The sequence below is a fragment of the Thamnophis elegans genome, chromosome 4 (assembly GCF_009769535.1).
Source record: "Thamnophis elegans isolate rThaEle1 chromosome 4, rThaEle1.pri, whole genome shotgun sequence".
NCBI classification, from domain to species: Eukaryota; Metazoa; Chordata; class Lepidosauria; order Squamata; family Colubridae; genus Thamnophis; species Thamnophis elegans.
The window spans coordinates 40,140,569-40,255,064 of NC_045544.1; the positions used below are offsets into that span (position 1 = coordinate 40,140,569).

The 114,496-nt window shown below is 38.4% G+C and overlaps 1 protein-coding gene across 2 annotated transcripts; it reads left to right on the forward strand.

Annotated features, from left to right (window-relative positions):
- Positions 1–30,469: 30,469 nt before the first annotated feature.
- Positions 30,470–101,810, forward strand: RSPO3 (R-spondin 3). Of its 2 annotated transcripts, none has more exons than XM_032216950.1 (5): positions 30,470–31,581; positions 66,077–66,268; positions 68,548–68,694; positions 69,670–69,867; positions 96,921–101,810. In XM_032216950.1, the coding sequence occupies exons 1-5, from the start codon at positions 31,482–31,484 to the stop codon at positions 97,103–97,105; spliced, it is 822 nt and encodes a 273-aa protein (XP_032072841.1). In that variant the 5' UTR covers positions 30,470–31,481; the 3' UTR covers positions 97,106–101,810. The 2 variants fall into 2 exon arrangements, with proteins under 2 accessions (XP_032072841.1, XP_032072842.1); XM_032216951.1 differs by having other exon boundaries at positions 30,470–31,384.
- Positions 101,811–114,496: the final 12,686 nt, after the last annotated feature.

A 114,496-nucleotide genomic window follows, 5' to 3' on the forward strand; every position in this document is an offset into this window, starting at 1 on the left:
TCTCACACTGATTACATTGATCATAAAGCCCTGAACTAATCATCCAGCCTAATAATCACATTAGCATGTAGTCAAATCTTAATTCATTTTCAAGGTTTTTTTTCCCCCCACATTGTTTTTGAAACACTTTCATGGGTTATTAGGGAATGGTCTGCATTAAATATATACATATAGATGAATTAACGAACAGCTTAACTCTTGAATTGGGATAAAATAAGGAAACACAATCTTTGGATGCACAGTAGCATTACTAAAGTAATTTCAGTGAACCAGAAGCTAATAAGGGAGTCAGTCTGATATAGTGGTTAAAGCATCAGGGTAGAAACTGGGAGATCAGGAGTTCTAGTCCCCCTCCCCCCCCCCCGCATCCCTTAGGCACAAAGCCAGTTGGATGACCTTGGGCCAATCATTCTCTCTCAGCCCTGGGAAGGAGCCCATAGCAAACCACTTTTGAAATCTTGCCAAGAAAACTGCAGAGACCCATCCAGGCAGTCGCCAGGAGTCCAAAATGAAAAATATTATTTATTTTTAATTAATGAAAGTTGTTATTAAAGTAGCTTCTTTCAGATCGGATTTATCTTTATTACCACTACTGACCAAGCGTAACTATTGTTGCTGCAAAATGCAGTTGTGGTTTATTGCACCTTTAAGCTGCTTCTCCTCTGTGCTGATGCCAATTGGCTCTAAGCTAATTTAAAACAATACTGACCAGATGGGGAGACTTTGACAGTGACTTGGAGTCTTGACTGCTGGACAATTCCTCTGCAAGTCAGGAAAGCAATTGCCAACTGGTTTTTTCTCTGTGGCTGCTTTTACTGTTGTATATACATACCCACATAAAAAATCAAATTTAATTTTATATATATAAAATATAAGCATTAAAACCTGGTTCAATGACCCTGGGATTACTGGGCTTGATTAGCCTCTCCATTCTTCCTCCATACTCTGGGTCCTTGGTTTCCAAATGAGATGCAAAAGTTGCTCTCATCAGAAAAGAGGACTTTGGACCACTGAGCAACAGGACTTTGGACCACTGTGCTTCATGAAGACCAGGGTCAACGCAGCCATCTACCAGGAGATTTTGGAGCACTTCATGCTTCCTTCTGCAGATGAGCTTTATGGGGATGCTGACTTCATTTTCCAGCTGCCCACACTGCCAAAAGCACCAACATCTGGTTCAATGACTGTGGGACTACTGTGCTTGATTGGCCAGCAAACTCGCCTGACCTGAACCCAATAGAGAATCTATGGGGCACTGCCAAGAGAAAGATGAGAGACATGAGACCGAACAATGCAGAAGAGCTGAAGGCCGCTATTGAAGCGTCCTGGTCTTCCATAACACCTCAACAGTGCCACAGGCTGATAGCATCCATGCCACACCGCATTGAGGCAGTAATTGCTCCAAAAAGGGCCCAAACCAAGTACTGAGGACATATGCATGCTTATACTTTTCAGAGGTCTGATATTGTTCTATGTACAATCCTTGTTTTATTGATTGCATGTAATATTCTAATTTTCTGAGATGGTGGATTTGGGGTTTTCATGAGCTGTAAGCCATAATCATCATAATTATGACAAATCATGCCTTGAACTATCTTGCTTTGCATGTAATGAGTCTTATCTCATATATTAGTTTCACCTTTTAAGTTGCATTACTGAAATAAATGAACTTTTGCAAGATATTCTAATTTTTCGAGTTTCACCTGTATATACCACCCCATAATGCTTTAACAGCACTCTCCGGGTGGTTTAAAATGTTAGCACATTACTCCCTACAATATGGGTCCTCATTTTATTGACCTTGGGAGAATGTAAGGCTGAGTCAACCTTGAGCCCATCAGGACCAAGCTCCTGGTTTTGGCCAGACATAAAAAAGAGTGTGTATTCTTATGTATACTGAACGTACTTTAACCCTTACACAAATCTTTTTTCTAGAGCAAACTTCATCTGATCCCCAATTTTTTGTTCAGAGTCAAAGGAAAATATTGCTAAACTTACTTCAAGCAATTCATGTCATTATGGGTAGGCAACACAGCCTTCCTCCACAGAGGAAATTGACAGCGAAAATTGCACTGATCAAAATGCTACCTACTTGGTTACGTTTTCCATATGGCTTACATATGTAAAAGCTTAGGTTTGAAGAGTAAAGTTTTTTAACAATGTCCCATGCCCTAACTTTTCTGGGAGTTCAGAGGAACAAACAGAGAAAGAAAAAATTATAACAATGGAGAAAGAAGTAGCTGAGCTAACTGAAATTGCAGGCTAATTTTTCCAAGAACAAATTCCACACACTGATTGTGGGTCCTTCCTCATTTATCCCTAACCATGGCATAAATATGATCCAGGGACACTTAAAAAAATACTATAGCATTGTCTTCATGTTACCCTCATGTGGCTGAAGCAGATTATATTTGTCCTTAGGTGTCCACTTACCAGTTTTAAAGAAGCATTCTCGTGTCACTGGTGAATACATTCCAGCATGCTTTATTAAGCCTTTGGTTATGTGGTCAGAATTGGGATTGGCTCATTCCCCTCTGACAACTTGCAGCTGCCATGGGCCTATTCCTCCCCTCTAGACACTGCCCTCCATGGCTATTTTGATTTGGCTGTTGGAGAGACCACAAACTGAAGTCTCACCAGCACTTTCCCAAAAACTGTCCCTAGGGTGCTTTTTCAAGAGGCAACTAGACTTCCAGGTTTTTCTTTAAAGACATTTCACTTCTTATTCAAGAAGCTTCTTCAGCTCAGAGCTGAAAAGAAAAAAAACTAAAACATGCCAAGGAAATCCTCAAAATTTGTAGTTATTCCAACTGGATATTTGTCAAATTCAGAAAACGTCCTATCAGTATATCCTCCATTACAATACCATACAATAGCAGAGTTGGAAGGTAACTTGGAGGTCTTCTAGTCCAACCCCCTGCCTAGGCAGGAAACCCTATACCGTTTCAGACAAATGGCTATCCGACATCTTCTTAAAGACTTCCAGTGTTGGGGCATTCACAACTTCTGGAGGCAAGTTGTTCCACTGATTAATTGTTCTAACTGTCAAGAAATTTCTCCTTAGTTCTAAGTTGCTTCTCTCCTTGAACAGTTTCCACCCATTGCTTCTTGTTCTACCCACAGGTGCCTTGGAAAATAGTTTGACTTCCTCTTCTTTGTGGCAACCCCTGAGATATTGGAACACTGCTGTCATGTCTCCCTTAGTCCTTCTTTTCATTAAACTAGACATACCCAGTTCCTGCAACAGTTCTTCATATGTTTTAGCCTCCAGTCCCCTAATCATCTTTATTGCTCTTCTTTGTGCTCTTTCTAGAGTATCCACATCTTTTCTACATCGTGGTGACCAAAACTGAATGCAGTATTCCAAGTGTGGCCTTACCAAGTAGTATTAACACTTCATGTGATCTTGATTCTATCCCTCTATTTATGCAGCCTAGAACTGTGTTGGCTTTTTTGGCAGCTGCTGTACACTGCTGGCTCCTATTTAAATGGTTGTTCACTAGGACTCCAAGATCCTTCTCACAATTACTACTATTGAGCAAGGTACCACCTATACTGTACCTGTGCATTTCGTTTCTGTTGCCTAAATGTAGAACCTTACTCTTTTCACCATTGAATTTCATTTTATTGGATAGTGTCCAATGTTCAAGTTTGTCAAGATCCTTCTGTATCTTAAGCCTATCTTCTGGAGTGTTGGCTATTCCTGCCAGCTTGGTGTCATCTGCAAATTTGAGGAGTTTCCCATTTATTCCCTCATCCAAATCCTTGATGAAGATGTTGAAGAGTACTGGGCCTAAAACAGAGCCTTGGGTTACTCCAGGGCATACCTCCCTCCATGTTGGTCAGCCAGTTACTAATCCATCTGGTTGTGATGCTGTCTAACCCACATTCTTCTATTTTATCTAGTAGTAGGTTATGGTCTACCTTATCAAATGCCTTACTGAAGTCCAAGTAAACTATAGCGACAGCATTCCTCTGGTCCACTAATTTTGTCACTTTGTCAAAGAATGCAATAAGATTAATCTGGCATGATCTGTTTTTGACAAACCCATGTTGGCTTTTGGCTATTACTTTGTTTACTTCTCGGTGTTCGCTAATTCATTGCTTATCTTTTCCAGAATATTTCCTGGTATTGAGGTCAGGTGATAGATCTGTAGTTTGCTGGATTTCCCCCCCCTTTTTTGAATGAAATTCAATGGTGAAAAGAGTAAGACCTCATATATTTACGATAGTTGCAGCATTTCTAGATCATCACCATTTGCCACCTTCCCAGGGGGATTCCAATAAGCAAATTCAAAGAGAAAAACCAGATTCACTCAATGACCACATAATTTGCTTAACAGCTGCAACAAAAAAAGGACCCACAATAAGGCACAATTCATTTCATGACTACATCTCTTAGCAACAGAGATTGCAGCCTCAGTTGTGGTCGTAAGTCAAGTACCAATAAATTGTGGTGAAAAAAAGGATTATATAAATATTAAGTAAAATATACCTCCTTTCTAAATATAATCTTTTATAACTTAAAGATATTAGAAATCTCCATGCATTGAGCATACATATTATGATGCTTATGAATATATTTCTGTCTCTTTCCATTTACTTTTCAAAGAGCCTATTATCAATAAGGCATTTTTTTTGCATTGCTAGCATATTCTTAATCTTTGTTCCCTTGTCATATTGCACAAATGAAGCCTTTGTGCAATCATTCCCATATCAATGTTTATTTTTAAATTATTGATATTGTGCTAACCAGCAGGAGTCAGGTGCATTCCTGGCTTAGGCAGAAGAGGACATCTCAGCTTTTTCTCCTCAATGAAGAAATGTTTTACTAGCTTTGTGAACATTGGTCCTAATCTGCAAAACTGACAAAACAAATCTCCAGGAATGGTTCTTTCTGAAGACTGGAATTCACCATCAACTGGACATGGAATCAGGTTCTAGGTGTTTGCTTCTGAATAGGGCATTCATGCAAGGTACCATGACCAAACTGATGCATTAAAAGATCTTCCCACATTATCAGAAGAGACCAGAAGGATCCAGCTGCTATAAAATTTATTGCTTGCTCTGTGAGTTGCAGCTGTATGTTAGAGGGAGGGGAATTCCTTGCTAACTTTTTATTTTATTTTTTAATAACGTTTTTTTATTTTTCCATTTTCATAACATACAGCCACATGTATACTATTACATAGCCAACATCGTATTGTATTATTAAATGTTTACATCAATTTGTCTTGTCATCAATTCCCAGAATCAATTATTGGCTCTTCTGCTCTCCATACACCATATTTGTACCTTATCCATCACTTTCTTCTCCCTCTCTCCTCTACCACCCTACCTCCTTTCTTCCCTTGTCTTCTCTACTTCCCGTTCCACTTGCCTTCTCCTCTCTCCTCTTTCCACTCATTCTTTCTCTCCTCCTCTTCCCCCCTGTCCTCTCTCCTTTCCCTCTCTCTCTCCTTACCTCTCCCCTCTACTTCACATGCTTCATTTCATTTACTTGGTGTATTTCAGCTTCTGAGAGAGCTCTATTTTATGTTGATAGTATTTATAATTCCTTTTCAATATACATATTTAATTTTAACATATATCTTCTTCCTTCTTTTTTTTTAAAGAGAGAAACAAAGTATACATATATAGTCATTATTCTTTGAAACACCACCACCCCAGCCTCATTTTGACTGAGATGTAGACCTGGTTACAATTCCCAGCTATTTTCATCATTATATTTATATAATTATGCATCCTTACATGGCCCACCTTGTGATTCTGTCTTTAAAACTCAATAGTTTCCGATTGTAAGTGTATCTCATGTTCCCTTTCCATTTTTCCATATCTTGGTTTAGGTTACCCTTAATTGTCTATAAATGGCAATCCTTACTGTTTAATTTTCATTACAATTCCCTTAATCTACTATATAGAATAACAAGCGGTACACATCTCACTTTGCTCATCATCTCAGAAATTCTATATAAGTCCATGTTTCGTATGTTTTGACCCATGCTTAATTGTCTTTCTATTGTCATATTCAATCAGTTAGCAACTCAATTTAATTATGGTGTATAAAAGTGAATCACAAACCTCTGCTCTACAATCACCCCATATCAATTTCATATTTGTCCATATTCCGTATATATTAATCTTTATTTAATTATCTTTCCATTATCATAATCAGTTAGCAACTTAATTTTATTGTCATATTTAGGGATTAACCACTTATCTCAGCTTTATATTTTCCTATATAACAATTTCTAGTTGTCTGATTTTTTCCTAGTAAGTGTTTTGTCCCACTTCTCTATTCCTGCCTTCTCCCTTTTCTTTGTTTTGACGTGTCCATCCTCTTCAATTTTCCCCAAACCACCATCAAAGAAATCTTTTATATTTCCCTTTGTTGGGGCATAACCTCCTCCTTCCATTTTCCTTATGCCACTGTCAACCTCCGAAACATCTTTTGCCTGTTTTTTATTTCCTTTTGCTGGGACACATCCCTTCTTTTCAATTTTCCCTATATTAATTTTCCCTATATCACTGGCAAACCCAATGGAGTTTTTTGTCTGCTTTTAACTTCCAACCTTTTCTACCCCTTCATTATCTCTTCTCCCTTCTTCCTTCCCTTCTAGATTCAGAATTCTATTTAGGCTTGATTTAATGATTTTTGCATATATATTTTTTATAATTTCACGTAGTTCTTCAAATTCCCACCTTTCCATAATGTCTAGTTCCAAAGTTACAATTAATTATACAGTTCTTATTTCAGAGTTCTGGTCCACCTTAAATTTATCTAATTCAGCTGCTGTGGCGAAGAACGACGGGAGCCATCTTAGTCTTTTGTTCTTCCTTAATATCCAGTTCCAAAATTGCAATTAGGTATAGAGATCTTATTTCAAAGTTCTGGTCCACCTTAAATTTAGGTAATTCAACTAATATGAAACTGGAAGAGAAGCTGGAGCCATCTTGATCTTTTGCAGAAAAAAAGAAAAAAAACCTTCGTATTTTCCCAGCTCTTCAGTTTTTATTTTTGCCCTTGCCACTCTCCACATCTCGTTGGCCACAGTTGCTCAAAATATATTGATTGGAACACGCTTGCATACAGCCAACCCCGGGTATATTTCTTTTGCCTCCTGCTTTTCCAAGTTCTGATTTATGGCAGTTGGTCAATTAAAACTTCCCGCACAGGCAAGATTAGGTTATCAGTTGTCAGTGAGAAAATAGTGCTTTTTCCTTGATCTTTCCTTGAGACATTCGGACAAAGTAATTCCTTTGGAATGTTTGGTTTCTATTTCAAATCCAAAACCAAGTTTAAAGTTTGTATTTGAGTGGGTTTGTCACTTCTCTGCTTTCACCCTTTCTGTCTGAATTTGTTTCAAACAAATGTCTTTTTGGGTAGCTAGTATTTTCAACCCTCCATTTTCCTTTCTTTCTTTCCTTTTACCAAAATCCAGATCTGTCTATTCATATTATTTGTACTCTCACAATTCTTTGCCTTTTCCAAGTTTTGATTTATGACTGTGGGTTAAATGAATTTTCTTACCGGTCTTTCATCTCGATCTCACCCTCCTGTTTAGTCCTTTGGCGGGAAGCCAGCTTTTTGTGCAGTCATATTTCTGTCGCCCCCACTCCGATTCAGAGGGCAAATCTCCGACCTGCAAGGGACTTGTTGCCTCCCCCCGCATCTGATCAGACATTGCCCTAAGTGGGAAGCTTGGGAATATATTAATAAGTTTGCAATATATTACCCTCATTTTTCTATTTTAATGCTTCATTTTCCCCTTCTGGTTCTTCTACTTTTGTTAATCATATTAATGACCATGGCTGTACTATATGTAGGAATGTTCTGGAAACTGAAACTCTGATTTTTCTCTTTCCCCCTTTTTTCAATCTGCCCTGCATCATTATCTTGCAGTTATTTTTAATATGTTTGCATTGTGATAAATAAAGCACTAACCAATCATCCTAACATGCTCCTTTCATATGGTTGTAATCACAGATAGAGCAATGCTGCCTGCAAAGGGCTTCTAAACTCAGTTTATCCAAAAGATAGCATTGCAGGGTAAAAATGGTGAAAACACAAATACAGTACAGCATTTTGTATCTTCACTCTTCATCAGTTTTAATAATGCTACTTGTAATTACATAATAATAACAAAATAATAATAATAAATCGAGCCATCTATTGTTGTTTAATAAGAAAGATTTTTCCAACTTTGCAAAACTATGTGGGTCATTTTGTATTCCGAGATATTATTTCCTATTGCCTTTAAGAACCCCACCCATTCTTTATGCTAAGGAGAGCAAGAGACTTGTCAGATCACACTTTCTGATTTATGGATTTTTCAGATATCCTGTGGAAAATTATTACTATTTCTTCTGAGCCCTATGTCAAGAACGTGCTTCATTTGCTAGTCAGAAAGAACTTTATTTACAATCCTATAAATATTAGCTGAAAGAATGGTTGGCAATTTTTGTTGTTTAAACAAAGCACACTCTCAATGGACATTTTTATTCATATATTACTGTGGCCACTATAGGATATGATTCGTTTTATTTTTTTCTTGAGGGAGGGGTGAGTGGGAGAAGAGTCCCCACATCTATTTGGTAACTTTCCAGCAACTCTGAAATCAAACCTATCTAGAGACCAGTTTTACTAGCTAGACTGTAGAAAAGCGAAGAAAACATAGTAGTCCATTGCCCAAGGTTCATTTGTCAAAGCCTGATTGCCTTTCCTTCTCTCAGTTCACTGGACTGTAGAATGTCTGAAGATCCCTTGCAAAAAGTGATGTTTCCAGGGAACCTTCAGTGAAATCAGACAGATCTTTTTCAGAGTCCAATGCTACAAAGGAAGCCTTTCAAGAGATATGCATGCCATGGTGGGGAAAGGGAAGGTTGGGCAAAACCTAGGAAATAACCCAGTGTACTTTTTTAAAAAAATGAATACAGACTGCCGTATGTTCTGACAGTCCTCTCTTCCTATCAGAATAGATCCATTAAGCAAGAGGGAAATAAGCAGCCCTTTTCTCGAGTACAAACAGTGTCAGAAGGCAGAGGGAGAAATACTCATGAAGATGAAGCGGTCCCAGAGGGCTTGCTGACACTTTCAGAAAGGTCTTAGAAATATAAATCTCGAGGGAGGACTAGGCCAGATGGACATTGTTGTTTTCTGTTTTATTTTCTATAAAGTGTTGCTGTTGTTCACAAGAGAGATAGGAAAAGGTAATTCTGCCTCCTTCAACCTGGTACCCTCTGGTGCATAACTTTTAATTCAAACTGGTTGGAATACACATAATGGGGTATGATAAGAGAAAGAGCATCTCTCAAGATAATATCAGAAATGAAAAGCAAGAACAAACTGACTCCCACTCTTTTGAATTTACTGTACTTTTTTTAAAAAAATCCCCTTTTTCCACCTAACTTAACACTACAATCTAACTAAGGCACATATTTAAGTCATATATTTTATTTAGCGTTGAGACTGCCTCAGCCACTGCATTGAACATGAAGCCATTGAGACAAGATCATCAACTGGTATCCTAGACTGAAACACCAAAGTTAGATATAGCTATCTTTGGAAAAACAGCATCCATCACTACAAAGTTCCTAGGCCTCTGCATATTTCTGAGTAAGAGCAAAACATGATCCAGCCAAAATTAAGCCAGCGAGATTTATGATGCATAAATGAAAATATACTATTGAATTTCATTTTATTAGATAGTGCCCAATGTTCAAGTTTGTCAAGAGCCTTCTGTATCTTAAGCCTATCTTCTGGAGTGTTGGCTACTCCTTCCAGCTTGGTGTCATCTGCAAATTTGATCAGTTTCCCATTTATTCCCTCATCCAAATTATTTATGAAGATGTTGAAGAGTACTGCGCCTAAAACAGAACCTTGGGGTACTCCACTGCATACTTCCCTCCATGTAGATGCAGTTCCATTGAAGACTACACGTTGAGTGTGGTTGGTCAGCCAGTTACGAATCCATCTGGTGGTGATGCTGTCTAACCCATATTCTTCTATTTTATCTAGTAGTAGGTTATGGTCTACCTTATCAAATGCCTTACTGAAGTTCAAGTAAATTATAGCGACAGCATTCCTCTGGTCCAATAATTTTGTCACTTTGTCAAAGAATGCAATAAGTTTAGTCTGGCATGATCTGTTTTTGACAAACCCATGTTGGCTTTTGGCTATTACTTTGTTTACTTCTAGGCATTCGCTAATTCGTTGCTTATCTTTTCCAGAATCTTTCCTGGTATTGAGGTCAGGCTGATAGATCTGTAGTTTCCTGGAAGTTTTTTTCCCTTTTTTGAAGATAGGAACCACATCAGCTCTTTTCCAGTCCTCTGGCAGTTCCCCGGTGCTCCAGGATCTCTGAAAGATATAGTTCAGTGGTTCTGAGATCTCGTCTGCTAGTTCCTTCAGAACCCTGGGGTGTAATCCATCCAGTCCTGGTGATTTGAACTTGTCTAGGGTAGACAGGTGCTCACTTATCATTTTCTTCCCTATTTCAACTTGTGTTCCTAATCTGACTTTTGTGGTGCTGTTTTTGATAGGTCGGACTGTTTTATCCCTTTGTGTAAAAACATATGCAAAAAATGAGTTAAATAGTTCTGCTTTCTCCCTGTTGCTTGTCATCTTCTTGCCACTTTCTCCTAGCAATGGGCAAATTGTTTCCTTAATTTTTTTTAACATGTTGGAAGAAGCTTTTTTTGTTATTTTTTACTTTTTTAGCAAGCCTTTCTTCATTGTGAGCCTTAGCTTTCCTTACTTCATCTTTACAGGCTCGGGCTATTTGCTGATATTCTGCCTTAGTTATGTCCCCTTCTTTCCACTGTTTATACTTATATTTTTTGTCTTTCCATTTGTCAGAGAGTTCTTTATACAGCTATGCTGGTTTCTTTTCAGAGCTGTTATTTTTCTTCTTCATTGGTATTGTGCTAGACTGAGCTTTTGTAATATCATTTTTCAAAATTTCCCAAGCTTCTTGAGTTGTTTTCTCCTTGAGGATTCTCATTCAGGGAATTCTTCTCAAGCTCTCTCTAAGTTTATCGAAATTAGCTCTCTTAAAGTCCAAGACTCTAGTTTGACTTTGTTCTACTATTTGTGTTTGTGTAATGTTGAATTCCAATATTGCATGGTCACTTGCCCCCACGGTTCCTGTGGCTTCAACACCTTCTATCATTTCCTCTCTGTTAGTGAGAATTAAGTCCAAAATGGATGATCCCCTTGATCCCTTCTCTACTTTTTGGGAAATGAAGTTGTCTGCTAGGTTTGTTAGGAATCTATTGAATCTTCCACTTGGTGCACAGTTTGTTTCCCAGTTGATATCAGGATAGTTAAAATTCCCCATTACTATTGTGGTGTGCTTCCTATATACCTTAGTTAGCTGACTAGCAAAAAGTTCATCTACTTCCTCTTCTCGGTTGGGTGGCCTGTAGTATAGAGGTATGGCGATGTCATTTCCCCCCCCCCCCAACCTTTAGTATTGACCCAAATGCATTCAAGATAGTTCTCATGATTGTTGTGCTCTATTTCTATAGAGATATAGTTATTTCTTATATATAGTGCAATTCCACCTCCTCTTTTATTTGGTCTACTTCTTTTAAATAATTTTAATTCTTCTAGCTGTATGTGCCATTTGTGGGTTTCATCCCACCAAGTTTCTGTAATGGCAACAATATCGTATCTGCCCTCATTTACTTGAATTTCTAATTCATCCTGTTTATTCCTCATACTCTGTGCCTTGTGTATAGACATTTGAGTTCATTTTGATTGACCCTGTGTTTACTGTCTACATAACCTGTTTTTGCCTGACTGCCCCTATTTTCTTGCCACTTGTATGATTCATGAACATAGTATGGCACTCATTATTAAATGCTTGGTTTTGCTTACAAAGGTTTTGCTTGGTTTTGCTTACAAAGAAGGCAACAACAAACGAAGCAACATTGCCATCCCATACATTGCAGTAATATCTGAAAAGTTCAGGAGAATTTTCAACAACATATGTGCGCACTTTAAACCTAAACTAAACACATCTTAAACTGTGTTTAAACCTACACTAAGACAGAAGCATGTTCACTCCAAGGACAAAATACTCACACACAAACTGAGCAATGTGATGAATGCAAAGCAATACAGTGAGACATGTGCAGATCTGCACATTGGTGAAACAAAACAATTACTTCACAAACACAAGGCACAACGTAGTACACACCTATTAGGACAAGCTACAGCAGTCCATCTGCATTTGAAAGACAAAGGTTACTCTTTTGAAGACAACTTTTGAAGACAACAGATAAGACACAATCTATATCCTGTCTACAATGCAATGTTTTCAGCAGTTCCAGGAAGATTCCACACCCATTTGCATTCTGATTCAAGTGACCTTGAGGACACAGATAATCCCTCAAGTGGACTCTCAGAGAGAGTGCCAACAACCAGATGACTGCAAAGAAATATGATCCTTCCGTTCCCCACCCCACCCACCCCCATCCTGTCAGAAATGAAGCGAGACATCTTCAAAGAAAAAATATAGTCCAATTGTCCTTTGGTGGGAAAAGCACTTTTGAGATGGGCACAAAGATCCTTTGCAGATGGAGCTCCCACTCTTTTTTCCTAAGACCCCTATAACACAACATATTCAGATATTAATTGGGGGTCTTTATCTTAAAGATAAATTTTGGGAAAGGACTCAGAGGGCTTCTGAGGGAAGTCTAGAGCAGGAACTCAGACCCAGCGATCTTCATTCTGTTGGCTAGACATGGCTACAACTCATTATAATAGATCTAAGCATTCTTGGCTCCTGGATTGGAAGATTTTCAGAAGTTGGCCACAAATGAAATGTTATGAAATGTTTATTGGAGAGTTTCTTTCCCCCTGCCACATATTACATATTTCTAAAATTGTTGACTTCATTTAAAGATTAAAGCAGACTCCACTTTCTTTATTCACCATAGGAAGGATTGTCCTGTGCCTCGAAACTTAAATGTGCTAAACACGGCTAATACTATGATACATACCAGTAAGTTTAGGAATTGTGTGGGGGACTGTTAATGCTAATAGATCCTCCCCACCCACACCAGGCTACAATTGCTTGTCTTTTCTGTTTATTTAAATGACACCGTTGTTTGAAATGATGGGGTGAGGGCTTCTTCGGATCCTGAGTCATGCATCCTCTCTCAGGGATGCTTTGCTTAGCCATTCTTAGCACCTCATTAATTACTACTGAAGCAAAGTCAAACTGTTTTGCAATTCTGGTGCCTTTGTTAAGAGATCCCAATCCTGTAATGGAATGTTAAAAAGGTTGATTATCTGCCCTATGTCCTACTTGATTCCATGAGACACAACTGGTGTTTTAACCCCTGTAAATATAAACATAGTTCTTTCTAGTTCTTTTGCACCCATCTCAAGTCAATACAAGGCTCCAAAAATATTTTATGTTTTATGCAGTATCTCCTTTTCCATGCAATTCTATATATTCTACCCTAGTTTACTAACCAATGCGTGAGTAATGGATGTACAGATCTGGAGAGGTTAGATAAGCTGCAGATTTCTCTTTTAAAGAAAACTAAATATAATTTAGCTAAACCTACTGTATATCATAATACAAAAATGGCAGAGGAAAAATAAGTCATGAAAAGTTGCATTTATTTAACATATTTTAAAATAAAATAACATAAAACACACTTTGAAAGAAAAAAAATAAAGGCTATAAAGAATCTTCTTTTCTAAAAAAATATATACACAAAAACAGGCAGAAATCTATTGATGTATTTAATAACTGGCGACACACATTTCACATTTTATTTATAGTAGCAATCAATTGTTCTATTTTTCATTTATCACTAATTTTCCATTGAGTTTGTGAGATGATTTTTTAAAAAAAATATTTATTATTAAATCTCATGATTCAAGGCAAGATGAATGAGATACAGCTAACATAAATGTTGTGTTGATTTGTTTGTTTGCTTATGACTTTTTTCTGAAACTGAAATTTACTATCAGAGGAATTATCTTTATATTCTCAGAAGTGGAATTCCATTTATTTTTTATAACCACCCAGGTGCATAAAGCACATTATTACTTATGATAATAAGAAATAGATTATTTTGCAATGTTACCTACCTATGCCTCAGTGGAAATTGACTCAGTGGAAATTGACTTTTCCCATTTTGGAGCCATCCATATGTGCAGGATTAGAATTTCTGCAATTTCTAGAGTGCCAGTTAAATATTTTCTAGAATATTCTACAACATCTGGAACAGATTTTGGAGAATAAAGTAGGCAGAAGGGGAATCTGTGGAAATTGTTCTTCCTTCTGTTCTGGATAAATTGGGTATATGTTGTGATCTTATTACTATTTGTGGCACATCATTGTATACTATATGATTCCTGTGTTTCTCACAAGTCAAAAGTGAATTTGGCTAATCCAGACTTACTGAATGTACAAAAACCTAATATTACAATCTACAGTCTTAGTTCCTTGAACACCAGTCCACATAGTCTATCTCTAAATGAAGAGGATCAACAATACACAATTTTCTTTGCTTCTGAAATATATATTCTTCCAAGGGTGAATTCCCCTTCCCTGGATTTTTTTATCTTCTAATAAAACTCAACACAATTTAATTTGGAGTAGGTATGATTATCCTCATCAACCTTTTTGATTGGTGGGGGGGAGTTCTGTTTATTTTGGTTTGTTGCTTCTACCTTCATAATATAAACTGAGCTACAAAAAAGTGGAGGAATAGTTATTTTTGTGATCATATTTTATACAGATTCAGTTGTTGACATAGCTGTAAAATATCACAGCCACCAGGTTTAAACTTACTTCATGCCCTGCAGTTGTATCTCTAGACATATATTCAGATCAGAAATTGGTGTTGGAAAATGCTTGAAAACTTGCCAGAAGCCCAGCAATTTTGCTGATTTGGTTGGGGCGGGGGGAGAAACTCCCAATGAAACAGACTTAGTAGCTAGTAATCTCAGAGTAGACTAGATTAAAAAGTGAGAAAAATAACCTAAAGCAAAAGTAAACCACTTTGTTTTGATGCCAGTAAAACTAAATAGACTTGTCCATATAGATATCAGAGGTCAGTCTTACTTAAGAGTATATTTATTTTTAACTATTATGATTTTTTTTCAGTTCTACCTATTCCAAAACAACACTTTTCTCTTTCTGTAATAGAGGTGGGTCTAAATTAGCATTTTGGCTTCTTAAATCAAATAACACTATATATCTACATTAGCTTTTATTCTTACCCGTTGATAAAAACATTGTCATAAACTTTCTCAACTCCTTGTTGCTTTTAAAAATTGCATAACTTTCTTATCAGAAAAGATTACACAAGGCTATAATACAATAGGAACTAACTATCACCTCTCCAACGTGGAGAATCCAAGGTTGCTCATGTAACTGCAGATAAATGATGGCCGAAGATTTGAGGAATAATTTAGAGCACTTTCTCTATTCCAGTTTTAATGCATAAAGAAATACACATAACTTATATTTTAAGGTGCTTTCAATAACATTGGAGTGACAATCTCATACAACTCTTTAACTGGAAATTTTGTCTTTGTTGACATGAAAGCTGTTGTGTTTCTCTTTCTCTTTGCTCTCTTCCTGTATGTTCTACTCAAAGCAAGAGAATGTGCCGTCATTTTTTTTCTTTCAGAAATGGAAGTGGGAGCCAGCCTTTTCTTTGTCCATGATACAAAATGCAATTTGATAGTTGCAAGACTTACTGAGCCTAAACTGTAAGCTTCATGACCACAACATCAGGCCTAATTTGGGGATTTTGTGTATCCTTCTAATGCAGAGTTCTGGAAAACTCAAATATCTTGATTGCCTGTAGTTCTAATGCTAACTATGGATTTAAAATAATTTTTTTAAAAAAATCAAAGATCTAAACGAAATACCAAAACAATATTGTTAAATTTTGATTAATGTGTCTTTCTTTAAAACTATGTTAAGTTTTTATCTTCTAGAACAGGGCTGTCAAACTTGTGGTGTCAAGTTGTCATTACATGATGTATCATGATTTCTCCCCCCTTCGCTAAAACAGGAGTATGTGTGGCCAACGTGGGAGGCATCCGGCCTGCAGGTCATGAGTTTGACACCCCTGTTCTAAACTAACTCTGATTATTCAGAAACAAATTAAATAGCAGATGTGTAAAATGTGTACCCAGAATATTTTAAATTTTAATCATCAATTAATTTACCATTATAGTTTCATAACAACTTTTATTAAGTTTTATTATTTTTAATAGATATGTATCCATCTTGTCTTTAAATAATTAAAGGATCCTTTTACAGTAATGATCTCAAAAGATCATTGGACCAAAGCTCATAATTTGCAGCTCAGTTACATGTACTCAGTTATATTGATCAGATTTTTAAAGCTCATTAGAGAATGATATCTTGTTTTAATCCTTTGATTATGGTGCTAAATTAATACTGGTAGTACTGAGATTAATTCTATCATTATAAAATATTTTGTCATGATCATACTGAAATGTAAAAACATAGGGAAGAGGGGGAAAAACTGGTAGGTTACATTAATAATGTTATAGCTACGTTTCTCACGGTTCAAAGAAAACTTTTAGTTATAATTGCAAAAATAAGACAGAATGCCTGCGTTCTGAGAATGCTTCTGAATATACACAATCAGCAGGAAAGAACCAGCTCCTTAAAAGTGTCTCTTTATTGAATTTAGAACTTCTCCATCCCTTCCTTCCTTCCTTCCTTCCTTCTACTTTGAGAGATTCTGAATAGAGGATTTGCACTGTTCTTGACAATGATATACTAATGGCAAATAAGAGTGCTTCAGTCATGGATTGTTCCAAAAACTCTAAGGCTTTCAGTGTCAGACAAAGGATGAAAACAACTGTAGTTATTTTTCACTGATCACAGTTCCCACTTGGTCAAGATCACAGTGCAGTGTTGAGAAATCTTTAGATCAAATCAAAGCTGTTCTAACCATGCCTCTTCCAAGCTTTACCATGATCTTTGCTGTACCTCCTGGAATTAGATCTGAAATAACCAACTAGGGAAGTGGACTGGAAGTTTGGAGGGGAAATTAAGTTTGCTTCTCCTTGAGAATTATGTGGTGAGTTTGTTTTAGGAATATAATACACCTGCCCATCCTCAGATTATGAAGTCATTACATGTAGAATTTCCCCAATGATTCAAGTCCATAATTTTTTCAGCCTTCTTCATGCTGGAAAAAGGCAACATAAAGAAAATAAGGCTGAACATTTACTCCACTCCAAAGACTATTTATTTTCTCTTACTCCCACATATGATGAGAAAGCTGTTGCAACTATGTTATTCATTTTTCATAATTGAAAAGGATTTTAAAATTTTGTACTAGTTGTACAAACAAAGCAGGTATATTTTTATTATTTCCATGGAAAAACTTCATTAAAAAACAAAGCCAGTATTTATAATGACAGCAAAGATTCTTGTAGAATTAAAGGATAAAATGATTTTAAATGGTACTTTACTGGAAAATTTAAGAGAAAAACAAATTAGGATCTATGTTTAACTTTGTTTAGCACTCGTACTAACTAATTATTTTGTTCTTGGTTATATAATAAAGTCATTGTTATGTTTCTAGCAATTACAGTTATAAGTTATGAACGGAACTTGTATATTAAGCATATGACTGAGTCCTACTTCAAAAGGCTGCAAATTATAGGCTAAGATAATTATATACTTTTTTATTCAAATCAAAATATCCTGTTGATTTCAATTATTCATTTAAAATCTAAACAACTAAAAGCCAATCAGTCTTCAAGGGAATAATTAAAGAGTACTTAATTTTGGATAGATCATACCCAATATATTATATTAAAGCCTGGCATTGCTTGGGACCTGGCTACCTAAGGAACTGTCTTTTTTCCAAGACTTTCTACCCATTGTATTCAATCCAACAGATTGGGCATGCAACAGATACCATCAGCTAAAGAGTTTTGTCTGGCTGATGGAATCTGCAGCCAATTAGTGATGGCTTTCTCTGCTGTAGCCCCTGCCTTATGGAATATTCTCCCCTCAAAGATTAGGGTGGCCCTAACCCTATTGGCATTTTGCAAGGCTTTAAAAACTTTGCTAGGGATGTTAAAGGTTCCATTACTTAGTGTTAGTTGATTAATAATCATGGCTGTGGTTGTATTTATTTATCTTGTGGATGTTTTCACTGTTTTAAAGTTTTTGAATCATTCAAATTGTTTCATGATTTTAGTATTATAAGCTGCCCAGAGTCACTGAGTTGAGTTGGAAAGCTATAGAAATTAATTAATTAAATAAATAAATATATAAAGTACATAAATAAATAAATGCATACATAATATATAAATATGTATTAAAAAAATCATTGATACTATAAATCAATACACATACACACACACACATACAACCATACAACCATATTATGTACCATAACTCTGAATGGCTTACAACTCATAATAAAACAATGAAAACCATAAAACTAATATAAAATTTCCCACCTTCCCCCAAATCAACGAAATGGATAGTACCACATTCATTTAAAATCTAATTTACTCAAGTTGTTCAGGGTTATGTAATAAGAGTGAAGCAGATTATGAGGCTCTGATTTTGTGATGACTCTATCACTTGCAGAGTCAGAGATGAACAATGCTTTGGAAATGGTAAGACTGTTCTGAGTTTTCATCCAGTAATATCAGTGTAGCTGCCCTGAAAAATAATCTAGTTTTATCATTAATGTTGCTGAAATTCAATGGATGTTATAAAGTTGCAATTTATTGTTTTGGAATATTGCAATTTTTAGAGAAATGTAGTGCGGTTAAGGTCTAAAATTGATGGAGGTAGCAGCATAGAGATTTTTAGAGATTTTATTAATATTTGTAGGCCGCCCTTTTCCCTGAGGGGACTCAGGGCGGCTCACATAAAATCGGGGAAGGGGAGATACAGACATTAAGATAAGACATATAATAAAATAATAAACAACATACATTCATCATTCGGGAGGGGAACTATCCTTGTCCCCAGGCCTGACGGGCGAGCCAGTTCTTCAAGGCTGTGCGGAAGGCCTGGACGGTGGCGAGGGTGCGAATCTCTACGGGGAGCTCGTTCCAAAGGGTCGGGGCTACTACTGAGAAGGCCCTCCTCCTTGTAGTTGCCAGCCGACACTGGCTGGCCGATGGTATACGGAGGAGGCCTAATCTATGTGATCTTATTGGTCGCATGGATGTAATTGGCAGAAGGCGGTCTCTCAAGTATCCAGATCCACTGCCATGTAGGGCTTTATGGGTGACTAATAGCACCTTGAAGCGCATCCGGAGATCGACAGGTAGCCAGCGCAGCTCGCGGAGGATAGGTGTTATGCGGGTGAACCGAGGTGCACCCACAATCACTCGCGCGGCCGCATTCTGTACTAGCTGAAGTCGCCGGATGCTCTTCAAGGGCAGCCCCATGTAGAGCACGTTGCAGTATTCCAGCCTAGAGGTCACAAGGGCCCGGGTGACTGTTGTGAGAGCCTCCCGATTCAGGTAGGGTCGCAACTGGCGCACCAGGCGAACCTGGGCGAATGCCCCCCTGGTCACAGCCATTAAATGGTGGTCAAACGATAGCTGTGAGTCCAGGAGGACTCCCAAGTTGCGAACCCTCTCTGAGGGGTGTAGAATTTGACCCCCCAGCCTGAGTGATGGAATATTGGTCGAATCTCTGGGAGGGAAACACAACAGCCACTCGGTCTTTTCTGGGTTGAGCACGAGCTTGTTAACCCTCATCCAGTCCATAACAGCTTCGAGGCCGCGGTTCATCACGTCTGCCGCTTCATTGAGTTGGCACGGGGCGGACAGATACAGTTGAGTATCGTCCGCATATTGATGGTATCTAATCCCGTGCCTGCGAATGATCTCACCCAGCGGTTTCATGTAGATGTTGAATAGTAGGGGGGATAAGACCGAGCCCTGAGGCACCCCATAAGTTAGGGGCCTAGGGGACGATCTCTGCCCCCCCACTAACACCGACTGCGACCTGTCCGAGAGGTAGGAGGAGAACCACCGCAACACGGCGCCTCCCACTCCCACCTCCCGCAGTCGTCGCAGAAGGATACCATGGTCGATGGTATCGAAAGCCGCTGAGAGGTCGAGGAGAACCAGGATGGAGGAATGTCCTCCATCTCTGGCCCTCCAGAGATCATCGGTCAATGCGACCAAAGCGGTTTCTGTGCTGTAACCGGGTCTGAAGCCTGACTGGAAGGGGTCTAGATAGTTTGCTTCCTCCAAGGACCGCTGGAGCTGGAAGGCCACCACCTTCTCAACAACCTTCCCCAGAAAGGGGAGGTTGGAGACTGGACGATAATTATTAAGGATAGCTGGATCCAAAGATGGCTTCTTCAGGAGGGGTCTCACCACCGCCGCTTTCAGTGCGGCGGGGAAGTTCCCCTCCCGAAGTGAGGCGGTGACAACCGCCTGGATCCAGCCTCGTGTCACCTCACTGCAGTTAGTAACTAACCATGAGGGACACGGATCCAGTACACAGGTGGAGGTACTTACAGCCCTCATGGCCTTGTCCACATCCCCGGGGGTAACGTCTTGAAACTCAACCCAGAGTTGTTCAAATTGATCCTCCTGTGCCTCGGCTGGAGCTGCAGGGGTGGAGTCCAAGTCCGACCGAAACCGAGCAATTTTGTCCGCTAAGAATTGGGCATACTCTTCGGCTCTGCCCTGCAAGGGTTCCCCCGCTTCCCTTTTGTTCAGTAGGGAGCGGGTTATCCTAAACAGGGCGGCCGGGCGGGACTCAGCGGACGCAACCAAGGTGGCTATATGGGATCTTTTTGCAGCCCTAAGTGCCCTGGTGTATTCCTTGGTGCAGGTGGTTACCATTGCTCGGTTCGCTTCGGACTTATCGGACCTCCAACGGTGCTCTAGGCATCTCCTCCGGCGCTTCATCTCCCGGAGTTCCTCGGTGAACCAAGGAGGTCTCCGGGATCCGCCGCCTCGGAGGGGCCGCAGTGGCGCAATCCGGTCGAGGGTCTCCGATGCTGCCGAGTGCCACGCAGCAACCAGAGTCTCCACCGGACTGTGGGCGAAAGTGTCAGGAATAACCCCAAGCTCTGTCTGGAACCTTGACGGTTCCATAAGACGCCTGGGGCGGAACCACCTGGTCGGTTCCTCCTCCCTACAGTGGGGGTTTGGTCTCCGAAAGTCGAGCCTCAGTAGGCAGTGGTCTGACCACGACAGGGGTATGATGTCGTTCCCCCTCAGACCAAGATCACAAATCCACTGCTCCGAGAGAAATACAAGGTCAAGCATGTGTCCCGCCGAATGGGTTGGGCCTCGAATTACTTGGGTCAAGCCCATGGCTGTCATGGAAGCCATGAACTCCTGCGCCCCCTCCGAGTTTTCACCGAGCGACGGCAAATTAAAGTCCCCCAGGACCATCAGCCTAGGGAACTCAACTGCCAGCTCGGCTACCGACTCGAGGAGCGAGGGGAGGGCTGCTGCAACGCTGTTGGGAGGCAGGTACGTTAACAGCAGACCCACTTGACCCTTGAGGTCCAACTTTAACAGCAAAGACTCACACCCGACAATCTCCGGAGCAGGGACCCTACGAGGAACTAACGACTCTCGGATAACAGCGGCCACACCCCCACCCCTTCCCTGGGCTCTCGGCTGATGTAGCACCTGAAATCCTTCTGGGCACAGTTCTACAAGGGGGACTCCTCCCTCTGGGCCCAGCCAGGTTTCAGTAATACATGCCAGGTCTGCCCTCTCATCTAAAATTAAGTCCCGGACGAGAGGAGCTTTATGTACAACAGACCTGGCATTTAGCGACAACAGCCTGAGACCAGGGTCCTGACTGCTTACGCCATCTGGTCTCGGAGTGGGACTCCTAGGGCCGGAAGGAGGGATCTCTGTAATGTAGCGAACCCTCCTTCCCCGGTAATGGCCTGCCCTAAAGTCCCCGCCGTATCTGCCTCTCCCTGTTACGACCGTAATACCCCGACCCTCTCCCGTGTCTCTAGTCCCCTCAACCACCCCCGTGGCCCCCGCATCTCCCGGCAGGTCCTCCGAATCATGCGTACTCATACACTCTAGATGATGGAGCTAGATGTTTACTGACTATAAAGGAGAATAGAAGAAAATTATATGGGTGGATTGTTGCTGGTGTAACATTTGTATATTATGCAACAAAGAGCCTGTGTGGCTTCCTGTAATATACTGTATCTTTCGCATCACATATGTCAATTGATTCCCAATTATTTGGCAATAATTTGTTTTTCTGAAGGAATACTAGACTCTATTTCTTCTTTAATTTCATATTCCATGGAAACATGAAAGCTTCCAAGGTATATATGTGATGAACAGTTTCAGGAAAAGAGGCATTGCTGTGGTGAATGTGCTTATTTTATTTTATTTTACAAAACACAGATGTTAGAAGGTCTCAATAAATGCCTCATCTTAATGTCTAAAATTGTCACATTTCCAATAGACATCAGGTGCAGCTGAAAGACTCTACCCCATTAAAATATGTATGACATATTTTTATAATTTTATTGGCTTCAACCTCTGATGTCATTCTGAACTTTGCCACTGTTACTTTAGCACGATGGCTAACATTAAAAAAAATATCACAAGCTCCATGCTTGATTACTGCAGAAATAACTCTTTCACATGCCACAGCCTGGCTTTAATAAGAGTTCTCGCTTTACAGTCACATAATTACAGTAATGAATAACAGTGGTCCAGACATGCTCCAATATGGAGAAATTGGTTTTGTTTCATTTTCCATGAACTTATAGTTGGCAGTGAAATAGTGAAGGTGGTAGATAATTCTTGAAGTTCAGAATAATGAGGGACGGTATTCTGGAGAAATGAAGATGAAATTAATTTCAAGGGAGAAGGCAAATACAAACTTAACAGGAATATAGAATGTGTTATAAGAATATTTTGACAACAATGTGACAACTAAGACCAGAATATCTGAAAAGGTCTTTCTTGAGGTAATATTCAGCTGTAAAAGCTGGTATTACAATGAAGATGGATAGCTTAAGTTATCCACTGGAGATAATTACTAACATCAGACCTGGACCAAATAAGGCTGACATTCCTTGAAACAATGGTCCACAGGTACACCACATATTTTGGGCAAATAATATAAATTATTTGCAGGAGAAATTATTATATTTACAAGGTTAAGGGAAGTAGTGAGAGAAAAACAATGGATAATATGAATGGATAGGACAAGGATTCTTGGAACATTCTTGGAACATGTACACAGGTAGGTTATTTTAATACAGACAGACCAAGACAGTAAGCATTTGTCCATGCAATTTTGAGGAGATGAATCTGAATAAAGGCACATGACTTCTATACTTTCTATTCAGGGTGAAATGTTCTCTTTAATCAACTAAACTTAAGATTCAGCTTCACTTCTTGATTTTTCCATAAAATTATCTTTATATCCATGCCTCTTCTTTCTCTTTCCTCTATATTCTGATGTATAGAAAGAAAACACAAAATGAAGATTTTGATTCTATGTATATATGTATTTTGAGGTGCATCTCATTTACTTTGGCCATGTCACGTGGGGAAATTCACTGGAGAAAGCAATTATGTTTGGAAGAGTTAGCGGTAAAAGGAAACCAGGCTGTTGGAGAACATCAAAGCTGATACCAGTTAGAACATAGAAAAGCTCAAAGAAATAGTGCAAGAGCAGAAGATGTGGAGAGAGCTGGTCTATAGAATCTCCAAGAATCGAACTTTACTGAATGGATAATATCATCGTCATTGTCATCAATGTATTTTAGTTTACACTTCCTACTTCTATTGGAATCATCCTTCTGTCTTGGCTAAAGAATATCTGTAATTACCTGATTATAATTTAAAAGTTCAGTATCTGTCTCCCTTACATTTTTTGTTTCAGAAAGGGTGTTTGTTAATTGTAAGAAAGGTGATCTGGTTTTAGAAGGATAAAAATCTAATACATTTCCTTCTTTGAAAAGACGGATCCGTTAGCATTATAGACATGTGCAGAAAATCAGGCTGGCCAATGAGGACAAATGAAGAAACATATGTCACATCATCATGATACAAGCATCATCCTTTCGTACAGGGCTGTCAAACTCACAGCCTGCGGGCTGGATGTGTCATGTGCTGGTCATGCCTATGTCTGGTTTAGTGAAGGGGGGGAGTTACAATACATCATGTGACAATGTTGTGACAATGTGACACCCCTTCCTTAATATGAATGTTGTCTTTTGATGTCACAAAGTATGCATTGTTGTTTCAGTATCATCATGGTTAGGAACAGATGTGAATGCTTAGCATCACAGCTACAAGCAAATTGCATGATTGCCAAATAACTGGCCAACAGTTTTATTTAAAAGAGCACTGATAAATCCAGATATAATCAGTTCCAAGGTAGATCAGCTGGTTAAAACCTGATGTTGGCACAATGCTTTTTAAAAAAAATACCTTTATCTGGTTGTTTTTCATTCCATAGCTTTGCAGTGCTCAAGTTAATTAGTTTTAATTCAATCAAGTAGATTCTCTCAAACATTGTCTTTCAATCTAGAGGCCAGCTATTGATTTCTTTGTTCTATTACATCTGAGACAAGCCTTGGAGATATTAAATTCTTTGTGTAATCTTCCTTCCATGGTCAACAGTTGTTTTTCAGTCTGGGCATTAGGTGTACTCCCCCACCCCGCTTCATTTCTATGCATGAAACTATCTAGGGCTTAGTTGACTTCAGTGATCCTGCTTTCATAATTTATAGTGCTCTTTCCTCTTTATCACAACCCTTTGACTGTAATACAAAAGTCAAACCAACCATCTTTATACTCAGTGGGCTATATTAAAATTAATGATTTTATAACAAAATATTAGTGATTTTTAAGTCACCTAATCACAGTAAGTTTGTTTTGTGAATAGGGGAGGGAGTTCTCCCTATTCATACCATAAGTGCCAACGTTTATTCTGGACTGATTTGCACGTTTTACTTATTAGCTGTTCTTGCCTAGTTTTGTACTTAAAAAGAATATCTACATCACTTGAAATAATCATGCTGTTTGAAAAGGTTGAGTACTGAAAGGGAAGCATATGCTGCCGAGAACTTCCAAATATTCATGCCTAACCAAGCAGATTTCTATTTTAGAACAATTAAAAATAGTGCATTCCTCCATGTAGTAGAAGATTTATATACTAACCAAAGTATTACTTATTCTTTGGAATACATTTATTCTGAGAGTTGAATATCTGCCAAATATTAGAACAATATTCTTTCCCAAGAATATTAGAGTAATTGTTCCTCTTTTTGAAGGAATGCATAAGTCTGCTAGGGGACTGTCTGTAATTGATATATATGTCTTTGTTGATATATATGTCTTGACATGTGTACAGTTGTGAACTTACACGTGTAGAAATGTGTACCAATTAGCATTGTCTCTATGGCAAAGATTACAGATAATAGAAAGCCAGCATTATTTTATTCATATGAACACCATGATGAATATTACATTAGTTTTCTTCAACAGTACTGCTTTTAATAGTAATATCAAAGGATAAAATAGTTTCAACTTTCCTCTTATGGAAATAGAAACATAGACAATTATTAATTTTAAATGATATTTAGAAAGTGGTTTTTTTTTATTCTGATCATTTAAATCTTTCCTATATCCTGACCAATATTCAATAAATAATTCTCCAAGCTCTAGAGACCGCCAGTAATTTAAACTGAATTTACTTCGTTTTATTGAATCCTGCCTTTTGTGAACCCAGAACACACTTTGTAAGCCGTTTCTGGCATTCGAGTTATTAAATGTTATGTGTAAACAGTCACATAATAAAATAATGCAATATATCTGTCTGCCACGTCCTTGGGTGAAAGTTTATATAGAATACCTTGTCAATAATGAGAATGTACTCTCTCTCTCTCTCTCTCTCTCTCTCTGTTTTCCTTATGCTTCTTCAAGATCCATCTTTCCTTTAACATTTATGCAGCTGAACCGCCCAGGTTTGCTGTGGATTCATTGGTTTGTACATTCTTTTTGCCTCTTATTTTGCTTCTTTATTAACACCATCCCTATGGTCAAAACTAACAATTCATAGGCTGAATTGCTATTTACTTATATCTACCTCGTGCTCCCTTCCCATCTGTTTTAGTAAACTGGATTAAGAGGATTTTTCCTGGAGTCCCGTTCAAATAAAGTCTTTCAGATAAATTTAAATCCATTATATTTTCTGATAGAGATATGTCAATAAAACGAAAAGGAGAAAGCAGAATTCTCAAGATGCATACTTTAACTAAATAACTTCTGATTTAACTGAAAGATTTTTGTATTATTTAAGTGTGGGCAGTAACAATCTTATTTTTTTAACAGAAGCATATTGATTATAGGTAAAAGAGAAGTGCCATCACTGTTTATTTGCAAAAAATACTAATATTTTCTTGAATAAATATTGATATGTAAAAGCTAGCCCAGTCTGCTAAATAAGGAAAGGGGTTAAAATCAATGTGGCTTCTGAATCAATTAATTAGGGATTAGAAACAGTAATGCCATTGATTTATAAAGCAATCTTCTACTTTTGGTGACTGTTCTGACTCTGTTGCATTAACTAAATTAAATCTGAATATTTAATGAGGCAGGCAGAGATTCTTTTTTCTATTTTTCAAGCACTGTCTTTGTTTTACAAGAACGTACATTTCTAATGAAGGATGAAACCACCTATAAATGTGATTTTAATTCATTTCTTTAAAATGCATAAATTACACTATCCATGAAAATGAAATTAGTTAGATGAAATATCCTTATTAAAAAGATGGGGACAATTAAAATCCTCATTTCTGGACTGCAAATAAAATGCAGCCTACCCTAGGGAGGAAAACAGTTGTGACTAAATTATATTGAAATAAACCAAGCTTAAGTTAATCATTAGCCTTTTCTTTCAAAAGATTCAACATAACACAATTTCTACCTCAGTAAGTTTTACTTCCAAATAAATGCACTTAGGATCAGAAAGTGTTTTAGGACTAGCTTTTGCTAAAGTGCACCTTTATACTACAAGTATTTCCTCCAATATTTCCCACACAAATTCAATAGAGTTGCTAAGATGTATAGTAGTTATTCCATCCTCTATTGCAGAAGTTTTTAATAATGTGCAGGATATAATGAAAATGTTACCCTTTGGCTTTAAGTTAGGAATTCCCAAATTAAAATGTAATTTCATGACCAAGTTATTATTGTTCAGCGCTGTTATAACTTAACTACCCACCACCTGAAAATATTTTATATTTGCTTTCTTTTTTAAATCTGTCATCCCAAACTTAAATATCCTATAAGCAAAACTTTTCAGCTGAAAAGGCTGACAGTATTTCAGTTAGTTATCCTTTGGCGTTCTAGGTGCTTTATGCTTGATTCCCAAACAGAAATTCTGTTTCTACATTTTTTTTTAACATGGAGATGTTGTGATGGAAAAGGAAAAAGTTTAACCTATTCAGTAGTCTATCAGAAGTATATTAATAGTGACTTATGAGTATGAACTTATATGCAGATAACATTAATTTTTTTATCTACCTAAACATTAAAGATATAACAATTACACAAGTCCATTTAAATATGATTTTTTAATTGCCAAGGGTGGCAAGATTCAGAGACATCTGATCTAAAGACAAGAGTCTATTTGAACCAATGTATTCTATTGATAAAATAACCTATTTGGATCTTAGAGTAAGACAGGAAAAGAGTCAAAATGCGTGTCATTCCTCCCTCCCACCCCCATCCCCAATGGGATGGGATAAAACTGGCAGATGGCATGCATTAACCCTACAAAATATTGTCCAAAAGAGTGTCACTGAAATAATGTTTAAAATTATTTAAGGCAGAGATAGCAAGAATTAGGAAAGAGGATCCACTCCAGATAATTCAATAAAGTTCCCAGTGTTGCATATACTCCAATTTAAAAATAATGGAAAAAATTACAGTAGGTTTTTTTTTTTTTTTTTCTCACTTGGCTCTCCATGGTATTGAAGAATGCATGGTATTGAAGGGCAAGTACAGCTTTGTTGCCTCAAATAATGGTTTAATGCCTCACTTATTGGCTTTGGTTGGATGTAAAGCTAAGTAAAATACATTTACATTTACAAAGCTTGGGAACTGAGTTAGGATTGCGGCTTGAGCTCAGTGTTGTATACTTACAAATAAAAAAAAACCAAAAAGGATGCCATCATACAATACAATGCCATGGAGAAAGTGACATTGATAGACACACTCTTCATAGTTTCAGAAACAATTAACTGTTTGAGCTAGACCCTGTACGTAATCAGGCTGGCTTCCATATCAGAACATTTAAACCTGCCCCTTCTATGACAAGAGTGGTGATGACAATATTGGACCAAGACTAGGATTACCTCATGGTGAAAGATGGCTGAAAGTCCATCGTAACCTTAGAAATTCAGTGAGTGATTTTGGACTGGTCTCTCTCATGTGGGCCACCCTACCTTACAGAGATGCTGTTATAGATAGAAAATATTTTTTTTTTAAAAAATGTACATGTCATCTTATGCTCCAGAACAAAGTCGGGTCATAAATCTAATGAATTGACCAGATACTAACTAGTCTGGTCGGCCTTGATCCCATTTTCAGGGCTGAATTTCTAGCTGTGTTTGCAGGACAAGCATAAAAATGTAACTTGCTATCGGCACAAAGAAAGTCAAGATAATGCTTGTGTTTGGTCGTTTTAAGAAACTAAGAAAAAAGTAAATGAAGCCCCAAGCAATATTGCTACCTTAACAAAATTCTGATAGGTAGATAATTTTACTCAGGGGCCACCTATTTAGGACATCACAGAGACCAATTGTACCATAAGAAATTAAACATGTGAGTTCACTTTCTACACATTCTTTGTAACAAACTGCGAAAAGCAGGAAAATGGTGTATAAAGTATTTTGCAAGTATCAAAAAAATGCTTCAAAGGATACTTAAAAACAGCATTTTTAACTTTGGGAAGGGAAGGGTGTAATAATAGAAAAAAAGTAAAGCTGAAAAACTGTAAGTAGAGTGGAACTATATTATGTCAGACCAATTTAAATTTAAGAATGATAAGGTTAACTGGTTGTGAATGGGGGGAGAATTAAGAGAATCACAACAGAAACAGTAAACCAGATCACAAAGAACAGCAGAATAAATCTGACTCTGGCTTCTCCCTGCTCAAGCAAACCTGCCTAACAAATCAGAACAGTAAGAGACAAAAATATTTGACAAAGATGGAAAGGCAGAATTTATGGAAATAATAAGACTTACTGGCCACAAACTTTGTTCAGTATCAGGCATCCCATCACACAACTCAGAATCTCCATTAACTTTGTTCATATGGGGAAGGAAAATGGCAATGATATTTGAAGCTCTATAAACCCTAAAAGTCTATTGAATCATTTTCAATTCTAGTTCCTGATTTGATTCAGCACCTCTAACATTTGATTTCAACATCCATTGAAAGCAGAGTTTGGACTGAATCTTCTCCAGACCAAATGATCCTTTTGAAGATTCACAAAGTCCTATTAGAATCACATCGTAGAGGCTAGTTTTTTTGACTTTCACAGAGCTGTTTTTCAAATATATTATAAAAATTAAGATGGCGGCACAAAAACTGCTAAAATAGGAGCCACATCTCTAGGACTTATTAAGACTATAATTTAAACTGTTTTTGCAAAATCATTTTTTTCTATATTAGGAGGGAGTGTGACTTTCAGTAAGACACAAAGTCATTAGAACAAATTAATGCCCGTTTACTTTTATATTTGCAGAGAAAAGTACCCATTACCCCTATGTTACTGTTACTATCTGTTCTGCTGCCACGTGACATACTTTGCAATGGGATCAGCTTATTCTCTCTAAAGTAGGAAAAGAAACCAACTGTTGTAAGTTATCCTCACATTAGCTGAGGCAGCTTCTATCAGGTCAAACCGCTTCCTCATTTTCAATCTCCAGATACTGTTGGGAATGATCTCTCTCTCTTAGATATTCTGGAAAGATCTCTGTCATATAGCAAAGGAGATAATTTGGAATACAACAGACCAGGAGCTTGACTTGCTATATCAGATCTGTTTCTGTTTCCTCAATCTTTTAATTCCTTTTAATGTTGTGCAGGACAAAGGCGTCTCTAAACCACGAAAGGTCACTCGCTCCAGCTTCCCTTTTTGCTGGCCTCAGTAAAAAAATAATTTTAAAAAACCACGAGCTTACGTTTTCCCTCAACGAATATTACACTGGAAAAGGGAGAAAAACGTGGCTCGGGGCGCTCTGCGGAGCCACCACTTTGGAGTCTCTCTCCCGCCACAGCCAATTTGCCAGGCAGAGGGAATAGCAAGGGCGAGCGCGAGGCTCCCGGCCACGCTCGCTCACTCGCGCCTCTCCCCTCTTTCCCTCCCTCCTCGCCCAGAGCCCCTCCCTTCTCCGGCGGGAAGCAGAGCCGCCCGCCCGCCGGCCGCCGATTGGAAGTTCCTCGCCCAAGCTGCCGCGCGTCCTATTGGAGTCGGCTCTCCACATTTCATGCGGGCTTCAAAAATGGTCCTGGGCAGCCGGGGAGCGAAGAGAGGACGGGAAACTCTGGCTGGCCGTGAGCAGTAGCGCGGCGGAGACAGCTATCCCTCCTAGCGGAGCCTCACACAGCCTGTCCTTTCGGAGCGGAGAGTCAACGACTTTTGGTCTGACTTCGGCGCTGCTTGGAATAGAGCCGTTTTTCTAACGGGGCCGCCTCCGTCCAGGGGTAAAGCGCGCCTCCTCGGGGCTAAGTCTGCTTATTCAGCGCGGCTGCCTTTCCCTGCCGGAGATGCTGCGAGCAGACGGGATGTCCGAAGCAACAACCCTCGGGGCAGCCCGAGGACGCGCTCGGTGCTGAAGGAGGGGCCGGACGGAGCTTCGGCTGCTCTTTTGAGGCGTTCGCCTCACCTGTCCAAAAACCCCTTTTCCTCCCCATGTGGGATTCTTTCTCCGGGAGTCTTTCGACGTGAGCGCCGGAACGCGAGGCGAGAAGCACACCTGCCCCATGGAGTTCCCGAATGGGGCGGCCGTCCCGTAGCTGGAGCAGAGCGTGAACCCCGAGCAAGCCTGGCTCTCCCCCTCCCACATTTTTATTAGACACCCTGCTTCCCCCCCCCCCACTCCCCTTTCTTCGGCAGAATGGTCTCTGTCCCGAGGTCGATCGAGTCTATCGCTCCCATATCAGGGCTGCTGCCATTCCTCGCCATCCTTTCGACGAGACTGTCAGGAGGAGATAACCGTCGGGGCAATCGGAAAGTGCACTAATCCATCGTCCTCGGTCAGAGTTTGCACCCCCTACACTCCCCCCCCCCCCACAATTTTTTTTCCTTTTAAAGAAGAAGATCGGGAGCCGTTTCTCAGAGACAGGTATTTCTGCTGCTCTTCTGCACCCTCTTCCCCCTCCCTACGTCTCCTCCGCCTCCTCCCCCAAAGGACACTAGACGAGAACTTTTACAGGGTTACTATGCAATTGCGACTGGTTTCTTGGTTCTTTATCACTTGGAACTTAATGGAATACGTTGGCGGCCAGGAGCACCCTTCCAGAGTCCGACGACAGGGAAGAAGTAAGTGCGCCTTTCTCCAAGCGCCTCTCTCGAAGCGTGGCTGAACGCCTCGCTATCCTAGCGGACGCGGTGGTCCTAAAGGAAGGTTTAGGCTTCTATATGAAGGGGCCACTGTTAAGGATAGTTATTTAAGCTCAGCTGCAGAGAAGGATCACCGTCAGCGTCTCTGCCGCGCACAGCGATCCTCTAAATGCACTGAAGCAAGTGTAGCGGCGGGATTTGATGTGGAGGAAGTGTAGGATACAGAGACGGGTTTTCCGGAGACTTGTCTCCAAGTAAGAACGTTTATGATTGTTCTGCGTGAGTCTTGTTAAATTAATGGAAGAAAGCTTACGAACCGCAGTCATTTGAAAAATGAAATTCGCTGTATGGTCTGCGAAGAAAAAGCTTTCCTCTGCTTTTCTTTGTTCGTCAAAAGCTTAGAAACGATCCAGACGAAATTTGATTAACGAAACCTTAACCTCTTCCTTATGTATTAGCCTACCCCTTTCCTCTAGCTGGTGTGTCATTCAGGATCCGGAAAGCCTAACTGTGCCCCGCAACCAATTATAGGATGTGTGGCTGATTAACTTCTCCTGCTCCCGATGCAATGGAGCTCTGGTGAGGCCCAGCTGGGTTCCAGCAAGTGCCTGCTGATGCTTTTGCAGAGCTATTGAAATGAGGTCTGTGTTCCTTCGAAACTCCTAGTGGTGCACTGATGTGCCTTCGGTGAACCGGTTACATGCTGTAGCCAGTAAAAATAAAAAGAGAGAGAAAGACAGATAGACCCACGAGATGTATTGGAGAGAGTGGGTAGGCTTTTCTTGAACTGCAATATTGCAATGTCAAAATAAATGCCCTAAGAGAATATTCTTGTCAAAAATTTACTTTGAGACTGGAGGAAGGCAAGGAGCATCCAACCTATCTCACATCTCTAAGGAGGGAGGATAACTTGTCAATCTAAAGGTCACAAAAAGATCCCAAATTAATATTGTACAACAAACAAGCCCAAAAGCCACAGCACACGTAGCTGAGTACTGCTGAGCAATGCAACTTCAGCATTTTCACTGAGAAATGATTTCAACTTTGTCACATGGAAGTATTTATAGATTTGTGCCTGTCACTGTTTTCAATAGTATATTTTCATTTATGCATCATAAATCTCGCTGGCTTAATTTTGGCTGGATCGTGTTTTGCTCTTACTCAGAAATATGCAGAGGCCTAGGAACTTTGTAGTGACAATGATGGATGCTATTTTTCCAAAGATAGCTACATCTAACTTTGGTGTTTCAGTCTAGGATATCAGTTGATGATCTTGTCTCAATGACTTCATTTTCAACGCAGTGGCTGAGGCAGTCTCAAAGCTAAATAAAATATATGACTTAAATATGTGCCTTAGTTAGATTGTAGTGTTAAGTCAGGTGGAAAAAGGTTTTTTTTAAAAAAAATCGGTATGGTAACGTCAAAAGAGTGGGAGTCAGTTTGTTTTTGCTTTTCATTTCTGATATTATCTTGAGAGATGCTCTTTCTCTTATTATCATACCCCATTATGTGTATTCCAACCAGTTTGAATTAAAAGTTATGCACCAGAGGGTACCAGGTTGAAGGAGGCAGAATTACCTTTTCCTATCTCTCTTGTGAACAACAACAACACTTTATAGAAAATAAAACAGAAAACAAAAATGTCCATCTGGCCTAGTCCTCCCTCATGATTTATATTTCTAAGACCTTTCTGAAAGTGTCAGCAAGCCCTCTGGGACCGCTTCATCTTCATGAGTATTTCTCCCTCTGCCTTCTGACACTGTTTGTACTCGAGAAAAGGGCTGCTTATTTCCCTCTTGCTTAATGGCTCTATTCTGATAGGAAGAGGGGAATGTCAGAACATACGGCAGTCTGTGTTCATTTTTTTTAAAAGTACATTGGGTTATTTCCTAGGTTTTGCCCAACCTTCCCTTTCCCCACCATGGCATGCATATCTCTTGAAAGGCTTCCTTTGTAGCATTGGACTCTGAAAAAGATCTGTCTGATTTCACTGAAGGTTCCCTGGAAACATCACTTTTTGCAAGGGATCTTCAGACATTCTACAGTCCAGTGAACTGAGAGAAGGAAAGGCAATCAGGCTTTGACAAATGAACCAGGTGATTACCTTGGGCAATGGACTACTATGTTTTCTTCGCTTTTCTACAGTCTAGCTAGTAAAACTGGTCTCTAGATAGGTTTGATTTCAGAGTTGCTGGAAAGTTACCAAATAGATGTGGGGACTCTTCCCCCACTCTCCCCTCTCAAGCAAAAATAAAACAAATCATATCCTATAGGATTAAATGTATCCAATGAAAATATTTAGGTGTGTATATGCGTTATCTCATTGCATACTAATAAATTCAATCATCTGTCCAGTAGGAAGGCTGAAATAAACCAATTTCTTCTGATTTCTCTGTTGTTCCTGCACTTATAGTGGAATGGGGCAGTTATATTGAACTTGCTTGTTGATTGATTCTGAAGGATGTCCAAATTGGCAGTCACAAATCAAACCTCAGAGTCTATATTTGCATGGCAAATTTTTTATCTACTGTTATCTTATGTACACTGACTTGCATTGGTACCTAACTAGGATCCTCTAAAATTCCTGTGCTGATTGATTATAGTGATATTTAGGTTACAGACTCTATCACTAATGAGAAATGACCTTGGGGAACCATATCCCCATCAATGAAGTTGGCATAGGATTAAATTTTCAGATTATGCTTGCTTGCAATCAAAGATCCAGACTATATGTGTGTGTGTGTGTGTGTGTGTGTGTGTCTGTGTCTATGTCTGTGTCTGTGTCTGTGTGTCTTTGGTTATTCAGGTTTTCTCCCGCATAAAATTGGAGGTGTCTTGGCGACGTTTCGACAAAGTCTCATTTGTCATCTTCAGGCTTTGTGCTTCCAGGAGCAATATGAGACCTCCAATTTTACGTGGGAAAAAACCCGAATAACCAAAGTCTTACATACTAACACCCACGAAAACCTCAGAAAACAAACAAATAGATAGATAGTCTGGATCTTTGATAGAACATATATCTCCCTGAGATTGAAAAAAGAATATGAACCAAGAAAACAGCTTCTTAAGGATCCATGAGTAAAAAAGTTACAAACCTAAAATAATTTCATTTGCCCATTTGCCCAAATGAAGGTATAATTATTTAAGAAAGAGGAAGGACTTCTTTGGGCATTACCTACTCAATTCAAATTTTTTTCAAGGTCTTCCATCTCTCCCTGAATTTTCAGTTTGCACGGAGCTCTAAAACTGTGAGAGGTGCGACCTCTGGTGACTGCTGCAGAAATCTATTCAGAACTTATATACACACTTAAGTCACTCTCCCCTTTGCAGATGTGGGCTTGCTTCTTGCAAGTGTGCTCAAAGACTACAAGGGTGAAGTGCTACCTGGAACTTTGTGCAATTATTTAAAAGGCCTATACTTTGCTTCAAAAGCAACAATCACAGGCCCTAAACTTGTATTTGGATGCAACAAACATTTGGGCAGAAGAGAATGACCAGATGAGATGATGCTGATAAGATCAGCAGATCAGTTTATCATCATTTCAAATTATGATTACTTTGTAATGAAAATTTTCCACTGTTGGACAAAGATAAAGGTAGCTTACTCCTGTTGCTTGGGGTCAAGGGAAGAAAAGTATACAAGGAGAGTCAGGAGTGCAATTTTGAAAAGTAATTAAGAAGAAATTCCATTTAAACGAATGGTGGTAGACATCCTACATTAATATTTATCACTCATCAGCTGCTGGTATTTTCTAAATTCAGCAGCATTGCTAGCGAAACACAACAGTTTCAGCATATGAAAATTCTGGAGATGTGTGTCTTCTATTCTTCCACGTAGTATCATATCTGCATCTGCAAGAATATTTGTACAAAACATATTAGTGAGGAAGATGGAATGTGGAAATGTTTCAAAATTGGCTTTGAATTTAGGATGGGATTTATCTCTTTATCCAACTATAAACCATCAGTTTTCCTGAATATATAGTAGGTGAGTGCAGGAAGACAGGAAGAAAAATGCACTCACTTGTCCACAAGAGTGAGGTGGAAATTGGGTGTGGGTGTGGGTGCACTGTCCTTTCACTGGACCGTTCTTTGTTTTTGCAAAACTTTGCAACAGAACACAATAATTGGATTTAATACTTCCTCCTTTTTAAATTAGGGCAATTAAAAAACAACTTTTGAGTTTCAGACTATGAGGCTTTGGCTTATGGGTGAAGAAACCAGAAAAACAACAAGGGAAAAACAAATTGTGGTGAACAGACTAGTAGTATGTGGTCACATTTTCTTCTAGTGGACAGTCTTCATGAGAACCTTAAATTTCCTGTGTAAACCAAAAATGATATTTAGTAATGTTCTTTACAGAAAACAATGTTCATGTAATCAAGCAGTTTATTTATCATGAATAAATTAATGGAATACATTTAAAATGAAAAATGGTTTCTTCTTTTTCTGAAAGAACAAGGTTTTTTTGTGGTCAGCCTAATAGCCCTGCTTTGCCCTGCATGAAAGTGAAGTGAAATAATCATCTTACAGGCATACAGTATTCATATTTAACTTATAAAGTATTTTCCTGTCAGAAAGAAGACACTTCATGGTATTTTATCATTTCTGAAAAGATTGCTGCGTTAGGTTCATCTGAGGATCAGTTGAGGACTAACTTTGAGAAAAGTCAGTTGTATAACTGCACTGTCAGCAGAAACACACTTTTACAGCAGATAAAGCCAATATTTCAGCTGCAATTTATTTAGATAATATATAGCATGCAATAGAAAGATTTAAAGAAATTAGCGGCAGAGTATTTTGTGTTTTAGTCGGGTAAGATTTCTTAAGATTAACACAGTTTGAGAATTTAAAAGGATAATAGTGTAACAATGAAAGAGCCAAAACTCATCTTTTTAAAAATATATTCCATTTAATTCAATAACCCTTATTTTCTGTCATTTTACTTGGAGAAATAATAGTATATACTAAATCATTTGAAGAGATCCTCTATGATAAAAATCAGTCAATAAACAGCTTAAACAGCTTAAAAATAAAGACTCAAGAGAGATATAATGCCATTTCCCCCAAATTTGCAACAAACAAACCAAAACAGTAAATGAAAACATTGTAGTCTTGAAGTAGAATAATTAATGCAGCTGCTTTTTGTTTGTTGGTTTGCTGCTTTTGTGTGACTGTGTCCATGCATGTGTTAATTTACCTGCAACCCAGTAAGTAATCTTTATCCTGGTCTTGATACTGGTTTTCACATGCATTGTAGTAGAAGCATTAAGCAGGGTCATTATATGTGATGCAGAATCAGACTGTTTTATTGTGAATGTGTTTTTATTTTCCATTTTCATTTCGTACAGTCACATATATACTGTGCATTACCGGGGCCATATAACATTAAACAATAAACACAGCCATTCCTCTTGTCAACAATACCCCCCAAAATAGAAACCCAATGTACCTCTTCAACCCTCCATATACCCTTTCTTTCGCCCCCCTCCAACTTTCCATGTTCCCTCCAACATTCCCGTCTACCCTACTTCCCCTCCCCCTCTACCACTCCTCTCTCCCAGTACACTCCCTCCCTTCCTTCTCACCCTCCCTCCCATCCTCTCTCCCACCCTCTCTACCCCTCTTTCTTCTATCCCTCTACTCCTCCCTTCGGTGTATTTCTACTATCTATTAATATATTCAGCTTGCCCTATTTTTATAGTGAAATTAAAGAGCAACAGTATACAAGTGCAGTCGCGTTACTTTAAAATCTAACACATACTATATATCCCCCCTCCCCCCTAACACCCCACCTCCCTTCCCCCCCCCGACTTCCCAGAGCCCGTACACGGTATAGGTTTTTAACAAATACAATCTAAAATATATTAAGACAAAGGAAATAAAAAAAAGAAGTTAATAACATCTCTGCATTAAGCTCAGCTTCTTCCTGTTGCACTAACTTTAAGCAGTTTAGATTATTCCTAATCTTAAGCATAGGCTATCTGTAATTTCTTAGTCCCGTATTTGTTTTGTATATAGTCAATCCATTTTTTCCAGTCTCGTTTATATCTCTCATTTGAATGGTCTTTAAGATATGCCGATATTTTAGCCATCTCGGCTAGGTTTGTAACTTTCAATGTCCATTCTTGAGTTGTAGGCAAGTCTTCCTTCTTCCAGTATTGCACCACCAACAGTCTTGCTGCCGTTATTAAGTGCAGAACCAAATTAGTCTCTACCGCTGTAAATTCAGTACATATACCTAGTAAAAATAACTGAGGAGTAAACTTTATCCTTCTTTTAAAAATATTTTGCATAATCCACCACATTTTTATCCAAAATGCCTTAACCTTTTGACAAGTCCACCATATATGAAAATATGTAGCATCGAGAGAACCACATCTCCAACATTTAGGCTGTACATTCGGGTACATAGAAGCCAGCTTTTTAGGATCTAAATGCCATCTATAAAACATCTTTTAAAAATTTTCTCTCAGGTTTTGTGCTTGTGTGAATTTCACATTTCTTACCCATATTCTTTCCCATGTGTCCAACATTATTGGTTCTTCAATATTTTGAGCCCACTTTATCATACAATCTTTAACAAGTTCTGTTTCCGAATCCATCTGTATTAGTACATTATATATCCTCTTTATATGCATTAAACTTTGATCTCTTATTTGTTTAAACAAATTATCCTCAACTTGCATAAAACCAGTTTTTTGGTCTATTTTCCACCTGGCCTGTAATTGGCCATAATGGAACCATGTTTGAACTACCTTCTCCTCTTTCAATACCTCTAAAGATTTTAGTTGTAGAACCCCCCCTTTCCAAAGTGAGAAGTTGTCTGTAGGTGGTTCTATCCTGTTTTTGTGCTATATTCATATTTTCAATTGCATGTCTAGGAATTGCCCACATAGGTAACTTGTCATTTAGTTTATATTGATATTTTTTCCAAACCCGCAGTAAAACATTTCTTAAGATATGACTTTTAAAATTCTTATCCAATTTTTTGTTGAATAACAAGTAAGCATGCCAACCATATACCAGATCGTGTCCCTCGATATTCAGTAATTCTATCGTTGGTTAAATGGGTCCAATCACTAATTGTGGATAGCACCACTGCATCATAATATAATTTTAGGTTAGGTAATTTCAAGCCTCCTCTCTCGCGTACATCTTGCATTATTTTCATCTTTACCCTCGGCTTCTTTCCTGCCCATACAAATTTGTTGATACCCTTCTGCCATTCTAAAAGATTCGCATCTTTTTTAAGTATAGGTAACATTTGAAAAAGAAATAAAAATTTTGGTAAGATGTTCATTTTCACTGCCGCTATCCTACCCAGCAAGGATAAGTGCAATTTCTCCCATTTTTTCATCTCTGTCTGTATACTCCGCCAAAGTGGTTCATAATTGTGCTTATATAATTTCTCGTTTGAGGCTAAAATATTAACCCCCAAGATACTTGACTTTTTTGACTACCTCACATCCTAGCATCCCTCCTAGTTCTTCCTTTTGTTTAGTATTCATATTTATAGCTAATATTTTGGTTTTTCCTAAATTTATTTTAAAACCAGACACTTGACCATATTGATTAATCGTATTCATTAAAACCATACTAGAATTTTAGTTGTCATCTCTGGTTGCCTGAAGCTTTTTTAGAGCCTCCTGCATGGCCTGTTTAACCTTTGGCCTAGCTCCTCCCATGGCTTCTGAGCTTGTTGCTGTGACTCCTTGATCAATGGCCGGTGATTGTTGAGGTTGTTGCATTGTGGCTTGTTTTTCCATTCGTCTGGTAATCATACGGCTAGGTCTTTGTTCCATGACACCTTGCCCTTCCAGGAAGGGGAGGTGGTGCGTCTTGTCTGGTAGTTGTGTAGTTTGCTGTTTATCTTGTCCTTCTTGTGGTCTTTCTCCAGATCCAGATGGTGCAGGGTGTCCAACCTTCATAATATTGTGATAGAAATCTCGAGCTTTCCATACAGAGTTGAGACGATATCTTTGCTTGTCAAATGTAATTATAATACCAAATGGCACATCCCATCTATACTGTATCTGACGGTTTCTGAGTTCTTCCACTAGAAAAGCATAATCTCTCCTGGCTCTTAGCATTTGAGGTGGTATTTCTTTCAAGACAATCAAATCCTGTCCGCCAATTTGAAGCCTGGTGTTATAGGACTCTTGTAGTATCATGTTTCTGAACTCTCTTGTGGCGAAGTATATAACTACATCTCGGGGGAGTTGCTTCTGTTTTGCCGCCCAAGAATTAACGTGATAAATTTTATCGATCTGCCAGTCAAAGTTGGACCCCGGTCTTCCCACCAGACGGTCAAAAGCCTCTGAAAAAATCTGTTTCAAGTTCTCCTGTTTGTCTTCATGCAGCCCCCTAACTCTTAATGCGAGCTCCATCTGCCTGTACTGTATCATAATAATTTGTTTTTCAGCGTTTTCAACTTTTTGTTGCACCACCTCAGTTTTGGATGTCAAATTTGTGTTAGCTTCATTAAGAACCTCTAGATTATCTTCAATTCCAGAAAAGTTCTGTCAATACAGTTACAAGTCCCAGCATATCATCATTTATTTTGGCAATCCTAGTATCAAGTTTATCATATAAGTCCGCCTTAAACTCTTTTATCTCGTTCTTTATCTCCTCTCTGAATTCTCTAAAAGTTTCTAAATTCTGCTCTCTAAATTCTCTAAAAGTTTCCAAAAAAAGTTCTTTCGTTAGCAAATCTCCAGTAGGGGGCATAGAGGGTGGAAGCTGCAACTTTGTGCCAGGTATGGGGGATGTGCTTCTAGGAGGAAGTTTCGGCCCAAGATTTAATTTTGATGCCATTATATCTTATCTTCAAGCAATTAATCAAACTCTACTGGCCCGCTGTGCAGCTTATGAGAAAAAAAGTATTAAGTCACCCCTTTGTTAGTTCTTTAGGATTTTTCAAAAGGTTTCAGAAAAGGACATTGTAACAAAGCAGCTCGGCATATTCAGCGCCATTTTGGACTTTTCTATATCAGAAATATATATTAGCAAAGTTGATAAGAGGAAAGTCTTGTAAACTCTTCAGAGAAATGAAACTAATTAATAAGATACTGCTAGCCGACTGTTCCTCCCTTTTTGCAGAAAGTTTGCAGAAGGTTTCAAAAAATTAGCATTGTAATGAAACAGTTCAGCATATTCACCTCTGTTTGGAATGTCTCTATATTAGCAAAGAGTCTTTTAAAACTTTGAAAGTGACACTAATTAGTAAAGATCTGTTGGCCGACTGTGAGGCGAAATTCCCTCCCTTTCTTTGAAGTTTTGAGACTCCGTATAATTAGATAAACAATATTAGTCAGCAATTCAACTGGCTCTTCGCCATTTTAGACACTTCTTTAAATAGGTAAAGTAACGGAAGAGGATTTTGTAGCAAAGAAGCTAGATTTAAATAGACAACTAATGATCTCGCATACGAATTCTGCTCGTTTTGGAATCAGGTAATTCAATCTTTGAACTGAGTGGGAGGGAAGCTTACTTGGGGCTGCAAGGCAGCCGGAGATTTCCAGCGCGGAGCAGTTCTGCCTTCAGCTGGCCCCCCTTCTCTTCACAGACACAAAAGCTGCATAGATCAGAAAGGCATTTGCTTGACAAAACTTCTCTCCTTTCCCTTCTTTTCCCGAAGAGGAAGGTGTCTGTCAGATGTCTGATGGATGATCATCTTAACAGGTAACACCACTGGTAATACGGGAGCAGCTGTGTTTAGCTGCTACCATCAGTAAGTCCCGCCCAGGAAGCCTCCAGAATCAGACTGTTTTAGGTTATTATATCTTTTGATGTTTCGTCTTTTCCTTTTATAGGACATCACTCATGACATCCCCTAGTTAAATGGATGGTGACTTTGCACAAAGGGGGAAGGGAAATAACCCCCTTCCCAACCTGTTATATATTACATTTACATTTGTTTCAATCAACCATTTTTGCTGTCAACCCTTCTTCTATACCTTATTTTGTTTTGTTTATTTTATATTATTTACATTGAACATATCTATTTGAAGGCTGCCTTGTGTACATATTTTTAAAGATTGGTTAACTATTTTGGAAAGTTAGGAAGTTGAAAGCAGTTATCCAATATGAATATATGAATATTTTCTCATCTTTTTTTTTACCTCCTCTATAAATGTAAGAGAAGCCTGGACAATTGCCATGGACATTATTTGGTTCCCACTGTATTTAGCATTGGGGAGGAGAAGAGGGATGTCCATGCTGACAGCTATTTTGACAGCATGAATAAGGGGAAGAAATAAGATATTTATACTGAGAAGTGTCCCAAATAAATGTTCTTAGAGTTGGGTGAGCAAAACAAACTCCATGTTATTCCTACAGTCATAAGGAATTATTTAACTTATCAGAGCTGCAGTTCCACACTATCAAAGTTCCTTTGTATTTATGATCCTCAATCTATAACAGGTTTGAGGAAACATGGCCCTTTTTTGACTTGTGGACTTCAACTCCCAGAATTCCAGAGTCACGGTTCCCTACCCTTCATCTATATGATTATACATAGATCTTCCTACCAGTACAGGCTGTGACTTAAAACCACAATGTTTTACTTATTGTTCATTATTTATTTATTAGATTTATGTGCTACCAATTAAGGGAACTCTGAGTAGCTTACAAACATTAAAACCAATAGACATTAAAATAACAAAACTATAAATAACAACAGCAATAGTAAGTACAATTAAGTGATGAGGATGAGGGGAGTACAAAGTACTTGGGGAGAGATGGGTCTTTTCTTAACCCAATAGTCACCTCCCAAATGGTGCACTCCCCTTGGGGCCGCAGAGCCAGGTCTTCAGGCTTTATGGAAGATCAGGAGATTGGCTGTGGGTTTCACCTCATGGGATACAAAAGGGTCCTCCAAAGGATAGAAGCTGGTACCTGATCAATTGGCTCTGGAGCCTCAGTCATTGAGCAAAGCAGTTGTTAAGCATGACACCTGTGTGATTATTTTGCTCAATGACTGCAATCCTGATGCTCCTGTTTGTGGTTGCGGTCATTAAGCAGATGGAGCAAAAGACCTGTCTGCGGAATTCAGCTCCCTTCTGTGAGGAAGGAAGGAAGGAAGGAAGGAAGGAAGGAAGGAAGGAAGGAAGGAAGGAAGAGTTACAATCTTTTCAGAAAATCATTTGCTTGGGTAGGATTTTTTTTTCTTTATAAAACAAAACAGCCAACAACAACAACCACCAATCATAAGTTTATGCTTCTCCTATTAGGAAAAGTTATTGGTAGGTGACATAAAATTATCTAGTATCATTTCTCCTAACTTTCTATTGATGCTACATTACTAAGAACATTAGTCAGATGTGACATATTTAGGAAAGCTATTGATGGTCAGTTTTCCTGCCATAAATAATCCTGGGTGAGAAGAGAAAAGATAGCAGGGGAGCCAAACATGGGCACCAAAAAAGTTAGCCTAGAGGCTATATTCCATAATTAATTAGGTCTGAATCTGTTGGATCTTCTAAACCCATATAAGTTCCTAATAATTTTTGAAATTATTATTTTGAAAGGACAATGGAAAAGTAGAACTTTTTAGGTATGTCTTAACACATTTCTGTTACGTATGTTCCTCATTTATTTATTTCCTTCCTATTTTAATTAATTTTCATATGAAGTATTAGTGCACCAGCTGAAAACTAATTGTGGATTGGTTTTCATTTGTCACTATGAATTCAGGGGCACCTAACTATGAAGTTAAGACTAGGTTGGAAGACTCCCAAGGACCACTAGATGACAGTAAAGAGATACAATAACAAGACTTTTGGCTACTTAAGTAGAGAATGAGTGTCATAGATTCTTTCTTTTTTCTGTTCTGGTCATTTCCTTTCCTTTTTCCATTTTTTCATTTGGTACCACTATCTCTTAATATTTGCTTCTCTCCAACATTATTTCCTTTTCTTTGTGTTTTCCATTTAAGGAAGTAACCAATTTATACTCTAGTTTTTTTAGTAGAATATAACTCATTTATGATTTCATCACAAGATCACTGGACAGAATTCATACCTGGGAGGGGGAAGAGACATGGGAAAGAAAAACAAAGCAACAACAACAACAACTATAACAACAACAAAGAAAAATCTGATTCTTAAATGTTGACAGATTTCTATATTTTATCTAGCTTTCAGACGTACTGCCAGGAGCATTCTGTAGTGAAGTCTGCAGTAAGGGCTACCATATATCAACTATAAAATCTTGATTCTCAAGAAATGGCAACCAAGAAATACTGAAAACTCCAACTCTTTGCTGCCATCTCATGATGATTCAGATTTTTGCAACTAGATCTGATAGTCCTTATTTTAAGTAGCAATAGCACTTAGACTTATATGCCGCTTCACAGTGCTTTATAGCCCTCTATACAGTCAGCATTTTACCCCAACAATCTGGGTCCTCATTTTACCAACCTCAAAGGATGGAGGCTGAGATAACCTTGAGCCAGTGGGAATCGAACTGTTAGCAGTCAGCAGAATTAGTCTGCAATACTGCATTCTAATGACTGAACCACCACACTCAAGTACTCAGTCTTGATCTAGTTACTAGCAAAATAAAATCAGATATCAATTTTCAGTGAGACCAGCAACTGAACAAATATTTTTAGCTTGGTTACAAAACACTTGAAAAACAACTGATCACAGTTGATGATAAAATTGTAGTCGGAATGTTTCAAAGCTTGGAAGGGTTAATATTTTCTTTTAAGCAATGACACATCTCCTCAAATGTATTCCTGCTTTAAAGCATTAACATTAATAATATTTCTAAGAACTAAATGTATAGGCCAATTAAATGGGTTTTACCTGGTGCTGAAAACATAAGACAGATACCAGTCGAGCCTCTATGAAGAATGCATTCCAAAAACAGCACCACCACTAGAATATCCTTATTATGATACACCATCTACTTCTGAAAATAGGTTTTGCCCACGCACACAATGTGCCATGAAAGTTAATGTCTTCGCAATTGTGTATAGAAGCAAAGCTATCTGAATCTATATAGCAAGGCAGTGCAAACATTTTACAGCCTTGCTTACCATAAAGATTTAATGTGATTCCAAACAAACAAAAGTAAAGATAAAAAATGTTGATAAAATCTGGGGAGATGTCAATGTCGGTGACCACTAACTTCTCCTTTAAAAATAATAATATGAAGCCTGTTGTTTCGTACTACAACAGACTAGCATAGTTATCTATCCAGTGAATTTAATGAGTTCAACCATTATCCATCCAATTGCTAATATCCACTTAACAGTCCTGATATGTGAGTGCTCACATTCAACTTCAGGTTAAAGTTCACCTCAGCTATGGAAGTTCATTGTCTGATTTTGGACTTAGCAGTAGACTTAGCAGTAGACTTATATACCGCTTCATAGGGCTTTCAGCCCTCTCTAAGCGGTTTACAGAGAGTCAGCATATTGCCCCCAACAATCCGGGTCCTCATTTTACCCACCTCGGAAGGATGGAAGGCTGAGTCAACCCTGAGCCGGTGAGATTTGAACTGCTGAACTGCTGATCTAGCAGTAGCCTGCAGTGCTGCATTTAACCACTGCGCCACCTCGGCTCTTCGGCAACATCCTCGGCAACATCACTTGTCACTAGGGCTGTGTTGTGTGGACAGTATGTAACATAGTATCGACCTGCAACTTCTTAAACAAAGCACTAATTCTCCAGTTGGAAAAATGAAGCCTCATAATATAAGTGTGTGTGTGTTGTGTGTGTGTATGTGTATGTAGCAGCTGCTTTAAGGAATTCAAGACATTGCTGATCTCCATTTTGCTCTCAATCACAAGTACTGATAGCTTTATCAGCCATCTTCTTTCAGACCAACATATCCCAGAGGATGATTGTTGCGATAGTAAAATGATACAGGCCACCTTGAGCTCTTGGAAGAAAAATAGAATATAAAATTAAGCATGAATAAATAAACCTTACCCAATATATACAGAAAGGGAGAAAGACAGACTGATTCACTCATAAAACAGACTGTTTCCCCAAAAGATTGCCTTTTTCTTCCTGATAACTACAATAACATCACTTCTGTCATGAGAGGCCTATAATTTATTGGGAATTAAAAACTAGCTATATTAATAATTTGTAGCTTAGGCACTATCCATATAGGTAAATATATTTGACGTTACCTGGCAACATCAGATTTTGTTATACTTTGGAGAGTATTTGAACTAAATCCAAATATAAATCACAAACGTAGCAATAACTAGCTAATTTAAAAACACCTGCATTGCATCTCTGAATCCCTGTGCAAAAATTTAAGTTGGAAAATCATGACACTTTAATGTAGTTTATGAAATTTATGTGTGTTATCAGCATATTCACTGAAGCAACACAATTTATTGAAGAACATGATATTTGATTCCTATCAGCTCTATTGGTCAGAGGAAAGAAAATTTAACTCTATTCCATGAAGCAAATCTCCCACATAGCAACAGTAAACATTAGTCTATTGCTTCTTCATCAAAAGTACAAATGTCAGAATCTGGAAATATTTTATGACTTGCATTACTCCACCTTGACCTTGTCATAATTCATCCATAACTTTTTCTCTCATTCCTAAGTAAATGCTTGAAAAAGTTGAACTCTAAAATTACTAAAAATACACAATTTAGGTTCATGGAGATTATTGATACAATGTTAATAGTGTATAATGCCATAGTTGTCGGCTTAAAGTAAAACAGGTGAATCAATAAAATGTTCAAGAAAACCTGTAGAGAACTGCAGTATTATGTTGCCAATCTATGCTTGGTTTTTTTTTCATTAGCTTTATATGCTGCTTTAATCACCAAGTGATGCTTACAAACCTTATTCAATAATGCAACTTTTAAAATGATAAAACTATAATAACAATGACAAAACAGAAAAAATATCTAACATGCATTCCCCTGTCAGAAGGAACCAATCTATCCCTCATTCACCTAAAGGTTTCTGAAAGAGATTTTTCATGGTTTTACAGAGTAACAGAGTTGGAGCTGACCTTAGAAGTCTTCTAGTCCAATCCTCTGCTTAAGCAGGAGACCCTATACCATTATGGATAAACTGCTGTCCAATCTCTTCTTAAAAACTTCCAGAGATGGAGTGTCTACAACTTTTAGAGGCAAGCTGTTCCAGTTATTAATTGTTCTCACTGACAGAAAAGAGGTTGGATCTCTCTTTTTAAAGTTTCCATCTGTAATTTCTTGTTTTGCTAACAGGTGTTTTGGAGAATAGGTTAACCCCCTTTTCTTGTGATAGCCCTCCAAATATTGGAAGATTGCTATTACTGTCTGTAAACCCTAGTTGTCTGAATTGTGAGATGGGTAACAAATAAATTTCATAAATAAATCACTTCATTAAACTGGACATTTCCAATTCCTGTAATTGTTCATCGTATAGTTTAGCCTCTAGTTCCCTAATCATTTTTGTTGCTCTTCTCTGCACTCTTGTGGATCCTCAGATGAATAGGGAACAGTAATATTTCCTAGGGGTGCTATTCTAAAAAAAAAAGGGGGGGGGAGAAATATAACAAAGAATGTGGTCCCTAAGGTCTCTGTATATGACTGCCCCTAAGGGTAGAGACACAGATTTATCAAATAGGCAAAAGCTACTGTGAGAAGACAGTCCCAAAGAAACCAGCTGCTGAGCAAAAAACTGACAACCAACACTTTGAATACAGGAATAAACTGTAACTCGTGCAGCTCTTGGACTAATTGTTTTCCATAGTAAACTGACTAGTATACATAAGTAGATAAGCCATTCTGTATCCACTGCAGATTGTAACACCATTTAAAGGCAGCCCCATGTAGTGATGCTACCATAGCATAAATGACAAAGAGTAGGACCTTCTAATTCAGAAAAGGAGTATAAAATGAGACTTTGTAGAGACACTTCTAGCCACAACTGTCCTTGAACAGGAACTAAGAGTCCAGGAAGAGCACCAGATTATGGAGCAGTTCTGCCTGACTCTATCTATGACAAAGATAGGACATTACTAGAATCAGAGAGCTTCCAAATTCAGCCCTCTTGACAATGTGAGCCTGTTTGTCCCATGTGGATTGTAACAGCTTCCAGGCACATGACATAACCTCAGTTGCATCTTCTATTATGCCTGGGGTGAAGAGGTAGATGACAGAGATGTTACCAGGTATGAGGGGATTGTACTCCAAAAGAATCTTTATCTCTATGTTCTTTGTTGTGTTTAGGCTACCTTGCTGTAACTTTGCTTCTCCTCTATTTTTTTGGAACCATTGCCTCCGATTGCCAAGCATCAGTTGTCCTGCTCTATAAAAATGCTATACCATTCAAAGCTGTAGTAGCTACGTAACATTTTTATGAAAATAATTTAAGGCATGAGTAACAGAGAGGGGAATTACTCATATATTGTTTTTTGGAACATGGGGTAAATGAGCACTCTATGATAGTGACGGTGTTTATTTGTATTTTGTGCCTTTGTAGGCTAAATATTGAAAATATATAATTAATTATAATTAATTCAATCACTGACATTTATACAAATTGCATACAATTGATATAAATGTGACAAGGTGGCCGTTATAGTATATCCTGTTGGTTCCTGCCTCAAAGATTGAAAATACTCCAAGATTGCAGAGCTTCTCGATTATGTCCTAAAGTTTACCCATGATTATTTGGAGAGAAATCTGTTTATGTTTAACTGGGCTTACACTAAGAATACCCCAAAGTAAATTTGTCTAGAACTATAGTGTTGATTTCACAAGAATTCTAGAATTTAAGTATTGTATTATTTTTTTTTGGTTTTTAAAGTATCAGAATTAAAGAGCAAGAAATATAATTGACCTGTTGAATGAAATCTACACTTTTAGTGGAAAAAGGATTAAAAATCCCTCATATTTATTTTTACTATAGCAATGCTTCTAAGCTGCTTCTGAAAGCAGGGCATTCTTATATTATATGACTATATAAGGATACGTATTAAGAAGTATTGCTTGAACTGAAGTTGTAAAATTCAAATAGGTTGCAAAAGCCAAATACTGAGTTGGTTCATATTATTCAAGCCTTTTTTCCAAAAGAGCATTTGCTCAGGAACTCACCCATAAAGTGGGAGTGGTTGTGGTTATATATTAACATTGACAAAAAACATGTTGTAATCAAGGTTTGAAGAAATGTGGAACCCCTAATAATCTATTGATTTACAGAACTCTCAGAATCCTGAACATTCCATTTTTAACCACTTTTTATAGCTCATGCTAATGCAGTAAATCTGCTATTCTTATTTTAAAGTGCTGTCATTAAGTGAATATAATCAAAACTATGGTTTTCCCAGTAATAAGGCATGGCTGTAAGAGTTGGACAGGGGAGGCTGACATGCTGTGGTCCATGACTCCATGGGGTCATGTAGAGTTGGACATGACTGAACAACAAATCCTAATAGATTACACTGAAAATCAACAGAAGAGCTGTGACAGAGGAAGGAGAAATAAAAATGATATTAATAGGGAAACTATTTGCCATTTTTCAGTGGTACAGATGTAGGGAATATCTGTGCTGCCATATTTTCCCCTTTGGGAAGAAGCACACCAACAATTTCTACTTGCCCCAACCCATTCAGAGTACGTTGAAAGTTGTGTTTCCAATTTCAACTAATTCAAGTGTTGCTTTCTAGCTGGCCTACTGTTAGTTTTTTTATTATTTTTATTATTTTATTTATAAGGTACCTAATGATTCTAGGCAGCTCACAACATCTATCAAAACATAGCTAAAAACAAAAATATTCTTCCCCACAGACGCCAGGCCAAAAAGCCACTCAGCTCAACCTTCATCCTAGCCCAATGCTTGGGGGACGAGCTGAGTCTTCACATCCTTCCAGAATGCTGAAAGCATAGAGATCCCTCAGATCTGAGGTGGAAGCCTGTCCTAAGGGTCTGGGGTGGCCACCTAGAAGGCACATCCCAAGGTTTAGGATTTTTTTTTACTTTGGAATAGGCTAATCCCTGCACTTTGGCTATTGCACTGAGGTAGAAGTGCTCATCATAATTTTCCAAGCTTTTCTTAGGTAAGATCTACTGCAGCTTCTGTTAGAGAGCTTCTCATTAGTATAAGGATTATAATGCTTATCTGGCACATAAAATATATTTGTGATAAAGAGGGCCTTTGCAAATTTTCATCTTGTGCATTAATTGTCACCTTTCCTGGAAGGGGAGGCTATATTCACTTCCACTTTCACCTTCATCACCCTTAATTGAAAGTGGGACTGCCCTTGAAGAATATTTGGAAGTTATAGCTAGACCAGAATGTGTGGCTCAGATAGTTATGAGTACCCTTTCAGATGACGACATAAAAAAACTCCACTTCAAGAACTGTTTTCGTTGCCAGTTGGCATCAAGGTGCTGGTAATCATCTTTAAAATTCTTCATGGTTCAGGGTTCATCATTATGTTCTCTATGCTGAAGATTGATTACCACTGAAATTTAACAAGTGGTCCATTTTGTTTTTCACTTCAGTAGATTTCACTAAACTGGAATTTTGGAACAGTCTAAACTTAATACGCCCAAACCAACATGAAAATCTATAATATTAACACTTAAACAACAAAAGGAAATAACCAAATCCCCAGAAGAAACTAGCTGCAGGGGCATCTGTTACTTTCACGAACCTGTGGGACTCTCCCTATGATATTTTTACTGTTATTTAAAGTATAATGGCTTTTTCTTAAGCCATAAATATATTCCCCATGCTGTAAATAAGTGGTTTAAAAGCATCATAAAATTAATATATAAGAATAAATCTTAACAACCTAATGTCAGGTCAGAAGTATAAATCTTACTTAATTTGCTAGGTCAAAAGGGAAACATACTTTTTAGTGAAAAAAATAGCAAGCATCTTCCAGTAAAAGTGATATGCACAAACACATACACACACACATACTATGCTGTTGCCAATAAGATTATTTAAATGGCCTCTGTGTAGAATTTCCAAAAGAAAAATAAACATGTGGAATAGAATTAATTTATAAAACCCTCTAAGGTTTATCTTGGCAGAATTATTTTCAGCAGTGAGATTTTTCTTTCCCTTCCTTTCTTCCAGCCATACACATTTATTTTCATCTGCTCGTCTCATAAAACGGGCATGCTATTTAGCTATAATAAAGCAAGAATAAATTCTTTTTAGACCTAATAGGAGAAGCCATAGTGTTTCAATGCAGAAAGCTCTCATTTCATTTGAAATGGAATTTGCTACCACAGGGAGTCCCACCCAGACCAATCTTCATTGATTTCAGTAAGCTTTGAAATTGGATTCATGCTTTCATCTTTCCAAGAAATCATTTCTAATTACAAGGCTTTCTTTGAATAACATTAAGCCCGTATTTAAGCGTTTTGTGGGATTTGCAAATGGGTCAGTTGCACTGCTGCACCTTTATGTCTTCCCACCTATGAAATTCTTGCCACATGGAATATGTCCAGAGTTTATTTCATATATTGCAATTGGCATTCCAATGTAAACCTAAAATATGATATAGGAAGAACTGTCTACATTTCTCCTCACATTTAAAACTCTACTGCAAAGTCAATCAATCTACATGTCCATGTCTATAATATTATTCAGATACTTCAAATGGTAAATCTTAAACCCTTATTTTGAAGTTTCTGGTCTGATCTGATGTATCAGTACAAACATACCATGATGCTATTTTCTTTTAAGGTAATGTTATACAAAGTACAGAAAAGGCCTATGAAAAAGTAAGCAATGAAATTAAGTCACACAATAGGAAAAAAAAAGAAGTAGAGATGAAACTAAAACAAATTCTTTGTATTTCCCTGTATTTTTTATGTTTGTAAGCCGTTCTTTTTTCTACTAGGCCCTCACACTTCATACACTTTCATTTAAATTTCTGTTTTTAGAGGATCTTATTAATTCCATCCAGCTATGACATTCTCAGTATTCCCATTAACTTATTGGCTTGTCTTTCATATACTTGTTTTGCCGTTCAGTTTTCATTTATGATCGAATCACTTCAATATACTTCTTGTATGTATGTCACTATTTTCATTCCAATGCATATAATTTCATCTCCCTGTTGTAGACTTTCCTCATCTCAGAATAACTTCTATAAATCCACCCTATTTTTCTATTTCACAATTACTTTGATCTCATACATTAATTTTCAGATCCATACTTCTTGTTATATCATAGAATTTATTTGACATTTTTTGCAAATTATTTAGATTTTCAGTTAAGAACATTGAATTGTTTCCATACATCAATAACCAACATACCTCTAAAGTCATTACAAGCACTAATTAGACATTTATATATAAATATTTTAAATATCCAAGGGTATGTTGAACATCTTTGTTTTAATCTCTGCTCAGTATTAAACCATTTGTTCAGTACAGATAATCCTTGAGTTACAACCATAATTGAGCCCCAAATCTATGTTGCTAAGTGAAACATTGCTGGATTTGCCCCATTTTACGACTTCTTGCCACAGTTGTTTTAAATCATTGCATTTGTGAAGTTAGTAACATGGTTGTTAAGTGAATCTGGGCTCCTCATTGACCTTGCTTGTCAGAAAGTCGCAAAAGGAGCTCATATGATCCCAGACCACTGCAACCATTGTAAGTATGAACCAGCTGCCAAGCATCTGAATTTCAATCATGTGACCACAGGGATGCTGCAATGGTCATAAGAGTGAAAAACAGTCATAACTCCCTTTTTTCTGTGCCATTGTAACTTTGAACGGTCACTAAATGAACTGTTGTAAGCTGAGAAATACCTATATTCCTTTTATCCTCATGCATGGTTTACAGCCATCATGAATTGTTCTTATCATAGTCAACCAACCTTCTATTACACATTCATGGAAAATATTTCAAAACATATACTTCTTCCATTTATCATGTGCTTTCTCTAAATTAACAGACATACAATATTTCTCAATGACCGACTTAAGAGTAAAACTCTGCACATCTGTTACTGGTATAAACCTTCACTGTACTTGCCACATTTTTCTTATTGTCACCTCTTGTATCTTTTCAACTAGAATTCATCCAAACATTTTTTTCTGGTATACTTAACAAAATAATCACTCTGTAGGTTTTGCCCTGAAACTGGCTTCCTTTCTAACAGTAATAGTATTCTTCCAATAGTCAGACACAGATACTATCTTCACACACATGTTAAACAAGTCACACAGCACTTAGGAAAACCACAATCATAACACTTCTCCAATTACACACTCTACACCTGCAGCCTATCATTTTTTAAGCATTCACTGCATGTACTATTTGTTTTTTGCCCCTTTTTCTTTGACAGTAAAATGTCTTTCAATTTCATTCTTAACATATCACTATCATTCCTGTACTCCTCTCTAAAACATATTTCCAGCATTCTCTCACTTCAGTTTTATTCCAAATGATTTCATCCTTTTATTTTTAATCCCTTTTACTTTCGTGGAGGCTTCTTGGCTAGTCCTCTTCACCCAATTTCAAAACTACTTTTATTTCCATTAAAACTTCTTGCTACCTCTCTACCTCCTTTCATCCTTGTCTTCTTTCCTTTGAATACATTATTTGAAGTTATCATTTATCCTCATGTTCATGGTAATCATTCTCTTATATTCACATTTTTCCTATTCACAGCTTTTTTTTCATTTCCTTATTTCATTCAGCACCTTTTTTAAAAAAATTCTTCCCAATCTACGCCTTTCTGTGACCCTGCTGTGGTCAAACCAGGCTCACCTAAAGCAAGCATATCACTTTGAAGATTCAATTTAAGATTACTTTCCCTCTCACTACTCAGGGCCAGTTCAGCTTGCAGTAAATGTTTTTTTACAGAGGCAGTTTCGATGTACACGGAGGGGCATCTCTTAGGTTTGACGCTGAATGCAGTTCATATGTGTATAGAAGGGGATAAGATCTTCTTTTCCTCTGATTCTTCATACTTGGTTGTTGTTGTTGTTGTTTTACTTCTTTTATTTCTTCCATGTTAACTCTTTTTAAAGTACTAATCTTAACACTATCAAATAATGTTCTGTTACACATTCAGGACTTCTCATTACCCTTGTATTCTTCACTAATTTTCCTCAATCTTTCATTATGAACAAAATCAAGCTTTTAGATTTATACTCACCCCATAATTTCAAACCATCAATTTTCTAAGCAGATGCTCACCATTTATGCTTGAACCTCTTAATGGTCCAGGCACTTTTTCTATATCTCTGATCTTATTACCATACATCAATTCATGTTACCTAACAGTATTTTCCCACTCCTGGATTACATTAATCCAGAATATTTAACATTTTTCCACTCAAAATTCATTTCTGATCATTTCATTATGGTCATTCGTGGAATATAATATGCAACTATCATTAAGCCTATGGATTTCTACTTTCAAACACCCACAACTACTTAGATGGCCAAATCCCATTTCATTCAAAATTCAATTTCCACTGTCACAGACTTGCATGTATCAACTCAATTCCCAATAATCAGTTCCCTTTCATTCAGTTTGATTACTTTATTCCTTTCTCTTAATTAATCACACAGTCATCCAACATGACTATTTTTATTTATTTCATTTTTGTTAATTAATTGCTCTTTATCATGTATTCCTCATGTCCAAGTCACAAGGTTCCATATGCTGTGGTTGCCACCTGATGGGCTCTGCTATCTATTATGATTGTGATCAATTGAGGCATCCACTGAACATTTTTTTTTAGAAAAACAGATTTGAATGAAAAGAGAATTGAATAAACTGATTTCACTGAAGCTTATTTCTCAATTAACAAATATGACGTTGTGCCTTCTGAAGATGTTGAAATCATTGCCAAAGTTTATTGAGCAAAAGTCAAGACAATTAAATATGGGACCCATCAAACTAAACAAAGCCATATATGGTGGAGCCCATGAACTTGTTGAAGGCCTTTGCTTAGGTTTTCTGTCTGGGGCTTGAAAAATAAATGAGAGCATCAACATGTATCTAAAAGACCATAATACATAGTGGACTGTTTTCAGTTCAGTGGGTCAGACTGTTTGAAGCTGAATGATTGCATTGCATTCTCTTTTTTTTTTAAACAATAAACAACATAAAACATCCTAAAATGGAATTACAGGATTTTGTGGTATAGTATGTGCAGGAATAAGAAAAGAAGGTTTAAACTAAAAAATGTTCCTGCTACTATTTCTGTGGCTTCTATAAAAAAAATAACCATGAATAACAAAAACTTAGAAGACTGTAAAGAACCTTGCTACTGGTATTTCATAATGCTAACTGAATGACTCCCATATAGTTTGAGAGCTGATGAGGAAATATGTAACATTTAACAATGGAAGTTGTTAAATTTCTAGCCAAGTATTTCAACTCAGCTTTTGGTTACAATGGTCCACAGTCAGTGATTGCATAACACTTTCCTAATATTACATTGTTTAAAAATGATGCAAATAACGAATGACATCTGTAAAGTCAATTCAGGCAACAGCTAATAACAATTGATATAGAGCTTGATATATATTTTTAGAAATGATTGATGCAAGTAATACAGAAATGCATATTTCCCCTGCATTATTTAGTCCGCATTGCACATATGTATCTATAACCCATGTCTTGTTTTAAACATGGTTTATGAACAATCATCTGTTCAGATTCAATTTGTAAGATGTAAAGCATGCTTTACAAGGCCACAGTAGCTCAATGCATATATAATGTAAAGCCAAAACTAGTCAGTTCATACTATGGCTTGGCATAGACAGGGGGAAATGCATTGTATCACTTGATCTTTTTATAAATAAATAAATAGAAGCTGCCATGCTGCAAAACAACTGTATTTACTTGCAGAAATACCTTTGGAGGTTTGGGAGTGTCTGAAGAAGCTAATTCATTTTGTAGTAGATGGGTGTTTGTAATTAACCATAACCACCAGGACAACACTTTTGCTAGTGTGCAGATCTGCCTCAAAATTATTGCATATACTTGGTGTGGATACAGTCATATGCTAACATCTGAAAGGCTCTAACATGTGACAGGAAATTGTGGTTTGCCATTATATAATTCTGCCTCTTGAAGACCAGACCAACATGCTTTTCCTTACTCCTTTCTTTTCCCATGCCTTGGAAGATGACTGAATCTGCTTCTGATTTGGAACCAGGAGTAAGCAATTTTTTTCTGACAAGGGTGTACAGATTGCATTGCTGGTGATGTGAGAGCACCAGAATGAATATTTTCCTCTTTGGGGCTTTCAAGGTCCACCTCCCCCCAAAAAATGCCTTTAAGGTCTCCAATGCTGAAGCAGAAAATTGGATTTAGTTTGGATTTTTGAGGACTTAAATTGAAAATTCTAAATTGGGTTAGATAATCTGAGGGTTCGTTGAAAGTTTAGAGTTCTGTTTCATGAGAATCAATTTCTCTTTTCATCTATCAAATAGTTTGTTAAATTGGAATTTTCAATTCATAATATAATTGCTACAGAAAAGGAATGTTGTGAATTCCAGAATATTCAAGTACTTGGGAATATCCAATTGATAAGTATACACAGGATGTAAGTAATAGATTAACTAGGCATCTGCTGTGGTGGCAGCATTATTATTTCTTGGAGGCAGCTGAAAGAATTATAGGAAGAGAAACAAAGAAACCTTAGCAGTATCCTAAAATCAGACCAAAATATTCTTTCTTCAGTGCCATAACTGGTAGATGTTTTCTCTCATTGGTTAATGTCATGCTGACATTAGGCTGTACATAGTTCAGCCGTATGTATGGTGAGTTGTACAGTCTATTATAAGTGATAACCTCATGAATCAAGAGTATGTCATTCAGCATTGACCTGGAATGGATACAAATTGTGGTTGTTGCTGTTAGTTGTGAAGTCATGTTTGACCCATCATGACCCCATGGACAACGTTCCTCCAGACCCTCCTGTCCTCTAACACCCTCTGGAGTCCATTTAAGCTCACACCTATTGCTTTGGTGACTCCATCCAGCCACCTCATTCTCCAGTTTGATCGCCTTGCAGTCCAAGGGACTTGCAGGAGTCTTCTCCAGCACCATAGTTCAAAAGCCTCACTTCTTTGGTGCTCAGCCTTTCTTATGGTCCAACTTTCACAGCCATACATTGCAACTGGGAAAACCATAGCATAGGATACAAATTAAGAATTAGCAATTAGGAAAAAGATTTTTTTTATGCCAGCATTGTTTGATGCCGTTCAAGGGTAGCTAGATAGCCTTAACTCAATAGCCAATTTAAACATTCTTCCCAATAACATGAGGACAGAGAACAAAACCACTAATTAGGAACATTGGCATGTTTTTTAATTAACCAGGTATAGAGATACTGTATGTGTATCATGTCTGAATAGCAACTACCTATTAAAACAAAAGCAAGACAGGTTGGTACAATCTAACCAATTAATCTGCTTTTTCACAATGTGCAGCTGCCAAATTTGTCTGAATTAGGCCTTACTAACTAAAATCCCATTGTTGATTTTATAATCATTTCTGTTTCTGCATTGAAGATTGCAATTTCATTGAACTTAGGGGACAAATAACTGTTAAAAGTATACACAGGGGTACTGTTTATTTATTTAAATTTATATAGTGTCCCCTTTTGCCAAAATGACATTTTGTATAGAACATAGTTCTATTTTGTGAGTTTTTCATTCAAATAACCCCCAAGATACATTGATAAATAAAATACCTTTATCCTGGTCTCCTTGTGCATATGTGTATGTGTGCATGCACATAATTTTGCCAAAATGAGTTCCTATAAATTTTAGAAGAACAAGGAGGAATGTACAGAGAGGGGAAAAAGAACTGTTCATTCATTCTGTAGACAGAAAATTCTTCTCAGTTTATTTATATGAAATATTCTTGGATGGAAAGCAAACCACTGGCGGCTCATGTGGCTGATCTGGAGGTTATTTCTGTTGTGCCAAAGAAATTAATAGACTGAATAAATTCTGCATCCTTCTATGGTGGATTTCTCTTAATCTTGAAACAGTTTATTTATTTATTTATTTATTTATTTATTTATTATTATTTTATTTGCATTTGTAGGCCGCCCTTTTCCCTGAGGGGACTCAGGGCGGCTCACAGTTTCTCAACAAATTCAGAGTGCATGGGAAGGGGGTATAATTTTCATACTCAATGAGTCTTCTATTTTCTATTTAATATTGAACTGCATGTGGAATATTTGTGGACACTGAATATTTTTCTCATAATATTGGAAATTTTCAGTTAAGGATCTAATTTTTATGAACCCATGCAATACTAAATTCTTAGAACATAGAATCATAGGAATGGAAGGGACCTCACAGGTCTTCTAGTCCAACCACCTGCTCAAGGCAGCAGATCTTATACCAACCAGACAAATGGTTGTCCAGTCTGCTATTGAAAACTTCCAGTGATGTACTCACAACTCTAAGAGTCAAGCTATTGCATTGATTGATTATTCTCACTGGGAGAAAATTTCTCCTTACTTCTAGGTTGGATCTCTCTTTAACAAGCTTCCACCCATTACTTCTTGTCCTGCCCTCTGTTGTTTTGGAGAATAATCAAGCCCCTCTTTTCTGTTTAGCTTCCAGACCTTTCATTATATTTGTTGCTATTCTCGGCATACTTTCTATGGTCTCAATATCTTTTTTGTATTGTGGTGCAGTATTCCAAATGCGGCCTCACTGGTGCAGTGTAAAGTGGCATTATTACTTCTCATAATCTTGAAATTATTTCTCTATTGATGCAGCCATGGGCAGCATTGGCTTTTTTGACAGTTGTGGCACACTTCTGGCTCATACTTAAGTGGTGATCCATTAGGACACCTAGAGCTCTCCATCACAGTTACTATTGTTGAGCCAAGTACCACCTATTTTGTAACTATGCATATGGTTTTTCCTGCATAAGTGCAGGACCTTACTTTTTTCACCAGTGAACAGCATCTTGTTGGACAGGGCCCAATACTCAGACCTGTCAAGAACTTTATGAATCTTCAGTCTATATTCCAAAATATTAACAATCCCTCCACACACACTTAGTTTCATCTGCAAATTTGATGAGTTCCCCTTACATCTCCTCATTTAGATCAGAAGTGTCAAAGTCACGTCATCACAGTCACATGACATATCGGGACTTTTTCCGCCTTCACTAAACCGGGCATGGGTGTGGCATTTGACAACCCTGATCTAGATCATTTATGAGGCTTTATCTTTGACTATTGAGTCAAAGACAGAGCCTTGGGTTACCCCACTGCATACTTCCTTCCATGTAGATGCAGTTCCATTAAAGTCTACACACTGGGTGTGGTTGCTCAGCCAACTGCGGATCCATCCGGTGGTGGTTCTGTCTACTTCACATTTTTCTACCTTATTAAGAAATAGACTGTGGTCTACTTTGCTAAATGCCTTAATAAAGTTAAGTATACTATATCCATAGCTTTTCGTTGTTCCACTAATACGTTTTGCCTGGCATGATGTGTTTTTAACAGCAGTGGGATTCACTTACCTTCCCTACTGGTTTGCAAATGTGAGAGAGTGTGCATGTGCTTCACTCGCATGTGCCTCATCTGCACATGCGCACCACCTTCTGCTCATGCACAGTGCTTGCACATTACATTGGGGTGAGTGGTTGGAGCCTTCCGCAGCCACTGCTACCAGTTCGTCCGAACCAGAGAGAACCGACTGAATACCACCTGTGGTTTTTAACTGCTGGCTTCTAGAAAATCACCTTGTTTATTTCAAGATGTTCACAAATCTTCCCCTTGATTTCCTTGTCCAGGATTTTCCCAGGTATTGATGTCAAGCTATTGGCCTATAATTTTCTGAGTCCAGATTTTCCTCTTTTTGTAGATTGGTATCACATCAGCTCTTTTCCAGTTCTCTGGTAGTTCCCCTGTGCTACAGGGGCTTTGAAAGATTACACTCAGTGCCTCCAAGATTATGTCTGCCAGATCTTTCAGTATCCTGGGATCAGAGGTGGGTTCCTACAGGTTCATACCAGTTCGGTAGAACCGGTTTGTCAAATCTACCGAACTGGTTAGAAGAGGTTCCACCAGTGGACCCGGAAAGCAGGCCACACCTACAGAAGAGGTTCCAAAATTTTTTGAAACCCACCACTGCCTGGGATACAAAGTATATGGCCCAGGTGATTGGTATTCATGCAGGGTAGATAGGTATTCTCTTATTATTTCCTTATCTATTTTGACATGCACCTGTTCTTTCCCCCTCAGTGCTTTTGATAGGTTGGGCTGTATCTTCTTTTTGTGTAAAAAGAGATGCAAAAAGGAATTAAGCAGTTCTGCTTTCTCTTTGCTGCCTGTCACTTTTTTCCATCTGTTCTCATTGGAGGACCTGTCAGTTCATTGACTTTGTTCTTGGAAAGAAGGATTTTCTTAGAATTTTCTTCTTCTTTCTTCTTGTTTGAGTATAACATTGAAACTGTAGCAATGTAATGGGATCCTTTAGAGTGGTAATATCTCATAATAGCTATAGAGTACACTGCGTGATACTTATCTGATAAAAAAAAATTAGAGCATTCCTGGAGAGAGAAGCATGGACTAACACTTTAAGATATTTATAAGTGCGCACCTACTCAATGTGAGTTCCATTTGTTAATTTTATGATGGACTAAATTTTACATTTGATTAAAACTTTTGTTTTCTGATAGCTTGCTGATAGCTTTTGTTCTGTGCAGATTAAAGCTAGAATCATTGGCATACTGTAATGCTGGAATTGCACAATCAGCTAGAACAGTTAGGTGATGATCTAAAATAGCAAGTGCTTGTTTATTTAACTTAAATTTAGATTTAAAAGTTATGAAGCCAATGTGTAACCTTTTCTTAACACTCTATAGATTGGAATGGCTTTGAATAAATATTCCCAAGGAGTACATCTGATTTTCAGGAAGGTACTTGAGTAAAGTGATTGAATAAGTCGGAGCAGACTTGTATCAGTATTAGACTGTCTCAGCTTGCTCCACAGTTTGTCCCTTGGTATTAAGTCAAAAGCCAACTTAAAATTTACAGAAGTTACAAAAAAGGAATCTCAAGGGAGCACTGAATATTTTTCTGCTAAATGATGGAGAACCACATATTGATCTAATGCTGATCATTCCCTTGTAAATCCAGCCTGTTCTTCAGTAGTGATATTTTTATTTTGTACCCAGTCTACCAATTCTAGCTATAAAAATCTGGCATAAAGATTACATACTGTGTTTAATAAACTAATAGGCCTGCATTTGTAGAGGCATGCCTACTTGCTTTATTTTTGTGCAGTGGTACAATAGTCTGATTCCAATCAGATGGAAATTTGATGTGTTGTTAATATGTGTGAATATATTAACAACTCTGTTAACCAATTGTTAACTAGACCCCACCAATCTTTGCTTTTCTTTGAATCCAGGGAATGTAATCACCTCCAGATGATTTACCTGGTTTTAATTGGGCAATAAGAGCTTTAACCTCAGCTATGGATACTGATGACCAATCCAAGAGGTCACTACAAAAGGAAATCACATCTGAGATTATAGCAGATTCCTTTTTAAAGATGTCATTGAAATCCTCTCATTTGCCTGCAGATATTTTTGTGAAAGAACAAAAATCTTTATCTATAATAGATTGATACTGTCAAACCCAAATGGCATTAAGTTTTGCTGCTGAAATTAAATTCCTCCAATTCTTTCATATAACCTGCTTATAAAGTGCTAAAGTGAAAACCAAACAAATCACAAAAGCTCTGATTTATATTCTTCCTTTCAGTCCATACTTTTAGAAGTCATTAAATTTATGTTTGCATTCACACTATTAATGGAAAATAAATTATTATTTTTATTATGTGGTTAATCTTTGGTGAGATTCACAGCCTTTAGGGCTAGTTGGATGCCTAACAGCTCGAGTCCTAACCAAGGACCTAGGAACTGTTAAGGTAATATCGGAGGATATAAGCTGTTCCAAGTAGGGTGTTTTTTTGTAGAGTCAGAATGTTCAAGTCAGATAAATTTAGAATTTTCAAATAGCAAGGTAGCCCTTTAGGTATTGCTCCAAGGGCTCCAATTACAATTGGGACAACACGTGATTTCTTTTTCCACAGTAGCTCAACCTCAATTTGCAGGTCCCGGTATTTTGTGATTTTTTCTTGCTGTTGATCTTCAATTCGTGCATCACCAGGTATTGCAATGTCAATGAACCATACTTTTTTCTTTTCAATTATTGTTATGTCAGGTGTGTTTTAGGCCAGGTGCCTGTCAGTCTGGATTCTGAAGTCCCACATGATTTTGCCTTTCTCATTCTCTAAAACCTTCTCAACCTGATGGTCCCAGTGGTTTTCGCTGTACTCAAATCCATACTTTTGGCACAATTTCCAATGAATAGTCTTAGAAACGCAGTCAGGGGGTTGTAGGTAGTCAGTTTGTGAAATTTTGCTGCACCCGCTGATCAAGTGGTCAACTGTTTCATCTTTCTCATTACAGAAGCGACATTTGCTGTTGGTAGTAACATGTTGAATTTTTGCCTTCATGCAGTTTGTGGCTAAGGCTTGTTCTTGAGCTGCCAAAATAAAGCCTTCTGTTTCTTTTTTCAGCACTTCTGATCTTAACCAGTTCCATGTTGGTTTTTGGTCAGCTTTGCCTTCAATACTTTTCAAGTATTGACCATGCATAGCTTTGCTTTTCCAATTTTCAGCTCGCTTCTCAATTACTTCTTTTTAATAAGCTTTTAACTTAGTTGTCTTCAAAAGGCCTCCTTTATTTACTTCCTTAATCATTGGTTCTTCACTTTTCTGGATGTAATCATTCAAGCTGTGTCTTTCTTCTTCGACAGTCTGCTTTACTTGCAGGAATCATCGACCACCTTTTGCTCTTGGTAGATACAATCGGTCAACATCACTTTTAGGGTGCAAAACATGATTCATTGTCATACGCTTCCTTGTTTTTCTGTCCAAATTGTCCAACTCCATCTGGGTCCAGTCAATTATTCCTGCAGAGTATCAAATTACAGGTATAGCCCAGGTATTTATGGCTTTTATGATGTTTTCTCCACTCAGTTTGGACTTTAATATCTTGCGAATTCATCGAATGTACTTGGCTGGTGTTAATTCCTTGACTTTATTATGCATTAAGTCAGAGGCCTCTAAAATCCCCAAGTACTTGTAGCCTTCTTCTGATTTTACTGCTTTTATCATTTCTTCATTCTCAAGTTGTATTCCATCATCTTCTAGGACCTTGCCTGCCTTGGTTGCCATTGTTGCACATTTGTCAATTCCAAACTGCATACCAATGTCTTGGAAAAATTCTTTTGTGCTTTCAATTAATAAATTCAGTTCAGCTTTTGTTTTTTACCAAACAGCTTCAAATCATCCAGGTACACCAAGTGTGAAATTTTCAGTCCTTTCTTTGCAAGTTCATATCCACAGTTCAGCACCACCTCCTCCTCCTCCTCCTCCTCCTCCTCCTTGTTATTATGATGATGATGATGATGTCATCTTTGGTGAGATTCACAGCCTTTGGGGCTGGTTAGTAGCTCAACAGCTCGAGTCCTAACCTAGGACCTAGGAACTGTTAAGGTAACATTGGAGGATATAAGCTATTTCAAGTTGTTGTTGTTGTTGTTGTTATTCATGAGCCAGCATAGTCTTTTCTGTTCACAGGTAAATGGCTCTCTCCAAACTGCAATACAATCCCACAGCTAGCTGTCAATAGCCATCAAAAATGCTTTTAATCCACAGAGACTTGAATCAGATAAGGAGAAAAGACACTTCCTCCAAGGCTCTTCCTTTTAATTGTTAATTTTTCCTTCACTTTCTCATTGCAGAAGACACATTCCTCTGAGGCTTTGGTGCTTAGCCTCCTCTGCCACCTTTTTTCAATAACATTCCCCGAAAACCATTTAGTTAGCCCCTAATTTCGCTTCAGGATCCTTTTAAAGATTAATATCAGCTTTTTCTTTTTTTTCTGTGAGTTGGTCAATCACCACCCGGTTCCAACCCTCCGCTCCAGACACCACTCCTGCCCAATAACTTAGTCCAGGTGCCCCAGCTTTATAGCAGTCATTCAGTTATGGCTGCTGCCCTTGCTGCCGTTTGAAGGGTTTTTCTCCAAGTTCCCAAGAAATTGCCACTTCCTCTAGGACATCAGAGCCGTCCCTTCTTCTCCCCTGTCCCTCCAGGAGAGGTTTTCAGTCCAAAGACCTCCCAACAATGGTTTGTATGGGTGGATTTCCGCGAGGCTCAGCAGAGCCTCCTTTTTTCCCAGCTGGTCTCACTGCAACCCTTCTAGCTTCTGGGGTCTTATTTTCTTTTGACCCCCAAAATAAGCACTTGACCTTATTTTGGGGGGTCTTATTTTTGGGGTTCAGGAGGTGGCGAGCGTGGTCACCTCATGGCTGCTGCTGTGTTGCAATATTTTCAGTGAGGGCTTATTTTCGGGCAAACAGGTTAAGTCAGTGTCATCTTTAGGAAGTATGACTAAATTAACTCTGCATTGATATATTGACTCTTGCACTTTTCTTTAATACTGAAGTATTCTTTTCCCCCCTTTTGTTCAATTACATCTAATTGTTGGAGACTGCCTGGACAAGTCCCTGCAGTTTTCTTGGCAAGGTTTTTCAGAGGTTTTGCCTCCTTCCCAGGGCTACGAGAGAATGACTGGCCCAAGGTCACCCAGCTGCATTCATACTGAAGGTGGGAATAGAACTCACAATTTCCTTGATTCTATCCTGAATCACCATGACACCAAACTGGCTGTCAAAGTATTCATGTCAAATCTCAAAAACGTGCTCTTCAATGGATTCTGAAACCACTTCAAGTCTAAAGTCTAACTAAAATTAAGTTAAACTTTTAAAAAACATACTTTGCTTTCTTCTTAAATGCGTTATATGTAAGAAAAATGTTATGGAGGAATAAACCTATAATAGTTTCAGACATATATAATTGTGCCTTTCATGAAACATACATTTCACTGATTACATTGAAATTGGAACAGACAACTCTTGGTTGATTACCTTTAATGAATATTATGGAGCAAGGAAGATAAGGGCTTCTTTGGTATAACAATAATAAAGGAGGATGTGGCTGCAGGGTGAATTTTTATTTTGTAGAGTTTTTTTTCCTAGTGTGTGTGTGTGATGTCAGGCAGTTTTATTAGGTTTGTAAAAGTTGTGTCATCTCTATTTTATTCTAAAACTACATTTTCCAGGTATTTTCTATTTAGAAGCAGCAGAAAACTGAAAACTATAAATGTGTGTGGTTAAAAATGAAATTCATTCTATTTTATCTGCTATTAAGATCCTGAAGAAACATAAATCTAGAAAGAATAAATTCACAGTTACAATATTAGATATCAGCGTCCGTCCATATTTTCATCCTGCTATTTTAACTAAAGATAATGTATTAACATAAGAGAAAAATCTTATGAATATTTTTAATTTTAGATTTTGTTGGTACTGATTTGAGTGTTCATGAAGAATTCAGGAAGTCCTTGTTGATTTTTCTTCATTTTCTTTATTTCACTTTCTTCATTTACCTTCTATGACTTGTGGTGATTTATTGAACAACAATTATTTTAAAGCAGAATGTATATATAAAAATAGCAATCACAATCAAATGTATATTAAACCAAAACATGCTTTAGATTTTCAAGGATTTCGTTCTATTGTAGTAGTCTGACTATAGAGCCAAAATGCAATAAATAAATAGATAATAGATACATAGCCTATGAAATGAGACTATGAAATGGGAGCCAGTTTGTTGTAGTGATTATAACATCAGGCTAGACAGCAAGAGAGTTCACAAGTTCCAATCCTACCTCAGACACTGAATTTGAGCAGCCACTTTCTCTCATCCCAAAGAAGAAAGAAAGAGCAAACAATTTCTGAAAATCTTTGCTGAGAAAACTGCAGAGACTAGTCTATTCTAGAATTAACAGACATAGACATAAACTATGATGACTATGATTTAGAAACAACTAAATATTAATATTCATATAATACAGATGAATTTCTATACCATGTTAACCCCCTACCCTTTCATATAAATTACACCTGCAATCTAAATCCTTCTTGTCTAGGTTATTTTGTATAATCTCATATAAGTCTGATAGCAAAGTTGAACAAACTTGTCTTTCAGAGATATTAAACTGCTGTTTAATATTTCAAATAGATTAAGTATTTCCTGGAGAAATTTATGAACCAAGTTAAACATAAAGGGAGGAAAATTAAGTCTATACTCTGACAATGCAATAGAAGTCATTTCTACTTATGAATAATATGATTATTCACTGTATACCATTGAAGCTGTAATCTATATATTGTACATAGTAAACCTCATTATACATATGCAATTTCTTTCAAAAACACTGACTTAGGAAAAAAATATCGTCATTTTTGCTGTCTTTCTTCTTTCTATAAAGACATTGAAATTCATTGTATTAAATTTACTAATAACAGTAAACAAAGTTTGAAATATGGATAAAAAGCTATAATATTGATGCAATGATAAATAACACGTGATTTTTCTTCTTAGTGCATCGCAATATGAGCCAAGCTTGTCAAGGAGGATGTGCAACATGTTCTGAATACAATGGATGCATGTCATGTAAACCTAGACTCTTCTTTTTCCTGAAGAGGATTAGCATGAAACAGATTGGGGTGTGTCTTTCATCCTGTCCTCCTGGGTATTTTGGACAACGATCCCCAGAACGAAATGAGTGCATGAGTAAGTTGACAGAATGTTGCAACCATTGCTTTCTAAATTTTGCTTAATATTTGGAAAGTTTTGAACTTTGAAAGCACAAAAAAAAAACACCATGAGTTGTTGGTAAATTGATCAGATAGTAATAGCAGATATGATTGCTCATTTGAGCTCACTTCCATAAGCTTTGTGCTATATATTTGTTGTGACTTAAGTATCATCTGATTTATTCAATACCCTCACATTAAATACCATGCCTCCTCCAGGGACAGCATGATGACAACAATATATCAAGGTTTATTTAGAATCTGAATCTAAAATACAATATTTCATAGATTATTATTATTAGACAGTTTAAGACTGGTGGAAACTTAATAATTCAAGTACTAATCAAAGACTAAACATTATTAAGTTACTATCTAAGATTTATTACTATTAAAGTATGTCTAAGAGTTAATATTAAATAATATTATAGTTATTTACATTATGGATCCCATCTCTAGTAGAGCTTAATGTGTATTCAGGGGCTCATCTTCAGTCATCCCTGCAGTAGATACTGTTGCTTATAATAAATCCTTAGATACAACATAGATTTTGCAATTAATGTTATGCATTAATTCAAGATATATATGTATATGTATATGTATATGTATATATACATACAGTATATCCTGAAATGGAATCATTTTTTTTAATTTATAAAAATATTTCTAAGTTGTTGATACCATAAAGTCTATGGTGGTCTAAAAATACGTACAATTTATAAAATATTACCTTTGCAAAACAACAGAAATGTGGAAGCCCTTCTTAAATTTGTCATTCGTGCATAGGCTCTTCTTTCCAAAGAATAAAATTCACCCATATCATCTTCCCTGTATTCACATCAGTTTTTCTTCTTTCTTTCTTTCTTTCTTTCTTTCTTTCTTTCTTTCTTTCTTTCTTTCTTTCTTTCTTCCTTCCTTCCTTCCTTCCTTCCTTCCTTCCTTCATTCATTCATTCATCCATCCATTCATCATATTTCTATGCCACTCATCTTCCCTAAGTGCCTCTGGGAGGTTTACAGTAAGAACATGTCTGTTCCAGTGACGTGCGGTGAGGTTTATGGCTGGTGAGGCAAAAAGAAAGAAAGCGGCTTTTGGCCGTTCCACCGCTATGTCCGACAAAAGCCGCTTTCTTCTTTTGCGGCAAAAGAAAGAAAGGGCCAGCCCGCCAGCAGAGGCGGGTAAAAGACCCGCCTCTGCTGGCGGGCTGCCTGACACAGAGAAAGAAAGCTGGCGGGCTGCCCTCCCTGCCTCTCCTACCCCCTTCCCTCTGAGTGAAGAAGACATGCACACACACACACACACACACAAATTACTTACAATTACTTACAAATTACTTTAATTTTTAATTCCTCCCCCTCCCTCCGACCCACATACCTTTTCCAGCTGTTTCACAATCACAGAGGATTTCAACTCTGCTCTTGCCTGCCATCATGAAAATGTAAAAATATAAAAGGAAAAAGGCAAGAGCTGCTGAGGTCAGGCTGGGTAGCTGCTGCCAGAGTCCCCAATGGATGACTCTGCTTAACTGTTTAAAAAAGCCTGTAAAAAAATGCCCTCTACAGGAGGAGGCAAGAGAACCACGTGCCTCATCTACATAAGGAATTTTTCGGCTTTTAACCCTTGCTTAACTCTGCTCGAGTGATCGTAAAGTCAGACTAAATGAGGCACGTGGTTCTCCCACCTCCTCCTGTAAAGGTCACTTTTTTAGAGGCTTTTTAAAACAGTTAAGCACTAAGCAGAGTCATCCACTGTGACTCTGGCAGCAACTACCTCAGCCTTTTTCCTTTTACATTTTTTTTCATGATGACAGTGGTGTGCCTCTGCCTCCCCTGCCTCCCCTGACTGCACATCACTGGTCTGTTCTTCCTCAAATTAAAATAATGCATGGAACATCATCACTGATGTTGATGATTTTATAGGAAAGTTCATTTTAAAATCTCAAAAAATAATATACACAATTTAAGACAAAATGTAAACCCTGATTTTCTCAGATATATTAGGATAATGTATACTTCCAGCTATGTTTGCTCACTCAATTATGTCTTTATGCACCCAGTTTTAGAAAAAAGCCAGTTGATAAGGTATCATAAAAAAAAATTTAAAGGCATAATTTGATGTTTCACTACCATAGACGTTTTCCTCCTACAATGATCCATGTTGCAGAAACCATGTCTCATAGTCATTTTCTATGTAAATCAGATGCATTATGTAGGGGATTGAATATGACCAGGAAGTGATTGATTATTTCTTGTACTTCAGAATGTAAAGCTGATTGTGAAGCCTGCTTTAATCAAAATTTCTGTACGAAATGTAAAAATGGATTTTACTTACACCTTGGAAAGTGCCTTGAAAACTGCCCTGACTGGCTGGAACCAAACAATCACACTATGGAATGCAATGATATTGGTAAATAAATTGTTTATTTATCCAGTAAACAATTCTAAGCGAATGCTGTTTTGCTACTGTTGGCTCTCTGTAAAGGCAGACAGCTTAAAGTTAAGAAAGTTAAAGAAAAGAGCCTCACACAGTTTGTTTTATAAAATAAAAGATGTTCCTCTTTATATTTTAGAAGTTTGAATTTCAGAGGGAGTGAAATAGTAAAAGAACCACTGAAAACCACAGGAAGTATTATTTGCCCAAAATATTCTGCTCCAGCTTTCTCCTTACCCATGCTAGGAGTGGTTTTTTATATAATATTTTATTACTGTTTTCAGCCCAGAATGTACAGCCTCTTTTTAACTGAATTAAGAGGCCTCTTTGCTTGTGCAATGCAATGATATAGTCATCATCACATTATTTTGTTATTCAATATTCATTCAATTCTACTTATTGTACTTCTTTTTCACTTTGTAGTATATAGAAAAGTTCTGGAAATCACAGTGCAATTGCTTTAGATCATTTTCCCACTAGTAACTCAGCAGGGTTCAAACTTCTTCAGGCCACATATTAGTTATAAAGAAGTCCTGAAATTCCTGATTAAGAGACAATACGCTAAAGATGGAAAACTGGTTGTGTTCAAGATTTTTCTTTGTTTCAAAATTTCTGACTTATAGCCTCTTCTATGGTCCATAAAATCCTTTATTGTGATAAGGACAGACTTTATATTACTCCAGTGATTGCTGGGTGATGCTTTAAAGAGGTTGCATGTCACCAGTGTGAAAATGAGCCTTCAACAAATAAGAACTGCAGCCATATTTGAATATTTGAGCAAACGAAAAAGGCTCCTGGCTCTTGAGGAGTAATTTTAGATGATACAAACTTATATAGAGAGATTTTTCCTGTCTATGTTTAATTTACAGACTAAATATCTGGTGTGCATTGAGATGGGTGTATCTCATTGGCTATTGATCAATATTAATTGATATCATGTTTTTGTTACAGTGCATTGTAAAATTAATGAATGGAGCCAGTGGAGTCCTTGCACAAAGAACGGAAAAGCGTGTGGTTTCAAAAGAGGAAATGAAACAAGGGTCAGAGAAATCCTACAGCTTCCTTCAACAAAGGGCAAATTATGCCCACATACAAGTGAAACAAGAACATGTGTTGTACAAAAAAAGAATTGCCAGAAAGGAGAAAAAGGTACTTAAGATTATTATTGCCAAATAGTTTTAGCTAATGAAAATCAATTCCATTTAAAGTTTATTTCACCAACAATTTTGTTGGGCTTTGATAAAAATATATACATAAATTGACATGATGTGTTGGTATTGTTGATTTATAGCCGTGATGGCGAACCTGTGGCAAGTGTGCCACAGGTGATATGCAGGACCCTCTCTGCAGGCATGCCAGCCATCGCCCCAGCCCAGCTCCACTGTGCATGCGTGCATATCTCCTGCTGGCCAGCTGGTCTTCGAGTCTTTGCTGCACATGCGGGGGGTGGGGCACATGTGGGGAACACACATGTGCATGCCTGGGAGGAGGATGCATGCATGGGGATGCACTTGCATTGCATTTTGGGGGCTTGAGTGTGTGTCCCGCACACCATTTTGGGCCTGGAAAGCTTTTTGCACCAACCTGGAAGTAAAAAATGGGCAAGGGGATGCCGTGCACATGCACGGGAAGGCAGGAGAGTGTGGAGGGTCATGTGCACATGCATGGGGCACACACACATGCACAGGATGGAGTGCATGTGGGGTGGGCATGGGGTGGTGCATGAGCACTATCAACACATGACAACAAAAAGATTAGCCATCACTGATTTATAGCTTTTTCCTCTTTCAACAAGCAAAAATAGTTTTTGTGTTTGCCAAAATACTTTTGAATCATATTTTCTCTTTATACTACTGTACAAACACGGTGCTAAACACTAATTTAAATAAATAGCTTAGCATGCAGACTGTAAAAGAGTTGATTGATGTGCCTTTCAGATATTTGTTGGCCACACTGGGAAGCAGCAGCATTTGCTATTGAAAAGTTTATGCTTTAGTTTTTCTAAAACCTTTTAAAATATGTGCATTTTAGCAATGTTCACGTTCATTTAATAATTATAATATTTTTCGGACAATAAGACATACCAGGCCATAGGATGCACCTAGGTTTACAGAAGAAAAACAAGAAAAAAATAGTTTTTTGTCTCCGCACGTTCCGTTTTTGTCCTCCCCGGTATCTAGAAGCACTCTGCAGGCCAAAAATGGACCCTTCATGTGTCCTGTTTTCAGCCTCCTCAACGCCAGGGAGGACAAAAATGGAACCCACTGAGGCCTCCAGAGGCTAAAATTAGGCCCATTTTTGGCCTGCAGAGTGCTTCTGGGTGCCAGAAAGGAGGGAAATGGGACACGCAGAGGATTGAGGAGACCCGTATTCACTCTTTAAGATGCCCAGACATTTCCACCCACTTTTTGGGGGAAGAGGAGTGTGTTTTATAGTCCAAAAATTATGGCACATACTGCAAAGAGCCTTACATTTACTGACTACTGTATATACTCGAGTATAAGCCTAGTTTTTCAGCCCACTTTTTGGGCTGAAAAAAGCCGCCTCGGCTTATACTCGAGTCAGTGAAAAATTTGCCCGAAATGGAGGAGAAAAAGGGGCGGGGCCATGCCGCTGGGTGACACTCGTGAATGGCCCAGTGCCCCTGTGAGTTTCCCCTCCCTCTGTGTCAGTTTGCCGCGCAGCGCGCACCGCACCATCCCCCCTCCTCACGTTCTAATGTAATGCAGGGCTGTCTTACGATTCCCCTTCCTCCCCCTCCTGCCGCTCTGCAACGATGTCCCACCTCCTCCTTGTTATGGCAAGCAGCCACATAGCGATGTCCCACCTCCTCTGGTACAGTGATCCAATGATAGGAATCACTGTGCCGTGTGTCATAGGAGGCGGGACATCGCTCCCGCGGCTGCACGGGACATCATCATCACAGCGGGACATCAGCATCATGAGGTGAGTGAAGTATTTCATTGAATACACCGCTAGTTTACTGTTTTTCTTTGAAATAAATATTCAAAAACATTATTGGTATCTATTTTTATTTTTGAAATTTACCGGTAGCTGCTGCATTTCCCACCCTAGGCTTATACTCGAGTCAATAACTTTTCCAGTTTTTTGTGGTTAAATTAGGTGCCTCGGCTTATATTCGGGTCGGCCTATACTCGAGTATATACGGTAAAATGCAAGTTTCAAAGTAGGTTGCACTGAATGATTGCAGTAAATGAATATATTTTATGATATATTTCAATTTTATTTCATTACTTACAGTAATTCAGCTATATGAAGTTATCTGATATAATATGCCTATGTTTCTGCTTACAATTAATACATTTTTGTTCAACAGTATTGGAAAACATGATACGATCAAATTATAAAATACCATTTCTCACTTGAAGCAGATGTTCAGGTTAAGTCTACGTATCTTAAAGCATTCAGTGCCTTCCAAGAGATAAACTGTATGCCTTGTAGGCCTCTGAATACATGTACGACCTCCTTCTGATGTACAATGCCACAGTGGATTTCTCTGTGTATAGAAGATCTGTCAAACTAGCTGCTGACGGGCCGAATACGGCTCACACAGGCTACACCCACCCTGGCTACACAAAGGGAAAAAAACATGGCAATAGGTCATGATATGGTCTCTGATGCAAGCAGGTTTGACACCCCTGGTGTACAGCATAGGACAAAGAATTTTTACTATTGACTAGTATTGACAATTACAGGTAGTCCTCGACTTATGATCACAATTGAGAAGAGAATTTCCATTGCTAATGAAGGCAGTTAAGTGAGTCACACCATTTTTTTTTATTATGATCTTTTGCTGTTAAGCAAATTTCTGCAGTTGTTAAGTGAATCTAGCTTCCCCCATTGACTTTACTTGTCATAAATTGACTGGGAAGATCACAAATGGTTATCATCCCCAAAATCTACAACTGTTGTAAACAGATGCCGTTTACACAACTTTTGACAACATAAATGCTGTGGAGATGTTGTGATGGTCATAAATGTGAGGACGAGTTGTAAGTCAACTTTTCAATGCCATTATAACTTCAAACAGTCACTAAATGAATGTTTGTAAGTAGAGGATTACCAGTATACCTGTTAGGTCATCATCTCTGAGAAATAGTTTGTTAATAGCTAGTCATATACCTAAAAAGTTGTATTTGGAATATTGGGATCTCATGGGTTGTAATTTGAATCCAAATACTTTCCCCTGAAAGAATATAATTGCTTGCTGAATACTTTTGCAGTCAACCAAAAAATAAACAAGTGCAAATCAGAAAGTGGATCACTATTATCTTCTGCCATTCACCACAAATTCTTATGCATAGCAGAAAGTTTGAGTGCATTTATCATAAATTAAATATACTTCTCAATTTGAATAATCTCTGTACTAAGGCCCTAGGTTGAACAAGATACTGCTTTGCTAAAGGTTGAAAAGGGAGATGATTTTATTATTAAACTCACACTGCCATTTCAGTGAATCTAACAAGATTTCTTTATACTCAATACTTAAATATTTAATGTTCACTGCATGAGGCGTCACAATAATCCCCACAAACCCAGTGTAAAATGGCAGTCCAGAATGTACCAAGTGCTATTTTATAGGTGTAACAGAAGGATAGTAATAAAGAAAAAGTTATCTTTCAAAAAGCTACTATTTCCCATTTATTCTCTGCCTCCCAAGTCCCAGCTGATCAGGAGGGAATGGGGATTTTGCAGTAACTTTCCCCTGGAGTGGGATTGGAGATTTTACAGTATCCTTCCCCTGCCATACCCACCAAGCCACACCCACAGAACCGGTATTAAAAAAAAATGTGAATCCCATCACTGAGCAAAATGATATTCTTAAATGAAAGTGCAAACATAAATGGAATAGAAAATGTCCAATTAACCTTTTGCTTATTGTAAAACCAGGACAAAGGGTGGAAAGATAACAGGGGTGGGTTCCTGCCAGTTCTAACCTCTTCTATAGAAGAGGTTCCACAAATCTACAGTGCCATTTGGAACCGGTTCCAGCTCCCTCCCCCGCCCGTCCGCACATCATCAAGATCAAGAGCCAGAGGAGGAATTCTGGGAAATCCACAAATCTTAAAACTGTCACGTTTGAACACCCCTGGGGTTTGAACACCCCGGGGTGTTTTTTTCTAGAGGGTTATGGGTGCAACTTGACAGCTTTAAGACACTTCAATGCCAGAGTTCCTGAACCAACATGACTGGAGAAGGAATTCTGGGAGTTGAAGTCCACAAGTCTTAAAGCTGTCAAGTTTGAACATCCCTTTTTTTCCTAAAGAGTTAGGGGTGCAAGGGTCTTGTAACTTGACAGCTTTAAGACTTGCGTGTTTCAAATGCCAGAGTTTCTGAGCCAACATTTTGGTTGCTAAGGAAGAGTGTTGTTAAGTGAGTTTCACCACATTTTACAAGTTGGCCATGGCCACCCAGTCATGACTGGCAAGCCACTCCCACTAGGTCACATGGCTGGCAAGCCACTCCCACCTAGTCACATGGCCAGCAAGCCACTCCCACAAAGCATGCCACACCCCCAAAGCAGGCCACACCACCACCACTAAAAAAATTTGAAACCCACCACTGAAATATAAATATAGTATTCTATATTTTTCTGAAATTCTGCCTACATTTTCCATTTCAATGGGTATTCCTCAGTCTATTTTAGTTTGGAGCCATAGAAGGAGACTGAAATAGTTTTTAATTCTGCAGACTGAAAGCTATCTCAGTTTGCCACCACAGGTAGAATTCTGGATTCAGTCTGTATCTTTAGTGGTATTACTGTGTCTACAGAATTTTCTACTTCATTGGAGAGGACATCTTCATCAAGACAGAGACACTTCCACCCTTCCATCCCTAGCAGAAGAAAATTAGGATAACTTCCTGTTATGTTTAAACCATGTCTTTGAAATCATAAGAACATTCATATAATTAGTATACATTAAAGTATAGTAATACAATAAAGGTACTTTATTTTCTATACAGAATCCAGTAGAATATTTTTTGGGGTTTTTCTAAAACACTCTTGAATAAATTCCACTAGCCCAACCATTCATTAATTATAACTATAACTGTGTTTCTTCATAATGACAATGTGATATAATATGAACAGACTTAAATTATTAATATATTAGGTGATTTTATTTACATCTACTCTAAGGTGACCAGACATCCCGCTTTTGGCAGGACAGTCCCGCTTTCTAATAATTTGTCCCACGTTCTGTGGCATTTTTAAAAAGTCACGATTTTTGGCAAGTAAATTTTGGCAAGTAAATACATCGTTTGCTGGACATGGACTGCAGTCTCTGTACTCTGCAGAATGGCCGTGGAATCGTGAACGAAACCCCCTCCAGCTAATCACAAACGCTGTTTGCCCTATCAGTCAACGCTTGCGGCTTTCCATTGGACTTGGAGGCATCACCGCATAGCCTGGCATCCATCGCGTGTTGATGACGTTGATGGCTTTGCTTGGGGGAGTTGTTTATGACGTGGCAGAATGATTTTGCGGCAGGTGGGATCTCAGGGGCTGTTATTTCCTAGCGGGGCCAGGGACGCCAAGTGGGTTGCTCGCATCGGGACCACTGTTCCAACTGCTGCGTGCAGTGTCGTTTGCCAGACATGGACTGCAGTCTGCAGAGCGGCTGCACAATCGCGATTGAAACTCCCTCCAGCTAAACAGGAGACTTGAGGTGCAGCAGGACAGCAAAGTGACTAGGTTGAGGGCTTGTGGTGGCTTGGGCTTCCTGGAGCAACTATTTAGAGGGAACATTGCCCACAGCTGCCTTCGCACAAGTTTAAGAGGGCTAAATTTGTCTCGTTGCATGGGGGGGGGAGTAATTGGCCAAAACTCGCTGAAAGAAAGTTACATGTCTTTCTGACCCATGTTATTAATTCAGCCTCTGAGATAAACGTATTGTGTGAAAGCAGCTGGCTTCCCTTCCTCTCCATCATCCGTGCCTCGATTAACACATAAAAGCCCACAAGGGGTGGGGGTGGGGGCTGGTCGCAAACCAAGAATGAGCTAACTAAGCCGATCGTGGGTTGCTCCGCAGAGAGCAACACACGCTCGAGAGAAACGGCAGCAGTGAGCCTCCTGCCTTCGCTTTCTACCTCTCCGCAATGAGGTACTACTTTTAAGCTTTCTTTGATGGAAATAATTATATTGATTGATGGAAGGCTAAGAAATGGATAACAGATCCAATATACAGAGTTTTATTTTTTGGCCCTAAAAATAGGATGACAGTCTAGTAGAAATTTCTTCATCATTGCTATTGGCTTCAAGTAGCAAATAATTAAACATGGTTTTTAGTGTACTTAGTTAGCCAAAGTTGCCTTTTGCAATTGGCTATTGGTAATCCTCGACTTACGACCAGGATTGATCCCCTAATTTCTGTTGCTAAGGGAAACATTTGTTAAATGAATTTTGCCGCATTTTGCGACTTTTTATTGCCACATTAAGTGAATCATGGTGGTTGTTAAGTCAGGAACATGGCTGTTAAGTGAATCTGGGCTTCTCCATTGTGTAAGGTGACCAGACGTCCCGCTTTTGGTGGGACAGTCCCAATTTTTAACAATTTGTCCCACGTCCCGCAGCATTTTTAAAAAGTCCCGATTTTTTTAAAAAAAATTAATCACACCCCCCCCCCCCGGTCAATGGTGTCCCTCTTTACCAATGTTAAAATCTGGTCACCTTAATCTACTCAGACGCTACCCAGATGCAGACATCATTAAAATGTAACACAGAAAAATAATTTACTCATTTAGTGTTTCTTCAGAAACAAATGTGTAATTCATCTCTGTTCATTTTACTCTATTTATAATCAGAATTTTCAAGTAGAAATTAAGATTTGGAAACATGTGAGATCCATTAAAAGGAGAAAAATCTGGAAGTCTTAAAAAGTAGCTTGCACACTGTGCTTCACTTTTATTGTTTTAGGCTTATTTATTAATAAAATATTAGTTGCATTGTCACCTTTATGATAACACATTGTGTTAAATCACAATCATAGTACTGGGTTTTGGCTTGAAATAATCTGCTGCTGTTAGCCAGTTTGAAATCATGTTTTTGTTGTATTATAGTAATTGCAACAGCAACTTAGTATGATGTACAAATAAGGTTGCATAGTTTCTTTGCAGATTCTTGGCTTGTTTCTGGTTGGATTTATGCCTTGTCCACTTAATCAGAAGAGCAAGGCAAAAATAAACCCCTCATGAACAAAATATTAAAAATAAAATAGGAATTGGCCAAAGAAGCCCCAAAACAGGCTTGTCCTTTAATTCTAGATTCCCAAATAATGACTAAATAAAAGTTTTTGTCCTTTGCGATAAGCGCCACCTTTTGGGAGCAGGCTACATTATGATGCATGCAGATAAGGGGTTGCCATCGCTCTGACCCTATCATTCTGATCCCATGTTCACTGCTGACTCAGTCTATAAACAAGGACCTGACATGGCTTATAGTGCAACAGTAGGAACACTACAAGTAGGAAAGTAAAGAGTTTATTCTGTCCTAAACTGTAATGCATCTTTCATAGCCCTTGGAGCAGAGGTGGGTTTCAAATCCTGGCGCTATTGTTTCGCTTGTGCTCACGTGAACAACTTATGCGCATGTGCAGAAGCATCCGGGCGGGTGGGCAGCGCCTCCCCCTTGCCGCCACTACCTGTTCGACCAATCCGGGCCAAACTGGGAGCAACCACCTCTGCCTTGGGGTAATGGCAATATTGTACTTTGTAATCGAGAATAAGGCTATTAACCCTTTCAGATATATTATATTTATAGACAGGAAGATAAAATATTTCACTTCCACAAAATAAATACAAGCCTTGACACCCTGAAATAAATAAGAATGTAAGTAAATAAAATATCTTAGGGATTTTGCAGCTGGAGCATATCTTTCCCGCACGATTTTCTAGCAACAGCCTGTGAATGACACCAGAATGAATACAGTTAATGCTCTTTCTTTATAGTTATTCCTCAGGCTGTAGAGGATTCAAAATGAACATGAAAGTAATTAGTGTATCTCAGTATTGACATTTTTACACTGCTGGGTTATCATAACGTGGATCTGCAACTGTAATTCTACTACTATAAATGATTCATTAAGTATTGGGCTTTTAATTGTTTTTTTTTCTGCCAACAAATCATCTTAGTGCATGTTTTTCGTTTTTGTTACAAGGAAGGTAGCATATTTCTGAGGTTGTGAGTTCCCAATATAAAGACATTTAGCTGAATTGGTATTATCAGAATGACTAAAATGCAACCAGAAGAGGAACCATAAAAAAAAAAAAAAAGGAAAATTCTGCTATTGTTCTGAACATCCGTACACATTATATATTATTAACTATAATTTTAATCTGCCTAATAACCTAGGTTTCTGGGAATAATTTCATTGGTGTTTAAAATACATTTTTAAACTCATAAAAATCAAATGAATGAATAAATACCACAGGAAATGTGGCAGATAAAATAAAATCCATTATTCCAGTGGTCACTTAGGATCAAATTAAATATCCATTTATTTATAGAAATGCCTCAGGGTGGAGCAAACTACCTTGTGTGATATTACTTGCGTGGATAAAATGCATTTTAAGTTTATAAAATGTAAATAGCAGCCCTGAAAAGACCCCAGCACTTATGGAATTGCATGGATGGAAGAGTTGATTGGACAAAAATGCTTCCCCCCAACTGCTTTTTGCATTAACTGTTTCAGGCTGCCATTCTGTTTTAATACAACTGAGTCAGAATATTCATCCTTCTTGTCCAATGCAACTTTCTTACCCAGTAATCATCCATGACTGTAATATTGCTACAGACTAAATTTACACTATTTCTATAACAAAATTGGTCCTTCAGTTTCCTTTTCCTTTCAAAATGCTTCCTATTTCGTTCCCTTTTTCTCTTGAAGATTTTGTTTCATATTTCTTTGATATTTTATTTTGTTATTGCCACAATGTCGATATTTGTCCTTTACTCTACAGACACTCTGTTCTGGAGAGGCATTCCAAGCAGAGAGTTCTGCTTGATGTCTTTCTTCTTGGGCTTCTTTGAAGTGTGCCAGAATATATTGACTATTGGAGAGATGGTTGTACAATGACAGAAACTCAGGTCTATTTTTTAACCATATCAGTATTCCATTAACATTTCTCTTGCATTTCTTAGTATCTTTATCTAGGTCCATCTGTACTTTCCACAAAGAGAAAGAGAATACTTGAGATCCAATAAATTTTTCCAAATACAGGAAAGTTCTCAGATTCTGCACAAATTTCAGTTTGAACATTGACAAAAACTAATTGCTTTTAGTTTCAGAGCATATTTGGTCATGTACTACATTAGCACGTTCTGTATGTTCGGCATTCCTTTCCTTCGTTCTTAAAATGGGCTAAGATGTAACCGAGACATCAGCTGTAATTTAAGTTCACAGTTACTTGTCAACTGTGCAGAATATACTGCAAGTAAACAATGTATTAAAATATATATTGAATATGTTGAGACTCTCTTGCTATAGAAGTTAGTTAGTTAGTTAAAGTTTAGGAATTAACCATAGAATATATTCTTTTAAACTGCTTATTAAATACATAGTTCAATTTTTTTATATTTATAGTTCTTATTAATTTGTTATTTTATCTTAAATACTTTTATCTTTAATTATACAAAATAATTTTATTCTTCAAATATTAGTTACTTAAGTAAGTTGAATTAATTGAATTAATTAAAATAAATAGACAATAACTAGCTGTTCCATAATAAGGAATTGGAATGTTATGCATAAGGTAAAGGTAAAGGTTCCCCTCACACATATGTGCTGCCATTCCCAACTTGGGAGGGGGGGTAGTTGTTTGTTTGCAGACATTTCATTACCAACCTAGGTAACACCATCAATACCAGAAAGGAGTGAGGATTGATTTCATTTTCTATATTAGTAGCTTGCCCTTTCAGTCTCGGTGAACTTGGTCTTGGTGGTTCCTTGATTAGGCTGTTGTTTACTATTAATTTGTTATAGTTTTATACGTAGTTTGCAAAATTGTATTTGGAACTTTTTGAAGGTTCCTCTTCTTGTACCTTCATTATATGTGATAGAGTGCCTGTCAGAGCCATCATCAAGATTCCCTTTTGGGAGAGATGTGGATGATACGTTTGGTACCATGCCTTAGCTCAATGTTCTTCCACACCCTTCCACTGATCCCTCCTCTATCTATTCCAAGAGAAGGGAAATTGCATAAATCCTTCTCAGAGTAAGTAAAAATGCAGTTCCTGTACCACCTTATTGCATTAACTGGTTTTTTAAGTAAGTGAGTAAGTAAGTAAATAAGTAAGTAAGTAACAGAATGGCTAGGAAGTGTGGCAGCACAATGGAAGAGTTTTCTAGGAAGGATTCAAACCAAAGTCTAACAACAATAGAAGAATAATTTCTATTAGGAACACTCTTGTTTTATAGTACCGTAAACAATATTGCAAAATACAATCATATTATACAGATAATATACACAATATTTAAAGCAGAGTCATAAAAAATACAACATTGTATCAGCTTTGAATTATTCTGAAAACAAACAAATGGAGAAAGAAATCAGTTAAATATCTGCTGTGTGATTATAACAATAGCATGTTAATGATGCCAAAAATATCCTGGTTTAGAGTTACATTGACCAGGTTGTATGGATTTTAATCAAATGAGTCAAAATAAAGTATCCAAAACATACATATTTCCTATTAGTGGAAAGCGTACTTTTATATATCACATTTCTTCCAATAATCTACCAGTTCTACCAGACATTATCTTCACCTGGCATCTTTTCTAAGAAGATAGTGCACTCAGCTACAGAAACAGATGCAAGCAACTTAGCTTCCTTGGTATGTTCCCATAAGGTATTAGAGTATGCTGCCACATAGTGCTGAGGAAGGGAACATGATTAGATGGATGGAAATGTCTTTGGTTAGCAGTTGAGTATTGGAAATACTGTAAATGGAAGAGAAAGGAAGGGTGGGGACGAAAAGAAAAACAAATAATACATAAGCACCTCTATTAAGTTCAGCCAAAGTATGAAGAACACATAGAGGAATAGACTTTTTAAATATAATGAGGGCACAATTTAATGCAGCTTAATTATTTTTCCCTGAAATACTTCCATGCATAGAAACACAGTTAGGATATTGTTAACCACCAAGTTCAGGAAAGTTTATTACTCTATTATTAGCCAGGATTTCATGGGATTCTTTCGCAGTGGTATTGAGTCATTGGCATCTCTCTTTCTACAGCTTATTCCAAGTAATACCTTCAGTACGATTTTTATAAAGGAAGACTGGCAAAGTACAGTCAATTCCATTTATTAGGAAGTGGCTTAAAAAGTGTCCAATTCAGTGAAGGAATAGGAAAAACTATTCATATCAGGTCCAAAAGTGTGTTATATCATGTAGTCTATACTCCTACCTTATATAAACCATATTTATCAAATTGTCATGGCATTACTAACAGTTAAGTCAAACACAGTTAAACTACTAGGATACAATAAATTGTAATTTAATCTTTCCTTTGTATGATCGCTAAGGCTGAATTAATAGAGAACAAATCTTCTTGTACTATATAGCAGGAAAGTTGTTATAGATTCCTTGTTAAAAAAAGATTTTATAGGTCTCATTTATTCACAGCATTAATTTAGAACCTATATTCCTGTTGATTGGACATAAAATATTAAAGGCAAATATACGTGTTCCAGGATACTGTTGCAAGATCCAGTCTAGGTTGGTCACTGGGACCAGAGGTTTTTGCCTTTGAACTTCTCTCTGGCAGAGTGTGTGCTTTGGGCTATTCTGTGTATATGGTGCCTTGGAGGTGGGAGATACTTCGAATGAAATCTACCGGATCCCCTACATGGATTGCTCTTGTGACTATATAGGACAGATGGGGAGGAAGCTAACTATCAGATTGCAAGAACACAAGTGGGTGGTCAGATGAGGAGACCCAAACTCATTGGTAGTTTGCAATGCAATAAACAAGGAAATACATTCAATTTTGCAGTTAAGTTTGTTGGATGAGCAGGCACAAAAATTTCCAGGGATGTGATTGAAGCCTGAGAAACAGGGCTCTTGTCAATCAATAGGAGACCTGATTTACCCCCAGCATATCAGGAGGTGAGGACTTGGCAGCACAAGGGAATAACTGTCAATGACTTAATAACCAGCCATCATTATCCCAATCTATATTTAAAAAGCGACATACCACAGGCACCATATAAATACCACACAAAGAATAGCCCAAAGCACACACTCTGCCAGAGAAAAGTTTGCTGAGGATGGGCTCTAGCACAAGTCCCAAACCTCAGAAATCAAAACCTCTGGTCCTGGTGACCAGTCCAGATTGACTCCTACAACAAAATATTAAAATTAAACATAAAACCATGGGACAATGATGCAATGGTAAGCAGCAAATGCTGAATTTGGCATTAAAACTGGAAAATAACAAAGGATTAAAGTTTTTTTATATAACCCAATTTTACAAAACACCAAATTTAAATCAGAAGAAAAACCAGCCAATCTTATCTAAACTTGAATTCCAACTTTGCAGCTCACAGGGAGGGATTCAGCTTCATGTGGTGCATGAAAATACATTTCAAAAGATATATAGAGAATAGTGTTTTGGAAGGTATTAGCTGACATGTGTTTCAGACATGTTTGAAATTAAAAAAATATATGTTTCTCCATAACACATGCTATTTGGACTATTTGTATGTATCCCTATAGCAACTAACAATAGCGCATTCAGTTGCATCCAATAAAACACTTATTCAAGGCAAACTGAGACTGGAGGCTGATTGAGAAATAGTTACACCACAGCAGTTGTTTAGGTAATATATTATTACAATACTAGTAACCAAACTGCACTTATAAATGTCGAAGAATCGTATCATATATTAGTGTTTTAAGTACAATTGTGTTTTATTGTATCTGGCCCTATTCCCATAAGATACTTAACCCATTCAGTCATTAAACCAGTCAAATTGCATCACTGGTGATTCTGGCAGTGCATGTAACTACTGAAACCAACAAAGTACTTTTTTGAGAATATTGAGATCCCATTCCCTTTCTTCAGGTGGCATCAGAAATCTGAACACAGCTGCCAAAGAAGCATTGATCAACTCTTGAAAATTAGCTCCATCAAATGGAACAATCCCATTACTTACACTGGAATTAGATAATCTAATTAGGCATGTTATTATAGGTAGTAAATGGGGTCAAATTCAATCTCTGGAAACTTAATTGATGGTGTTTCTTGTTTTTTTCTCTTTTTTGTTTGGTGTTCTCATACAATACATACAGTTGCTTCTCTCCACTTATCCAATTACAAGTGTGTGGGAACAGTGCCATTGGTTCTAGTATAATTTAAGAATTTAACTCGTTAATAAAATGAATAGTTGTTTAGAAATGTGCATAAATTACTAAATACTAGTGAGTGATCCAAATGTTAGAACATTGAAATATGGATAATGGCTCACCCAGGGACGTGCAGTCACTAGAGGCAGGGGAGGCGGGGCCTCACCAGTCTCCTGAGGGAAAGGAAGAATTTTAAATAATTTTTTTAAAATAATTAAAGCCAGGGTAGTTGCTACCAGATTCAAAGTCACAGTGGCTTGGTGTCTGCTCTCAGTGTTAACTATGGGAGGAGGCCAGAGAACTCGGGGCCTCTTTTGCCTAAGGAATTGTTCGCCTTTTAAAAGTTAAGGAGGAGTTAATAAGTGAAAACTTTCATATGCAAAAGAGGCACTGATTCTCCCACCTCCTGATCGGGGAGCAGCGAATCATGCCTTATGAGCACGCTTACGTTGAGCACGCTTACGTTGGGCGGACAAGAGGAGAGTTGAGAGAGTTTCCACCGCATGGAAAAGGTGGATCGGACGGAGGGAGGGGGGGATTCAAATTTATTGTAATTTAATTTGTAATTTTTTATTGTGAGGTGTGTGTGTGTGTTTCTTTCTTCACAGCGGTGGGGTTGGAGGAGGCCGGGGGTGAGACGGCGGAGCGCAGAGGCGGCAGGGACGTTCTCGCTGCTGTGTCCCAACAGGCCAGGTGTCTCGCATTTATGTCCACCATAAACATGAGACGCCTGGCCTGTTGGACACAGGGGTGCCAGGGGGAGGAATGGGCTGGGTGGGCTGGCTGGCTGGCTGGGGAGGGGGGAGCCCTTTAAAGCCCTGCTGCCGCATCTTCCCAGCAAGACTTCCTTTCGGCTCACAGTTTCTTTCCCCTTGCCTGCCTTAACCAAAGCTTGGCGCCCTGCCTCTGCTTTCACGCTCTCCCTCCCTCAGCTGTGCAGCAGCATCGGCGGTAGCTCTTGGCCTACGGCGGCAGCATCGCACAGGCTGTGGAAGGAGGAGGAGGAGGAGAGAACCAAGAGAGGCTTTTACCGGGCGTGCGCCCCACAGCCAGGACCGTCATTGTGCCTCAAGCTGCGTTTCTTCCTGCAAAGCCCTTCGGGCAACCCGATAGCTCTGCCTGATGCCCGAAGGGCTTTGCAGGAAGAAACGCGGCTTGAGGCGCAATGACCGTCCTGGCTGTGGGGCTCACGCCCGGTAAAAGCCTCTCTTGGTTCTCTCCTCCTCCTTCCACAGCCTGTGTGACGCTGCCGCCGTAGGCTGAGAGCTACCGCTGACGCTGCTGCACAGCTGAGGGAGGGAGAGCGTGAAAGCAGAGGCAGGGCGCCAAGCTTTGGTTAAGGCAGGCAAGGGGAAAGAAACTGCGAGCCGAAAGGAAGTCTTGCTGGGAAGATGCGGCAGCAGGGCTTTAAAGGGCTCCCCCCTCCCCAGCCAGCCAGCCCATTCCTCCCCCCGCCACCACTGTGTCCAACAGGCCAAGTTGCTGGGAGGAGAAAGTTTGGGCTGCAGAGCAGAGTTTGAACTGCCAAGTGACGTGCGTTGAGCTTCATGGCCGGTGAGGGTACCGCTCTATGGCGGACGCGGCACCGGGGCTTTGGCGGGGCTTTCACACTTGCCTCACTGGCCATGAAGCTCACCGCACGTCACTGGGCTCACCTACAATTTATTATAATTTCATCATATAATTAGGGTTACCAGATCTGGGCTGCAAAAATCCAGATAGATGCTAGATAGAAACAAAGATTTAGAATATTCTGTATCTGCTGCCATCCAGAGGTCTAGATATTTGCAGCCAGATAGCATATTGGGCACACCATTTATGAATTTTCATAAATATTGCTATTTATTTATTATGTTACCTGTTTTAAAAATTCAGTTTCTCACACATTTTGCACAAATTCTGTGAGGTAGATCAGGCTAAAAAAATCATGAGATGAGATGAGTTGAGATGAAGAGTTGAAGCTGTGCCTTCTCATTGGAGACAGTCTAAATCTAGAATAACTATGCAACACTGCTCCATTCCTTCATGATTAACTTGGCTCTCCTTTAAATTAAATTAAATTAAATTTAAATTAAGTCTCCTTTACAAATTTTAGATGGACAGTTCTAATCTGTTTCATCAAACTTTTAATGGTATATGATCCTGTTTTATTTTCTAACTACAACTTTGATTCTTGGGTTTTATTGAAGTGAATGGTTCTGTTTCTGTTTATTGTTATGATATTAAACCTTTGGTACTTTTATTGTATATATTAACAGTGCTGATAGACCAAGGAAGGGATTCCTGATAATTAAATGGAGAAATCAGCAATTGGGGTGTGTGTGTTATGTTTTAAATATAAATTAGACTAGATCACCCCTGTGTCAGGTGCTGCTTCATTTAATAATCAGGAAAGAAACCGCTCAACTCCATTCTTAGAATTAAGTGTACTTCTACTAATTACAAATGATGAGTAGCAAAGCAAAGCTGAGTCTGAGTAAATTGGCGCAAAAGCAATGGATATCATGTATAATTCAATCCCCTCCCCTTGGCACCCCATTTCATAGTCCAATAATAATTCACCCAACTGTCAGGTGGGAGATATCTTCAAAAAGCATCATCAGGCTGGAATGCTGGACAGTTGGCCTTGGCGGGAAACTCCCGTCTTCCACATGCGCAGAGAGATGGTCAGGACAGCTTCTAATAACACTCCTCCAGCACATAATGATTCCCTTCCCAAACACCATGCCCACCCTCCCTGTTTCAACAGCAGCTGAAGCAGCAGCAAAGCAGAGGCTGACATCCGGCCCTCCTCCAGAAAAGGGCAGTCACAACTGCAGAAACGAAAGAACACAGACAAACAGATGAACAACATGACATAGAAGAGAGAAAGGGGAAGGGGAAAAGGAAAATTAGCAGTCCATATAAAAATCAGGGCTTGTCAGGGTAAGTTGAGTAGAACTTGCGGAGCAGACAAGGAGCCCGAACATGGGACTTATCAACCAATTCAGTGTGAGATAGGGGGAAATGTTTCCAAGCCACAAGATACTGTATACGGTTCCTCCATTTACGAGAGTCCAAAATCTCCCGGACTTCAAAATGCTGCTCTCCCTCTATCAAAAGCGGGGCGGGCGGAAGAGGAGTCCTCAATGGAGAAGTATGTTCAGGTTTCAGGAGATTAACATGAAAAACAGGATAAACCCGGCTGAGATGCTTAGGCAATTGGAGGCATACGGAAACAGAGTTGATGATCTTGATAATTGGAAACGGGCCAACATATTTTGGACCCAATTTCTTTGACTTTTGAGTCATTTGAAGAAACTTAGTGGATAAATAAACCCGATCACCAATCTTATAGTCATGGGGTTTAGACCATTTCCTATCAGCCTACTTCTTATGTGTGCGGTGTGCAGCATCCAGCGCCCGGTGCGTCAAAGGCCACATCTCCCAAAGGCATCACTCCACTCGGAGAGTGAGGACACTTGTGGTTTCTCGCGAGGAATCTCCGGAATGGGCACAAAATCTTGCCCGTATACAACACGTAAAGGGGTAAAGCCCGTGCTACTGTGTACAGAATTGTTGTAAGCCACTTCAGCATGAGGCAACAATTCCACCCAATCATCCTGCTGGTGGTTGATGAAACAACGAAGATATTGCTCCAGCACAGAATTAGTCCTCTCGCAGGCCCCATTAGTCTGAGGATGGTGGGAGGAGCTTAAGCCCTGGGCAGAGCCAATCAGTTTCAGGAATTCTTTCCAAAACAGGGAGGTGAACTGAACACCCCTATCTGAAATGATGCGGTCCGGCACCCCATGCAAGCGATATATATGTGAGATGAACATCTTAGCCAGAGATTTGGCGGATGGGATCTTGGAGCAAGGAATGAAATGAACTTGCTTGGAGAATAAGTCAGTAACAACCCAGATTACTGTATTTCCTTGACTCTCTGGAAGTTCAACAATGAAATCCATGGAGATCTCCTTCCACGGGGCTTCCGGGTGAGCTACCGCCTGGAGCAATCCTTGGGGTTTTCCCGGAGGGCGTTTCGCAGCGGCACAAATGGGACAACTAGCCACATAAGACTCAATGTCTTTTTTCAACAAAGGCCACCAAAATTGTCTCTTAACCAGGCGCAAGGTTTTGACGAATCCAAAGTGTCCAGCCATGCGAGAGTCATGAGCCTGTTGGAGGACGATGGTTCTAAAGGATGCAGGGATTATAATTTTGCACCACTCCAAGCTAATCCATCTTTCATGGTGCATTCATTCATGTGTTGCTGGAACAATCATCCTTTGTAAGGGCCCCCTTTAGTTCAGAGATAAAGTCTTTTGTGACCTCCAGCTTAGAAGTTGTCTGACTTCTAGTGACAACAGGAGCAGCCAGACTTCTTGTGGGAATGACAGGTTGGAGCACACTGAGTTTTGAACTGTTGTACTGCGGAAGCCTGGACAAAGCATCAAATTCTTCCCTCCCAGAATGTATTTCAAAGTAAAATTGAACCTATTGAAATGTTGAGCCCAGCGCATCTGTTTGGGATATAGCTTCCTGGGGGTTTTCAACACCTCCAAGTTCTTATGGTCAGTCCACACCTCAAAAGGGTGTTTAGCGTCCTCTAGAAAGTGACGCCAAGTCGTCAAAGCCCAACGAACAGCAAAAGCCTCCTTTTCCCAAATAGCCCAGCGTCTCTCAGTGTCGGTCAGCTTGCAAGAGGTGTAAGCGCAGGGCTGTAATTTACCCTGGGCATTTGCTTGAAGCAATACTGCTCCCACCGCCACATCACTGGCATCAGCCTGGACCACAAAAGGTGCATCCATGTCAGGGTGTTTCAGCACCGGTTCCTCTGCAAACAGGCGTTTCAACTTTTCGAAAGCAGCCTGACACTCCATAGTCCAGTTCAACGGTTTGCTAGGTTTGGGCTTTACTCCTCCTTTAGATTTAAGGAGGTTAGTGATAGGGAGAGCAGTGAAGCAGAGGCCTGATCAGAACCCTGATTTTAAGAGGCCTATATATTTCATTTCAAGATCAGTACTCTAATACAAAATGGAAAAGAAAGTGATCACACACAAAAATTCTAAAAAGTGTTGATATATCCAAAGCACATTGCATTTCTTAGTGAGGTATCACAGAGATATGAACATTGTAGGCTAGATGAATAAATAAATGTCCCTTTTGAATCTCTGGACAAATCATTAGTATGCCAATCCATAATAGACTTTGAGGATAGAATTATTTGGAATCCAATACACTCTGAAATGTGTAATGTAGCTGTTTATTGTTTCCTACATGCCTAATAGCACTCACACTTTTAGGAAGAAAGAAAAGGAGGATATAGGACAGTAGAATTTTATTTTATTTGTGGTATATATTGTAAGACAAAGTTGAATAGCCAAATCCAAGCAGAATGTATTACTATAGATTCCCATGAATCTTTCTTTGCATGATTTCTACCCATCATTTTCTTGTAATGATTATGCTGACTTTATTTCTAGCAATTTTACTTTTTAGGCTAGAACAGGACATGTTATGCTAAAGTTTAAACTCGCTACCATCACTTCAGTGAACAGGGTATCACAGTAATTTACAATATATCATAGTATATTATAGTAACACTGTAACTGGAATAAGTAATTTTCAACTAATCATAGCAAAAGCTATATATCCATATATTCTTAACAATAAGTGGTACCATTCCATTTCCTCAGTGCTTGCAGTTAAGTACATAAATACCTGTGCTGCCAGCTTCATTAGTTGGCTTTTCATCCATTGTAACTAATGTGGTCTTTCCTTTTTCATGATAGCATTGGTCCTCAGCAAATCTCCTTTAGCATTTTGTGGTGCAGCAGCAATAGCAGCAGTAACAAAAATGTTTGAAATGCCTGTTCAAAGCAGGCATAAACCCTAAAGGCTTCCACAGAACAACTGGGACACAAAGAGAACAGGGACATTGTAAATATTGCTGTCAAAGTACTCCTCTTTACAACATAAAAATTGTGGAGTTTGCCCCAGCTGCAAGTCAGCCCCATAAGAATGCCAGGTGCCTCTTTACACAAGCACAAAATTTGAGAGAAAAATTTTATAAGATGCTTTATAGATGGCACTTAGATCCCAAAAAGCTTGCTTCTATGTATTCAAATGTTCAGCCTAAATGTTGGAGATGTGGTTCTTTTGATGCTACGTATTTTCATATATGGTGGACATGTCGTAATGTTAAGGCATTTTGGATAAAAATTTGGTGGATCCTGCAAAATATCTTCAAAAAAAGGATAAAATTCACTCCCCAGCTGTTTTTACTAGGTATATGTATTGACTTTGTAGCAGTAGAGATTAATTTGGTTCTGTACTTAATAACGGCAGCAAGACTCTTGGTGGCGCAATACTGGAAGAAGAAAGACCTGCCTACAATTCAAGAATGGACTTTGAAGGTTACAAACTTAGCCGAAATGGCAAAAATTTCAGCATATCTTAAAGAACATTCAAACGAGAGGTATAAACGAGACTGGAAAAAATGGATTGATTATATACAAAGCAAATACGGGACTAAGAAACTCCAGATAGCTTATGCTTAAAATCAGTAATAACTTAAACTGTTAAAAATTTGGGTAACAGCAAGAAGCTGAGTTCAATGTAGAGATATTTTAGACTGTGATTGTCAAAAGGTTATACCATGTATGGGTTCTGGGAAGTCGGGGGGATGGAAGGGAGGTGGGGATCTAGGGGGAGGGGGGAAATATAATATGTGTTAAATTTTAAAGCATGATTGCACTTGTATACTGTGGTTTTTTAATGTTAGTGTCAAAACAGAACAAACTGAATATATTGGAAGGTAATAGAAGTATACCGAAGGGAGGAGCTGAGTGAAAGAAGAAGGAGAGTAGAGAGGGTGAGAGAGAGGAAGAGGAGAAGGAAGGGAGGGAATGGATTAAGAGAGGGAGTGATAGGGTTAGGGTTAGATAGAGGGAGAGGGGAAGTAGGTGTAGAGGGGTATGAGAGAAGGAAGAATGAAAGTTGGAGGGGGATGAAAGAGGGTGTATGGTGGGCTAAGGCGGTATATTGGGTTTGTATTGTAGGGGGCATTTTCTATAAAAGTGAGGGCTGTGTTTATTACCCAATGTTATATGCCTCGGTTGCACAGTAAACATGTGATTGTATAGAATGAAATGGAAATAAAAAAAGACTTGTGGAAAAAGAATGCCAGGTGCCTCTACATTCTCATTATAGCACATCTTTTTGTTGCCTTTCTTCTTTTTTGTTCTGTTTATAATCAAAATGTTGCTGCTTCTTTTTATTGTTGTGAATATCATTATTCATAATAATATTATTCATAGTTCTTTTCCTTGCTGATATTATTTTGGTGAGCTCATGCATGAAAAAGGAGAAGTCTCGAGATTGCATATTTGTATGTGTCAGTGTTTTGGCCTGGTGCAAATGTAGACATTGTTACACATTAAATAGCAATATAGTACATTTTTACCATGATGCTAAGAACTGTGACTGGATGTCCATGCAGCTGTTTTATCTGACCAGCCAGTGTTAATTTTCAATGAAAAAGTCTAGTTTTTTCCATCTCTGAGCCCTGCTATCTCTGAAGAGTACGTCAGTTGAACCCAAGGAAATGGACAGAGTCCTCATGGCTATGAGCTTGGCCATCTATGTTCCGCACTCCTGCTTGGACAATGCCTCTCAGGAGATGGCATGTAATTGAGACCCACCGCTGGTTAATGCCTTGGTGGGGAGGCATTGGCATCACCTGCTTAGAAGGAAGCAGTGGGCCATTCAGTTCTCAAGAGGCATTGTGCCTTAGTTATTTCCTAGTTGGATTACTGCAATGCAGTCTATGTTGGGCTGCCCGTGAAGACCAACTGAAAGTTCCAACTAGTACAGAATCAGCAGCAAACAAAATGAAGGGTATCTTTAGGCTCACCCACATGGCTCCCAGTTTCTTCCTGGGTGGAATTCAAGGGACTGATTATTATCTTTCTTTAAAGCCCTATATGGCATGGGACCAGATTATTTGCATGCCGTCCCTAAAGAAATCTGCCCGACTACCAGATTAGATAGAATCAGCATGCTCCTAGGCCTTTCCCTTAAATGTTGCTATGTTGTAGAATCCAGAAAGGGTGCCCTTTCTGTGGTAGCCCTACTCTATGTAATATCTCCCTCCCCCCAAAAAAGTTGTCTGCCTCCCACATTTTAATCTTCCAAGAAGCAATAAAGATCTGGCTTTTTCCCAAGCGCTGGGAAATGGGGAACTAAGTTTAGTTATGGCAACAGGTTTTTGTTTGGTTTTATTGTGTTTTGGTTTTAATATTTTTTTTATTTTATTTTTATGGTATATAGGTTGGTTTTATCTTTAACCATGATTTCAGAAGCTACATTTTTTCTAGTTCTGTATGTCTATGCTAGATATTAGAAAATAGTCTTCTCTCGAAACATAAAGTTTCCCACATAAAGTTTGACTTATTTTCCCAAATCAGATGGAGCCAGATGCTTTGAAAATGCTATAGTCACAGTAGCTTGCATATTTCTAATATGTTAGTTTGCTAGACAATGCACACATTATCCATGTATCCCCAAAAAATATTGTCAGACTTTGTGGGGGATGGTAATAGACTTTATATCTCCTACTCCTTAAGAACCTACAGTTATGGAAACAAAGTGTTACTGGCATAAGAGTAACCTGTATTACATTACAAATTATTTGAAATATGCATATTTTATTGGGGAGGGATAAAGCTACTTTGATTTTTTTAAGCAAATTAAAAAAACAATTTAGAAATGTCTGAATTAAAAATCATTTAAACGTTAAATCAAATAATTTCATCTGGCTGCTCTCTTACTATAATTTTGTACTTGAAATAATTTAGATATCTGTAGGATAGAAGCATCTGTACCTTATCATGTATAACTTTTCCTGATTATTTCTTGAACTGCAGACTAAACATGCGATTCTGACATAAGGCAGCATCACATTTGTATTCCTAGTTTATTCGAATGCCTTCACCAGCTGAACTAATGTCTCATAAAGAACAACTATGACCTCAAGGGAATCTTGTAGGAGGCACTAAACTGTCGAAGGCCAAAAAGAAGTTACAACTATTTATACCAAAATTCCTGATCCTAAGTCATACTATATACATATATCATCCCAACCTTATATTGTATACCAGTCATATATATGTGAAGATTGTTTAAGCAGAAATCCCCACTATCATATTTTAGAACTTTTCAAAATTCCATCATGTTTAATACAAGTTTCAAGAGTATAGGCCCATATAAGTATTATTATTCCGCATAGAAACAATAGCTTGATTACAAGTTCATTGTTGTGTCCTGCCAGCAACCAGCAGAGCTGGCAGCAGATCCAGAAAGTGAGGATGGGGAGGAACATGGGCCAGTCCTGGAGTCTGGGGAAGGCTCTGATGAGGGCTCTGTGACAGAGGCAGAGAGGGGGGCAGAGCTGTGTGCCAATTATCAGCTGCCTTCGGAGTCAGACATCAGTGAGGCAGGCGAACACCTGGAGCCTGTTCCCAGTATGCGCATGCACAGAGTTGCCAGACAAAGGAAACAGCTAAAGAACGGGGGGCAACTTGGGAGTAAGGCCACAGATGGACGATGAATGGCCCCTCCCATAGGGAATAAAAGAGTAGCGAAAAGGACTGGGGTTTGCAGGAGACAATTAGTTCACTAATTGGTTAGTGACTCTCTGAGATTCTTTGCCAAGTTCTGCAGATATCAGCCTGTCGGCTCTCCAAGCCAGATTAGGTGTGTGACTGTAAATCCTCCTTTGGAAGATTTTGCTGGCTGAGAATGAGCAGAATTCACTGTAAATTAATAAGAGGACTTTTTGCTGGGACAAGAAGTTTGTTTTGTGCTCTTGGGATGCCTCGGTCAGAACATTCATGTTTTATAAATGGGTGGCTACATGTGCAAAGACAATCTTACTTGTAGGGACACCGTGTTAAAGGCAGTATTGGGATTCAAATTAACAACCGATTCTCTGCCCTAAAGATTTCTTCCAACAACCAGTTCACCAAACTGTTCAGAAAGTTAACAACTGGTTCTCCTGAAGTGGTACGAACTGGCTGAATCCCACGACTGGAAAGGATAATGGGAATGGCATACCTACTAACAAGCATGACTGTACAAACATGGATATGACTATACACAAAACTGGGAAATCTGGTTTCCAAACTCCACTTGAACATGAAAGTTACTGGGTGACATTGACTCAATCCTATGTACCCCATCACCTTGATCTCCCTTGTGTCATTACTGTGATAATAGCATGTAATTAATACTCAGAAATGCAAAATTAAAAAAAAACCTGATTATTTGGAAAATATAGATTATACTTCCGTGGGACTGTTCTGTGAAACTCTTCTAATAAAAAGCTCCCATCATGATAACATTTCTTAAAAGCAGGGAGTCTGACATTTGCTCTTCAGTAAAAGCACAAATCTCCATACACTTAAAATATAAGAAGCTGGAGCTATTTGTTGACAAATGAAAGTAAAAGGGTTGTACAGGTACCTTGTAATGGGAGGGATGGAATCCTTAAAATTTTGTTTTGGCCAGGATCTGTCAAGTTCAGTCTTAAGAGTATTTGAAAGTTGACCTGTCTCCAAAAAATTGGTCATGCTTCTTGGAAATGAGAAAAATGCTAGAAATATGCATAATTCTGCATTAATGGAATGTAAGTGGTTAGAAGTGATCTGGGGGTAATCAAGAATTGTACAGTACTTTCTTTGAAAAGCTGGTTCTTCAGGTGCATGTCTTCTTGAATTGTTACCTGTTTTCTTTCTGGTTTGTGCCACAATAGATGGCCTGGTAAGATGGACAATCTAAGTCCTACCAGGTATGCAACCTAAATAAGCAGTTTCACATAGATCTGAATTGCTACCATGTCCAGACTAAATTACAAACCATTTTCTTCAGGATAAAAGCAGCCAACCAGAAGCAAAAAATAAATAAATCAGAAAGCTTCAAGTAACATTTTATTCTTCTTAATCCTGTAATTAAAAAGTCAGAAAATATAGTTTGTCGAGTAAGATTAGCTTATTTTTAAGCATAATGTTTTCCTTCCAACAATTACTTTGTTAAGAAGAAGTAAAAAACTGTTATATAAAAAACTCTCTGTGAAGGCCCATAATATTGGATCAATATTAAATTGTAGTGTCCAGTGCATAATTCTGTCCATCTTCTCATTCTTGGATAAAAGAATCATAAAATATAATGGCACTCCACCTGTTTATTCTCACTCATTCTTCGCTATATAGCATAACCTATAGGACAGCATTACATTGTATGTCTTATATTGTCTGTCCCTTTATGATTGTATTGTGTGATAAATCAGATGGACTCAGAGTACGAACACTGTAAAAATGAAACTGAACATAGAATTCATGCACTCAGAATCAGAACAGACTATGTCGCAAAAAAATGAAATTTACAATGTTTAGTAAATATACAGTATATACATCTTTATTTGAAGGTATTTCAAAAGATACCTTCTTTTGAAGATATCTTTTGAAAGCACAAGGGTGCCCCTTAGTGGAATTTTAGCTCACAAGTGCAATGCATTCCAAAGCTATTCAGAATTACAGCAGTTCTTCATTTTATTTTATTTTGAGCACTTGAAGAAATCTGCATTCACATTTTCTCCAACTCTATTAATCACATTGTAAATTCTTCTTCTATTTTTTAAGTCAGTTTAGTTTATTCATTCTTCCGTGTCCACAGTCCATTGGAATAGTTAGGGAACTAAAAAGAGAATATGTTCAACTTTAGTATCAGATTATAATTATGTTAGTTGTATTTACCATTTTCATTAAGAGCAAGTATAGAGTGGTTAATAGTTTAAACTTAATGATTTTAAGCCCTCGCCTTGGGTTTGTCAAGTCTTAACCTCACTTCATTTATTTCAATTAGATAATTTCCTTAATAGGTTGTAAGAATATATCTTGGCCTAAGCAAAGCATATGTAAAGGAAAGTAGAGATATTCTTTGGAAGGGAGGTTTTCAAGATTCTGTTTCTATACCCTATAACAACAAAGTAGCATTCCAGAAATCCTTACAGCATGGTTCTCAACTGTTTCTTCACTATGGAACCCGTTTAAATACCTTTTATGATGACCACGGACCTCCCAAACTTAACTCAAGATTTAAATCATAACATTTCTTAAGCCATTGCAGACCACCTGTGATGGCATTGCTGCCCTCCCAGGGTCCCTGAACCATAGGCTGAATCATTGCCTTATAGTATTTGTTTCTTCACCTGACCTACTTGAAGGACTGGCCTCAACTTTGAAAGCCACCAATCCAATCTTAACATTCCTTTCCAGGATTGGATAATACATTCCATGACATTCGGTTTAGCAACCAAGAGTAATAACCTAAGCTGGATGGCATTAACAATTATTTGGATATACAGTTGTCCCAAAGTTGTACTAAAAAACATCCTCAACAATTCCTAATCAAACTGGAGCCACTGTTTGTGGCTGAGATCTAACAAGCTTCAGCCATAGATTATCTATTTTTTAAAATATTTTCTTAATCACTTCAATAAAGAAGTGGAAGGGATGTTTATTTGCAGATGATGCAAAATTAGATGGGATTTTGAGAAATATATTTCAGGGGTACTTGATAGGTTAGACAGGTTGAAAATACTAGAATGAAATAGACAACAGAAACTTATGCGCTTGGAAGACAAAAAATGCATGGATGTATTACGGATAGAGATACCTGGCTTGGTAATATTATTTATAAAAAAAATATTTTAGTATAGTTGATTGCAAACTGAATATTATTCAGCAGTGTAATATGGTAGCAAAAAAGAAATTTAATTCTATTATATAAAGTATAAAAGTGTAATTTCCAAATAATTGGAATTAACAGTTACAGTATTCTGCATTGGTCAGACTCCATTTAAATGCTGGGTCCATTTCTAGCCACCAGATTTTAATAAGTTTCTGCTACATAGTTTTTCTGAAATGCAGATGAAGATGATTTACAACTAATAACTAATGGTTGAAAGATAACAAAAACTTTGAGCAGTTTGATGATGGAATCCATTACCCAAAAGAATAATGGCTTCTCCCTGAATGTCTTCAAGTGTGGATTCTAGAGTAATCTAGATTTCTGCACCAAGCAAGGGGGTAGGATATGATGGCCTTTCCAACTCTATGATTGTACAACTAACTGGCAAGATATAAATCCAAATCCCTATTCAGACATGGAGCTCTCCATGTCTTTGGCTCAGTTATTCTTTCTCAGTGCTGTATGGACAAAATCAGGGAAGATTCCTTGTCATTTATGTAGAGTGGTATTCCAGAGAAGCAAGATATGACATAAATGCAATAAATAAAAATGTTTTATTACTGTTTGATTTTAAATTCTGGCTTGCTCCCCATAGGAAAGACACTTACAAACCTTATCATAATTGTTTTAGTTTTGCTAATTATTAAAATACATGGAACAAATCTAAGGCTGCAGTTTTACTCATCTGATTATAATATATGGTATAATGAATAGTCTTGATTTCTAACCATAGTAATCTAAAGACTTTTTATACAAACAAATGATATATGATTACATTGTGTATAATCCTTCTTAAAGCACTGTTTATAATGAAAAGACACAGGCTATAATTTGTATTTTGAATTAGTTTGTCAAAATGGTGGCAATGGACTGAGTTCTTCATATCTCCAGGTCTTCTTAATCATGTTCTTGGAAGAAGCCAATGTCAGAGGCTTTAATTTATTTAAGACTTCAGGGTTTGAGAATGCCAGGATAAGAGAAACTGATCATCTCTAAGTAAATGATATACCTTGTAACGTACTGTAGTTTTTTATTGCAGAGAGAAAAAGGGACAGACAAAAAAACCCAAAGAGAGAAGAAAACAAAGAAACCAGTCAGGAAAACAGAGGCCAAGAATCCAGAAGGCAGGGCAGAGATCCAGCGAAAAAAAAGAAAATGCAACCGAAGAAGAGAAGCCGCCAGAATAAACAGCAAAAACTAGTTGCCATCAGCACTGCACACTAACCGCCTTACACCACTGTTTAAGACTATTGCTGCTGCTATCACCACCAGACCCCCAGGGTCAGTGTTCCCCAATTATCACCAATAGACAATATTACAAGTTATACTTAAACAACATTCCAGTACTTACTATATTCTTCATGCAGTCACAGTTTAATCGGAAGACTGACATGAAGCAAGATTTTGTTTAGTTTTTTTTTCTTTAAATGGGATGCACACTCAACCTTATATTACATTCTTCCATGCATCTCTTAAAGATGGTACTGCCTGGTTGATCTTGTCAGGCTTGGAAGCTCAGCAGGGTGCGGCCTGGCTAAGTTCTACAAGATTGGCAAAGTGGTAAGTAAAACTGGGAAGTCATTAAAAAAATCCCAAAAGAAGGAAATGGTAAACCAATTCCATACTCTTGCTGAGGAAGCTACGTGGATGTGTCCCTGAAGTCACCAGGAATCAAGTGGATTCAAAGAGACTAGCTTTTATCTCTAAGGGTCAATTTAGAAGCTTGTATATAATTATCAATATGGTATAAGGTATAACAATATATTGGATGACTACTTTTTCTTCTGTAAAGTATTTTTTCAACTCATTCTTTATGACGCAAAAAATATCTGGTAAAAGATACAGTATCCCTAGGTGCATCATTATAGTATATATGTTGCATAAAGAGAAGGAAGAAGAAAATATTTTAAGAACTGAATATTCAATACTACAGTCTTATCAGAATTACGTTCACTGGATTTCGCCACAGATTCATATTAGAAATTCCAGACTGAAGATCTCCAAGATCTGAAGCAAAGGCACAAAAGAAATGGAAGCCTCAGTAAACATGTTGCAAATACAAGCTTTAGATAGCACTATTATTTGCAAGATAGCAGAATATTTTCTGTTGGAACCTTGGTAATACAGCTGTTCTATGCTTTATATCATTCTTGTAACTGAAATCTTCCAGTGACTTGACAAATCATATGGGGGGGGGGGGAAGCAAAACACTGAGATAATAAAGAACAGAGATGGGAGATCACACAAATCGGACATTTGCACTGATGACTTTTTCATCCCTCTTGTAATTGAACATTGTCACATAGTCTTCTTTGTAAATGAAGAAAAGTATGCTGTTCTTTAGAAATGTTTTATCTAATAAACTAAGGCCACTTTAACAAATATAAAAGGGGAATATCCAATTAACTCCTCTAGCTGATGTAGTGATGGAATGGCAGAACAGGCACAATGGTGGTTATCATGCTATCAGCAGAGTGGGAAAGAATTCTTTAGGGTTGAACATGGAATAATTATTTGTACACTACATCTGAATTTACAGAGTTTCCACAAGCAGAAGAACAATATCACTCTTTCTTCTTCTTCTTTCACATTCAATGAGTGCCAAGGTTGAGTTTATTCACTATGGACACAAACATGCTCTAACATTTTTCTGGTCTGTTTTCATAACGTGGCCTTTCTCGGTTCCCTCACCCATTCCCAAGGCAGCCTTGAATCATTGTTAATGGTACTCACTAGAGTGTGGTTATCATATCTCTCTTATCTTGAAAGGGCTTTGCAGGGGATACAACCTGGCTGAGTATTTTGTCAGCAAGGTGACCCATGTCTGCTTGTTGACCTTAGGCTCATACTAGCATGCATTCTTTCCCTAATTACCAGGAACTGTCTTCAAGGGCTGTTGTGCTTTGGACAGCAGAACAGTCTGGTTCTTTAAAATTGGGTTCCCCACATCCCCATTTCTTCCAGATCTCTGAGCCAATCCGTCATTCAGCTTCTTGGAGCACTCTTAAACAGCAGCTAGCTTATAGTAGTGGCAGGAGGGGAGGTACTGCAGGATAGCTGGCATTGCAGGATAGCTATCTATCTGTGCTGCTTCATGGTACAGTCCCTCTCATATCTCTGAATTGTCATTCAGGGAGGCTGCTTTAGAACACTTTTTTTCTGAGATAATTCAATCTGCCGATGATAGCTCACATGCTATCATCAGTGAACATCTACTAGAACTGAACATGAGCTCAGTTCTTCCAGAATAGCACTAAATCTGTCTCCAGTTTCATTCAGATATGGGTTTAGCAGACAACAGCACTAAACTCATCTCTAAAAAGGAATCTATCTTCTGTCACTTCCTTTTCAAAAGCACAGAGACAAAACACTTAGTAGTCTGACCACTATCAAATTTGCCTCCTTCCCAGTCTTAGCCCACATTGACTTTCACAGGGAATTCCAACAATGCCTGCCTTAATGTGTCTTGTACATTGTGAATAAGTGTCAGCCATCTGAGGTAGATCAGATCAGAAAACAAATCACCACAAGAACACTAGAACTCTATTTTATTTAGACCATAATAATAGAATCTTGAAAGCCTGATATAATTTATCTTTCCTTCCCTCTTATATTGAAGAGTGTCCAGGTAGGCCAGTCCCAAGGTTCTCTCTCAGACGCTACTGTTTATCTGGGCTTTATTCCTGTACAGTAAGGGCAGTTTCATTTGTTGCCATCACACCTGTATCAAAATAGGAATTGCTATTAAGGATGGCAGATTGTATGCCAGTACAAAGACAAATTGTCACACTTCGACCATGAGTAAGAACCCTAAACAAGCTATGGACAGAATAATTCTCAGAATGGAGTTATCACAAATTAGGAAAATTAATTCAATTAATTAATGTTAATACTATTTTATTTTTATTTTGTGAAAGGCCATTTATTTATTTTCCTTCACAAGCTACAGGGAAGCAGATAAGAAATTGTTTTTGAATACAGCAAATCAATTGTGTTCTGACAACTAAAATCTGACCAGGATTTCTCTTGAGCTGGTCAGATTTGCAGTGTTTAATGAAATGTCAATTGTTCCTTTTAATCTCACCATATTTTCATGTATAACAAAGTAGCACCTACTCATGCTCTAGCCTAAAGCATTCACTTCAAGTTGAAGTACCTTGTTTCAAAAACTATATTACTAACTATCATACAGTTCATTTGGATACCCACATTCCTTTTTCTTCCTACTTCAGTTTAAGTATGAAGGTTAAATAGATTTGGGAATTACCTGATGTTTGGCTTCCATACTATTACACACAAGTAATGTCCTAGTTAAATTAACTTAGTCTTGAAATTGAATGAGTTCACTATGATGATTAGGACTTGACTTTTTCTTATCCTTGCCCTAAAATGGTAAGCTTGAATGAGATTTTATAGCCTGTCTGGATCCCAACATTTATCCACCTGACTCAGAAAATCTTCCCCACCCTTCATTTTCAGTATGTGATTTATGCTTCTCATATAGGAGAAGATACAGTTGCCTTGGCGTGAAACTAATGCCTATTATGATTAACAATTTCTAAAAAGAAGTGCAAAGAGATTTCTTACAAATAATGTCAACTATCACGCTGCTATTGTCCATGGCTGCATTTGTTAATTAAAAGCAAGGTATCAGGAAACAGAACACTGTTGATTAATGCATGACTTGGGTGCCCAAAAAAATCATGGCATCTTAAATGTCTCAAAGGTGCTTTTTCAAAAGATAACTGGACTATGTTCCTTTCTTGAGGAAGACATTTTGCCCTCTCACCCAAGAAACTTCTTCAGTTCCGATTGTCAGGACTGAAGAAGCTCTTGGATGAGAGATAAAATGTCCTCTTCAAGAAAAAAAAAACCTAGTCCAGTTGCCTTTTGAAAAAAACACCCTTTTGAGATCACCATCACCTGGATGACTGAGAATCTCCATAGGCATGTTATCATATTAGCACTACCAAGAGTCTGCATCTCGAGAGAAGTCCCAGCTGCAATATCTGTAATTGGAAAATGGGCATAAAAGTAATATTATTAATATTATAAACATGTATTAAAATCTTAATTTTAATAACTCAATGTTGCTTTTTCATAAGATTTGGCACTTTCTAATAACTAACAATTGTTTGTTGCATCTCACTTATGGCAACTGCGAATTCCCTAGAGTGGAGGCGTGTAATGTATGAACTTGGAAGCTACTGATTTCAACAATAATAAGGAACATTTGTATGTTACAATCCTTTTGTAATTATTTCCCCCACTCAAGGCCACACAGGTAGAACAGCTATGCTATTACTGGCAAGAGGGGAATACCAGTATTTTTAATCAATTTCCTCCATTTTAGTGGGATTTTTAAAAACCTGTATAGGTGTGCTATAACTGTCAAAGCTGTGCAAACCCTTAGCTACTAATTTGTGACGGCACTACTTGGTTTGTTGTTCAGACTGGGGAGAGGACAGAGTGTTAGAAAGTCCACAAAGCCTACAGTTTCTCCAATCCAAGCTAAAACTGGAAAATTTTAAAACAGTATTAACATCTGTTTCTATATATTTAAAGTGCCAGTTCCACTTTTACAGTATTGTATGGGTAAATAGAAATATAAATTATTATATGCATCAACATATTTTTCAAATTCTTAATATACTAGGACAATCAAATTTGAAAAACAAAATACCATATGAATTTAATTTTCCAAGGAATATTTTATAAATGGTTGATGTTTGTGCCCACTTTTATCTTTTTATTGTCATTGTATTTTATAATTTTTAACTGACTTGTGGGGACTGGATGAGTGAGTGACTGTGTATGCATGAGGGGACTGGGAGAGCAACCAGGTGCCTCCTCCACTGAGTGCCATTGCAGAAGTGGTAGGGGGCCCAGGCTTATCTCCCGTCCGAGAATGTTTGAGATTAATGGCCTGCCGGAGAGAGAGGAGGCTATGGGGGGGGGGCAGGGTCTACGGGTGCGGGAGTGGGCCAGAACATTATGGTCACAATGGGTAGGGGCAGGTATGGCGGGAACTTCAGGGCTAGCCATTACTGGGGAAGGGGGGTCTGCTATGTCGCAGCAATCCCTCCTTCCGGCCCTGTTAATTCCACTCCAAGGCCAGATGGCGAGAGTGGTCAGGGCCCTGGTCTCAGGCTGTTGTTGATAAATGCCAGGTCTGTGGTTCACAAAGCTCCCCTCATCCGGGACCTAATATTAGACGAGGGGGCAGACCTGGCATGTATTACTGAAACCTGGCTGGGCCCGGAGGGAGGAGTCCCCCTCACTGAAATGTGCCCAGAAGGTTTTCAGGTGCTTCATCAGCCGTGACCTCAGAGAAGGGGTGGGGGAGTGGCTATCATCATCCGAGGGTCATTAGTTCCTCGTAGGATCCCTGCTCTGGAGCTTGTCGGATGTGAGTCCTTGTTGGTGAAGTTGGACCTTGCGGGTCAAGTGGGCTTGTTGTTAATGTACCTTCCTCCAAACAGCGTTGCAACAGCCCTCCCCTCGCTCCTCGAGTCAGTAGCTGAGCTGGCGATCGAGTTCCCCAGGCTTATGGTTCTGGGGGATTTCAACCTGCCCTCGCTCGGTGAACACTCTGATGGGGTGCAGGAGTTCATGGCTTCCATGACAGCCATGGACTTGACCGAAGTAATCCAGGGTTCGACTCACTCAGCAGGTCACACACTTGGCCTCGTATTCCTCTCGGAGCAGTGGAGACGTGATCTAGAATTGAGGGGTATTAAGATCTTGCCCTTGTCATGGTCTGATCACTTCCTACTAAGGCTTGACTTTTGGAAACCAATCCCCCACTGTAGGGAGAAGGAACCGATTAGGTGGTTCCGCCCCAGGCGCCTGATGGACCCTATTTGATTTCAGACGGCGCTTGGAGAAATACCTGATGCTCTCGTCCACAGTCCGGTGGAGTCTTTAGTCGCTGCTTAGAATATAGGGCGGGGGCTCTAAACCGGATTGCGCCTTTATGGCCTCTCTGAGGCAACGGATCCAGGAGGGCCCCTTGGTTTACCGAGGAACTCCGGGAGAGGAAGCGCCAAAAGAGATGTCTAGAGCGCTGCTGGAGGGCCAGTAAATCTGAGTCAGACCGAGCACTAATGAGAGCCTATATCAGAGCCTATCTCGTGGCAATATGGGCAGTGAAATGTGCGCATTTTGCCGCTCTTATTGCATCCGCTGAATCGCGCCCAGCCGCCTTGTTTAGAATAACCTGCTCCCTCTTGAAATGGACGCGGATGACCCTTTGCAAGGTAGAGCTGAGGAATTTGTTCAGTTTCTAACGGATAAAGTCGCTCGGATTTGGACAGACCTAGACGGTGCCAGCCGAGGTACCGGGGGAAGGTCTTGAGCGGAGTTTATGGAGCGAGTTTCAACTTGTTGCCCCTGAGGAAGTGGACAAGGCCATGGGAGCGGTAAGTGCCTCCACTTGTATACTGGACCCGTTCCCCTCCTGGCTGGTCTCGACCAGCAGGGAGGTGACACGCGGCTGGATCCAGACGATAGTTAACACCTCTCTCTGGGAGGGATCCTTTCCGCTCCTCCTAAAGGATGCGGTGGTGAGACCCCTCCTAAAGAAACCTTCTCTGGATCCAGCCATCTTGAGTAACTATCGTCCAGTCTCCAACCTCCCCTTTGTTGGGAAGGTTGTTGAGAAGGTGGTGGCCTTTCAACTCCGACGGTCCTTGGAGGAAACCGATTATCTGGATCCCTTTCAGTCCGGTTTCAGGCCTGGCTACAGCACGGAAACTGCTTTGGTCGCGCTGATCGATGATCTCTGGCGAGCCAGGGATAGGGGTCACTCCTCTATCCTGGTGCTTCTTGACCTCTCAGCAGCCTTCGATACCATCGACCATGGTATCCTTCTGCGACGGTTGCGGGAGGTGGGAATGGGAGGCACCGTCCTTCGGTGGTTCTCCTACCTCTCGGACAGGTCGCAGTCAGTGTTGGTCGGAGGGCAGAAATCGACCCCTAGGCCCCTCAAGTATGGGGTGCCGCAAGGTTCGGTCCTGTCCCCCCTCCTATTTAACATCTACATGAAGCCGCTGGGTGAGATCATACATCGGCATGGGACTAAATACCACCAATACACGGACGATACACAGTTTTATCTGTCCGCCCCGTGCCAACTCAGTGAAGTGGTTGAAGTGATGTGCCAGTGCCTGGAGGCTGTCAGGGTCTGGATGGGAGCAAACAAGCTTGCACTCAATCCCGACAAGACCGAGTGGCTATTGATGCTCCCTCCCAAAGATTGGCTACCTACTCCATCTCTCAGGCTGGGGGGTGAAATTATACACCCCTCAGACAGGGTTCGCAATTTGGGAGTCCTCCTGGACCCACAGCTGACTTTAGAACACCATTTGTTGGCTGTGACCAGGGGGATCTTTGTCCAGGTCCACCTGGTGCACCAATTGCGACCCTACCTGGACCGGGAGGTCCTCCGAATAGTCACTCACGCCCTCGTGACCTCAAGACTGGACTACTGTAACGCGCTCTACATGGGGCTGCCCTTGAAGAGTATTAGGAGACTTCAGCTTGTCCAGAACGCAGCAGTGCGAGCGATAGTGGGTGCACCTCGGTACATCCACGTTACACCTATACTCTGCGAGCTGCACTGGCTGCCCATTGGTCTCCGGACACGCTTCAAGGTGCTTGTCGTTACTTTTACAGCCCTACATGGTATCGGACGTGGGTACTTGAGAGACCGCCTCCTGCCAGTTACCTCCCAAAGACCTATTAGATCCCACAGACTAGGCCTCCTCCGAATTCCATCTGCCAGCCAATGTCGGCTGGCGACTCCTCGGGGGAAGGCCTTCTCTGTGGCTTCTCCGGCCCTCTGGAACGATCTCCCCGTGGAGATCTGGACCCTTACTACCCTTCCGGCCTTCCGCAAAGCGGTTAAGACCTGGCTGTTCCGGCAGGCCTGGGGCTGTTGAACTATCCAGCCCCATTCAAGGCTACGGCTGTTGTAGAATTTTAAATTGTTTTTTTTTTTTTGTATCCCCTCCCTTTTTTATTGTGAGCCGCCCGAAGTCTCTCGGGAATAGAGCGGCATACAAATTCAATAAAACTAAAACTAAACAAACTAAACTAACTGCTGTTGTTCACCATACTTCCTATGGAAGTTGGATACTGCAGTTTAGCAATATATTGAGACCCCTAAAAAGTGTGGCGAATGATAGCAAATTTGTTGTGCTGTTTTGTTTTTCAGAATTAATTATTCTAGAATGTTGAGAATTATGATTGATGGAGGAAGTTTATATATTTCCAAATTAATACATGTATCAGTGTGTGTGACATTGTAGACATAAGGGATAATACATTATGTTGATAATTATTTCCATTTTCATCCATCCATGCAACCCTGTGGAATTGAGCTGCTACTTAAAATATATAGGAACAGATATTAGTGCTCTTTATCTCCACTGTTCCACTGTTGTTGAAACTATGTTATGCATCAGATTGTTTTTTTTCCTTTTTTCTTGTTATATTTTGCAAAGGGCCTTATATTTTGATACATGAAGACTTATGCTGCTATGTAAACCTCCATTAAATAATGTCTAACTTGTGTGCCCTAATCTACTGATTAATTTTTTTTTCATTTGTACTTCCAACAACAGTGGAAAGGAAGAGATAAAGGAGATTACAACCAAGATGATGTGATTAAAAATAAGCTGATTCAAATGTTAATTTTGCCATATTATTTGTATGAACCAATTGCCATCAAAAAGGTTTAATGCAGCTTTCTACATATTTTTACATACTTGCTCCATACACAGGAGAGACAATATCTTGATCATCAACCAGTTCTGCCTAAACCATCAGCAGATCAACTGGCTGTCTTCGTTATTAGTTCCCAAAGATATAGAAATGACAATAAGACTTGCTATTATAGACTCTGCAATTTTAGGCCATATATGAGACCTCAAAAGGTTTATATGTTATTAATTTTGTCAATTTAGATCAGCTGCAAAGCTAAAGGAATATAAAGCAAACTGAAAATTAAAACCTTAAACATGATTAGCTTCCAAAGACAGCATTCTGTATCCCAAGCTTTACAGCAAACAACATGCCAAATACAAGGACAGAGTTCTACTTTGTTGTTATGCCCCAGAAACATTACTTTAGTGCCAAAATCATCATATTTCATCAATATCACCAAGTAAGGGCAAAACAATTAAGGACAGGCTAATGGACAGCAGTCCATTTCTATCAATGAAACACACAATGAAATTCTTCATGATATATTAATTTATACAGTAAGTGAATGGAAAAATAATTAAGGTTTCTTGTCCTATTGTGCAACCTACTGCATATGCATGAGTGCATCCTAATTAGTCCCACTGAATCAATGTTACAAAGAGACAGAGAGCTTGAAAACAACCTCAGAAACAGCCACAGATGTTTCTCATTTTTATTTATAACCAATATAAGTGGCAAAACATCATTGTCATGGTTACATGTCATACTATTACTTTTAAAAAACAAAAGCCAGTGGAATGTCAAGGAAATGAATGGACCAAGTAGCCCTGGATCCTTTTTAATAATAGTGTTGGCAATTCTTGAAAAGAAAGTCTCAGGTGCTTTGCTTCTTGCTGACTTCGCTAACCTGCTTTTGATTCCCTCTGGACAAAATTCTCAGGCTTTTATATCACTAGACATCTGAAGTGTTATATAGGACTCCAGAGACTGAAACTGCCATTTCAAGATTTATTTTGGAAACCAAAAGATTTCATCCGACTCTTTTTTTTAAAGAAATACCATGTCTAATCATTCTTTAGAGTGCAAATGCGTTTTTAAAAACTTAATACTTTTTTAAAATGCACTCTGCTTTTTATATCTGCAATTTTTTTAAAAAATAGACATGTTCATGGAAGTTAGCCTATTAGTGACTTAGTAACAAAATCTTTATGAAATGATTTTGAAAATTCATGCTGCAGCCATAAATTTCAGATTTCCATCGGTACTGGAATTCTCAAGCCCACTCACTGATCTGCAGCAATATATAAAATAAAAAAATAGACAGAGATGGAAGGTGGAGGAACAGGTAAGGAAAAAAAAAGTTCACAGATCTGGGACAAAGGGAGGCACTACAGGAAAAAAAAAACTGGCACAGAACAGGAACATAAAGCATGTAGTACTATAGAGGATGAAGTAGACACATAAATTAGAAAAAAAAATCCAATCAGAATAGTTAGAATAAGATAGGAGATAGAATAACAGAGTTGGAAGGGACCCTGGGGGTCTTCTAGTCCAACCCCTGCTTAGGCAGGAAATCCTACACCATTTCAGACAAACGGTTATATAATCTCTTCTTAAAAACTTCCAATGTTAGTAACTGAACCAATGAGAAGAGCAATAGAGGGGACATTGCAGTCAAGGTGAAAGACCAAATAGCCTGCACGCACAACCCTTGTCTGAGCCCAAGACCTGGGGGAAGAGCCAGGTTTTCATGACCTTCCAGAAGCCTAAAAGAGTAAGGATACATCAAATTTCAGGTAGGAAGAATTAGAATTGCTAAGAGCTTGGTACCTCAAGATTGCAAGAGATGACAACATTTAAGGGAGTTCACCCACCCTATTTAACCTTGTAGGATTGCAAGATAGCAATAGCACTTAGACTTATATAGCAATAGCAATATATAGGGTGATGTTTAGATAGCAATAGCACTTAGACTTATATATCACTTCACAGTGCTTTACAGAGTCGGCATCTTGTCCCCAACAATCTGGATCCTCATTTTACTGACCTCAGAAAGATGGAAGGCTGAGTCAACCTTGAGCTTCATGGGATTTGAGCTGCCAAATTGCAGTCAGCCAGCAGTCAGCCGAAGTAATCTGCAGTATTGCACTCTAACCACTGTGCCATTGTGGCTCTGTATGGAGTGTTATGATGATTGATGATGATATGATGATATTAAAAATTAGAATCGGTTGCCAGAAAACTTTCTGGATTTTTCTTTTCAGTTCTTAAAATAAATTAAAAATCTCAAGTAATCACATTAACATTTTTCTATTTACTAATTATAAAAAATTATCTTTTCAATGACCACTTCCTGGCCTCAAAGCTGGAAGCATTTTTAAGTCTTAGTCAAACTCTCATTGTTTCCAATATCTTTTATGTTTTTAAACTACTTATTTATTTATTTATTTTTAATTTGGTTTGTCAACCATGTACAAGGTAACAGATATGTAAAAACATGAACATGAACAAAGGAAATGAGTAGAAATAAATGGGGACAGTAGGACAGGGCTGGTAGGTACGCTGGTGCACTTATGCACGCCCCCTTTACAGACTTCTTAAGAATGGGATGAAGTCCACAATAGACAGTTTGAGGTGGAAGCTGTGGGGGTTTGAGGATGTTACAATGGAGTCAGGTAGAGCATTGCAGGTGTTGACCTGGAATGCTCTACATGGAATAAACAATAAACTTTCCTATGAGTTGACAGGCTGCAGCAGTGAATATGGACCCTAATCTTCCTTCGTATTAAACCAAAGTCACATATCTGCCATATCTTTTTGTTGTGGGAACAAGCAATAGCAATAGCAGTAGACTTATATACCGCTTCATAGGCCTTTCAGGCCTCTCTAAGCGGTTTACAGAGAGTCAGCATATTGCCCCCAACAATCTGGGTCCTCATTTTACCCACCTCGGAAGGATGGAAGGCTGAGTCAACCCTGAGCCGGTGAGATTTGAACCGCTGACCTGCTGATCTAGCAGTAGCCTGCAGTGCTGCATTTAACCACTGCGCCACCTTGGCTCTTAGATAAGAGCCAAAGAGATTTCATAGGGTGATGTTTAGCAAACCACTTTTAAAGCATTTCAGCAGAGCACTAATAATGGTATTTGCAGCTTACACATTTAAGAGTAGAAGTAGGCAATCAATTTCAGAAGTCCTGGTCCTCTTTCTCCAGCGGCAAAGCATAAGCCACAATAGGTCTCAGCCATGACCTTAAGTACGTAACTGAGCTTTGCTCCAGAATTCCATAACGAACAGCGACAACTTTTCCCTGCTGCTGCTGCACTGACTAGGTTTGATAGGTTTTTGGGAAGAGGGGGGTGGGGGCGTAAATAATATAGCAGGCTACAAATCATAGCACTTGGAACAGCTAGAATGATGCTGCTTAAAATAGCTGGGATTTGTTCAGAGATGAAACAAAACTGCTTTTTTGTCCCAACTGTACAAGAAAACTCTTTGAACATGAATGTTTTATTTCAAGCTTGGAGTATATGAAATAGCGCTTTGAGGTTGAAGCATTTTGTCCCTGCTATGACTCCACAGTATAGACAGAAAGGCTAAGAACCACAGGTTGCCATTATGTGTAATCTCTTCTGATCTTCACACTGCTTTTCACTGAAGATATTTTTTTTACAAATTCTGTTCATGTTCTTTTGTAATTATATCTACATAAATTTTGAAGATTTTTTTTCTTATCACTTAGAAATATGTGAAGTTTAATATAAAAGGACAAGCTTCCTCAGCAAGGCACTGAGTCTACAAACCAGAATTGTTATAGCTGCGAGTTTTTTTTATTGTTTTTGTTAAAGAGAAACACACAAAAAATCATCTTACATTGCATCTTGTAGAAAGCGTATCCATTGGTTACAGGTATATTTTGTTCGTTTCTTCCACAATCATTACATATATTTCCTTCAGTTTGGGTTGTAGATTATAGAATTTATATATTTTACTATCACTATACCACAATTTTCATTTAATTAGGATTTTAAGGACACAACCACCTACTGGCATTTTTTTTCCCAGTCTCAATGAATCTGCCATAACTTTACATCTTTATACCATATTCTAAAAGAAAGTCGGATGGATATCTAACATTCCTTCTCCTTCCGCCCCCCCCCCCAAACTCACAGATTAACACTTCTGTCCGTTTTGCTTTTACCAGTACAACACACCTGTATATATCATTAATATATATATATCATTATTATCCATTAACATTTCTTTATTGTTATTGTAGTTAGCTAAAGATTATTTACTATTTTTCTCACCTCTCCCCTCCACAGGCCCAAGAGAAATTTACGTTTATAACTGTCTCTAAACAGAAATTTATTAATAGGTGTTAACAAAATAACCATTTAAAATCTAGGACAATCTAGATTTCTAGTTGATAATCACCAAAAGTATGCATTAACATTTCCTTCTCATTATTATAGTTAAGAAAAAAAATGTTTGCTATTTATATCACATCTCCTCTCTTCTGATCAAAATTATTTATACCTTCATAATAAGATCTAAACAAAAAAATTTATAAAGTTTATAAGTCTTTTCACCAGATCTCAATTTACAATTTATGGCCCGGTTATTTATCCTAATTAAGGTTATCATTTCATTATTAATATCATAGATTATATGTTAACAAATAAGCATTCAATGATGATCTAAAACAGTCTACCAAGTACTAAAATCCCTACTTATTAATCATCAAAGGTTAGCTAATTTTTATCATCGAATGGCATTATCAACCAGTGTTTTTCCAGTAGCAAAATGGTCCTTTCTCTCTCGCCAGCTGTTGTGTCAATTCTCTTTTTAGCACCTTTTCAGAGTTTAGAACTTCTCTCTGTACGTTGTAGCTTGAAGGATCTCTCATGTAGTTTCGTTGCCCTTGAGTTGTTATTAACATAAGCTTAACTTTGGTTGTCAAACTTATTTCTGGATGGATTTGTCTTCTTAATTCCATCCTTTTCGCTCTATTATTTTCTCCTGCATCTTGGAATTTGGGAGGAAGTTCCAAATTGTCAAAGTCACTTTTCCAGCTTCCCTTCTTTTCACTTTCACTCACATTTACTCTATTAATGGGTTCATCTAAGGTCTTGTCTTTGTTTTCTGTATTTCATTCTCTTCTTTAATCTCTGGAGCTCTAACACACTCCTCTTTTACTGTAGTGCCCCATAGTCTGTCCCATTTCTTGTCAAATCTCTCAAATTCTTCTGAAATGTTTTGGAGTCCAGCCAGGATGTTTTGGATTATTAAGTTTTCTTCATTTGAATATTGATCCATTTTTCAAAATGCAAAGGAATGTAAAGAAAAAGAAAAAAAAGAAGAGGAATCTGCCACTCTAGCCTGTCAATTTTTTTTAAAGAATATATCTATATTTATTTTCAATCTTAAGCACAAGTTCTTTTATGGTTTTCAATTCCAATTCATGCCTGGGAAGAGTACTTTAGGGAGCTTTATACAGATCCTGACTATGTAACCAAGTTAAGCCAAGCTAGTTTGGACCACACTCCTCACTGGCCCCCTGTTACACCAGAAGAGATATCCCGGTTGATTGGAGCCCTAAAGGCTAATAAGGCACCCGGAGCTGATAATGTCCTGCCAGAAATAATTAAAAAGAACGCCAGTTGGGCTCCACTTTTAGCATCACTGTTTACATTTATAGACAATATAGGCCATATGCCTAGAGATTGGGGAGTAGCAATTATCATACCAATTTATAAAAAAGGGAATAGAAATGACCCAGGAAACTACAGACCCATTAATCTTCTAAGCGTTATTAGTAAACTGTATGCCAAACACCTAAATTATAAACTTTAAGATTGGCTAATTTCAGGGGGGGATAATCAAAGATGAACAAGCTGATTTTAGAGAAGGAAGATCAACGGTGGATCATATCTTGGTACTCCACCATTTAGTACAAAAATACACACATTAAAAAAAATCCTCTCTTTTTGTGGCCTTCCTGGATTTTAAACAGGCCTTCAATTCAATATCCAGGATCACCCTCTGGGAGAAGTTAAAATGCACCACTATCGATAAACGCCTCCTCTTCCTCATACAAAAATTGTATGCCAATTCCACCCTGAAAGTGAGGTGCAATCCCCAAGGGAGTTTAACCGGCTCAGTAAGGGTACAAAAAGGGGTACAGGGTTGCATCCTGTCCCCCTCCCTCTTCAACTTCTATATTAATCCCCTGATTGATCTTTTACAGAACCCTGATTTCCATCCTCCTAACCTAGCACAATGCAAAGTGCCAATTCTCTTATATGCTGATGACGCTGCTATCATCTCACAAACCCCCATAGGTCTGAAGAGAGCAATTAGGGCAACACTCGGCTATTGCAGGCAAAACAAGCTGGTCCTTAACGTCGATAAATCAAAATTTTTAGTTTTTGCTAAAAGACCAAGCCAATACTCCTGGCAAATAGAAGGATATAGTTTGGAACAGGTTAGAACATTTAGATACCTTAGTGTGGTTTTCCACTCGCTAGGGACATGGAAGGCACACCTGGATCACACATTTCAAGTAGCCATTAGGTCCTCAAATGCAATCAAACATTTCTTTTATACAGGTGGAGGTCAGTTAGTACCTGCTGCCTTAAAACTTTTTGAGGCCAAAACATTGGCACAAATTCTTTACGGGGCACAAACAGGAATCCTTGCAAAGAGAGACTCATTAAAAACCATTCAAACAAAATTCCTGCGAGCCATCTTAGCTGCTCCCAATGGAACTCCAAATGCCCAGTTAAGAATTGAGACAGGCATGCCTCAAATTCAAGTAAGAGCCTGGAAGATGATGATCATTTATTGGCTTAAAATGCATTTCTTTCCAGAGGGACTGTCCCCACTAGTGTTGACTGACAATTTCTCTTCCCCCTGGAAACAAGCAATTGATCACAAGCTGGGCTCTTATGGGCTCTCACCATTATTCTTAATGTCCCTAGGCTTTGAGCAAGCAAAGCAAGTAGTAATCAATAGAATGAGGGACATGGAGTTCCAAGAAGAACTAAATAGGTTGCCTCTCTACAGTAGGACAGAATCAAACAGGGTGTGTGGGAATCGGCAAGATATCTAAATGACCTGATCTCTCCAAAACAAAGAATAGCTTTTTTCAGACCCAGATTTAACATTCTTCCTTCAGCACTCCTCCAGGGCAGGTATAAGAGAACACCTATAGCCGAACGCGTTTGTATTTGTGGTAAAGGAGAAGTGGAAGATAATTCACATGTATTATTACACTGCGAGCTATACAGAGCTTATAGGTCTGCTGTATTCTCCCCTTATTAGAGAGATTGCCAGGGAGGGCAGACAATTTTTATCTAGGCTTTCTCCTCCAGGACACTTACCCAGTTACCACGTATGCAGTGGCAAAGTTTTGTGCTGCTGCAATGTCCATAAGAAAAAAATTGCCTACAGTATAGTACCATCTTGTGCCAATTATCTGGACATACCTTTAAAAATCTTTGGACCATAATGTTATTATCCACTTTTAATGTAAATACTTTTAATTATATTTTAATGTTAGTATTTTTTAATATAGTGTAAAAACAAATGTATATTGCTGGTCTTTGACCGTAATAAAGATCTTACTTTTATGGTTTTCAAGGTAGAAGGGTTCTTATCTCTTTCTTTCCTTTTCCTTCTCTTCCCAAAATATTTTCCAAGAGCACCAGCAAAACACTAATCATGCCCTTGAGTCTTTATCAGGTTTTATAAACAAGTTCCAAACCCTTCCGTTGCAAAGTCAGTGAAATCAAATAGAAAAGAACAAAGGATACATTGTTTCAAGGCAGGAGGAAACTTCAAGCTCAGGCTTTCAAATGGCAGATTCAATTATTTTTTCCTTAGGCTTTTTCCTTAAGTATCTTTAGTGTGATTTTATAACAAATAGAATTTGTTAAAGTAAGAAAAAAATTTTAAGTTTGAACCAAGAGAAACAGTTAAAGTAGTAGAAAAAAAATTAGAGGAAAAAAGATCAGTCCGTACACTTCAAGCGGAGAAACAGGAAACAATCACTTCAATTCACAAAACATTGTTAAAAGCAGGAACAAAAAAACTTTCTAAAGCAGTCCAATAAGGATTAAATTCGCCGCTTTATTCTTGCTTAGAGGACTAATTATTTTTTTAAAAAAAGATAAAAATAAAAAGGGTTTTTTAGGGCAATCTTGAGAAAGAAAGAAAAACCTCACCAGATGGAACACTTTCACTTCTTCTCTTCCTTCGGGAACCGTCTCCGACTATGTCAGCCTGGGGGCTGCCTGTTTGCTGCCGGTTGGAAGCGCTACCCTTGGGTCGATCAGGGACTTTGCGGTGTCTCTGCGACCAGCAAGGTTTTGTCTTCCCAGTCACCGTCTCTTCGGGACGGTTTAGGTCCTGCCGGACCGTCCAAGGGCAAAAGTGTCACTGGCAGGCTCGGACAGTCAAGTCCGCATGATGTGCCATCGCGATGTTGGTTCCTCCTTTCCTATCTGCGAGTTTTTGATATCTCGTGTACCTTAGGAACAAATCAACCAACAACAAAATCTGTATCACTACTAATTCTACAATACAAATCAGTGATTCATCAGCAAATTACTGGTAGTAAGCTGAAGTCTAAATGTAGACATATACCAACATTTTTCTTTTTTTGTTTATTACTATTTGCTCATTAATATTCTTCCTGGAAACATCTAATTGCAAATAAAACTTGAATTACAAGCTGAATAAAGATGTAAAAGAAACAGTACTGACATCTGAATTGCAAAAAAGATACTTAAAACAAATGTTAATGAATATTTTTGCAAATGTGACTTTGTAAACAAAGACACTAATGTAGATGAGACAAAATCATAAGTCAGTTGCCAAATTTATTATGAGAAAAGAGTTGCAT

Coding starts and splice junctions, on each gene's coding strand:
- RSPO3 (XM_032216950.1), top strand. CDS start 31,482: ATGCAATTGCGACTGGTTTCTTGGTTCTTTATCACTTGGAACTTAATG. Junction 66,269..68,547: donor AGAACGAAATGAGTGCATGA/GTAAGTTGACAG, acceptor CTTGTACTTCAG/AATGTAAAGCTGATTGTGAA. Junction 68,695..69,669: donor TATGGAATGCAATGATATTG/GTAAATAAATTG, acceptor TTTTTGTTACAG/TGCATTGTAAAATTAATGAA.